At 40.9% G+C, this 144,179-nt stretch overlaps 1 protein-coding gene and 1 pseudogene across 1 annotated transcript; one reads left to right on the top strand and one right to left on the bottom strand.

The window, feature by feature from the left end:
- Positions 1–16,407: 16,407 nt before the first annotated feature.
- LOC125415449 (ATP-dependent RNA helicase DDX18 pseudogene) lies at positions 16,408–18,446 on the bottom strand (annotated as a pseudogene).
- A 26,880-nt stretch (positions 18,447–45,326) lies between these two features.
- Adgrg4 (adhesion G protein-coupled receptor G4) lies at positions 45,327–137,847 on the top strand. Its single transcript, XM_048457563.3, has 22 exons — positions 45,327–45,867; positions 64,885–70,647; positions 74,798–74,892; positions 77,161–77,225; positions 79,135–79,174; positions 80,193–80,245; positions 81,757–81,920; positions 83,684–83,816; positions 85,835–85,953; positions 98,139–98,355; positions 99,572–99,734; positions 111,249–111,383; positions 116,582–116,701; positions 117,849–117,894; positions 119,493–119,596; positions 121,009–121,130; positions 122,197–122,465; positions 125,835–125,913; positions 128,985–129,265; positions 133,925–134,033; positions 134,990–135,144; positions 137,582–137,847. The coding sequence occupies exons 1-22, from the start codon at positions 45,327–45,329 to the stop codon at positions 137,770–137,772; spliced, it is 8,964 nt and encodes a 2,987-aa protein (XP_048313520.3). The 3' UTR covers positions 137,773–137,847.
- Positions 137,848–144,179: the final 6,332 nt, after the last annotated feature.

Below are 144,179 nucleotides of genomic sequence, written 5' to 3'. Positions count from 1 at the left end.
GTTGGGAGAAATTCTGAAGAACCAGAAACTGGGGAAGCTTCAAGCAGCAGGAGACATTCTCTGCTAGGCTGAGGGAAAGGAACTCTCCCTGGGACTTTCAGAGAAGGAAGCTTGAGGGGTGGGGCAGAAACAGCCCCCACTGTAGTGGATGGCAAACTTCACTAGATAAAGTCCTGTCCTGGGCTCAGAGCACAGCAGGCTGAACCTTGCCTTTGTCCCTGACACTAGGGAAGAATATTGGAAGTGAAACTAAAAAGCAGAAGTCCCTGCACAATTACTTGATCCGAAGAGCCGGGGACGGGTCCTGGGGTGTCCTGCTTATTAGACCAGAGCAGTGCAACTGAGCTTCCCCCTACCTGCGCTCTCCCTGCCTTTCATGCTGAGACATCGTCTCACTAAGTTACTCACTTTAGGCTTGAACTCATTCTGTAGACCAGGCAGCTTTGAATTCAAGATTCTCCTGCCTCCAAGAGTCACTGGGATTATGGGTCTGTGTCACCAGGCCCAGTTTAGGATGTATTTTCTTTTAATATCCAGAACCTCTTATTCTCATCAGAAATACAACAAATTCACACCCCTTAGATGAGATAATCCACTTGCTCCTGTGCTTTCAGTACAGCCAAGCACCTTAATAATAATAATACCAGTGGTAGTAATTGCTGAGATCAGCTTGGGTATTCACTGTGCCTGGTGTTTTACGGGTCCATTTTACAGCCAAGTAAGTTGAGGCTCAGAGAGTAGTTTACATTATTGTCACCCAGCTTTCCTTGATGATCTCAGTTCTCATTCAGCCTCCTCCAATTCACAGGAGGTGAGCGTACACCTAGTTCCTAGGGGCATTTGTCCTTCTGTGGAGTGTCCCTTTTGTAAATTAGCACACAGGTGGACCATCATTCTAGCCTTTTCCCAGGAAATAATCAATTGGCCTCTAGGGGGAGAGATTACCCCAGAAAAAAATTTTTACCTACAGCACAAACAATTGCTTGCTAGCTGTGGGTGGAAAGAGAAAACTGACCAGAGGAAAGCACGTGACTGGTGGGAAGAGTGCTAGAGTCTCTATTATTGTTTGCGATTTTCAAAGCCAGTGCAGAATTCTGCCCATTAAACATGGATAATTGAAGAATTAATTGTAGCGAAGAAATCCAAATCTGTCTCTTTCACAGACAAAAATCTCATCAGCAATAAACAAGTGTTTGCAGAATTAGTCAGGAAAGCCATGAACCCCTACTTGTATTTGTGGTTAATTATCCCTTCTTTCTTCTTGAATTAGTGATTAACTGGAGAGGATTGTTACGGATCTGTTTATTCACCTATCTAGCATATATCTATGTGTTACAAACAGAATATTCGCTGAAATAATTTCTCTCTTCTTCTACCTCTTCTTTGACATTTTTTGGTTCCTTGGGCAAGAGTATAGGTTAACACAAGTTCAACATTTCATAGTGTTTCTCTGAATCTTTTTAAAAGGCAGAGACTACTAAACAGAGAAATTTATAATATGTGAATAGAAAATAGGAAGAAAGGAAGTGAGTTTACGACTCAAGGCAGCTTTGTGGTCAGTGGGGGTCATCAAGAGAAAAGAATGGAGAGGCAGGAGAGACGGCTCAGCAGGACCTGGGTTTGATTTCCAAGCCCCACATGGTAGCTAACAGCTGTGTGTAGTTCCAATTTCAGGGACCCTCATGTCCTTCTGACCTCTGTAACCCAACACACATGGGCACATGTGCATACATGAAGACAAAACAGTTATTCATATGAAAAAATAAAAATATTAAAAGTGAACTAGTCTCATATCTAGACCTTGAGCACTGAGATGAGTACTAAGAAAAACAAGAATTTTCAGTTGTTTTCTAAGTTCAGTCTGAGATACGAGAAGACCTTGAGTTCCTTTCCCAGAGTTAAGAGTAGGCCTCGTGTAGCGTGAGATTGTCCCGTGTTGTCGAGTCTGTCACTTGGCATGTTTTAGGCACTCGTGGAATATTTAGTAAGCAAAATGAATCTTAAAATCACATCCTAGGCTTCAAGAATCAAGTTGTGTGTGTGTGTGTGTGTATGTGTGTGTGTGTGTGTGTGTGTTGAAAGTGCAAAAGAAATAAACTTCAGAGACTTCCTTTCTGAATGTCAAGGGAAGATTGTGAAGATAGCAAAAGTTCTCGTTGCCCTTTGTATGAATTCTAACTGCAATAATGAAGCACATGTGGATGGTTCCTCAGTGACTTCTTAGAGCCCCCTTTCAATCTATCTACCGAGGGCTGGAGGGAGGGCTCAGTAATTGAGAGCACTTGTTCTTGGAGAGGACCTCGGTTCACTACCCAGTAACTACATGGTGGCTCAAAGCTCCAGTTCCAGGGAACCCAATGCCCTCTTCTGACCTCTTTAGGCAGAAGGCGTGTATACTTTGCCCATACATATGTAAAAAAATCTCATGCACATTAAATAGAGAAATCTAAAAATGCCAGTCTGTCTGTCTGTCTATCTATCTTGTACATATCACTCTAAAACCTTTTAGTTAAGAAACTTTGTAAAACAAAACAAACACAGAAAGAAAATTTTTGTGTGTGTAAAACAGAAAGGAGCTAATACTGAAGTTATTTTTTTCAGAATTAGGTCAGTTCTTACTCCCAGAGGTCAATGGTCACTTCTATGGTATGGTAGGTGAGCAGTTTTCCCCCCAATACTTCCTTTCTTGCCTTGCTCCTGAGTGCCATTTTCTCCAAGCTTGTGGCTGCTACTTTAAATTGAAAACAGGTAGCCTCTGCTGAAATTATGCATTTGGGAAAGAAGCAGATGGAAAGGACATGAAATCCTGGGCAGGAGGCCCTTCTTCGCTACCAGGTAGAGTGCTAACAAACAGGCAGATGAAAAGGTTCTCAACACCGTTAGTCATCAGAGAAACGCTGATTAAAGCCACAGCAAGATGCTATTGGGGATCTATTAGGATGGCTAAAACAAAGACAAAATGGATAGTATCCAAAGCTGACCAGGATCCAGAGCACACGAACCTCTTGTATACTGCTGGCGGCGTGAGACATCTTCAAGGGAAATGGCATGGGATGTGTAATAATGCGGTCTGTGGAGAGAAGACTTAAGTTCCTGATCTTAACTTGAAATTGGGCCAGAAAGAAGAGTTTATCTCCCATGATTGGTATTTAAATGAAATGCTCCTGGAAAAGGGGGATTCGGCATCAATATCACACTGTCATTTTCGCTAGGAGGTTTCTATAAAGCATCCCAGGATCAGTGGCTCTTGCAGAACAGAAAACGATAAAGAGAGGCTTGGGATCACAGGATTTACTGTACCCTTCACGGTCGACATTGATTACTTCGCCTCATTAATGGCCTCTGCATTCATCAAGAATAGGGTTCCTCCCTAGCTCTGTGCTTTCCCCAACAACTATAAATTACCATCAAGGCTCCTCTTATCTTCACCTGACTCCAATCACGCTTCTGGCTTAAGAGCTCCCGGCAACTTCCTACATAGATGTTGCTATGACTATGTTTACATGAGTATCTACCAGGCTGCTCGATACAGGAAAATAAATCTAAGCTTTCTACTTTTTGCTTCTGGAGGGGATCTGTCTGGAGTTAATTGAAATAATGATCATCGAACTGTCTGAACAAACATACATGCATGGCACAAAGGCGACTAAACTAAGCTGAAAAGCAATCTAAAGTGATAGATACTCTATGTAACCAGGAGCCTGTGTTGTTATTGCTTGTCTGAATTGTTTTGTGGGAAGCCATTTTATTTTTCAGAATGGAAAATGACCAGTGTTTGTATAATCAATGCCATTGCCATCTGGTTGACTTCATTCTGGGAAGTCTGACTAAATACCATCAACCAGAAATCTTTGTGACTATGTTCATTTCTAGTTGTTCTAACAGAATTGGTTGAACCCTTTTTCATCTGTGGAAATCAAGCAGCTTTTGTATGGTTTGATAGGGAATAATTTGGGAGACTCGTCCTACTGTAAATAATTCAAAACTTTCACCCTCATTTAGACATAAAACACAAATCTTTTTGAAGGCAGAAAGAGTATGCTATGTCAGTTACTGTGTGTGTGTGTGTGTGTGCGTGTGTGTGTAACAGAACTGTCAAACACTGAAGATAATCTTCCTCTTTTCCTCAGTTCTGCCTCTTCTTGGATGGGATTTTAGTTCATATCTCTCCACTGTGACTTCATTTCTCTACTCTGTGACTCTCAGCAGCTCCCAGCATCACTCCTCTCTCTGTCTCTGTTTCTGTCTGTCTGTCTGTCTCTCTCTCTCTCTCCACCTGTCCATCAGTCCCCCCCCTCCCAGAAACTCAAGGTTGGGTAGTTAAGGACTGCAGAAAGAAGTTCTGTTTCTTGAACTTTCTGTATGGTGTTTGGGGCTGGATGAGTCATGCTTTAGTGGCCTCTTGAAGAGTTACCTCTTTGAGCCTCATGGAGGATGAGCAGGAAGCAAGCACAATAGCAAACGGAGGAGAAAAGGAGCCGAGATCAGGAGGTGGTCAGGAAACAGAATGAGCTAGTAATGGTCATAATAACTGCCATTTACCAAGTGTTAGCCCCAGTGCTTGAGATTTCCTTATGCCTTAGCTCATTTCTTCCTCATACTATGTCTGGGTGAGAGACATTATCTCCGTTGATGCTGTGGAAACTACTGATGAGTTTGGTACAGACCTCGGCAATGTTCCCAAAGTATACTCCAAAGCACTCAAACACCGGTGCTTTTTGTGTTCAGAGGCAGAACTCCCTTTCAACCCCTAAACTATTAGCTGGCAAAAGAGTCTAGAAACATACAGAGCCATCTATGAGAGCAGGGCCAAACCAGCTTCCTGGATGCACTTTGGTCTCTTCCTAGGGAGCTAGACAAAAGACATTTGTTTACCTATTGGGCAGGGGATCTGTGAGAGCAGGAACCAGACAATCAATCCTAGGTTTGGACACAGGATGGGGCCAGGAAGGACCAGGCTGATAATAAGCAGAGGCACTCATCGCCAAGGACAGCTTCAGGCTTGCTTCTCTCGAGGCTGGCTCTTCCATTTGCCCAGCAGCTTTCTTGCCACTTCCTTTCAGCATCCCACCTGGGGACATGTGCTGCTCCTTCTGCTGCCGAAGTGGCAGCTGACAGCTCCCAAGTGTGAACCGTGCCAAGGTGGGGGCTTAGACTTCTAAGGAGCACCCTGCATAAATCCTTCAGCCCTGATCTTGCCCAGCTCTGAATTCTGGAGGAGCACACGTAACAGTGGCATCTGAGAAAACAAGCAGCCTGCCATGTTCATCTCGGTACCAGGTTACAGAATACATCATTATTGTCAGAATCAGTAACATCTGTCTTTCCTGGCCCTTATTTAACTTATCAGCATTATGAAGCCTCTCCATGTTTCCACTTTGTAACCGTTGTAAATGATGCAAAAGGAGAATTGGAGACAGAGACAGATAGGAAGAACGAGGGAGAATTAATTTACCACAGGGTAAAATGAAAATGTACCAAAGTGTAATGGAATTTCATTAACTTCGGAAATGATGATGAATGCTGTCCAAATAATTCTTACTAATGCATAATTCACAGCTGAAAATAGAGCCAAATTCTCCTAAAAAGCACATCCATTTATGCCCCCAAATTAATTTGGTATGTTATTCAGGATGGTTGACAGGATAAAAGATCTACTATGAAATATAATCATCTATTAAGCTTGGGAATCTATGAGTCTTTCTAGTTTGGTAGGATAACAAGTGGAACCTTGAGAGGCAGACACCCACAGTCCTCGCTCTCATAATTTGAATTTCCCCAAAGACATAATTTCAGACATAACCACACAGAAGTTTGGATGAGCTTTAAGATCTCCATAGCAACCGTGGCCCAATTCATATATACATACTGAAAGCAAATTAAAATCAGTTTCAAAAGATCCTAGTGGGGTCAGGAAAGGGCCCATAATATTCTGATTGGCAAGGCCACTACTAATTGATAATACATGTTTAGAAAATATGCAAATTATATAGGTAGTATATTGCATATATTTATGTATAATTATACCAAGAAATTTTAATATCTTTCCGATTTTTCACAATAAGTATCCTATTCCACAAATTCTCTGTGACATTTTGCACTTAATATCTCAAGATTCTGAGCTTTTAAATGATTTCTTCCAAAAAAAACCCTTATATGCTTTTTCTATACTCAGGAGAGTGGTAATGGGAGAGAGACCTTTTTACCTTTACATCTGACACAAAGCCTACCTGTGGTTGGTGGAGAGAGAAAACTATTCTTAGAAAGAGGATACACATTGGCTCAGAATCCATCAATGGGAATCTGTAGATTCACAGGCCCCTCAACACCATGTACATATTTTGACTTTTCTGATCTATGGGTCCCTTAGCCAGAGTGTTAGTCAGATACCTTGGTAGTTTACTCAGAGGTAGTTTCTGCAACCCAGTGAACTCCTTCCTCCTGTAGAAAGCACTACGCTTAAGGGAAAACTGGTAAGGGATGGGTTAAAGCATACAGGGTTACCTGAGTCTATGATAATAAAGAGGTACTAGGATAGGAATCAAATACAATGGCTTGATGATACTGAGATCTTAGTAAAATATGAGGGTAACCAGCCATGCCTCCCAATGGAGGTATCACAGCCTCTTCCTGCTAAGAATCCATTGACTCAGAGAATTCCTTTTGTAGAAGCAGAAACAAGAAAGTCATATTTGACTTCTAAAACTCTACAACGACATTCTCCTAGCAGAGGGTGGGGGAAAGGTAGGGAGGTATAATAATGTAAAGAAAATTAATTTCTTTTCCTTTTTTCTTTCGAGAAAGAATGCATGATTCTGAATTATGTGGTTTTAAGTGAGCACAATGGTTGGCCTCACAATCAATGACTTTGATTAAGGAGGAGACAAGCCATTGACTACCTGCCCCTGATGGAAATCCTTAGTGGAGAGTCCTTTCATACCTCCCAAGGGCGGATGCACAAGAATGTCTTCAACTACAGAACACATTGCGTAGACGAATAAAGCATAGAGACGACTCCTCCAAACCTATACCCTCCTTTCCCTAGGTGGAGTGCAGGGTACTGGTATGGACTTGTAGTCTGGGAGTCACTAATTTCTAGAACTACCCCTTCTCTATCTTAATGCAGAAAACATGAGGTGGCCTTTAGTACTATTAAACCAATACGTGATGCTATCAGAAAAGAGGGCACTCATTGGCTCACTTTATACCACTAGGGAACACTGGGGAAAGAGCTCATGGTGTTCCCTTCCCTGACTTTTAAAATTTAAATTAATTTTATTTTTGAGACAGTCTCTTTGTGTAGTTCTGACTGTCCTGGAATTCGCTATGTAGACCAGGCTGGCCTCAAACTCCCAGAGATCCACTGGCCTCTTCTCCCAAGTGGCAGATTAAAGGCTTGTACCACCATACCCAGCTCACTGGGATCCTGTAACCTCTACATTTAATGTGTGCTATATTCTCCATTGAATCATATAGGTAGTTTGAATATTTATATTATTCGTGGAAGTAATAACATTTTATACATTCTAAATCACTACTCATGGCTGAGTGACCTCTGTGTAGGTATAGATGTAATAAATAGCCAATGCTTTCTTAACATTAAAAGTAATAGAGTATTCCTAGAAAATATGACAACCCCTATCAGGCTGTCCCAGAACTCATTATACAGACCAGGCTGGCCTAGAACTCACAGAGGTCCATCTGCTTCTACCTCCCAAACGTTGGGATTAAAGACCATGTCAGGTTCAAACCCTATCAATCTTAGTGGCAGATCCTATGATAGACTGATATGCTATTACAAGTGTATAATCACTGTGGTGACAGGTGATGTCATTATGAAGGAGGTCAGCCATTGGACCATGTTCCACCAATGAAAAAAACTTCCATAAATGAGCCATAAAAGTAGGAGCATAGCAAATGGCCACTTGCTTCTAAAGGGAAAGGGAACTAGAAAGGCGACAGACTTCCCAAAATAGAGGCACATTGGCCTGCTTGGGGTCCCTTTGGCCAATTAAAGTACTTTGCACAGATATATGTAGAGTAACATCAGAATGACTTCTGTATCTCTCTAGTTTCTTATCTTGAGTAGAGTGTGGGGTATTGACATAAAGGTGTTATTTGGGAAATACATTCTTTTCATTTACCTGTGTCTCTTAATGCCAAACCTCATTATTTGGAGTTCTATGGTGTTAAAGTAGTCTATTGAAAGTGGTGACAGATGATATAGTTATAGAGGAGGCTGGTCATTAGCCCAATTTCCACCAATGGGGAAATTTGGGTAAAGAGGTGAAGAGGTCAAAGGAGACATCATGGCCCCTCCCTTCCATTGCTTCCCTTAGTGTCTCAGATATTATTGTGCTGAAAAATGTAATATGTAGATAATCTCTTAACTTTGTGTTTGCTCTAGGAGACTTCCTGGTGCTCTGACTCTTACCCTTTTTTCATCTACCACCTGCTTTGTTGCTTTTTCCTTTCTTTTTTTCTCTTTTCTGGAGACAAGATTTTTCTGGTAGCCTTGGCTATCCTGGAACTCACTCTGTAAACCAGGCTGACCTGGAACTCACAGAGATATACAGAGATCCACCTGCCTCTGCCTCCCATGTGCTGGGATTAAAGGTGTGAGCCACCATCACCTGGCTAGTATTGGCAATTCCTTTTTTTAGACAAGGGTTTCTCTGTGTAATAGCTCTGGCTGTTCTGGAATTCGCTCTGTAGACCAGGCTGGCCTTGAACTCGTAGAGATCCTCCTGCTTCTGTCTTCTGAGTACTGGGATTAAAAGCCTGTAGCCTTAAGTGCTGTACTATTAACCCGGACACCTAATTGTAACAACAAATGTCATCACAAAGGAGTGTAGCCATTGGTCAATTTTCCGCTAATGGGATCATTTTAAAAGTTCTTGCTCCCAAAAGTGGCTTCAACAGCTCCTGTCTTCCATATATGCATCTCAGAATCCTTGTGTTGAAAAGTAGATTATAATATGTGAGCAATTTTTAAACATTGGCCATAAAAGTGATGACATTTGCAACTCTCTGAGTGTGCTAGTGAGGTACCAAAGTCATGGGACTGTTACCCATTGGGACTAATCACTGTTCATGGTTTTAATCTTATGATTTTGTGTTCTGTCCCAAGAAGTAAACACAATAGCTAGTCAAAGAGTAGTCCTGATGGGGGAGAACAGAGGACAAGTCCCGTGGGAAACCTTGGTGAAGAAGCCATCAGTGCCTCACAATAGAGGAAGGCATCAGGGCTTCTTGTTAGGGGTCCTTTCAGGCAGTCTGAGAGCACATTGTGCTAACACCTGAAAAGTAATGCCACACATGATAGATGATGCCTATAATTCTCTACTCTTATTCCTGTGAAAGAGTACATGGTATGGGGATTGTGTGTTTTGTGGAAATACTAATAGGACCATACCTATTAGTCTTTTGTTGTTGTTTTTGTTTTTTGGTTTTTGTTTTTTGAGACAGGGTTTCTGTGTGTCTCTTTAGAGGTTGTCCTGGAACTTGCTCTGTAGACCAGGAGAGCCTCAAACTCACAGAGATTTGCCTGCCTCTGCCTCCTGAGTGCTGGGATTCAAGGTGTATAGACCCTTTAGTATTTATCATGGTGACAGATGACATCAATATGAAGGAGGGCACCTATTGGTTTACCTTTCACCAATGAGAAATCTTCAATCAGGGTACCTCCCTCTACCCCTCCACACCCCCTCCCTCACTCAGAAATGAGGTAACATGATCCCTCCCTCCCATGGATTCCCTCAGTCTCCTCAAATAACTCATGCTGAAATTCGAGTAACAACATGGAGAGAATTTTAAAAACTTGAATTAATTATGGAAATGATAAAAAGCTAAAATAAAATCTTCAGCTTCTGTCGTACGGTGTTGTGGCATGTTTTTAAGTGTAGATGTTCTAAAGGGAACATTAACTCCTGATGTGTCCCCACCAATATTCATTGTACTAAACCTATGAGTGGATATCTTATATTGAGAAGGCTACAGTGTACTAGCTAAGATCAGAGTGGCCTTGATTAGGTAGGAGCATGCATGGCCTTTGGCCAGTTTCTCCCAGTGGGAAATGTTAGCAGAGGCCATGGCATCACATTACATCCCATCATTACATGTCACAATGGGGGCATCATATCTGCCTCTTTGGAGTCCCTCCAGCAAATCAGAGAGCCCCTTGCACTGATGTGTGAAGAATTATGTCAGATGTTACCAGAAATTCTCAAGTTTTGTTGCTTGGGTGAAGTGTAAGGTGTAGGCATGGAGCTGTAATTTTGGAAGGTCTAAACCTTTGGGTCAGTTGTGAGTCTTAATCCTAGTCCTTGGGAATTGAAGTTCTCTTTGTGATAAACTTCCCTATTGACTGCGGCAGTGGGTGTTGATATCATGGAGGAAAGCAACCCTGTGCCCAACTTTCACCCATGAGAAGGCCTGGATAAAGAAGTTATGACACCAAAGGAGGCATTGTGGTCCCTCTATTCCATGGGTTCTCTTAGCATCTAAGACATTTTTCTAAGATATTCATATTCTGAAAGTGAACTATAATATGTAGGACAATATCTTTACATTGGATTTGGTGTAGGATTGATGGCATCTGAAGCACTCAGAATTCTGTATCATAGATTAGGGTATGCCTTGTCTAGAATATAAATGTCATTGGGGGTTCATTACACTCTCCTACTCATCTTGATGATAGAACATCTAAGTCTGGGTTTGGGTTTTGGTTTTTGTTTTTGATGAGAAATGAACACAGTGATTGACCTTTGAATCAATGGTTTTGATTAAGCAAGGGGACAACTGATGGCCACATTCCTCTAGTGGGAAGCCTTAGTATAGAAGACTGTAAATCTCTCTTTTAGTGTCTATGCAAGTTCAAATTTCAGTGAGGAAGTTTTATGTCCAGGGACTACTCTTATCTCTATGTTGTTACCCTTTGATTTAGCATTCTGGGGTAAACAGCGAAACTATTGGCTACTTAGTGTTTTGAGGAGGAGACTGCCACTGGGTCTCCTCCAATGAGATACCTTAGAAGAGAGGCTTTCAACAATTCACTTGGGAGGCTCGGGACTTCTTCATAGGCTTTTCAGGCAGTTGGTTATCGCTCCCTAAAATGTGAATAAACAATTTATTAGCAACATGTATAACAGCATCAGATACAATTCGTTTCTCTTTCTTAAGTATGGGGTACAGGTGGTACTTGTAGTATTTTAGAGGAAAAATTACTTCTTTGGGAAACTCACTCTTCTTTATTTTCATCACCCAATCAATCCCCAAATATTACATATTGCCATGGCAATCAAGCACATTGGCTTGAGGTGCCCATTGGCTTGCCTTCTCTTCCACTAATAAGAATTTTTTTTGCCACAAAGGCCACCAGAGTCCCAGAGGCATCGTAGCTCTTCTGACACATGGATCTCTTCATTCGGTTAAAATAACCTCTGGTGACAAGTTATAATGTGCCCCACCTCTTGAGCTGCTTACCTTAGGAAAGAAATGTTCCTGTAGATGACTGCTCAGCTAGGAAGTCCCTGAAATCTCTCTTGGTCCCATTGCTCTCTCATCCTCACTGACTCCACTCAGACTCCCAGCTAATATTATGGTGTCATAGACTCATGTTCTAGTAACCTAGCAACTCCTGTCAGTGCATGGTCACATTAAAGCACAACATTTTCCCTATTAGCATTTTCTCTAACTATACTGTCAAATTAAATTTTGAGTTCTTTAGAACTGTTGGGGAAGTATTGGGTGATTGGAAAGGAGCTCCTTTAGAGCACCTCAGCATCCATTCAGCAAGCTGTATCACTTGTTCCTTTTCTGCCCCACCCTCAGTCTCATCCATCTCCTTTGGCTCCTCTCTACCATCTCTGATGCAGACACTCAGTGTAGGAACTACTAGCCTTCCTCTAACATCCTCACCCAAGGAAATGACATGTACCTTTCAAAGTCCATGATCACCTTGGAAGCCTTCCTTCAGCCCCTAGTTTAAATTCTTCCTTTTGCTTCTAGAGTGAATTAAGACCCTAGAATTGAATCTTTGTCTTATTTGTGGATCATAATACCTGCTTAGTACCTTTATCCCTTTACCTTCTATTTCTTCCTTTATTTCAAATGCGCTTATATTGGATGTGCTTTCCAGTTGTGTCTAATTCTCGTCGAAGAAAAAACAGTCAACCAACACATGAGTAATACGTAAAGAACAATTTTGGGAGTGTTCACCCCTAAATCCTGGCTTGGTGACTCCACTCTAATACTTGTTGTATGTATCCCGTCCACTGATCTTCCCATTCTCTTCTACCTCCTGTGAGCTCCATCTACTTCTTTCTGTATTCCTTAGTTGATGCCAACTAAGTAAGTGCTTACCTGGTTGATAGAAGAATGTTGTTAATTCTCTTAAATGAGCCTCTCTACAAAGATGTTTTGGTAGGATAGCTCTGGCTCTTCTCTAGAAACTGAGCTGCCCCAGGGAGTGTACCTGTACTTATTCCATGGCCACACCCACTCTGCTTATTGTGTTCTAAGCAAGCTATTATGACATAGCCTGAGGTATGATGTAAGTGGACTGGGGCTGGGTTATATATCAGCATATTTCAATGTCTGAATACTTTTCAAGGTAAAAGAATCATATTTATGTATAAGCACAAAGACTTGTATAATAATTGTTTATCACAAAAAATTCCTAACATTCTGTATCCACAATCCCACTGACCGTTTTGTTCATAAAGTATGTGAACAGGTACTAGCAATATTGGTACAACAACATCAGTATCATCAGTGGCTTGTTTATTAAGTCTTATTAGTCCAGTAGCCAAGACATATCCCTTTATTTAAGGGCTATAATAGTAATAACAACACTGAAGAGATAACTCAGTGGTTTAGAGCACATGGAGCTCTTCCAGAGGATCGACATTAGACAGCTCACAATCACCTGTAGCTGCAGCGCCAGTGGATCTGATGCCTCTTCTCTCTGTGGGCACCTGCGCTCATGTGCACACACCCACACAGACACATGTACATATTCATAATAAAAAGAATAAAAATAAATCTGAAAAGTAGTAGTAGCAAGATATGTGAAGACTTTAACTTGATAGTTCTCCATACTGTAAAAAACAAAAAAACAAAAGGAAAAAAATTGTCTTAAAAGAGCACTCATTGGGAGTGTAGCTTAATGATAGAGCATGGGGTCAATATATACCAGGCCCTGGGCTCAAGTTCTATCGCTGAACACAGCCACAAACCATAGAAAAGCATGCTTGACTCTGATTTGCTATCTGGCCTTCTATATGCCTTTGGAGTTTTTTTTTTTAATTGTTTATAAATAGTGAAATCAGCCAGGAATGGCGGCACACACCTTTCATCCCAACACTTGGGATACAGAGGCAGGCAGGTTTCTGTGTGTTCAAGGTCTACCTGGTCTATGTAGCTTATTCTAGGCCAGTCAGGGATATGTGATGAGTTCTTGTCTCAAAAGACAAAACAAAAAAACAACAAAAAGTAAGCAAAAGAGATATACTAGTTTGGCACTAGTATACTTACATTTACAGAAGATACACATACCAAATCTACTCAGACAGCTTCATTGATTGCTGTAATGTAGAATTACCAAGTGAGACAAAATGAAGCAGGATTTATGGTTATCGCTATATGCTATTAGGTTAATTTGACCTCAAACTATTTTGAAATAGAGATTTCTGACCTCAACTGAAATACCTGTAGAAATGGACAAAATAAAGAATGCTTATGTGTATGTGGGCATCTTCCTAGCAAAAGGAACTAGAATCACATGCTTCAACTAACAACCAGACCAAAAAAACAGCTTCAACCAAGATAATTGCCTCTGTAATCATTCACAAAGGAGAAGCCTTAGAGGAATTAAATGATATTGTTGTTCGCCATCAAAGATAAGCCTCTAATTGGGAAAAAAATATACTGGGAAAATTTTCAATACTCTGCTGCACAAAAATAACATTTACCACTGCCAGAATGGCTGACTGAAAGTGTCAAATCTTTCAAATAAAATTAAAAACTTCTTCACGATATCATCCACAAGAAACGAGCTAGATTAGCCAGATAATAAGTGAATGTTGATGAAGGCACTTGAAAAGTATTGTTAGGCATGTTCCCAAAAACAAATTCTACCTACTAACAATACAATCCTGGTTGACTGGGAGGGCTGCTCATATCCTGGAGCCAAATCCTTGAGGGCCCTTTGAACACTGCCAAATGTGCTGCATGCTAGTGCATCCTCAATAGGCTGTAAATACGTCTTCTGATTGTTCGCTTTCAAGATGGCACAATACATTGCCTTTGATGACTTACAGTCCTGTATTTGTTTGCTTGGGAGGCTGTAATTTAGTTTCACAAACAGGAGTCAAGTGGTAAACAGACATTTATTGCCTCACATTTTCAAATAGAAGCCAGCAGAGCTGGCCATCCCTGAGGGGTATGAAATTAAGGATTTGCTTTAGTCACCGCCCCCCTTGGCTTGAAGATGGCTGTAATCTCCTGGCCTTTGTTGTTGTTTGCTTCTTTTTATGAGACAGTGAAGTTCTCATTTCTTTACTTTCCATTTCTCTTTTCTTTGCTGTAATTACAAAATAAAATACTATCAAGATATCCTTAAGTCAATGGTTCCCCATCCCTCCCTAGTAGGGGGATTGAATTTAGGGTCCCAGGCATGTTAGGCAGGCAGTCTACCAATGTGCTACAGCCCTTCCCTACTTCTCTTGTTGCTTCAACAGAATACATGAGAAAAGTAACTGAAAGGAGGAAGGAGTTGTTTTGGCTCACGGTTTGGGGCTGTGGTTTATCACGGCAAGGGCTGTGGCAGCCGGGGCTTGAGGCAGCTTAGATTTGCAGTCAGGAAGTTTCATGGCCTTTATGTTACTAGTAGCTTTACCATCTTCAAGATCACTTTCCTGTGGGAGTCTTCGATTAGTTTGTGAGTTATTAGTAAGGCAACCCAAGTGCCTGGGAATTGTCACCCTCACTCTTAGAGTTTACCTTTTTTACAAACATACAATCAACCAATGCAAGAGGCTCGAAAGCATGTTCAGCTCTCGTCATTAGCAGATACAAACTACATCTCAAAGATGTCTGTTCTAACAGCATCTGGAGGATCTTGAGCTTGCAGGTTTAGTCTTTTGGATAAGACACCAAAGAAAAACACTGCCATCAAGCCTAGTTGAAAAGGACCTTGTCAGACATCTCTATTGGCTGATTGACTCTCCCATTGCCCAAATACTGATGCTTGGATTCCTGTTTCCCCAGCTCAAAAGAAAGACATGCGTTCATCTTCATTTTCTGCAAGCTTCAGAGATGGACAGTTCCCAGCCAAGTTGACAGAAGCAGATTAATTTTTGGATTCTGCAACACCATTTTCTGTCTTTACCCTTCTACCAATATTGCCTATTATTCCACTTAGATGCTTTCTGGAATACTAATGTGACACCCTTTATCGCCATCCTATTATTTTTGCCTTGCTATGTTACCACTTAAGAAAAAAAAACCCCGAGACTCTTACATGTTTTTCCCGTAACCAAGGCTCTGCAGTTAACTGAGTGCTGCATATGTCACCCCCTGCCTAACACCGCTGACAAAAATGTAATAGCTGTTCCCTTAAACACTTCAGGAGGTAGATTCCCTTTTACAGGTTTCTTCTGGTACTTGTTTCCCTCACAGCATTCAGCCCAACCACCCTTTCATCCGGTAAAACTTCGATTTTGACCTCACATCAACAAAATACTTGTACTTGAAGTCTTTAGAACCATATCACAAAGATCCAGTCAATTAGGAGTTGCCACTCATTTGAAAGATAGCTTGATTACAGAGATCGGTTTTCTCTCTTTAACCTCTGCAGGAGCAGTTTAACTCCACTAAAGGGATTTGTCCGTCTTGAGAGACACTAATTGCCTCATTCTTAACGTAGTAGATTACAGCTACATTCCTAACACGATCTATACCACGGTACTGCTTTTCCGATATGCCTTTGCCTCCCGCCACATACTGTCATGTCTTGGATAGTTGTAATTAAGATTAGTGCATTTATGTTTGCGTGTGTGTATGTGTATGTCTGTGGGTGCCCGTGTGCCACAGTGTGTGTGCAGACGTCAGAGGACAGCTTGCTGGAGCCACTGTCTCTTTGCAGCACAAGTGGGTGCAGGGCTTGAACTCAGGCCAGCAGGCTTAGCAGGAAGCATCTGCATCTTATCAACCCGCTTGGAATTCATTCTTGGGATTTAAATCTAGTGGTTCACATCTTTTTTTTTTTTTAAACAATGACACCCTTTTTTATGGGAGTATTTAAAAATAAAAATTTTCATTCATAGTAAAGACAAAAAGATCCTAAAGGTGATTTTAAAAAGTTCCTTCTTAAAGAGAAAGGGGAAATTAGGGCACAGTGCAGGTGGAAAGCCATTCCCGTCAGTGAGAAAACTGCCTGCAGTCCGTTGTCTTCTTGCTGATGTGTTTAAAGATCTTGGACTTCTCCACTTTCTTTGTTTTCTGGTAGCCAAATCCACTGCCACCTCCTCTCTTTTTAAGCTTGCCATCATTGCTGCTCACGTTCAGATCAACGAAGGGAGGAACCTTAAAGCCAAAGGACAGAGCCACCTGAGGCAAGTTTAAGTTGTTCACATCAAAGATCTGCTTGAGAGAGTGGGAGTCGTAGGCTCGTATGTAGGACTTGTATGCTTCCTGTGCAGACTTATGGAGAAAATAGTTCTTTTCGATCAGCTTTTCCAGCTGAGACTGAATATCAGAAACTTTAGACCAGGAAAAGTCGAACTGATTCAGTGGAACCTTGGATTGCTTCAAGTAACGAAGGAAACCCAACTCTTCAGGGCGCAGGATGAGCAGGGCATGCCCTCTTCCGTTCAGGCCCTGAGCCGTTCTACCCACACGATGAATGTATTCCTTGGGCTCATCGGGAGTGTCATACTGAACAATCCAGTCGACTTCAGGGATGTCCAGCCCTCTGGCTGCCACATCTGTGCATAGCAGTATCCCTGAATCTGCGTTGCAGAATTGGAAGAACGTGGTTGTTCGCTTATTTTGCTTTTGCCTTCCATGGATGGCCAAGACAGGCAAGTCAATGTAGTTCAGTAGCTCGTAGTGGTACTTCACAGACATACACGACGAAAAGACCATCACTTTCTTCTTCCGGTTCTTCTTAAGGACTGTGAAGAGCAGAAGGAACCTCTTCTCAGGGGGACACACAACATAGCCCTGCTCAAGTCCATCCACTGTGGCAACCTCTTTATCAACACCCACATACAATGGCTCTTTTTTCAGAGAAATTCTTGCCAAGTCTTCAACTTTTCGAGTTTGTGTGGCAGAAAAGAGCATTGTTTGCCTGCGTACTGGCAAAAGTTTAATAATTTGCTTTAATTCTTCTTCAAATCCAACATCCAAGATACGATCAGCCTCATCAATAACGAGACACTGGAGGTTCTTGTACATGAACCCCGGAGTATTCTGCATGTGGTCTAGAAGCCGGCCGGGGGTGGCCACAACAATGTTGATGCCATTGGTGAGCTTCTGCGCTTCGGCAGACCTGTTACTGCCACCCATGATCAGCCCGTATGTGTGAACGTGGTGTGTCATCAGCTCCTTAAGAACACCAAAGGTCTGCATGGCCAGTTCTCTGGTTGGAGAGAGGATCAGGACGCCCATTCCATTCCTGGGCATGAACTTCAACTTCACAATGAGCTCGATCACAGGGATGAGGAAAGCCAGAGTTTTGCCACTGCCGGTTTTAGCAGCTGCTAGAAGATCCCTGCCTTCCAGAAGTGGCCTGATACTTTTATGTTGGATCTCAGTCATGCGCTTGAAGCCCATTTCTTCTATAGCCTTCAGAGTGTTTTCATTGACGAGGTTAGACAAGGAAGCAAACGAAGTGTCCTCAAAAGCCCCTGTCAGCCCTAGGGGCAGGCTGGACACTTCCTTGTCATCTGCCTTCTCCACAGCATCTTCTGCTTCCTCAAGAGCCACAGTGCTTTCTTCAGTTTTTGCTTTTTTGGTGTCAGGCTCCATGTCATTCGCCATTTTCCTCTTTTTCTTCTTCTTTTTCTTTTTTGATTCTGAATCAGGAGATGGCGTTGCTGCTTTTTCTCCATTGGTTAAAGCGGTAGGTTTCTGGGGTAACCTTTCAACTTTCGAGTTTTCTGCTGTCTCTTCAGGCATGCCTCCACTTTGTGCTTCTGCTGAGCCCACCTTCACAGCATGTTTTACGGCTTTCTTAACTTTTCTGACCTTTACCTCTTCTTTGGGCACATCTTCATTGGAAGGTTGTGATAGGCTCGTGTTTGATGCTTCTTGCAGCTTCAGATTTCGCTGCCGCAGCTTGATGTTCCGCTTCTCGACCTTCTTGCGCAGGAGTTTCATCTGTAAGTGCAACATATTTGCAGAGCCGTGCTAGCAGGCTGTACTGAGCAGTGGCTGCACGTGCGCAGTTCTAGTGGTTCACATCTTAAGAGGGACATTTAGAAGCCTCCAGAATGAGGCAAATACAAGTTATTCGGGAGAACTTCAAGGAGGTCTACCTCTTTCTGCTTATGCTTTGCTGTAATTTCCATAGTGGCTACAAGACAAGAGAAGTAAGGCCGTCTAGAACGGGTTTCTAATGCCAGTTCGAGTCATAAATGATAATGTTTCTACTCATTAGGTAGTGCGGTTGGGACAGTCTCATGGTCCTTGATTTCCCCCTATCCAGTTAAAGGGCAACTGCACAAGAATAAATATTACTTGTTACACCCGTGAAAAGGCTATAGTAGAAGCATAATGGTTTGCGAATCGGCTAAAAGAAAAAGCCTCCTACTTGCCTTAAAGTCTCCATTGAATTTGGAGATGCATTTTCTATTTTCATTTTTTAGATTTCATAATCCAGTCTTTTGACCTTGAGACACATTGTTGGTACCCATTTCTGATTGTTGTCTTATAGCTGGCTTACATAATCTTTGCAGAGTCTTTTTATATTGAACTCTTACCATTTAAAACAGGTTTAAATCAGAGACACGATTATTCCTGCAACAAACAGGAGAGATTCATTAGAGTCTAAACACAGACCATACACCTATAGCCATCTTCCCACCAGCCACGCGGAGGATGGAGATAGCATGGAGCAACATCCTGCCATCTGACTTCCTCTGTCCTGGCTAGAGACACAAAGGAGCCATGTTTCAGATCTTGGAATTGGTCTGATGCCCACAGCAGGGCCTCAGTGCTTCGCAGTCCTAACTGCCACATGTAATTTACCTGTGGGATATAAACAATCTCACAGAATTGGGTCTCATAAGGCACTTCACTATTGTGAACAGAGTTTGATAATTTTGCCTAAACACAGACAGCAGCAGAGCCACTGTGCAGATAATAAAATGCCAGCCCTCTTCCCTTCCTGCTTATTATGAGTGACAGCTACTTGTGTGCCTTATGTGTCAGCTACAGCTTTGTCCCCACCCAAGATGCCTAGTGATAGAATTCACAGTGAATTCTCACTTACATGTATGCCTTCCAACTCACTTAATGAAGCCCCAAAATCCAGTAATAACTCTTCAAAATATTTAATGATATTTTAAAATAAATGCCAAGACATTTACTCTTTGAAAATTTCTTACATGGCTATAACGCATCTTGATCACGCCCATCCCTCCATTTTTCCCCCACCTCCCCGAGAATCCCCATCATATCTCCCTCCCAACTTCACATTCTTCTTTTATAATTTTGAAATTTTATTTTTGATTAATTTTAATCCACTGAGTCTAATTAATGCTGCCTATATGAATGTGGGCATAGATTCATCCATAGGTGCACAGACAACATTCCAGTGGCCATCGTCCTAAAGAATAGTGACTCCTTTCCCCAACAACCATCAACCACCAACAGGTCTTCAGCTAGAAGTGGAACACTGAGAGCCCCTCGCCCATTATGCTGAACTCTTAACTGGCTTGATCTTGTGCAGGTAAAAACAGCTATTGTGAGTTCATGTGTACAACTACCGCATCATGTCCATTGGATAGCATGTCACAGTTGTCATCTTCCAGCTCTCCATTCTTTCTTCCCCCTCATCCTAAACGTTCCCTGAGTCTTGATAGAGGGTGTTGATATAGGTGTCTCCTCTACGATTGACTATTCAGGATTGCTTATTCTCAGCACTTTGAGCAGTACTGTGTCTCTACATTAGCCACTACCCACTGTGATAAAAAGATTCTCTGACCAAGACAAGAACGGCACAGATCTATAGATATACACATAAATAGAAGGCGGTTAGGAAAACGACATCGATGAGTTCTTGTCTGGGCTTATACCTTCCCCATGTTTATAGAACCAGCCATAAATTCTCTCCTGTGGAAAGGGCCTTAAATCTAATAGAGAGAACAGTTACCTATGCCTGTAAACAGTCTAGGCACTATCACATCAATGGGAACATCTTGTCTGCCAGGTCAGCATTGTAGCATGCAGGGTCCCATGTTGGTGAAGATCATTGATGTTTTTCCTTGCCCAGCAGCCCACATAGCACCTCCCAGCACTATGATAGCTAGTTAGCTTAGAATTGAATTGTCTTTAAAGCTTTGGTTGCTACTAAGACCTGCTAATGAGACCTGTCTCCAAGACCCAAAAGGAAATGTGTTGGAAAGAAGGATCTTTTCTAGTTTACTAGCTTAAGGCACCATAGTGTTTCCCGACTGACTTAAAGGATTTAATTTTCGAGGATAACCTTAGCTCCTAGTCACAGACTAGAAGGGGGAAGGCTTCTTATTAGGCTCTGATAAGATTTTGAGGCTACTAGGGAAGGCATGTGTTCCTCTATCTATTATTATTATTGTAATTTTTGAGATTATAACATAATCGCAACATATCTCCCTTCTCTTTCCTCCCTCCAAACACTCCCATATATCCTTCCCATTCTCCTTCAAGTTAATGGCCTCTTTTGTCACTAATTGCTATTGCATACATAGATATATATGTATATATGTATGTATTTATACACAACATGCTGAATACATTTAATATTACTTATGTGTATATGACTCAGGCCTGATTAGTTAATGTTGGATAATCAAATATGAGGCTCGTCCCTAAGGTTTTACCTCTTTCAGCCATCACTATTTGTCTATCATTCTTTGTCTTTGTGTTCCCCTGTTCACATCTGCAGGTCTATTGGTATTGTACCTGCTCAGGCTTTTTTTTAGGTAGCCATATTGTTGACGTTATCATCAGTGTAACTTCCCTGAAAGGAGACACAATCTCACCATCAACTTTCTGGTCCTCTGGTTCTTATAGTCTTTTTGTGCTCTTTTCTGAGCCTTAGGTGTATGAACTGTGTTGTAGATGTACCCACTGGGGCTAGGCACCCCACAATCAATTCATCTCTGCATTTTGACCAGTTATAGTTTTCTGTAATGGCCTCTTTTACTGCAAAGAGAACTGTCTTTGACGAGGGCTGAGACCTACACTTCTCTGTGGGTGTAAGGGCACGTTTTAGAATGCTGATAGCAATTACACTGGTCTGGTATAGTAGAGTAGCAGGCTCTCCTCTAGGATCCATCGACTGACTAGCCCCAGGCTGTTTTAAGCTCCTGCTGAGTAGACCTTAAGTCCAATTAGAGATTTGTTGGTTATCATCAAGATATGAGTGCCACTATTGCACCTTTAGGGACAAATTATTGGAGTTCATAGATATTATAGCTGGGTGGAAGTATAGACTGTGGGCGGGAGAGATGGCTCAGTAGCTAAGAGCACTGGGTGTTCTTCCAGAGGTCCTGAGTTCAATTCCCTGACCACATAGTGGCTCACAACTATCTGTAGTGAGATCTGGTGCCCTCTTTTGGCCTGCAGGCATACATGCAGATGGAATACTGTATGCATAATAAATAAATAAATAAATGAAAAATGAATAAATAAATCTTTAAGAAAAGAAGTTTAGAGTACTTCACTTGCTTGGCAGCTTGTATCGTATCTTTCAGTAACTATGAAAACAGACCACAGGGCTTTTGACTCAAATCCAGCTCAAATTTTCTAAATTCTGTGTCCAAATGTGTGGTGTCTTCAGCAATAGCGGCTGATTTTCAACCTGGAGGAGGCAACCAGGAGCAACAACAGTTTATATTGTTTTTGGAGTCTCTTGGGCTACCCTGACCAACAACTCCAAAGGCAGTTTCTCATGCTTGGTACTGGGGTTTTTATTAGCTAGCTATGACTCTTGTGGGGAGCATTGTCGGCCTGAGTAGAAGAACTTTAATAATTCTCTCTCTCTCTCTCTCTCTCTCTCTCTCTCTCTCTCTCTCTCTCTCTCTCTGTGTATATCTATGTGTGCATTCCTCTCTTCCCCACCCAATGAAAGCCTTCTCACCAAGAATGTCTTATTTGTATTTTTGTTTATGTGTATGTGTCTCTATATGTGTATGCCATGGTCTGTGGGTGCCCTCAGAGGCCAAAAGAGGTCATCACATCTTCTGAGTGTGTAGTTTTAGACAGTTGTGTACCGTGGATTCTGGAAGCCAAACTTCAGTCTTCTGCAGAGCAGTGACTGCTCCTAACTACTTTTGTGAGCCTTCATGTGGGTGCCGAGAAGCTCTTGGTTTCTAGACACCCGTCTCCTCTAAAAGAAAACGGGGATCCTTAGAGGAACAGTGAGTTTTAGGTCCAAGGCCAGGAAGAATGCAAGATAAATTTGGACTATCTTGTGCAGAAAAGCAAAGAAGTGCTCCAAGTACACAGAGACCATGTCAAAAGGGTCAGTTTAAAAGCGTTCCTGGCTAAATAAACAGGTCACTGATTGTTCTTCCCAAGGACAGGGTTCAATTCTCAGGATCCACATGGCTCAAAAACTCTAGTTCCAGGAGGTACAATGTCCTCGCTTAGCTTCTTCAGGCACCAGGTATACAAGCGGCACACAGATACACTGGCAAGAAAAAATACCCATTCACATAAAATGAAATAAATTAAAATGGGGATTCGTTGAATAAATCTCTGGCAATCTGAGTACCAGCATGATCATTTCTGTTTTTATTTGATTGAATGCATATGGGTGTTTTATCTGCATGTCCATCTGTGCACCACATGGGAGTGATGACTGTGGGGGTCAGAAGCATCAGATCCTCTGGAGCTGAAGTTACCGATGCTTATGAAGTGTCACATGGGTGCAAAGACTCCCCAGATTCTCTGCAAAAGCAGCTAAGTTCCAAACATCGAACCATCTCTCCAGGCCATAGCCTGATACTTTAAGATAGACTGTAACTCTCTGATTCCAACAGGAATCCATGAAGCCATACTAATAAAAAAGAATGAATGGATGTGAGAGAAAGGTGGAAAGCTGACTAATAAGAAAACGATGGGAATAGAACAATCAACACGTGGGCTGAAGGTATGTGTGTGAACAAGATACTTGTATGGACTGAAGGTGTTTTCCCACAGTTCACTTGCAAATTACAAATGAGAAAAAGGAGAAGTAAAATAGAGGAATTTGACAGACAAACAAATAATCAAAGTTGACATCCTCAGTCATGGGACACATTGACATCACATGTGTGATAATGTGATCCGCTGAGAAAGGCACCACGTCACTTCCGTGCTGTTTCTGTTGAAAATTTCCAACCTGAATCATGAAGATTAGACAAGCCCAAATTGAGGAACAGTCTATAAAATAGCTGGTCTGTATGCTTACAAAATACCAATGTCATCAAAGCCAAAGAAAAGTGTGGAGCATTTCCAGATTAAAGGAAACTGAAAAATCGTGACAACTAAAAGCAATGTATGATCTTAGACTGGATCAGGATCAGAAGGGGGATATGAGATGAACATTAGTAAGACAGTTGGCTAAACACAAGTACAGACTGCATATGAGATAGTATGACATCAATGTCACTCTCCTCACTTAGATAATTGTTGTTATGTAAGGAATTATTCCTATTCTTAGGAAGATGCCTGCTGAAGTATTTTGAGTAAAGGGACACGATGTGTCCAATTTATTCTCAAGTGCTAAAAAAATACACGTAAGGAGAGATAAGGGAATAGTGGCAAAATGTCCAACCTTAGGGATTCTTGATGAAGGCTATAGCAGAGTTCTTTGTGCTCTTCCATAAGTTTGATGCTATTTCAGAGTCAAATATGTTTCTCAAACCCAGCATAGCTTTTCCATTTCTCCAGAGCAAAACCGAAGTTCCTAAAATGGCCCAAAAACCCTTTGTGATCCAGCCCTACACGGCTTCTGTAACCTCTTCTCACTGTTTCCTTTTATTCTTCGAAGTTAGGCACATTGACCTCTGTGTAGCCCCTGGAAAGGTTATATTATTCTTTTCTTCTTACTGGCACCCTCTTTCCTTGGGTACCCGTGAGGCACTCTGTTACTTCCTTCAGGGCATCTGTTCAGAGGTCGCTGTGTTCTTAAGGATGCTTTTGACTTCTCTATTTGAAATAACACTTCTCACCTTCATTTTAGAAAGCTGTATTAGTCTATGGTATTTATCATAATCTGATATGCCATATGTTTTATTCATTTGTTTTCTTTAGTGTTCATCTAATCCCTTGACATCTCAAAATTTATAAGGCAAGACAAAAATGTCCCTGCTTTGTTTGCTGTCAGATTCCTAGATATTTTTTATTATGCCTTATAATAGTGAGCAATCAAATATTAATTAAATAAACATAGTTGGTCTTGAGAAATAGTATGCAGAAGAACATACAGTCATAGTCAATGCTCATAAAGGATTTGTGATACACTAGACAGTATAAGCGCTTATGTATAGTATTTTGTTTACAACATGAAAACGCCAGAAGTGGATCTCATTATCACAATTATGTCATCATCGTCATCATTATTTCCATTCTGCAATGAGACAATAAGGCGTCAGGGAACCCAAAAAGTCAGGTGTGACAGTCTGTTAGTTCATATGCGGTACTGCCTCTCTTGGGGTATGGTGCATTTTAAGTCATGCTTATTCCAAGTACACAAATTTATATCATAGTTTAAAACATGCAGCAGTATTACATCAAGAAATCGGATGCATTGTTAAGGTATGACAACATAGAGAGTAAAAATAGGGCAGAACACATGAGGATGACAAGGACAATTAGTTTTATGGTAGTGTTTAAGGTCTAATATAATCAAAACTGTTTTAAAAACTCTTTTATGAATTTACCAACACACATGATCACATGATTTTTCCTCTACATGGATTCTTTTGCTGCTTCTATAACTGGGCCCATACTCAACCGCTGTCTTGTAACTGAATCCATATTGTGTAAAAGTCACCATTCCCCCAAATGCCTTGCCAGAGTGCTCACACCTAGAAAGGGAAAAGGGAATGACGGCAACTTAGACCTCCACCAGATTAAGACTATTTTCTAGTGTCAGCAATGGGGACAGAGTCTCAACTCATTCAGCTCAGCCTGGTATGTGAGAAGGCAAATAAACCGGGAGAGCCATATGGATATCTAGACCTTTGAGTTTTCAGGGTTGGGTAGCTCACAACATCCTGTGATATCCTTTTCTGGTATTTATCAACTCCCATCGTCAATAATGACTTGTTTGTGTGCAACCTCGACTCCCGCTGCAGTTTCAGTCCATTTCCTATTCCTCTGTAGATATGGAGCACAGATGGCCAACATTCTCCTTCCAACCTTCCACAGAATGGAAGATACCCACAGAAGCCCTCCCAGGGGGCACTTATTTTCCTGGCAAAAAGAGTTCCAGCTTCAATTTTTTGCACAAGTTTCATTTTCTAGTTAGTTATTTCATTGAACTCTGTTGGATTTTCTTTGAAAAAAAATGCAGTGTTTTTCTTTGAAGATCACACAAGCAGATGATCAAAATTCAAACCTTGGAAAAAGCATGTGCACTGAAAGCTGAGCTTCTTGTCCACCTAAGATCCCCCGGGCTGTCTCTCTGGAAGTAACTACTCTCACCGATGTTTTCCCCAGATAATTCTGACTGATAGATCTAAGTATAGATGAATGTATTCTCCCTAAATTATCTTCATCCTTATATTATTAAGCTTTCTAATACTCTAATAAAATACCTGATACAGGCTACTTATGAATAAAGACGTTTATTTTGGCTTACAGTTTTGGAGATTTAAATCCAAGACTGGGCTTATTTCTCCGAGAGTCTGATAGGGCAGTGCTTCGTGGCAGAAGCATATATCATACTTACATTTTGAGGAAGGCAAAAGTAAAAAAAAATGAGAAACTAAGGTTCCACAATCTCTTTCCTGGGTCCATTCCCAGTGACCTAAAGATTTCATGTTATGCCCTCCCTCTAAAAGATCCAGAGCCACTCTGTGGCCCAAACCTTTACATTTGGACCTTGGAAAGAGTATTCACACACAAACCATAGTAATCTTCAGTTCAGAAAATATTCATTCAGCAGTTTTTATGTCAGGCATTGTGTTAGCTCCTGTGTCAGGATGCAAGGAAAGTAGAGACGTGTCCTTCCACTTTAAGGATATTTACACTGGAGCAGACGAGAAAGATGTTGTCACCTATGGATCATGTATTGTGCACCCTCTATGTGCCAGGCTATGTGTGAACCCCCGAACAACACAGAATTCATGCCCTTTCACAGCTCAGTATGTAGAGAGACCAATGAGCAACCATGATGCGAAGTAAAAATTGGCAGAGAAGTACCATGGTACTCCTTGACAATTTCCATACCACTTTTTGTAAGCCATGGCGTGGGAGTAGGCACAAACTTCAGTATTATGCCTCATGTGAAGGGAGATGCCTTGGGGTCCCAGACAGGATCTGTGGCACCGGAAGTATGATTTAAGCCCCTTTTCACAATGTACCTCTCAAAATCTTTAAAACGTGTGGTGAGCTCTACTATGTTTTACAAATGAGGGAAGTTGGGGCTTCAGAGATGTCAAGGAACTGGCCTTAAATCATATGGCTGAAGTCCCAATCACAAGTCGGTCTTTCTACTAAGTCTGTCTTATCAGTCTCAGCTTCTGTGCCCAGGAGTCAGCAATGGGTAATTTTCATACATTCCTTATTTATTTTCCTCATGGAGACTCCTGGCCTTCAGACTGGTTGCGGGAATCTTCCATTAGACTGAAATGTTCCACTTAAAGAATGAAATGGGAAAGAAATGCCACGGTCTGAAGAGGCAGATCTTAGCACTAATTCCTGCTCTGATGTTACAAGCTCTGTGACCTTGGGCAAGTCAATCTACTCTAAGGACCCGGGAGTCCTCATCTTTGATGTACAGAAACTGGCAGGGGTTATTTCTGAATCTCTGGTGGGATTTGATGATATGTTCATGGCCAGTGATTATTTTCATGATCGCCCAAGGGCTTTATTACTGCCTTTTGAAACGAGAACTACTCCCCTGCATGCCAAGAATGGCTCAAAAATTGGTTCAGTAAACATATTCATCGTCGAGGAAGATGTGAATGTGTTGTTGCCTTCTTGGTCTTTGCTGTTCACTCACAGTTCTGAATGCCTTTCAAGCTCTGTTTTCTCAATAAAGTGAAATGAACCTTAAGTAAATGAGCAAGAACTCATTTAATATATCTAACTTAATTGAGGCAATAATTAACTAGGAACAGATGATAATCCTTAATGAAAATTGGGCAAGAGTTCTGAAATTAATGGGTTATTGCAAGTATGTAATAATCCGAGAACTTTGCTCAGGCTGATTTTATGCTCGGGAGAGCAGCCTTATGACGTGCTGCAGGCCACAAAAAGGAGGATCTGCTCTGCTCAATACGTCTCCATAAGGCTAGGGGCAGAAAGGCTGTTTGGGTCCAGAATAAAAGGGGACTGAGGCATGGCCAGCAGAGAATAAATCCCCTTATTCTGTTCCTTCCACTTCATGCCTAAAGGATAAATTCGGAGTCCAGATCTCACCATTTGTGAGACAAATTCTTCTTTTGGACCCTACAGGAACACGGGTGACAAGTTAAAGGGACCTATTCCCAGGTAAGTGCTTTTCTCTCTCCCTTCTTCCCTCTTTTTCTTCTCCTTTCCTCATTTCCACTCTCTTCTTTGTTTTCTTCCTTTCTTTACATTAGAACTGTGATCATAATAATTATTGATCATAAAAGTACCAAACTGCATGTCATTATATGATGTATAAAATATAAATCCTCAACCTTCACCACTCCTTCTCTCTGCTTTCTTTCTTTTTCTTCATCTTTTCATTCTTCATGTTAGTTTTTAAAATTATGAAAATGATGCAGGTTCTTTGCAAAAACAAACAACAACAAAAATCCAAATAGCACAGAATCATAAGCAGTATAAAGGAAATATACTTATTTTCATTCTTCTAGCATTATCCTCCCATTTCCCTTCCTCCTTCCCTCTTTGCTTTCTCATCCATTAAAATCACATATTTACATTATGAAAGAATCAAGCCATATAAAATTGTATTGGATGCACGGGGACTCTTCTGAAGCTAGCAACCCTTTTTCAGCCTACCATTTTATGCCAGACACAAAGACTTCTCCTATGCCTTTTAGCAGCTGCATAGTATTCTGGAGTGAATGGCAATTGATTTATTTACTCAATGTCATTTTATAAAAGTTTAAAGGAAATGAAAGATGGATATAAATTGGCTTGTTTGCTTCTGAAAATTCCATTTTATAGATAGCAATCCATCATACCCATTTCTATAGCACTTTATATTTTGAAAATTGCCTTTGAAATATCATCTTAATTGATTCTTTCTTGCAACAGCCCTGAGAAATAGGCAGATTATTATCAACATTTTACAGATAAGGAAACTGAGGCCCAGGAAAATTAAGGAACAGAAGTAGGTATGGTCTCACAGATAGTTACTAGATTCTCAGTGAGCCATCTTATGACAGTATAAATTTAAGCTGCATTTTATCTCAGAATTCATAAAAGATTTGGATACCTCCTTAGAAAACCCACCCAAGTCATACAAATTCTCTCATTATCCTAATGAGAATGGCAGGAGAACGCAGTAACTATGAAGAGCTTGATTAATGGCTAGTGCTCATAGCAAACTCAAGATTCATCAGATTTCCTAATTGGCTTTTATTGTGATATTAAATGTAAAAGTGAATCTATTAACTCCAAACCCCACATAGAAGTGGTAAGAAATTCAATATATTACATTACCCTATAGGAGGAAAAAATGCTTAAATCAGTAGCAAATCATTCAGGAGTGTATCTCATTCAGAATCAGAAAATGCCTGTTAACATCCTAGTTCTAGCTTTCTGTAATAAATTCCCACAGGATAGGTGGTTTTAGCCACAGTTTATATTTCAGCCACACGTGTGCTTAGGGAAAAAGGATGCAGACGTTCAATACATTTCCCAAATAAGAAGCTTCAGTTGCAGTTAATTAAAGAGAGAAGCTGGGTGAAAATAATGAGATGGTGGCCAGGTTTCTAGAAACAGATCTATTTCAAGAACAAGACTTATTTGATGAGTTACTTCTGTCAATAAGGCCATCTTGCATGGTGCCCCTTCCACTCTGACATGACAAAGAATACATGTATCACAGCAACACAGTGTAGTCCACAAAAATAGATAATTGTGTGTCAACTAAAAATCACATAAAAACCCTGAAACCAAAACCCACCCAGAAACTAAGGATCTTTAAAACTTCAAGTAGTTTCTTTCCAATTATGTTTTGTATATGGCTCTTCCCACTGAGCTAACTGCTTTTCTCACTATATGCCCAGCTAGTAAAACAGGGACACACAGTAGGGATATAATAAAATCAGTCAGTGTGGCTGTAGCCACTGAGAATGACTCATGGAAGGAAAACCCTTATGTGGAATGCGAGGGAGCCGTGTGATCACACGCACCTAGAAATTGCTGGCTTGGAATCTGATCTGAGCATATTTTGACTCTTTGAACACAGGATAGACAATGAAGAAGCACACACTGCATCAGAGGCTTTATGGATTGATTCTTGTTTCGAGTTTTATCTTTCTTTCAGGTAAGAACATACTTTTTTGTGTTTTTTAATTTTCTCCCAACATATAGAAGGTACTAGAAATCAACTATTAGAAAAAAAATACTACCACTTAAGACTTACAGGCTGCCTCCTACTGGTCAGTATAGCTGTAGGACATGCTAGAGTTTCAGGGTAAAAATGCATTCATTAAGTATTTTATGTGCACGAGGGCACACCATCCTTACACAAAAGCTAGCTTGGATGTCTTTGATGCTTTTCTGAAACGCCATTTGATAATCAGCACACACCTAATAAAACATTTGGATTTTCTTTTGGACTGTTTTCTCTCATGTATAATACTTTATTTAAAACTTCCTGGAGGATTATGATGCCATCTTTCTGTATCCTGTATATTTTATGGAGATAATGGAATATAGATGAGGAAACTGGGGTGTGCCAAAATCTGTTACTTGATTGACAGCAACATGTGTTGTGTGTCTAGAAGGGTTTGGACCTCATGCTCTGGGACAGGAGGAGTGGGGATGGAAACTGTTTCTATGTTAGTAGGTGACAGGCAGTTGACTCAAGTAGCCAGTAATTTGAAGAATTAAGGACAGACTGTCTTGAAATATAACAATCTCATCCATATGAATTAAGTTCAGTTGATCACATTGCTCATTTTCGCAAATAAACCCTTAGTTGAAAGGTTATCCATGCCAGTGACCGGCAATTCCTGATGAAACTAAGCTGAACTTTAATCTGAACAATGCTCAGATTTCAGAGCTAATTTCTGGAAAAATACATCATCATCACCATCAATAGCAAACACCGACTAGCTCCTCACTGCATACAGGGCCTGATGGGAAACCACATTTCTTATAATAAAGGTTGAAATGGGACCTGCAGGGCACAGTGGCAACTTTGTCACTTGGCATTACCTACCTGCTAAGATGTTGATTTATCTTTCCCCAGCCTGCTTCCCCAAGGCAAGAAAGTTTTTTTTCTTTTCTATTTTCTTACCCAAAATCTACACCGCAGGTCTTGTTACATAAGTTAGGCATTTGGTACACCTGTGCTTATTTTATACATCAACTCAGTTTGAAGCCCGACGACTTCAGACCTCTGTTTGGTGATGATGAGTATCATCCAAACCTTTCTGAGTTTGGTATGACAGGACATGGAACATGAAATAGCATGAACTAGGAACAGAGTGGTAGAGCAGTCTAATGTAGTCACGGCATGAGAAATGGAAGGAATGTGGCACAGGAGAGCATGTATCAAGTTTTTGAGTAGTGTCCTTAGTCAAAATTATGATATGTGTACAAGGTTTTATATAAACTTATAGAGCTCACTTTAAAGCATTACGAGTTTGTTTAGAATGTTTACATCTCAAATTCATGAATCCAGGCAATAATTCTTTTCGATCATCAAACCGTTAAGTACAACTGTTCTTCAATTGGTGAGCAATGTATTACTTTCTTCCTGGAAAACATTTTTGTCCTTGAAATCATGATATAGCTAAGGTTCAGTTCCCTTCAGTTACCAGCTTCCTAACTGTGAGGGTCATTGTGGGGGAGAGATTATGGACAGATCAAGTAGAGAGTGACTCAGAAACGCTTCAACTGGATGGATTGGCAGTGGATGGGTTGACTGTGTTCATAGAACAATGTCGAGGGTTGGCAAGAAGAAATCACCTGTCACGCAGTCCAAAAGGTAAGAGCAGGAACAGTAAGAAGGGACAAACAGGTAGGGTCAAATAGTCATGGAATGTAGCAAGAGCTAAAGTATAAGGCAAGAATAGGTAGAAAGACCTAGGAGTTAAGTTTCCCTGTGCTGTTTTAGTTGGCTTGGGCTGCTGTGACTGGATGTTTTAAACAACACATCTTTATTTCTCATCGTTGTAGAGAATGGGAGATTTAAGGTCAAGATGCCAACCAATTTTACTACTAGTGAAGGCTCTCCTCCTGGCTTTCAAGTGGACCTTCCCCCCAAATCCTCATAAGGCTGAGAAGAAGATAAAGAGAAAGGGAGAGTGAGCAAGAAGGCAGGTTAAATGTAACAGGACAGGCTTTGCTGTATGGAGTGTGTTATAGGCCAGGCTTGGTCACGCACACCTCTAATCCCAGCACTCAGGAGGCAGAGGCAGGAGGAACCCTGTGAATTTCAGTTCAGCTTGGTCTACATAGTGAGCTATAGGACTGTCAGGACTACATAGAGAGACCCTGTCTCAAAACAAACAAACAAACAAACAACAAACTGCAAAACAAAACAAAAAGCTACCCCAAATACCGAAAGCAAACTCAATAACAACAAAAAAGTGTTTTATGATTTGTCTGTTAGTTTAAAGACAGGGTCTTATTATTGTATCCCACACTGTCCTCAGACTCACAAGCTTCCTGCCTCAGCCTCCAAAATGCTGGAATTACAGGCATGTAGCACTATGCTTTCCTTGTAATGTGTTGTTAGAACATTCTCGACGAGTGGAAGAATGGCTGACTTTTTCGACATTATCACAGGGCGTTGAGGCTCCATGTTTGGTACCTTTGAATCTTTTACACTGAATAGTTAATTTGGGCTGAAATTAACTTTATTAATTAGTTCTTTCTCTCATATATATATATATGAGATCAGTGCTTGCCAAGGTCTAACTTGGGGGAAAAGGAGATAAATTTAGAGTTTGAGCTCTATCTATCTATCTATCTATCTATCTATCTATCTATCTATCTATCTATAGTGAAGGATGAAGTTTGAGAGGGCATTGTGAATTTTTTTATAAACTCAAGCTGAACTGTACAATGTGGTGAATACTTACAACACATGACTTTTTAACCCAATCCATTAAAATAAGTGAAGCAAAACTCACATGTTGAGTACTCAACTCCTCCAGGTGACTAGCTGCTACTGTGTAGACAGGTGCCAATTACTAACACTTCTGACACCACAAAAGGGACTTTGTTGTCCTGGAAAGTTGTGGGAATTGGCTCTTTGACAAATGACATAAAACACAGGCATACAGAAATGTCTTTTCCATCCCACAAAGTATACCAATTTAAAAGTACAATTCGTTGACTTTTAGTGTATTTACAAAGTTGAATTATTATTATCTAATTTCAGAGAGTTTTAATCATCCTCAAAAGAAAACTCAAACTATATTCATCTCCTTTCCCCCCCAGTTAGACCTTGGCAAGCACTGGTTCACCTTCTCCCTCTATGTGTTTGTTTTCAGGGTTCGTCCAGGTGTCATGTATCCTTCATCCATTCCTTTTTTATTGTTGAACAATATTTACTTTTATGGAGAAGCCTTGGAGTTTCCCATTCATCAGTTGATACACATTTAAGATTGTTTTTACTTTTTGCCTAGTGCAAATAATACCACTGTGAGAATCTGTATGCAAGTTTTTAATGGACGCGTGCTTTCATTTCTTTTGGGAGCATGTTCAGGAGTGAAGTTACTGACTCATATGGTACCTTTATGACTAATATTTGAGAAGCTTCCAGGCTATTTTTCAAAGAATCTACTTCATTTTGCATCCCTGTGAGCAGTATGCGAGGGATCTGATCTCTCTACACACTTGCCAATTCTTGTTGCTGTCTATCTTTTGATTATAGCCACCTTAGTAGCATGAAGTGATGTATTACTGTGGTTTTTTGTTTTCCTATGATGCAGATCATCTTTCCTATGTTATAAAGATGATATTTATTTATTTGTTTGGAAAGGGTCTTGCTTTATAGTACAGGTGAGCCCGCAAATCACTATGTAGCCCAGGCTGATATAGGAATCATGATCTTACTGCTCCAGCCTGCAGAGTGCTGGAACCGTCACAACATAGCACTATACCAAACCAGAAGTTATTGCTGGCTTGCTTAATTGTTTTGTGGTTCTGGAGATCGAACCCAGGGCCTTCTGCATATTAGATAAGGGCATTATTACTGAGCTACATGCCTGCCCCAGACATTTCATCTGTCAATGTGCGGAGCTCGTGGGCTGCAAAATTATACCTTTCAGGGGCTGGAGGGATGGCTCAGCGGTTAACAGTAGTGACAGCTCTTCTAGAGAACCAAGGTTCAATTCTCAGCACCCACATGGCAGCTTACAACTGTTTGTAACTCCAGTTCCTGAGGATCTGACATCTTCAAACCAATGCCCTTAAAATAGTTAAATAAATTATTAAAAATTGCACCTTTCAGATTTTTTGATTATATTTTTATTTTGAAATTTTCAAATACATGTTTTCTTTTTTCTTTATTATTATTCGTATTTTAAAAAGTTTATTAGATTTAAAAAAAATACCAATCCAAGTTCCCACTCCTTTCTCCCCTCCACCCCCATCTAATCCTCAGAGAGGATAAGGCACATTGCCTTGTGGAAGGTCCAAGGCCCTCCCTACTACATCTAGGCTGAGCAAGGTATACATTCAAAGAGAATAGGACCTCCCCCCCCGCAAGAAGCCAGTACATGCAGTAGGGATAAATCCTGGTGCCACTGTCAGTAGGGCCCCTCAGTCTGCCCCAGCCATGCAACTGTCAGCCACATTCAGAAGATCTAGTTTGGTCCTATGCTTGTTCTTTCCCAGTTCAGCTGGAGTTGGTGAGCTCTTATTAGCTCAGACAAACTGTTTCAGTGGGTGAACCCTTCATGGTCTTGACCTCCTTGCTCATATTCTCATTCCTTCCACTCTTCAGCTGGACTTTGGGAGCTCAGTCCAGTGCTCCAATGTGGGTCTCTGCCTCTGCCTCCATCAGTTGCTGGATGAAGGTTTTATGGTGATATTTAAGGTAATCATCAGTCTGACTACAGGGCAAGTCAAGATCAGGCCCCCTCTCTATTGCTTAGGGTCTTAGCTGGAGTCATCCTTGTGGATTCCTGGGAATTTCTCTAGAGCCAGGTTTCTGCTAACCGTATAATGACTCCCTCAATCAAGATATCTCTCTCCTTTCTCTCATATCTGTCCTTCCTCTATCTCGACCATCCCATTCCCTCAGCTTCTCCTCTCCCCTCCCCCTCTCCCTTCCTTGTCTCCTTCTACCCTCCCGTCTTCCCCCACCCCCATGCTCCCAACCCTACCAGTCAATTCTGTTCATTTCCAGTTTCTACGTGGTTCTATATATATATTTTTCTTTGGGTTCACCTTCTTATTTAGTTTCTCTAGGATCATGAACTATAGGCTCAATGTCTTTTGTTTATAGCTAGTATACACTTATGAGTGAGTACATACCATATTCATCTTTTTGGGTCTGGGTAACCTCACTCAAGATTGTGTTTTCTAATTCCATCTGTATGCATGCAAAATTCAAGATGTCATCATTTTTTTTTCCGCTGAGTAGTGTTCTAATGTGTAAATATGCCACATTTTCTTTATCCATTTTTCAGTTGAGGGGCATCTAAGTTGTTTCCAGGTTCTGGCTATTACAAATAGTGCTACTTTGAACATAGTTGAACAAATGCTTTTGTAGTACGATTGAGCATCTTTTGGGTATATGCCCAAGAGTGGTATTGTTTCTTGAGTGAACATAGTCATAGTGCTTTTGGAGCCAGCACATTACACAGAGGAAAGGCAGAATGGTAAACAGTAGAACATTTTTGAGGGACTTTTTAAGTTGACTAAAAATCCATTATATTGACACAGGCTAATAGATAATAGAATTTTCATTGATCGGCAGTGAAAATATTAATGGGGAAATTGCGTTGCTTGAAGAGTAGGCCTCAAATGCTGGACTCCCCTGTTTGCCTTGCAGATGGAGATAGATACCTAGCCTAGAGTTTTATTACATATGCCCCTTTGAGTTAGTCTGTCAGGCCTGGCCTTGTGGGACCTCTTATCCTCGCAGCATAGAAACCCCTGTGGAGAGGAAGAGGCAGAGGTTCTAGTAATTTTACTGTCAGGTAATAATCATCATTCTTTTCCCATAGGTTCTCTGTACACCATTGGCCCATGCTGCCTCCTTCTCCTTCTCTATCCATATCCAATCCAATGAGTCTATTTTATGTCACTTCTGTATCCCAATCTCGTGTGTGTGTGTGTGTGTGTGTGTGTGTGTGTGTGTGTGTGTGTGTTTACCCCTTCCCTGGCCACCATTACATCCTTTCAAATTGCTTCATAGCTTCCCAAGTGGAATCCTTGCTCCACTGTAGTCAGGTTTCATTGCAGCTGCCAGAATGATCTTCTAATATATCAGTTTAAACAATGCTATTCTTTTGCTCAAAACTTTCCATGAAGTTCCTATCACAAACTACAATCCAAACCTTAAAAGGCATAACATAATCTGGTACCTTGATGCCTCCTGAGTCTCATTTTTCTACCATGCTTCCCCACTGTCTTTCTCTAGATAACGGCGTTCCTTGAAAATGGCAATACAGTTCGCTAAAAGACTTTTCTGCATGTGTTTATCCATGTCTAAGTTACCTCTTACCCCATATCTTTGTAACCCTAGTTCACCAAGGACTAAACCAGCTCTTCATCAGAAAAGCTTTCAACTAGCTTGTCAACAGTTAGCGTTCTTATTCCCCTCATTTCTGAATTTCCCATTATCTAACTCATCAGCTTGTTAATTTCCTTCAGAACACTTCTCACAATTTGTAATTATTTTATTTACTTTCTTATTGTCTGCTTCCATCCTTGCAATGTAATCTAACAAGGCCAGAGACCTTTTGTGTCATATTCGTTATATAACTGTGCTCTAATACTGTCACACAGCAAATTAATTTTCTGAAGGGCTTCTGTATTTATAAGTAAGGTAAATTATTTTGTTGGATTACCAGTGGGAAGTGTCGATAGTGGGTGGCAGATAGCAACTCTGTTCTCTGTGGCTCCTCACACTGTGACCACGACGATGCAGGTAACAGAGACTCCTTGCATTATCAGGCACCAGTGTATATAGCTGCTTAAAAAATTATGGGTTTGCTTGCCAAGAATCTTGTCTACAGATGCTTTCAATGCGTCAGAATATCGATGAGCAAGAATTGATGATAGTAAGAGCTCTTCCCTTCCCTTTGATGAGTGGGTAGTGGTATTTACCATTGGAGACACAGGAAGTGCCCTTTGCAGAATGCTCACCCAAGAGTAGTCAGATTCTCTAAACTATTAACAATTGAAACATTTTTCTTGTTGTTGTTTTGCATTGCTAGGGATGGAAACCAAGGCCTTGTGTAGACTAGGAAAACACTCTCCCAATAAACTATATTCTTAGCACTTAGCATTCAAAGTCCAAACATGACCATAGCCTTGGATGGGCTCTTTCTCCCAGGACTACTCTGCCTCCCAGATGAGTTACATATCCTGTTTTTGCTGAATTACGGCACTCCAACGCTGACTTATAGTTATTGCTCAATTATCATCACTGTTTACTACAGTCATTTTTCAGAGAGGTTTTGCATTTATGAGTAAAGAATGTACTTGTTGAGTGAGACATGAACTTTGAATACAAGATTTTGATGGGCTTTGGGCACTTCACAGTATGGTCAGTTGAGTCACGCCTTCCCCAAATTGTTGAAATCTTAATGCACAATACCTCAGAATGCGATATTGTTTAGAAATAAGGTTATCGTGAAAGTGATTTATTAAGATGTCATCATACTGGAGCAGTGAACTCCCAAGGCAATATAAAAATCTGTATTAAAAAGAGAGATTTGGGTCTGGACACACACACAGGGAAAAGACCACATAAATCTAAAGGCACATACTGGGGTGATTGCTCTGTAGGGCCACAAACACTAAGTATTAGCTACAAACCACCAGAAACTAAGAGAGGACTATGGGGCAGATTTCTCCTGGACACTCCTTAGATAGAACCACATTTGTTGACACCTTGACCTTGACGGTTAGCCTACAAAACTGTGAGACAGTAGACTTACATTGTTTAAGCTCTCTAGTGTGTGGTATGTTGTTATAGCAGCCTAGACAAATTAATAACACAGGCACTGGTGTTCTGTTGGGCTGACTAGCTTAGACATTGTCAGTCCAAAAGAGGAAAGTGGATTCTCTAACGACTGCATCACAGGGAGCAGACCACTCCCACAATGCTTGATCATAGGAGAACCCCATTTGTTCTCACCTCTAAAATGATGTCAGCTAGTCCATCTAGAACCCTCGTCCCCAGTCTTGACACATTAAGGGAAAAGTTCACGAAGAGAGAGGAAAAAGCAAGCGCGGAATACGCCCAGTAATTATTTAGTATTATCTTCAGATTAAATACATTATTTGGATCATCTGTCTTTCTGTGTTCCAAACAGTTTATTCATGTATTTAAAAATTAATTTATTTTTCCTTTGGGAGTCTGCTAGGGAGAAGTGACTCTCTGCTGATCTTTTGCCGAAAGTTCTCTAAAACCCAGGATAGGGCACAAGTTCAGTATGGTCATGCCTTCCGGATTCTACATGCACATCCCGACACTGATGCTTAGTGGACAGCTCTCCACTTTCCTGCTCGCCCACCTGGAACGCTGTCTCCTAAAACAGGGCATAACCATGTATAAAGTAAACAGATATAAAAGACCTTCTATGTGCCAATGAAATGGGACCCCGACACCTCGTGTTATATATAAATTTTGACACAAAAATAAGTGCAAGACTTAAATGCAGGAACAATTCATATAACACTATTAGAGGCAAGCACAGGATCCAATCTTCAGTGCCTGAGATTTGGTAATGAATGCTTAGAAATGACACCAAAATCACAAACAACATTAACAAAACCAAAATAGACAAGTTGGATTTAATTAACACTTAAAACTTTTATGTATCCAAAGACATTATTGTGGTAACAACCAGAATGAGAAACTATATTTGCAGATCATGTCTGATAAGGGTCTAGTATCCATAAGACTTTATAAAGACTGCTTAGTTTACTTCAACTACCCAGTAAAATATGGGCAAAGGACTTAATAGATATTTCGCCAAAGAAGATATGGTAGTAGCTGAGAAGAATATGGAGAAATACTCCATGTCATTAATTATTAGAGACAAGCAAATTAAAGTCACAACGAGATAGTATTTTGTACCTCTGAAATTAATAATAGTAATAATAAATAATAACTCAAATGTTAGTGAAGATGTGGAGAAACTTGAACCCTTATACATTGATAAGAGGAATATAAAATGTTGCATTTTAGAATATAGTTTTGCTTGTGTATGCCTGTGATCCCAGCACATGAGAAGCTGAGGCAAGAGGATCATGATTTCAAGGTCAGTCTAGGCTGTGTGTGGAGACCCTGTCTCACAACAAACATAAACGAAAACCATCTGTTTCAAAACAAAACCAAAAGCCTATAATGAATAGAATGGAATGAACTGAAGCAAATGAATGGCACAGAAAGAATTGAAAACATTTTATTGAGACAAAATGAGTGATAGCCATCATATAAACGCTGTTCCTAACAGGTAAAGATGAAACAAGCTGACAGATGAAGCAATGAAGGCAATTTAATATCCACGTAATGGGATGCTATTTAGCCATGGGAAAAAGGGGGTACCAGTTCATGCTACAACATGTGAAATAAAAAAGCTACACATTTTATGATTGCATAGCCTAATTCCATTTCTGTTCCTGGGATAAAATACCACAACGAAACAACTTAATGGAGGAGCAGGTTTGTTTGTCTCACAATTCCAAGCCACAGTTCATCATTCTGGAGAAGTCAAGACAGGAACTCAGGCATCCAGTCATATCACATCCAGTTGGAAGGCAGAAACAAACGCATCTATCCTGACTTCCGGCTTCTTACTGCTAGCTGCTCCCTGCCTAGGAAGCGGTGCTGCCCAGAACCAACAACTAAATAATTCCTCAACTGAGAATTTTCCTAGTTGATTCTAGGTTGTAGCAAGTCAAGGTTTAAAACTAACTAGCCAAATGAAATGCCCAGAGCTGGCAAATTCACAGAGATAGAAACCACCTTGCCAGTTATCAGGGATATGGGATGGGGCAAACATAGACAGACCCACTGCTTGTTAGGAGCAAGCTCTCTTTGGGGGTGCAGAAAGTGTTCTGAAACTAGATAATGATCATGTTATATACTAATTCAAACATGCTAAATGCAGCTGAAATTATATATTTGAAAATGGTGAATTTCCCAGTAGAAATAAAATGGTGCTTGGTGCTCCTTGGGATGAAAACATAGGTATCCTAATTAGGCTTCTGATAAGTTTTCTTTAAAGGAGAACATGATTATGTTATAATGTTAAGTGAAAAAAGCAAGGATCCTGGAACAAACAAAATCCACACATAGAGGAAAAGAGTTAGAGGAAATATATCAGCACATTGATATCACCTGCTTCTTGGTGACAGGGCTCTCTAGTTGACTTTGGTATCCTCTTTTAAGTTTTTGACGATTTTCACTATTCCCTTAAAACAACCCATACAGGCTTAGAGAGATGACCCAGTGATTAAGAGCACTTGCTGCTCTCCCAGAGGACTTGAGTTCAATTCTCAGGACTTACATGGTTGTGTAACTCCAGTACCAGGGGTTTGGATGCCCTCTTCTGATCTCTGCAGGCACTAGGCATGTACCTGGTGTATAGATATACGTGCAGGCAAAATACTCCCCCTCCCACAACATTTTTAAAAATTAAAAACCATACAAAATCATCACTATTATGATAGAAAGAATACCCCCTCCCTTTATGCAGGAAAAACAGCAAATAGAATTTAGAGTAAAAGGAATGAGTGTATAGAGGTAAAGAGACACAGGGAAGCCCAAACCAAGAGAGAACATACTTTGGGGGAGCAATCATGCAATGTGGTCTTGAGGATTGGCAGGGAGCAGATGGCAGCATCCAAGCAGACATCTGCAATGGACAGCAAAATCACATGCAAAGGCACAGGTGACCTTTTAAGCATGCCCTAGAGAGGCCCACTGGAGAAGACTTGCGTAGCCAAACAGAAGGGCCAAAGCCCTGTTCACTTTGCCATAGCCCTACCTCCTCAGAGGCCTGCCTGCCAGATTCCTGGAGGTTGCAAAAGGGCACAGAGGGGGCACAGATGAAGTTGCAGAAGAAAGAGATTTCTACTGATGACACTGACAAACATTGCAGTTGGCATTTACATAGCACTTCATAGTTTATAGACACTGATACCCTAAATAGTAGTATTGTGTCATCTTTTATGATGCCCTCCCACCCCAGATCTGATAATTACTATTCCCATATTACCATGGGAAAAGAAAGCATAAAGAAGTGACAGAAATTTGTTTGTTTGTTTGTTTTCGAGACAGGGTTTCTCTGTTTAACAGCCTGGCCTCGAATTCATAGAGATCCACCTGCCTCTGCCTCCTAAGTGCCAGGATTAAAGGTGTGCAGCACTGCCACTGTCCAGCAGGAATTTGTTGAGCATTTGTATAGCACTCACTATCTGCCAGACACTGTCCTGAGAGCTTTAAATGCACTAATTGCTCCCTTCCGAGGGTCTAGTAGAAGAAAGAACTGGGACACAAGTCTAATATTTTTGACTCTACACCACATTATTCTCACATTTAAGTGAAGTTTATCTTGGCAGAATCCAAAGTAAAGCTAATAAAGCCACAGGCAATTCTATCTATCTATGTATCTATCTATGTATCTATCTATCTATCATCTCTCTCTCTCTCTATCTATCTATCTATCTATCTATCTATCTATCTATCTACCTATCTATCTACCTACCTATCATCTATCTATCTATCTATCTATCTATCTATCTATCTATCTATCTATCTATCAAACCAGCTATATACCTCATTTTTCTGACTAAAAATGATCATGACTGTTTAAATATTATTTAAAATATGAAGATATTAATGAAATAAGTAGAATATAAAATAAAAAAATTCCAGAATCTCAATCTAGATGATCATTTTTAAATTAATGCATGTTCTTTCAGACTTTAAATACTTTTTTTGAGACAGGGTCTCACTATATGGCTCTTAACACCTTGGAATTTGCTACATAGATCAAGCATATTCTTGACCTTACAGAGAACCACTTGGTTCTGCCCCTTGACTTCTGGGATTAAAGGAATGTGTCACCATGCACTATATATACACGCCTGAGTCCCATTTCACAAAGCATTCGACCTTGAAAAGCATCTCTGCGACTATATGAATCTGCCTTATGTGTTTTCATACCCTGTTGTAGAGAGGTAACAATATTTCCAACTATTACCAGTCATCTATTGACACATTCAGTAATGCTTCAATAGATAGCCTTGCAAATCTGGATAACTACTGAGAATAAGCGACCGTTGAGTGCTCAGCCCTAAGCAGGGTATCTGTGTCACCTACTTCAAGTCCCAGGAACGCTGTGGATGAGAGGCTAGAACTGCTACAGGGACTAAGCTCCGTCTTCTGGATCTGACATGACCCATGCAATCATGAGCACACCGCAGCTGGGATTACTGGCATAAATCCTCTTCCAACAAGGAAGGAAGAAAGGAGGAGCATGAGAGTAGTAAGGGGACTAGTTTGGAAAAAAGGGGATTCATGGGAGTGGGGAGGGGTTAAGACAGGATGCTGAGGTAGAACGTGGTCTCAGCGCACTCTATACAAGTATGAAGTTGTTCAAACTAAGAACTCCCAACACCACCACAATATATCCTTGTACTTGCATCTCTGTAAATCTATCTCTGTGTATATGTGTATTCGTCTAGAATAAGCTGATGGAACTGCAATTGCAAGGTCAAAAGTATATGTACAATTATACACAATAAAAATTGTCACAGATATTCACAAATTGCTTTTCAAAAATGCTTCTTAATTGGCCCTCCTACTAGCAGCAAGGAGAAATGACTCATTTCCCCGCAGGCCTGCCAATACTAGGTATTCTCAACTTGTGAAAACTCCAGCAGTCTAGAGCAGGGCATTGTAGCACACACTTATATTCCCATCGCAGTGAGGGGTAAGGTGGAGCCAGGAGGATCATGAGTTTGAGGCCTTCCAGGGCATATTGGGCTATATACCAAGACCCTATCTCAGAAGAAAATAGCTTTCAAAAACCAGTGTACTAGAAAGACATAGTACACCATCCTTTCAGTATGTTTGAATATATGAAATGATATACTTCTTTATATTGTCAGTCTTCATATTTCTGATTTTGTAAATTGATTGTTCCTTTCATTTGATAACTGACTTTGTATAAGTGAACTGAAGAGAGAAGATGTCATCAGAGACTACCTAAGATTATGATGCATTATTTTTAAAGGGCTAGCTAAGGAAACCCTACAGATTTATGCTCACCATAAACTGCATTCTTATATGTTGCATTTGATGTTATTTTACTGAACTGAACAGAAAAACACTGCTAAGCAACAATAACTGATACTTGAACTTCATGGTGGTTATCATCTTGTTTCATGATTTATTAACCACATGATGGTAAGATAATATAATCACATAAACTGGGAACAACAGGAGTTCTTGCATGTTGGTGTAGTGTGTATGTGTGCAGATCCAAATTAAGAATGTGTGTGTGTGTGTACATGCAAGCTGAGGATGTGTGGAAGTGTGTATGGACAGGAATGTACTTATGAGTCTCTGCTTTAAAGGGTGTTAAGTACTGGAATGGAGAGAGAGGGAGAGCATGATCAGAGATTGTCTGGAGCCTCTCATTTGGCATTGTATCTCAGAACCAGGAAAGTGGTCACTTCTGTTAGCCTCTGTAAGGTATTGTCATAGCTATCACTGTTTCAGACCAGTGTTCCTAGTATTCCCACCATAAAGTAGTAGATATAGGTTGTAACTGCGTTTTGTCATGGGGCTTTTGAGTTATCTTGGGCTGTGTGGGGACTGGAAGTTGATATTGGGAGATCTTCAGATATTTGTATGTTAGCTATGGTCTCCAAGGTGTCTAGTGGTGACTGTACTCTCACTCAATAGTGTCTTATGACATAGGGGCACGCCTACTTTCATTTTTGTAGATATTATAAAATGGCTTGTCAAAGTACTGTAGCACAGCTTGAAACAGGTTTAGGGAACATCGTGGAAGAGGAGGCGGAAAGAACGCAAGAGACGGATGATAGGGAGGAGTGTTGTGGAGTGCTCTTTTCTGGACATGGCATGAACTCACAGGTGCAGTGGTGACAAGACTACAAAAGACTTGGCCCATCCCCACTCCATCACTGATGGAGGAGGAAACGTCTCCCTTCCAGAGAGAGCAGGTGTAATCTGTTAAAAGATATAGAGTGGGAGTCATGTTCCTCAGTGACATAGCCACTGGTGCATTGTCTCCACTCAACCAAATACATCCCACATACTCAGGCGTGCAACCCTAATTCAATTTAGTGTGTTCACAAAAAATAGGCATGAAAATAGGAAAGGAAATACAGAAGAAGGGATTTGGTGGGAGGGCAAAATTGATGAGAAAGGATAATGTAAGCTTTGATCGAAGAATATTTTATATAATATATATATGTATATATACATATATATATAATATACAATTGTGTATAATTGTAGAAGAATAAATAAAAAGTCTCACTGAGATGTCTTTCAGTGATATTTGAAAGGACTTTGTGAATATCATTTTATTTTATCTTCAAATAATCTTAAAAAACCTTGAAGATAGGGTTTATTGGTCACAGGTTCTAATGTAATTGATGGTTCCTTGTGGTGACAGATGTTTAACACTTTGGCTCTAAATTCCCATTTTTCTGAAGCAAACACTGAGGCCGGGGTAGGTTCAGTTACTTGTTCGAGGTTTAAGAGCTGATGAGCACCAGAGCCAGGGCTCCCAAGCTGTATGACTTTCAGTAGCAGTGACTGGTTCCGTGGATGTCTTGAGGTCTTTAAGTCAATGTGGGCCTTAGGAAGGAAATGGGAGGATGCCCTGTGTAGGGCCATGTCTGCCATTCATTCCCGAGGCCAAGCAGACATCCTGGAGCTTCGGGGATGCCCAGTTATGCAGCCCTCAAGCCTTTGTCAGGGCCTTCCAGTGAGAAGCAGTCTCAAGAGGCACAAGAAATCAGTGATTTGGCTCAGAAAAAGGCATTGGGGAAGCAAATTGCTGTTGCATCATGAATGTAATAAGGCAGTTAAGTGGGTGGAAATAATTCTCTTTTGATTATATGCATGAGGACTGTGTAGCAAATTTGAAGTCCAGGCTGCCTTTTTTTTTGGCCTTTTCCTCCCACTAGCCACACTTCTATGTGTCCAAACTGTCCAGCAGGTGTGTGCTTGGGGAACACTTAATCTAACTTTTCATATTAGCCCAGGTAAAATAGAATCAGGGAGAAACTCTTCTGCCAAAAGAATCACACATCACTGTCAAATAGAGATGATTTTTGTATATCTACTATTTCCTTATTTGCATCAAGATTGACTCATAATTATATTGTACAATTTGACTATACTGCCAAAGATGATAGGAAAAAAACGAACTGAAATTTCATTTGTTTTCTCTTTTCTTTTTCTCCAAATTTGCACAGATTCATTTTCCCTGAAAGGAAAAAGGCTGGATTTTTATGGAGAAGGCGAGACATATGTCAGTCTGGCCAATACCATGCCTGAACTCAGCCATCTCACAGCGTGCATTGATCTGATATCCATGACTGAGAGCTCCCATCACTGGATGGCTTTCTCTTATATTACTAACAATACTCTCCCGGGAAGAGAAGGTATAGACCTTGGACTTGCGGGAGACCAGGAGCAGCTGATACTGTACATCTTTGGCAAGACCTTTTACCTCAGCTATCACCTGACTCCGTTTCACTGGCATACCATGTGCTTGACGTGGGATGGAGTGAAGGGCAGATTAGAGCTCTTCCGGAACGAAGAAAGGATACTTGCAATAATGGATCAGCCACACAGCCTGCCTTCTGATGGGACTTTGGTCTTAGGGCACTTTACCAGGAATGGAGAGATCCCGATTAAAACTGTGGTACCTCGCTTTACCGGTAGCTTGTATTACTTTCAGCTCTGGGACCGCATCCTGGAAAATGAGGAGTTTATGACATGCTTATATGGAAATGTAGTTAGTTGGGAAGATGACGTTTGGCTCATGCACAAGATAAGTCCAACTCTTGACAGGAGACTGCGCTGCTGTGAGTAACTTACACCTTTTTTTTCCTCAGCAAGGGTAGAATTGGTGCATCCCTGCTCTGTTCACAAATAAGGCTGAAATTATCCATTCCTAGATCAAGGCTCTGTCTTCCTTCAAGGCACCCAAGGCTCCCACAATTTTGTCACCTGCTTTTTGATGTAGAGAAAACACTGTTTTCTTTTCCCTATTTGTTTTTAATATAACTTCAAACTCATAAAGAATATATGTGAACAACAAAATCTATATATTTATTTACCTATGCTTGTCAATGGTTAATCCTTTTTTGTCCACCTGCTTTATCATTCTTATTTTCATCTCTTTCTTGCTCTGCATTCGCCCATCAGTCTGTCTGTCTGTCAGTCAGTCTCTGTCTCTGTCTGTCTGTCTGTCAGTCAGTCTCTGTCTCTGTCTGTCTGTCTGTCTGTCTGTCTCTCTCTGTCTCTATCTCTGTCTCTGTCTCTGTCTCTGTCTCTGTCTCTCTCTCTCACACACACACACACACACACCATATCACATTCCTCATTTGTTTTGGGGTCAAGAGAGTAAGAAGAAGGCATGATTCTTACTTACTCACATTTGTCTCAGCGTATGTACCCTAAGGATTAGAAATTGTATTTAATTGTATCGCAGCAAAGAAAACAAATTTTAACATGAATACAACATTAACATCTAATTCCTAGCTGATCTTAAAATTTAGTCAACTATTCTAATAATTTCTTTTGTAGTTTTTGTTTGGCCTAAGGTCTGTTTTATAACCATGCATTGCATTTAGTTACCAAGTCTCTTTACATCTTCAGTCCTTCCTTTTGTTTTGTAACCTAGACATTAGCCCACTTGTTTCATGGACCATCCCTTAGTTTGGATTTGTCTGTTTTTTTTTTTTTTTGGTAGCTAAATTCTGGCTGTGTATTTTTGGTAAGAATACTGCAAAAGTGATGCTTTTCTCTCAGTAGAAACATGGGGCCAAATTGTCCCCATATTCATAATGATAAATTTGATTACTTGGTTTTGATGTCTGTCAGAGTTTGTCACTGGAAACGTGGTATCCTTCACAATTAATTTCTTGGGAGATGTTTGAAGACAATGTAAACATCCTTCTATCAAACTGTTTGTTGTTTGTTGTTTCAAGACAGAGTTTCTCTGTGTAACAGTCCTGGATGTCCTGGAACTCTCTCTGTAGACCAGGCTGGCTACAACCTGGCAGAGATCTGCCTGCCTCTGCCTTCCAAGTGCTGGGTTAAAGGTGTGTGCCATCACTGTCCAGCTTCTCCTAGTCTATTATTCTATTTTAAGGAAGACATCTTCCTTCTTTCAAATTAATTAATTAATTCATGTTTATTTGTATAGACATACACTTATGGATTCTAATTTACTCATTAGGTTTCCAATTGTTACTATCGCTTATTTTGATATGACAGTTGTTGCATATTTGGCCAGTGAGAACCCTTCAACCTGGCCCCCCTGTCCCTTTGACACATCCCATTATTATTTCCATATTTTCTGGCTTTCTGGTAAAAGAGGAATTTTGCAGGCTCATTTGATACCTTTTTCTGTTCAACCTAAGAGTCAGCCATTTTGCCAAGGAGACCTGGTTCCTTTTGGTATATATATATACATACACTGTAATTCATAAATATGATAACACACATATATTTATTATATATATATATATATTACTTTTCTTGGTATAATGATGTTTACTAAAGCCTTCTTGGAATTATATATGTATATTTATCCTTCTCTCTTGTCTTGAGATGGCAATATAGGGTTACTTTTCTCGATACAATGGCATTTTCCTTTCAACTTCTATCATGATCAACAGCAGCATCCCTGAAGTACATGTGTTCAGTGACAATAGGATTTTTCAGAAATGTGTGCGTTCTGTTCTTTGACTTTGTCAACAAGTTAGGCAAAGAATAGGGCCTAGGTCTAGACCGAGGAATGTTCACATAAGGTTTGGGGGATACGCTTTCTGGGTGCAGAATGGGTTGAAGACAGCAGCACATTGCACTGGGTTTCTGTTGATTTGGGACCAGTATGGAAGAATATGAAAACTATTCTTTATGATTTTAGGTGAAGACACTGGTTTTGTTGTTGGTTTCCCTCCTTTTTGAGGTCTTCCATATAAAGGAGACTAGCTCTAATTACAAAACTGAGTTAGAGATTAAGAAATCAAGCCTGAATGGCTTATTCAACATATAATGGAATTTTACTTTTGTTCTAAGGAACCAGAAGACCAGCTTTTATAAATGCACAAGCTTTAGAGCAGCCTTTGAGAATACAAGAAAGAGTTCTCCCTGCTCCCCCAACCAAATGGCTGATAAATAACCAAGTCTAACTAAAATTAAGGTGCTGCACAACCCTCATTTATTTTTTCTCTCTTGTACACTTTTTTCCTTTATTTTTTAAAAGAAAACAAACTATCTTTTTTCATTTTACATACATATCCCAGTTCCCACTCCCTCTCCTCCTCCCATTCCCTTCACCTTTCCCCATCCCACCTCCCATCCACTATCCAGGAACTGATGGAGACAGGGACAGAGAACTTCAGCAGAGCACTGGGATGAGCTCCCAAAGTCCAGTCAAAGAGTCGGAGGAGTGAGAATATGAGCAAAGAGGTCAAGACCATGAAGGGGACACCCACTGAAACATTCTACCTGAGCTAATGGGAGCTCACCAGCTCTGACCAGACAGGGAAGGAACCAGTATAGGACCAAACCAGACCCTCTGAATGTGGCTGACAGTTGTATGGCTGGGCAGACTGAGGGACCACTGACAGTGGCACCAGGATTTGTCCCTACTGTTTGTACTGGCTTTTTGGGAACCCATTCTCTTTGGATGTATATCTTGATCAGCTTAGATATAGTAGGGAGGGTCTTAGACCTTCCCCAAAGCAATGCGTCTTGTACACTTTTTAAGATACAAATATACATCCATTGTCTTGGGCTGAGTCCTTCTAAATATGATACATAATAACCCAAAATACCAAACAGGAAAAACATCACCTAAAATGACAATTAAGCAAAAGAACAGAAAATGTTCTCTCTCCTATTCAGGTTTCTCCAAGTGTTCTTTCAAAACCTTTCAATAGGAGTTCCTCAACTGAGGGACAGAGTAGCCTAGACTGAGTTGAAAAAGCCTTGAAATTGTCTAAAGCAGCCACATAGATTTTTTTTCCCCCTGAAGACAGAGGCTCAAGTTTCCGGTATATTCTGGAAATATTAGTTCCTGCCTTTTACCAAGTTCTTGCCAAGGTCTAGGCATTTTAAAGATTAAGAAAAGAGAGGTGATAAGCATTCTCTAAGATTACCAGTCAAGGGCGTTGTGCTGCTGGCGTTTAAGCAGAGATGTTACAAAACCCATGTTCCTTTCACTCCTACACCATATAGGACAGTCTAAGCCAGGGCATCTCTACCTTCCTAATGCTGAAACTCCTTAATACAGTTCCTAAGGTTGGGATGAGCCCCAACCAGAAAATTATTGTTGTTACTTCATAACTGTAATTTTGCTGCTGTTATGAATTGCAATGGTAATATTTTACATGGAGGATATCCAATATGAAACCCTTGTGAAGGGGTCATTGAACCCCCAAAGGAGTCATGACCCACAGTTGAGAACCACTTGACTAAGGAGAATCTGTGGCTTTACATGCTTCTAGGGTCATAGGTGCTTCCTTTGCAGGGGATTTCCGCTGCTGACAGCCCACCTGCAGGAATCAGGTAAGCAGCTTGAGTCACTGCCATCCTCACCACTGAAAGAAGGGTAATAGCATCAAATTTGTCTCATTTCTGTCTTCGTCATAGGATAGCTAGGAACATGATGGGTAAATAGAAGTGATTACAGCATGCCTAGCTTCAGCTTTTGTCTAATACATTTATATTTATGGTCTATAGAAGGATTATGACCCTTAAAGATAAATTTTAATGAGCACATTACTAGGTTACAAATCTCAATAAATCTGTTTACACATAAAAATATATACACATACATTTTTATTCATGAGAGCAAGGTTTTGGGGGAACATGTAACAGAAAACCATGACCCCTATCTAGGTTTAATGACCATGTACTCACGACAGTTGGAGCTAACTCAGGAATATTTAAACAGCATGGTGATAAATAGTAACCATATAGGTGCCGGTTATTATAAATTTATTTCTGGGAAGATTAAAGTTTCTTTAATTTTGAAACTTTCACCATGTGATATACATGGTTGTGAATGAAATAATTTTAACAATACAAAAATGTGCAAAGCAAAACTTACCCTTCAGTTTTTTCATAGAGGTATCTATTCTTAAAATATAGTTTTATGTTGTATATAAGTACATATGCACATATGCATGTATATGTATGGTATGTACAATTTAACACATAAAACACACATACTTAACTACATATTGTCCTACAAGTTGATTGAACAGTAGTATTATCATGGACATAAAAGTACATTTAAATCTATTTTTGGAGTTCTCTATATTTTATGGTATATATGTAACTTGATTTATTTAGCTGACCTACAATTAATGGATATTTAAATTGCTTCACTGTTTCAGCCATAAATAATGCCACAACAAATTTCCTCATGTGAGTATGCATCTTGTTTTTTGGCTTGAAATGTAGATTTTTTTTCCTAAGAATACTATTTTTCAGAAAAAGTAAACGAGCTTTTATAATTTTATTGATCTTAGCACTTGCCCAGTTATTTTATCAATGTTCACTAAAATTAATATACCTCTCCAGGTAAAATTAATAAATACATATAGTAAAAAGATAATACATAAAGGTATAAATAAAATCTCCTTTCACTGCAATTCCTTACCCCAAGTGACTCTCCTCAAAAGTAACAATTGTTAAGTACTTAGGCAGAAAGGAACTTTGGTTTAAACATGTATCTTTTTCTTAACTTAACCAGTATGGATTGATGATATTTCAATTTCAGAAAATGTAGAACTCCCCGATTATTTTGGGGTATAGGCTATAGAATGGATATAGTAGAGTAGGGTACCCTATACTTTAGTCCATAAGGTCAAGCCATTTAAAGAACTTTTTTTGTTTCCAGTTTTGCCCATGACAAAAGCCTCCATGATTTTAAAGTAGTAGGTGGTGACAAAAATTGTTGAAGCAACCATTTAGCACCAATACAAACTTTAGTTCTTCTCTTGCTTTCCGTTCAGAAACATGAAACAACAAAGGATTTGTTCTAATGTGTGAATGTATGAAGACAAGGAGTCTACCAAATACACAGAAATAAAATTCCTCTTGGTTATGTATCAGAGACCTCCTCCTATTGAAAAGAATGAAACGCTATGAACTGAGTCCATCTTGGGAAATCTACAGTCTATTAAAGCATAACAGTCCTCCATCTGTGGAGGCATTGATTTGTTGAGCTTTATTAATTGATAGAATGTTCCAGCTGCCTTGGATTACTTATGAAATATGTAGAGATGGATTGTATTGTCGGTGTCCTTTCTAAAGGCCTTTGTTTGCCTCGCTATTAATCCCTCTATCCAATTATCGGCTCTCATCCGGACAATTCTGTGGTGATGGGCTCTACAGCTAACAGACAACTTGGCCTTGCCCTTGTACACCAATTCTTTCTGCTAGCCTCGTTTTTCATCAGGAAAGATAAGCATGAACAGTTGTAGTTCACTTCGACCTCCCTTATTGGTATTCTCCCGCACAGGGTGACATTCTGTAGACTCAGAGATGGGGTTTGTAGCTGGCCTCTCTCTTACAAGATTCATTTTCTACTTCCTTACTTGAGAACTGAAATCAGGCACCATTTTGGCAAAGCAGTTTTTATTTTATTTTATTATTCAAAGATACTCATTTTGGATTTTCATACCCCATGGGCAATTCTGTTTGTGGCAGTTTCTGGTCACTATTATTTCTCACAAATTTAATCAACACATTGAATTATATTTACAGAGTTTGTGATTGAAAGAAAAGCCAGATGCAGTATGCGAGCTAGAACAACACACAGATTTAATATGAGTTGATATATCCAAATCACAACCAGAATTTGGTATCTTGCTAAATGTTCTACTTAATATTCTGTTGGCAGGTACATCTGCCACCAAATGCCTCATAAATATTCAGCTACTCTATACCTCTGATCTCCAGCTCCAAATGACTACACTAACACAATTTAATCTAGAATGAAAGAGCAAATGGCAATTAAGCCCATAGGCCCCTGTGCTTTCGCATGGATTATCTCCACTTTAACATACAGACAGGGAGACTCATGTATGTAATTTCTGAAGTGATCATTTGTTCATAAACAGAAATAGAATGAGTGTGGCAAAATAGGCTGGATCCCATGGATTTTGAGATCCCTACAGTACAAATGGATATTTGTATTTGATATTTAATATTGCTTTACTGTCTGGGCATTAGGTGATTTTATAGTTGTTGTATTCATTTAAATTTTAAAAATGTGTTTCTATTATGTGTATGTCGTTTTACCTGAATGTGTTTCCACGTACCCTGTGTGAGCCTAGAGCCCACAGAGGGCAGAAGAGGGCATTGGATCCCCTGGGACTGGAGTTACAGATAGTTGTGAGCCATCATGTGGTTGCTGGGAATCGAGCCTAGGTCCTCTGGAAGAGCAGCCAGTGCTCTCAACCACTGAGAAATCTTTCCAACCCCCACTACATGTTTTGTTTTTAACCAAAAGTTTTAATAAAATAACTGTAGATTCCAGCACAGTTAGAGATTCCTTCTATACCACACATAGTTTACCTTAATGGCAACATTATGTAAGACTTTAGTATGGGAGAAAGGATACTAACATTGCTATAATGCACCATTGTTTTCAGATTTCTCTAGTTATACTGGCACACATTTTTGCGTGTATATTAAATTCTGTGTGATTTTATTATGTGTGTTTATTGGCGTCTCCACCGCCAGAGTCAGTTCTGAGGACTTTTTACACCATAGACCTCCCTCATGCTGAACCTTCTCACCATACCCAGCTCACGTGGTTTTCTCCGGTCCCTGCCCCTTAACGATGATGATTAGATCTTCTGTCTCTAAAATTTTGTCATCTTAAAAATATAAAACTACGTGGCTTCAGAAGCCCTCTTCTGGCCTCAGAGGGTACTGGTATATGTGTGGTGCACAGACAGGCATGCAGACAAAACCGCCAGGCACAGAAATAAATTAATAAATAATAAAATTGAAAAAATATATGAATGCAATTCTGCAGCATGTGGCCTTTAGAGTGTGGCTTTCTGCTGCTCAGCCTAACTCTTTGGAGAGCAGGTAGTTATTGTGTATCCACAGTTTGTTCCCTTTCATTGCGAATGACGTGCTTGGTTCACAACTCTTCTTTTAGCCTGTAGCGAGTTCCGGGCCTGATTCCAATGTGGGTCTATTACAAAAATGTTATGAATGGTTTCATGTAAGCAGAAGTTGTTTTCCTCCGTGGTCAGTGCTTAGTTTACCTTGTGGATCATGTGAGACAGTTGCAGGTATAGTTTTATAAGGAACTGCTGTACAGGTGGACGTCCATTCTTATCCACACTGGCAGAGCAATCCAGTTTCTCTGCTTCCTTGGTGGCGTTTAGAGGTACATATTTAAAACATGCTTGTTGATGTGTAGTGATGCTTCACAGTGCTTTGAATTTGCATTTCCTTGGTGCCCAGTGATGTTCAACATCTCTCCCTGTGCTTTCTTGACATCTGTTTGTTACTCCCCTCCACTTTTGGTTTTTTGAGGCAGAGTTTCTGTGTGTAACAGTCTTGGCTGTCCTGGAACTCGCTCTGTAGACCAGGTTGGCCTTGAACTCATAGATCTGCCTGTCTCTGCCTCCTGATCACTGGGCCTAAAGGTGTGTGTCACACTTCTGCTGTGTCTCTTGCTTTTTTTAATTTTTTTTTAAAAAATCAGGGCATTTGTTTGTATTACTGTTTAGGTTTTAAAATTTATAGTTATTAAATTTTATTAGCTCTTTGAAAGTCTTGTACAATGTTTTTTGATCATATTCCCCTCCTCCAGTTCTCCCCAACAGATCCACTGTCCTTCCCCATTCACCCACTTAGTTTCAAAAGTCCTTTTGATAGTGCATACACTGAAAATACTTGATAGCTACTTTGAAAATGTCTTCTCCTGCTCCAAAGAATTAAAAAAAAAACCCTCTTTCATATGGACTTTCACAGGGCAGAAACTTAATAAAGTCTAATTTATTTTCGCAGTTTGTGGGTTTGAGGTTAAATCCAAGGACTCTTAGCCCCAGACTCTAGTACTTTTTATTCCTTTTTCTTGTGTTACAATGAGGAGCTGTAGCTAGAGTCTCTATCTTTTGCCTTGTTCCCAGTCTTTGTAGGAAAGCACTCAGCGTTTCACCATTATAACAGGCTTCTTCTCATTTTAACATTTACTTTTACGGAAAATCACACTGCGTTCTGCCTGTGTATGTGTCTGTGCACCACGTGCATGCTCAGTGTTCACAGCGGTCAGAAAAGAGTGTTAGGTCCCCTGGAAGGGAGCTACCCATGATCATGAGCAGCCATGTGTCTGCTGAGAATGGGACCCAGGTCCCCTGGAAGGGCAGCTAGTGTTCTTCACCTCTGAGCTATTTCTCCTCCCCCTGCTGCGAATTTCTTGACAAAGCTCTTTCCAAGTTGCTGCAAATTCCTTCTATTCCTTACCCACTGAGAAATGTTATCGTGAATGAATGTGGTAAGATTTTGTTAAATGCTTTTATGCATCAATTGATAAGAGCATGTCATTTTCCATCTTTAACTTTTTGATATAGTGGATGTTGATTGTTTTCCCAATGCTTAACAAGTCTTGCATATCCGGATCCAGCAGCACCACTTGATCATGGTATAGGACTTCTACAGACTGCTGCATTCAGGTTGCTAATATTTTGTTGAAGATTTTTGTACTGTCACGTTCTGTGGAATAAGCCAAATGCACAAAGTTGGATGTAGCTTGTTATTTTCACCGGTGTGGAATATAGAAAATGGAATACACGGAAACAGAAGGGACTACAGAGAAGAGGAGCAGACGCAGAAAGGGGAGTGAGATAAATATGATTAAAGTACATGATATGCCTGCACGGAAACGTTGCAATGAAACCCATTGCTAGGAACGACAAACTTTTGACAATACAATTCAACAAACATTCTTGTCAGACAATCCCAGCACCTGGCTCATCTTAGTGTTACTATGAGTCGATTGTCTCTTCTCATTCAGATTGTCTTTCTGTCCTGGATGTCTGGTCAACATGAGGAGAGAATGGGTCTTATTTACATCTTTAACTTCTGCAGGAAGCCATCATGTTTAGGTTTAGCACGCAAGACTTACTCTATCTCTGTGAGCTGTGATTTTAAATGCAGATTAATTTTTAGAGTCCCTTTGGTGTCGCTTTGTCTTACTTGGATTCTCTCATGGTGGGGTTGGGGGTGTGCTGTGATTTCCTTGGTGATGTCTCTTGATTTTGCTTTATCTGTGTCTTTGAACCAAAACAGGTAAAAATTTCAATCAGGCTTCCTGGGTCAGGCCACCTGCTGCCCCTGGGTCCCCATTGGTTGCCTTGTTGTCTCTGAATGGGGAGAAAAATCTCAGGGCTCCAGAGACAAAAAGGCTGCTAAACCAGACCACTTGTTACTGACTCCACCGTTCTTCCTTTTATGGATTTGTGTTTCTGTATGAGTACAGACACTCTTGGGGCAATGGAAAAAAAATAGTCTTCCTGGCCCAGGTACTATTAAACGGGTATCTACTGGTCAGGCAAGGGACCTCAGGCTGGTAGGGGTAGAGAGGCATTTCATTTGGCTGCTTATTGGTAGCAGGACTCCCAGTTAGTTTCTTTGCTGATGGTGTCAGGCGTATAGAATGTTGTTAGAGAACCTCCTATTGGATCCAGAAAGAGAGTAAGTCCACTTGGACTATATTCCATTGACAGGTTAGTCACTGGGATCCCAGGTCTTGAGTCACATTTGTTGTTTGGTTGAGGGGAGGCTTTCAGCTTATATCATTCCTTTACTCCTAGGAAGAATAATATTAATGATAATAATAATGATAGCAATAACAACAACATCAGGAACTAGGCAGCCAGTGGCAACATGCTCAAGCTTTATTACTACTATTGTGATATGTATTTTGCCCATGACTCCCCATCTGTGAGAAAGACCTACTGCGATATAGAAATTGCAAAGAGACTATGAAAAGCTGCTACCAGAAATGGATGAAAGAGAAAGCCCAAAACCTGTTTAACAATACAGCAGCAGCATTTCAACCAGAAAGAGATAACCTCTCGCTCCATTTTCTGCTCTTTCTCTTCCAGAGGTCAAGATACCACTTCCCCCAAGCTCCCTGAACCTCTGTGTCCTGGTACGATGATGCTTGGGAGGCCCTCCTATGATGTCAATTATGGTCCTATTCTTTCTGGGATGATGCCCATGGGACATATTTCTGGAATGAAGCCACAAATGGCAGGTCACAGGTCCATGATGCCTGAGACTCCAATAATGAGACCTCTTGCTTGCTCCCTGATGGTGCTTCCTTAGCCCAGCATGACATGACCAGGCAGATACAAGCAGAGGGGCTCTTTTATCTGTTGCGTGTCAGGGTTTTCTAGCTGCATGCAAGAGATTTTCCCTCCTTTCCTAAAAAAGAAATAGTTTTGGGGGGAGAAGTGAGGTTAAAAAGGCAGTTTTCAGTTATACTATGAAAATAGAAAATAAAAATAGAAAGGAGAAAACCATCTACTATAATAATAAACAAAATTTAAGGTTTTAAATAAATGAATTAAAATAGAGGCTCTTCTGGGAGTCAGCTGACTTGGGAGATGGAGAAGCAGATGGGATCAAATTTATTGCCAATTTAAAAATTTGTTTGAATCGCATGGCTGCATTATCTATTTAAAATATCATAAAAGTGAGTTTTTAACAACACCAAGGAAAAAAAGCCAAACTACTTGCCTGGGTGGTGAAGTGGTAAACTTAATCCAGCTTGCTTTCTTGAATCTTGGCCAAGATTCTTTATAATTCCTGTCATAGTTTTATGTTCCCTTACCAGCGGTTCTCAACCTTCCTGATGCTGAGACCCTTGAAGACAGTTCCTCATGATGTGGTGACCCCAACCATGAAATTATCTTCGTTGTTACATTATAACTGCAAGTTTGCCACTGTTATGAATTGTAATATAAATATCTGATATGTGACCCCTGGTGAAAGGGTTGTTCTAACCCAAAAGGAGTCGTGACCCACAGGTTGAGAACCACTGTCCTGTGCCATTTCCTGGCCTTGTAGTTGTACTTAGTGGTGAGGTGCTGCAGGGGAAAGTGCATCTGTGCCATCATGTTCTGTTGAGAAACGTGCTTTCTTTTTAACACCAGTTCTCAGGCAATAGAAGAACGCAGGCGTGCATGCGTGCGTGTGTGTGTGTGTGTGTGTGTGTGTGTGTGTGTGTGTGTGGACAGATAGCATATAACAAAACGACAGAGCTGACATGGTTAGCATTGTAGCTGCCTCAATCACTTGCAAAATTTTATTTCTGAGTAGGACAGTCATTATATTCAATGGAGATAAGTATAGCATTTAGAGACCATAAGAAAAAATCTTTACCACATGGAGAAAAGAGACTGATGAAGCAGAAGTGCAGCAAATTGAACTTGTCCAAAATGATGGCTCTAGAGAAAGTCTGCATTGCTCAATTTGATGAAACCCAAAGTGCATGTGGATGAGGAGCCCCAATGAAGAAATTATCGCAGCAGTTTATGTGCACAATCAGCTTACATTGCACACTAATGAGCTCGAACACGTTTGTTGCTTGGTTGTCATGGACTGCTAGACTTAGCGTTTGAAAGCCAGAGACTGTCTGGGAAATAGTGCAGCTTCTATTCCTCTATTTTAACCACGGAAGCTTGGGTTTGTATATTTCAGAAAAATCTCCCGTTGAATCTTTTGATGCAAAGTTTTCTCCCCAGAATGACTGCTATATCAATCCTCCATTCTTAACAGATTCCTGTTTTAAAGATTGGTTTCTCTCTGAGATATGAACAAATTGAAGGTGGATATTGTTCCAGGGAATGTCTGTAATTTGAGATCCCCATTGGTTTTCAATTCCTGGACTAGCAAGTTCACTGTAATGTTTAAGTTTAGCAGTATGATGCCTTCCATTGAGATGCGTATCTTGGACGCTATTTGGATGATTGCTGTTCAGGATTTGTAGAACTTAGCTTTTTAGTATCAAAGTTTGTTTTTCCTTGGCTATATTGAGTACAGTCTTTGCATCTCTTTCTCTTGCATTTGGAGTATTTGGGGTTCATGCATTTAAGGGTGCAAGTTCCTCCTTCCTCTTTACCTCTTCCTATAGTCTCCTTCCTTCTCCCAATCTCTCTTCATCTTTTATTATATATGTATATATTTGTGTAATTTTTGCATCTATAAATAATTCTAGAACCCACAATTGAGAGAAAATATGTGGTATTTGCCTTTCTCTGTCTTTCTTATTTTACTTAATGTGATGATCTCTGGTTGCATTCATTTATCAGCAAAGGACACAATTGTTCTTTATGACTGAATAGAACTACATTATGTTCTATAGTTCTAATAGAACTATATTATGTATATATATGTATATGATATTTTCTTTATCCATTCATCACTTGACAGGCACCCAAGCTGATGTTTGCTTTTGCAAATAATGCTATGATTAATGTGGATGTGCAGGAATGTCTGAGGTATGCTGACTCTGAGTCTTTCAGGTATATACCCAGCATAGCTGGGTTATACTGTAGTTACACGTTTAATTTTTTGAGGAACTTCCATTCCTCCATACTGATTTTCACAGTGCTTGGACCAGTGGGTATTTTTACCAATAGTCTGTGAGTGCTTCCTTTCATTCGCACCCTTGCCAACATTGGTTGATACTTGTCTTCTTAATGATGGAAATCAAGACTGGGATGAGATAAAATCTGTGGTTTTAATTTGCTTTTTCCTAAAGAGGTTGAGCAGGTTCTTGTGTGCTTATTGGTTGCAAAAGGAAAGCCTGGTGAAGATGTTTCAAGATACGAGGTGTAAGGTAGAACTCTCTGAGAAGGACTCCAATAGCTCAGAATATATGATTTAGAGTTGATAAATTAAAAGGTTTTGCAAAACAAAGGAAACAACCAAGATAAGATAACGTGTAGAATGGGAGAAAAATCTTCATTATACACTTGACAGAGTTAATATCTAGAATACTCAAAGAATATTAAAAAGACCTAAATACCAAAAAACCCAAACAACTCAATATTTCTGTGATTTTCAATGAATGAAGACTTGCATCTTTAGTAATAATAATTTTATAGAGAAAAATAACAGAAGTCTTTGCATCTGAAGTATTCAATAGAAAGTTTTCTGAGCTATACAAACCCAAGCTTCAGGATGACATAGATCAACACAAGATACATTGTTTCCTAAGCCATCACCAATATTTAAAACACTGCCTGTTTGCAATTTTGTTCAACTCATTTTCTTTTATTTTTTTAAAATCTTGGCTTAATTTTATTTTTTGAAACAGGGTCTCTCTATGTAGCCACGACTGTCTTGGAACTCACTCTATAGTCCAGACTGGCCTTGAACTCAGAATTCATCTGCCTCTCTGGAGTACTGTGGTTAAAGGCTCGCTGCCACACATGGCCTTCTTTTTCTAAAGTTTTTTCTAAATCTTATAAAAAAAGTTTGCTTTTTTATAGACTTACTGGAAAAAAAAGAGACTAGTTATATCTGTGGCTCAGCTCTTTCTGATAAAATTATTTCAGAGTCCTTTCCTCTTCTTGATAAAAATAAAAACGCTTCCCGTTACATATTACAGATTACTCTAATAGTGTTCTGAATGCTGCATCTAAGCAGGTGACAGGCTTTTGGTGTGTATGTGATATTTAAGATTACCCTCCAAAAACAGAAAACAAAACCCCCCAAACCTGACTGCAGCTCAGCTCCTTAAAGGAGCAGGACTTGTAAACTATCCACACCAGTAGTTAGCATGTCCAAGAGCAGTTCAAGCTCTGTATGAGCACTCTCTTCATGTGTGTTAGAAGTGATGTCTTAGACAGACGATTGCAAATCCAATTAGCTGAGAGGAAATCATTGTAAAACTAGAAACCCAAATCCTGCCACTCTTTTCACTTATGGCCAAATTTAAAAGCAGAAATCTTAAAAGGAATCGTGTACTAAAGAAGCAAAATGGCCTCCTGGCAAGGCCTAAGAGAATGGGACTCTGGTGGGGAAAACAATGCTTTCACTGCCTTAAAGCAAGATGGACTTCTTAAACAGCTTTGATTTTTCCTCCTTTATTCATGCATGCACTTTAATGAACTCAGCTATAGTTGATTGAAGACTTCTGATTGTCAGTTTTTTACTTTCACATGACCACAAAATCTTAAAAGCGTCCTATACAAACTTTAGATCTTTCTGTATATGCAAAGAGAATTAATTGTAATCAAGGCTGTGTCATAAGCCAGTAGTTGTCTCCTGCCATAATTATTTCTACATCATAGATAATATGCTTCTCAGGCAGGTAAATTCAAAATACCAATTTCTCTAAGATAAATATGCGCAATTTTATTTTGAGAGATTTGAATTGAAGAAAGATTGTGACTCACTTGTGACTTTTACTGAGTGCCATTTTCTCTTGGATGTTCTGTCCTCACCTTAAGTTACACGTATCCAGGTCTAACAGGATATTTTCCTATTTCAGTGAGTATCATCCATCCTCTGTGATTTTTCCCAAAAGCAAAATGTGTGACCTCCGAGGGTCCTCTGTCTTCTTTGTCTCTTCCTCTTCTTTGTTACCGTGCAATGCCAGCAGTTCCTCTCCGGTAGCTGTAGGCGTCGGGATCTTCATATTATTTTGACCCCATCTTTTCAATTTATTCACTAAGCCCAAACTTCTGTCCTGAACATCTATCATGGTCTAGGCACTCACTAAAAACTTAATTTACAATGGCGAGCAGTTAAAGGCTATGTTTATGTCCCTATGTCTTCCTGAGGAAGGCAGACATGTAGTACCACATGTAAAACTGCAGCTCTGATCAATGCTATTAAGAACAGGTATGTGGTAGTGCAATCATCCTTGATAAGCTCGTCATGGGCATTTGGGAAGGGAGGCTTTCAGAAGAAGTGATCCATGAGTTGATGCCTGAAGGCTGGGTAGGTGCTAATGACATGAGGAACTATGGGGGAAAGTGTAATTAGCGGCAGCAGCACGCGCAAAGCTCTTCTGGTGGAATTAAATGTTAATCACTGAGTTGGTAGAGGGAGGCTCATAAGAAAAGGTAGGACCTACCCCAAATTTACACTAACCAGTGAGAGAGAGGGAGAGAATTGTGTGAGACTCAATCTGATTTGCATTTTCAAATGTTCATATTTGTTGCATCTGAGATGGATTGGAAGGCACCCAAACATAGAAACTGTCCTCTCCAGGGAAAAGCCCACCAATTGGTTACCCAACAAGTGGTCATCCCTGAAAACATATATACTGCATACTGGAATGTTTGAAGGGGCTCCTGGCAGCGGGACAAGGATCCATCCCTGGTGCATGAGCTGGCTTTTTGAACCCCATTCCATATGGTAGGATACTTTGCTCAGCCTTGATGTAGGGAGAGGAGCATGGTCCTGCCTCAACTAAATGTGCCAGGTTTTGTTGGCTCACCATGAGAGGCCTAACTCTTTCGGAGGACTGGATAGGAAATAGGTTGGGAATCAGGTAGGGGGAGCGGAAGGAGGGGAGGGAGAGGGAACTGTGGTTGATATGTAAAATGAATAAAAAATTTAAAAGAAAAAGAAAACATGTGTACAAGTAATGTTGTACAGATGGAACAGATTATATTTAGGAATACACATACATACATAATACACACAGACATATATATATATATATATATATATATATATATATATATATATATATATATATATATATATAAACAATTAGTGAAAAAGAGGCCATGAATTTGAAAGAGAGCAAGGGGGGTTATATGGGAAGGTTGGGAAGGAATAGAGGGAAGGGAGAAACAATTATAGTATAATCTCAAAAGTAATAGAAAAACAAACCAAAAGAGGGTAGGACCTGTTGGGAGGTAAGAAATGAAGAGTGAAAGAAATTAATGGGGTCAAGGGATATTTAGTGGGTATGATCTCTAGGACAAGATGATGTGTTGGTTATAGCGAGGGAGGGAGAGAATGGAAGAGGCACCGGGAGAAGGATGGTCTGGCATAACTGAATGGACTACTCAGTGAAGGAATACTAGAGGACCCAACATGGAGAGAAGCTAATGTGTTCAAATTAGGGTGTGTTCAGTCTGAGGTATTAATGAACTAGCCAAAAGATAATGCAAAGTGACTGATTGGTTCTTAAAAGTGTGGAGCTCAGAATAGAGATCTGACCCAGAGAGAGAGATTCATTGTCTATTAATGTAAGTTGCTAGTCTAGGTGGGAAAGTACCATAGAGTAAAAGGAGAAGAGGGGTTGGGACAAAGCTTGGTCCGGGCAATCTGGCATACATGACTTCAAAGAATTTTAGATGTGATGGGGGGGGGGTGGGCAAGAGGGATGTGGTATTTTCATTTTCATTACAAGAGAGGAGAATAAGTTTTAAACCAGGAGGGAAAGGCTCATTAGGGAAAAGCGAGGCAAAGTCTGTGAAACAGCGGATGACAAGATCTAAATTACAGTTGAACTTCTGTCTGATGATCTCAATTACTTTTTCCTTTGAAGAAGGAGGCGTGATTATCTGATAAACATGTGGAGGCGGTGCTTGACAATGGGGCATGTTTGAAAGGATTATTGTAGAATAGGAGCATAAACTGAACAGAGAGAAGTAGTGGGAGGCAGCGTGGAAGGCTCATTTGAGGTTGGCGATCATGAGTTTTTAGGAGAAAGGCATCCTCTTGTCACTGGGTCTGTCCGTGCTTGACTGCTGAAGGGAAGGTATAGAGGACATGAGCAGACGAGGAACCCTGAACTTCCAAGATGAACTTGAGCCAGTTGTGTGAACTTTATGGAACTCCATTTCTTCAACTTTGAAATGGTGACAATTACAACATTTTCCACAAAAAGTGGTTTGGTGAATTAAACAGGAAGGCATATGGCACAGCACTTGGCTTGGGATAAGTGTTCCATACTCAAAGCATGTCGTCTTCCCTTCAGATCCCAGTCTTATCTGAACGTTTTCTCAATACATACTGCCTCTCACTCCTAGCTGAGCTGCCTTTTTCCTTCATCCACTCTTGCTGCCATATGTCTTTGTCTTCTCCCCTCAAGCCCCATCATTGCTCAGATGTGGCCATCTTCTCAGACAGTGGTTATCAGTCTCCCTAATGCTGGGACCCTCTAACAGAGCACTTCATGTTGTGCTGACCCCCACCCAAAGTTATTTTCGTTGCTACTTCATAACTGAAATTTTGCTACTGTTGTGAATCCTAACATACATCGGTGGTATGCAGGATAACTGATTTCCAACTCCTGTGGAAAGATTGTTTGACCCCTCAGAGGCGTTGAGAGTCACTGTTCTAAGTTAGCATCTCTTCATCTTCAAGCCAGCTTTGTTTTTTTGCTGTGCTAACTTTCTATTATACTTTAAAGATATATGGAGTCTGATTATATTCCATTGTTGGCTTTATTATAAATCATATCACTTTACTGTTTTGTTTAAAATACTACCTTATCTTTTTTTTTAAAGTAAACATTTCAAGTCAAGCACGTGCTTGTAAAGCTACGATGGGAGGATCCTGAGTTAGGCTAGCCTATGCTACATAGTGAGTTTTAAGTCTGAACTAAATAGTGAGACCTTGTCTCACTCCAAACAAACAAAAACAAAAAACAAAAACAAACAAAAACTCAACTGAGCGAAATATCTCAATAATATGAAATTTCCAATAAGAGGCTGAGTTCTCTGAGGGAAGGAAACATGGTCTAAAGCTTTCTCCTCCCGGGGCTTCTAACGGCATTCACCATACTTGTGAAGTTTAACTGACTTCAAAGGGAGCATAAACTATGCTTCTGTGGTCTTCACAGCAGGATTGCACAGTCATGTGGGGTGAATAGACACTACAATAGGGTGCTAGAAGGCATTATACTTTGTTTTATTTTGTCACAGCCTTTGAAATTCCTATTACATGTGTTTATAATGTCTATAATGTAATTTTTTACAACATATACAGTCATGCATAATCCACAAATATATATTCATATGCACACACATAGATGGTCAAGATTCAAGACTCTTTGATCCAATCTTCAGTGTTCTAATGACTGATTGAATTTTGATCAAGGCAGCTGGTCAGAGAACTGTGAGCCAGTAATTCCTTGAACCAAAGTGTGAGGAATTGAGAAGAATCTAGTCTCCATAGCAAGATCCTGTCTTGTGGGGGAAAAGGAAGAAGAAGAGATTTAATCAACTTAAAAATCAAAGAAACTTTTGTTACTGTCTATGCACCAGACACTAAGCTTGGTGGTTTGTACACATTAACTCACAAGTGTCAGGTAAGTTTTATAAGGCAGGATTATAATTCTCATATCACAGAGGAAGGTGCTGAAGCAGAGAGGTAGACTAAGGCCATAAAGCAAGTTTAGCAAGTTATAAAGCTTGCATCTAAAACTACATCCGACTGAATCCAAGGCTGGAGTTTTGGGGAAGATTTTTAACTTCACAATTGAGTTTCAGTAATGGATGTGAACTAATCAGGCTATTGATTTCTTCTTTCATGAGTTTCGATAGGTCTCTTGGCAAAGGTGAATCACCTCAATCAGTGTACAGTTTTGTACAAGTGCCCATATCTTTTATGCAGATACTATATAATGAATGTCTTCCTACTAGTTATTTACCCAGGGTATTATGAAAAGATAGAGATTTACAAAGTAGAAAATCATCTTAAGAAAAATTAAGTAATCAAACAACACGATTATATCTGATACTCACCTCTCTTTAAAAATGAAAAGAAATTATAGAGCTCTTTCTTAAAGAATTGTCTCTAATTTCTAAGGCTGAATCTAAAGTAACACATGCTTTCTGATTTTTCAGCTGTTTCTGAAAATATGACAATTCAAGAAAGAAGTACAACTGTTTCCCAGCAAATAGACTTAACAACTCCTTCTCAAATTACTGGGCTAAATGCACGGAAAACTGTACATCTATCCACAGTGCCACCAGAAAGCATGCCTATCTCTACAGTCAATCATGCAGCTATATCACATTCTAATACAATACCCGCGCCTCTAGCTACAGTGAGTGTATCAAAAGATTTAAAGACATCTATGGCTCAGACAGCTACATTTTCAGATGGCTTGTTTACTTCAACAGCCATCCCTCTGCCTGCCCAGAGCACACCCATTCCTACTGCTACTGACACCATGAAAGTAACTCAATACCCACATTTAGGAAAAACAAAGACAACAAAAATAGTGAAGGTCATGGCTACCAAAACCTTTCATCCAACTACAGCTACTGATTTCTTTGGCACATCTGGAATTACCAAGAATTCTATTGTACCTGAAACTTTAACATCTAAATTCCACTCGGCTCTTGGGAAGACAACTTTATTCTTGGTGACTGAGTCAACATCCATGTCTGCAACGTCTTGGTCCAAACACAAGCACACAGATGTTTCTACACTCCCTACCTCTAAGTCTGGGCAAGAATTTCTTGTATCTCCAGCTTCCAGAACTGCACCTTGGTCCACACTAGAAGAGACTTCCGATATTACTACTGACATTGGAATTGCATCAACCTTCCCTCCAGAGTCTCTGCTCACCTCCACAGCTGCTCCCATGAGTTCTCCTTTTCCCGGAAATCATGTGGTATCTACCTTGTCAACAACCAATGCAGAAATGGCATTCACAGTCCATTCAGTGTTGCCTGTGAAGACCACACCTGCCCTAAGAACAGCGAAAACAGAGTCAGTACCTACAAATTTCCAAGAAGTCTCTTCATCCAAAATGGAGGATGCTATATCTACCCCTATGCCTAAAGAGACCTCTCCTATGACCTTTTCTTCTACTACATCCTCTCCAGTAATTGGAACTCAGAGTGTACAGACAGTTGATACTGAGAGTACACATCTAGCCTTAACTCCCAGAACCAAACTTGTCCCTCCATTGGCTGAAACTTCACTATTCCCTACCATGGAAGGGCTATTCCACACCCAGAATAAGCCCACAACTGACGAGCCCATGCTCACTTTGATTTCTACTGAGTCATCTTCTACATATAATGCACCTGAATCAGGTCTCACATCTGTAACTGAGAAAACTGACTATCAGTTCTTCACCACCTGGACTCCTGAGCCAGCTCAGACACTGTTGACCTCTAGGAATACAACCACTATACCTACATTCATGCCTAATGAAAGCCTTACATCGTCATTCCAAGATAATATTACTAATATCGGCAATTCATCCACGACTACTAATATCCCTCTACTTGAAACATCCACAGGCAGCATGGGTACCACCAACTCTGATGCTACTACTGCCAGGTATACAACAGCTCTATCCAAATCAACATCCCAGTGGCCTAGTAATTTCTCCAGGGTTGCTGGAATCACATCTATAACTAGTCAGCCTGAGTCTAAACTCACCACCTTCTTATGGAAAAGCAATTCCAAGCCCACAGTAGCTGCAAATGAACTTCCCTCAATACCAAGGGAGACAGTTGCTCCATCAGTGCCTATATCTACCCTCACTGCCATTAAGCCAAATTTTTCTACTGAGAAGAGCACTTCTGAGACAGCACAGATACATACAAATGGTATGAGCACATTTGGTGATACTATGGTCCCTCTACCAGTGTCTGTGAGAACACAGAGATGCCAAACAACTGTGACAAAAGAAACCACTTCCCATCATCCTAAGGTAAAATCAACTATAGCAGCAGTAGCTGAGCTTTCTCCATTTGCAGCAATGCTGGAAGCAACAGATGAATCAGCGCAAATGGTGACAGCTTCCGTCACTGCTTCCCCCTTTTCAGATATAGACAAATTGACTACTGCTTTGGATAACCAAACTGCAACTACTGGGATGGGAGCGAGCTGGCTTTCAACGAAACTGATGAAAAGCACACCTAAGAGTTCATACAATAGAACTCCAGAACCCTTTAACTCAACCCATACCTATACAGTACCCAGGACTGCAGAGACATCTGAGGGGAATTCAGCTTCATCGCCCATTTCTCTGAGCACCCAGACACTCCCTGAACTTCTGGGTTCTTCAACAAGGATAATGGGAGCCACTTTCTCCACTACTTCTTCGCAGAAGACAGCTGTTTCTTTCTCTGCTTCTATCTCACCTCCACAGACTGCAGCTACTCATTCCTCAGAAATCCCTCAACCTACTACCCACAAGTTCTCACTGCCAGTTAATGCCTCTGCTGTCACCTCTCCTGCCACCACTAGGGTGTTTTTTTCTGAGACCAAGGTTACCCCACCTCAGCCTTCTACTTTGGCCAGGGATGTCACAACATCTGTGCTCTCAGTTGGCTCACCTCCGCCAACAGGGACAATGACTGCAGCAGAGGTGCCACGGGTGAGCCCAACAGCTTCCACAGCCAGGGATATCTTGCCTACCCACAGTGACTCACTTCTTACCGCTTCGGAAGTCACAACTGTCCCTTCCACAACAGCACCCACGGCAGTTTCCTCTCTGAAAAAGACTTTGGTGCCCTCACTGAGACCTCCCACTCTGGTGATAACTAAGACTATAACCACCCTTCCTTCTATCTCAGCTGACTCAGTAAGTCCATCCGTACACACTATTGTCTGCTCAAGACCTCCCCCTAAGAACATTACTCTTGTTTCCTCTACTTACACTAACTCTACCACATCTACATCTGTAGCAACACCATCTGTATCCCAAGTTGAGGATTCCACTCATGTTTTTAGCTCCCCCTATACTTTTAGTAGTGGCGGAGATGTTGGTATGGCTTCTAGACCTGTAGACACATCTACTGGTGGTGAGACCATGTCCCTCCGCACCTTTGTCAATAAGCTTACTACCTCAGCAGAAACCAAATCTACCACAGATATTGTAAACACACCCGTCTCCTCCCAGATGGTGGCTGCAACCTCTGTGTTATCTTCTGAGAAAGAACAGACTAAAACCTCCATGGGGCAAATCCCCAGAACTACAAGGGTGACAGAAATTTCCCCATCCAAGAATTCCTTTATTTCGGACTCCCAGGGCATCTTTCCTTGGGAAATGACAGACACAAAATTTTCTGAGACCACAGAAATCTCCAGTCACCAAACACATTTGCCTTCTGAGGTTCCACCTGGGAATCCAACTTCTCTGAATTTCACCACTTTTTCTTCTGGGAGCACACAGACCACAGAAACCTTGAGCTCAAGTCCCATAACAGGTGTTCATGTTTCAGAAGGGTCAACTAGTCTTGAGGAAACAATACTCCCTTCACAAGTTCAGACAATAACTAAGTCTTTGTCTCCTGATGAAAGGACAAGTGCCCTTTTGGAATACCCTCCCAGGACTGTGGAAAAGATAGAGAGTCCCTCTCCTGTGACTCATTCAGACACAAGTCACCAGGCTACCTCATTCGTAGACGCTACAACTTCCAGGACAGCTAGAACATCCTATCCTGTGCTCATCAACACAACTCTTTCACACCTCCTTTCACCAAAGACACAACCTGAGTCGGCATGGATTGCTTCTTCCACTTCTGAAAGCACACAGACTTTCCCTAAGTCCTCTCCTCTCACACCTGGACCACTCGACACCAATTTTACAATGATCACTCCCGATGGGAGCACCACAGTCTTTTCTGTTCCAAATGAACCTACAAACTCTCCTGGGGAGACCTCTATGGGAACATCCACTCCTATTTACCAGATGTCTTCATTGCCACTCAGCGTTACTACCTTCACCCCTAAAAAGGTTTCTGACACCCCTACGATACAAATGACTAAGTCTTCCAGAACAACAAACTCAGGCCATTTGAAAAGTGTCTCTATAGCTACTTCAGGACTGAAGTCTGAGAAGTCGTCAATGCCAGTTAATAACTCTGTTTTCTCGACTACAATGATTTCTTCTGACACTCCCACAAGACTTTGTGCATTCTCTTCTTCCTTGTCTTCACCTCCCCCTAAGCCTACAAAAACCACTCAAGCATCGACATTGAGTATCACACCAGTATCATTTGCTGGACCTACTTCACAAAGCACGGTGGTTTCCCCTTCTTTCACTAATTCAGAAGAGGTAGAGGTGCCATTCAAGAATACAGCTGCACCCGTTTCCTCTCCAACAGAGTTGGATTTTTCATCTATGAAAACTATTCCAACTGTTATGGTGATTGGGACAGTGGCTTCAGTTATAGGTGCCACTTCCTCCTCTCCCCTTAGTTCTAGGAATACTGAAGCCATTTCCTTCATCCCAAAGACCATGTTTCCTTCGTTACTTTCAACAACCCAGCAACCATCACAAGAAAATGAGGCTACTAGTCTGGACATATTGCCTGGGATTACCAACAGTTCCCGATCTCCTGAGAGTGGTGGAGAGACAGAGCTCATTAATACCTATTCTGCAACTACCATCCCTGCAAGTGGGCTTTCATCCACACCTTCAGATAGTTTTTATACTTCCTCAAATATTCAGGTTTCCCCATCTTTGAGTAACTTTAAAGGCACCCCTACACCTACAGAAGGTGTAAAATTCACACAGATATACCTTTCCCGCGATACAGGAAAGATGACTTCCTCGTCAGAGAATATTTTGCTAACCAGCGAACGAACAAGTAGCGACGGATGTACGGTCACTCCTGCTTTAAACCCTTCACGGACTCAGCCCCCTGGAACTCCTTCTTCTTTGGCATCGTTCCTTTACTCACCTCATAGCACCGAGGTCAAGTTTCCCCTTCCATCTCAAACGGCTGAGTTCCCAGCATGGGGAACAAGAATCACGCCTGGTATTACCCAGTCTCTACCTACAACCTCCAGAAGCATGGCCGGAGGTGAAGAAGACGCTCCACTTCCAGTTCTTACAACTGGTGTAATGACACCAAACAGAGTGGAAACAGAAAGCCCTCACTTTACTCTTGGGACTTCATCAACATCGCAGATTGGTCTGGTCTCTAGAGATATCGAGACAATGCCATCGATTTTCACATCAGAAAGCCTTCCTACTTTTGGGCTTTCTGAGAATACTTCCTTATCAATATCTTCCACAGTTCTCCCTACCACATTGACTGCCATTTCCAGGGCTACCTCACTGACTAGGAGTTTATCTAGTCTCCCTTCAGGCTCTCTGGCTTCTGTATCTAATCCTTCGCATCTTCTAACTACACCTGCAGGACAAATGGCAGAATTGATGTTTTCAGCTTCTGACACAATAGCAGCATCCCCTAACTTTCCAACAGTATCCTTCTCAGATGGAAGCACCATTCCCACGCAAAGCACTCCCCCAGCTACACTAGGCGTCATCACTGCTGACTCTCTGACTTCTCTGCTCATAGCTACAAAAGCCAAAGGTGAAAGTCCACACACTTCTACATCCCTTGAATCATCCCCCAGGACTACTGTGGCTCCTACCTTCAGGACTGCGTCTGAATTCAAGTCCATTAGCAGAAAGAGTCCATCACCTTCTGTAAGCAGTCACGACCTATCTATTACATCCACAGCTATAGGGGCCTCATTTCCACTGATGTCTGCTGAGATGACACATCCTTCTACAGCGACTGGGTCTTCATTAATCTCTTCATCTTTTAAGTCAACTTGGGTAGACTCCACGTTTTCCTTTCTGTTTACACAAGCATCTACTTCGCCAATTGCTACAGTGTCTACAGGTATTTTATTCATATATCTTTACAAGTATTTTGTTCATATACCCTTAACAGAGTACATGAACAACGAATGGGCCATTTGTTCTCCGAGTTTTCTGAAGGCAGAAAATAAGAGAGAAAGATGTATGTGTTTCTTTTCCCCTTAACATCTTTGGCACACAAGTACCTTTTTTTCTAGGCACAGACCTCTCTAACTGTCTTTCTTGTCTTTACTTAAATATATTACAAGTGGGTCTTTTCATAAAGTATGGCATTTTGAAGCATTCTGTACAGTGGTCGTGTTCTTGATGTCCTGACTGTGACTCTGCCCATATGACTACAGACTAGGAACATCATCTTTACCCTGTAAAAGCATCATACTGGGGGTGGGAGGGATGGAGAGATGGCTCAGTTATTGAACTGAGTTATTGAACAAGAGGACCCTGGTTCAATTCCCAGCACCCACATAGAGACTCAAAACCCTCTGCAACTGTCATTCCAGGAGATCTGATGCATTCTTCCGGCATCCTGAGGCACCAGACATGAGCATGGTGCACAGACATACATGTAGACAAAACACCAATGCATATAATTAATAAATAAATGTAGCATGAGGCCTGGCTGGCTTGTTGGGGTTTCTGTCCCATCTGGTACCCCACAGCCGGAACTCCCAAGGAAAATCACACACAGGACTCCATAAGGTTATAAACTGATTGGCCCATTAGGTCAGGCTACTTATTAGCTCTTATAACTTATGTTACCCCATTATCCTTATCTATGTTAGCCACATGGCTTGGTACCTTTTTCAGTGTGGCAGCTTACATCTTTCCTCTCCGGTGGTCTGGGCAGAACTGCGGAGAGAGCTTCCTGCTTGCCAGAATACTCCCAGTCTCTTTGCTCCACCTCTACTTCCTGTCTGGCTTTCCCGCCTATACTGCCTGCCTGACCAATCAGCGTTTTATTAAAATATGGTTGACATAATACAGACAATTCTCCCGTACCATTTCCCTCTTTTTTTTTTTAAAACAAAGGAAAATACCTATAGTCCATTTGTTGGGAATGCGGGCATAGTATTTCAGGCTACTTCCTGCTGGTTGGGGGCACTGATGATCTTATGGGGACCTAAAGAAAATTTAGAGTTATAATCATGTCCTGATTGGAGTATCCTGTGAGTCTTGATCATCTCAGGCAGCATTTTGAATCTGTTCTGGATGTAGAACTCAGACATCTGGGCCATCTATTCCTGTCGGAGATTTTTCAGGTGGCCTCCCTTGGTCAAAGGTGATTTTTCTTAACTCTGAATAAATCCAGAGCCTCTCGTTTTCTGTGGAAACAAAAGCAGAATCTCTTCTCCAAAGTAACATACCTTTTGACTTCAATTTTGAAGCCAAGGTATTTTCAAAATACCTTTCTTGAATTGATTCTGCAGCATTTATAAGCAAATATCTTTTAGCAGCTGTTGCTCCTTCCTCAGCAATCAAACAATTCAAAGAGAGCATAATGCAAACAGTATCAAGATTCTCTGTTTATTTTCCATCTTTATTCTAACCTCTATTTCTTTTATTTTTACTTTTACTTTTTGAGACAGGTTCTCTGTATATCTTTGTCCTGGAATAACTTTGTAGACCAGGCTGTCCTTGAACTCACAGAGATCCATTTGTCTCTGCCTCCCCAGTGCTGGGATTAAAGGTGTGTGCTACAGTACCTTGAACTATCAGAGATCTGTCTGTCTCTGCCTCCCAGGCATTGGGATTAAAGGCGTGTACTACCACACCTTAAAGTCACAGAGGTCAATCTGCCTCTGCCCCTTGAAGTCACAGAGGTCAATGTACCTCTTCCTCCCAAGTGTTGGGATTAAAGGTGTGTACCACCACACCCAACTACTTTCTTTCTTTTTACTTTAAGAACTTTAACTTTTATCCTACATATATTTTTAATACACTGTAAACCATTTAGAGGTTTTCTTCAACTTTGAATCTTTCTTTTACTATATACCTCTCTTTTTCTGACTACAGGAGTCTTTAATTTACTAAGCAATATCAGTAGGACTAAAGCCATAGCTTTGACAGCTAGATCCAGCCCATTACTTAGCTTTCCAGCCTTGTGGCTGAGGTACCAGTCAGAGCTGTGTTCACTGCCACAACTCTATGGCGTTTCAAGGTCCTTGCCAGCAAGCAAGCTGCATCATTCTGCTCACAGACCACACTCAGTTGGACTGCCTGCCTGAAAGAGTCAGAGTTTGCCCTGGTAGAACGGCCCATAATTCCAGCATTTTAAAACAGCGCAGTTTTTTTTTTCTGCTACAGCTGAAAACCGAAAAGCATGCGTTCAGCTTTTCCTAAACACAGTTTAAGTGTTTAGTGGCAGGACCTCTTAAAAGAGCTGCAAAGTTTTGCAGCTAAAACTGAGTCAGGAAGCCTCTCTTAGATGAGAGTGCTTGCTTGCCTCTAGCAAGCAGAGCAGACCCGAGAAATTGCTGCTACCAAGAAACCATGCATAAAGCTGTTATTTTGTTCTAGAATTACTTCCCAAGCTGTCTCAGGCTTTATGTGGATACAGTTGTCCACACGTTGGCGCCATATGTAGCATGAGGCCCGGCTGGCTTGTTGGGGTTTCTGTCCCACCCGGTACCCCACAGCCGGAACTCCCAAGGAAAATCACACACAGGACTCCATAAGGTTATAAACTGATTGGCCCATTAGGTCAGGCTACTTATTAGCTCTTACAGCTTATGTTACCCCATTATCCTTATCTATGTTAGCCACATGGCTTGGTACCTTTTTCAGTGTGGCAGCTTACATCTTTCCTCTCCGGTGGTCTGGGCAGAACTGCGGAGGGAGCTTCCTGCTTGCCAGAATACTCCCAGTCTCTTTGCTCCACCTCTACTTCCTGTCTGGCTTTCCTGCCTATACTGCCTGCCTGGCCAATCAGCGTTTTATTAAAATATGATTGACAGAATACAGACAATTCTCCTGCACCAAATAAATAAAAAATAATTATATACCTTTAGGTCTGATGATGTTTTCCACACAACAGAAATTACACACACACACACACACACACACACACACACACACACACACACTACCATCACCACCACCACCATCACCATAAACAAAAAACAACACATACACACAAAACCCACAATTGTATCATTGTGTCTTGGCTCTTGAAGCCTGTGTAGGTCTGAACCCTCTCTAATCTCTACATTTAGCTGACTAGAAATGCTTAGGGAGTATTTGACTTCTATTTTGTTCAAATTTTAACAGTTCTGCAACTTTTAAACCATTTGCTTAATTTCATTTATGTTATTTTTATATTATTTTATATGTATGAGTATTTTGCTTGCATGTATGTATCTTCACCGCATGTATGCCTGGTGCCCAAAGAGACCAGAAAAAGGAGTTGAGTCCCCTGGAAATAGAGTTACAGGTGGTTGCGAGTAACCATGTGGGTCTGGGAACAAAAGCAGCAAATGCCCTTAACTGCTGATTCATTTCTCTAGATCCTATTTGTTTATTTATTTTATGTATGCATGTGGGGGCATGTGTATCACTGTGTACTTGCAGAGGAAATTGAACAACTTGTGGAGGCCAGTTCTCTCTTTCCACCATCTGGGTCCCAAGAATCAAACTCAGGTCATCAGATCATCAGAGCTAGGCAGCAAGTGCTTTTATTTGCTGAGCCATTTCTTTGGTCTGGACCAATAATTTTTAAGATTCTAAAATAAAGATATAAAATGACAAGATCAGGAGGAACACAAAAAGATAAAACTCTGAAGTAGGAAAGAAAGCAGTAGGGAGAAATTATTTTCTTAGAACAAATAATCTTAAGACACAGCACGCAGTGTGGCTGTTGAATGAGCTAGAAATAAGTTGGCCAATAAAAGTATGGATTTAGGGAATTTGCAGCAAGTCTGTATAGAAACTGCATAGAAACCCATAGAAATGGCCACATCGTCAAAGCAAAGATGGGATGGTAGTACCTTGCATATTTTGTTCTTAGTTATGCAGCCTCAAATGCCAATTCTTGGTGTTAAACTAGGCAAAATTTAGGAATGAAAATAAATTGTTGTTTTGTTTGCTGAACAATGGAGAGCACTTCTGCTCAAATTTTGAGAAATCAGATTCCTTTATGTAAATAGCTAAAATCAATCTGTTTACTTTTATTACAGTTTCCTTCTACAATATCAAAATTACCTTCTCTGTGTTTGATGAAGAGCCAAGAGTCCTTCTTACCACTGCTATACATGACTTTACAAAAGATTGGGTAAAATGCTCTTTTAAATATTTATGATACTTATTGAATACATATGACCAAGACCAGGTAGATTGAAAGTAGCCTCCCTTTTCTACTGATAATCCATTTCACAGATAATCAGTTCCGATTGTTTTCACTGCATATGTATTTACTCTGCAGGCAACACTTTGAAGATGTATGCAATCCCTTTCATAGTAGCAGTGTTGAAAGCTTTTATGAGATGTTATTTTCATTTGTTGAGATCTGTACATTTTCCTCCACAGACACAAATTCTGAGTCACTGCCAAATTTTTCTAGTTAGGGGAAATAAGAGCACTGACGGCCAAGTCTATGGCATAGTGTTTATGTAGCTCTATTTTCTGTACTTTATTTTTTGTTCGTCTGCAACACAGTGAAAATTTTACTTATCCTTACATTTTTTGATAATGAAACTGATGCATACTGTGCAACTGAAGTTCATATGAAAACACTTAAAATAGACAACACCTGTCCTCTACTGCTCCTCTTAATAAGTTAAGATATATCTGGGAGATTTTCTATAGAGTTACAGAAAAAGAATTGGTGTACTAATTATGCCACTCTTTACCTTGATCGCTTGCTGGTTACCTGTGGACATCTTCTTAAGAGAGGGCAGGAAACCTTGCCTTGTGGGAAGTTCAAGGCCCTCCCCCCCTACATTCAGACCTAGGAAGCTTTGCATCCAAATAGACTAGGTTCCCAAAAAGCCAGTACATGCAGTAGAAACAAGTCCCAGTGCCTTTATCAATGGCTTCTCAGTCAGCCCCCCTTGTCAGCCACATTCAGAGAATCAAGTTTAATCGCACGCTCATTCAGTTCTGGTCCAGCAGGGTTTGGTAAGCTCCCATTAGGACAGGCACACGGTCTCAGTGGTGGACCAACCCCTCGCGGTCCAGACTTCCTTGGTCATCTTCTCCGTCCTGCTCTTCAACTGGACCTTGGGAGCTCAGTCCGTTGCTCTGATGAGGGTCTCTGTCTCTATCTCCCATCCTTTGCCAGACGAAGATTCTATGGTGATATTCGAGATAATCATCAGGTACCCTCTGCTCTGCTGCCCAAGGACCTAGTTGGGGACATCCCCGTGGACACCTGGGATCCCCTCTAGAGTCAAGCCTCTTGCCAGCCCTAAAATGGCTCCCTTAATGTAGATATCCTCTTCCCTGTTCCTATATCCACCCTTCCTCCATCTCCACCCTCCCACTCCCCCAAGGCCTCTCCAATCTTTCCTTTTTCCCTTCTCTCTCCCCCTCTCCCCTTCCCCCAGCTTCACCCCTACCCCCACTCCCACGCTCCCAACTTTTGCCCAGCAACCTTGTTTGCTTCTAATATGTTTTTCTTTGGGTTCACCTTCTTATTTGGCTTCTCTAGGCTTGTGAACTATAGGCTTAATGTCCTTTGTTTATGGCTAGAGTCCATTATTGCATGAGTACATACCATATTCATCCTGAGTGAGATAACCCAGATCCAAAAAGATGAATATGGTATGTACTCACTCATTAGTGGACTCTAGCCATAAACAAAGGACATTAAGCCTATAGTTAACAAACAAAAAGATGAGATAACCCAGATCCAACATTTTACATTTTAAAGGTTATCACAAAATGGTCTTTAGATAAGTAACAACACCAGTGTTCACCTTAGGCCCAGCAGTGAATGATCATATTGGTTTTCCTATTCTTCATTAGTACTTATGTTCAAGTGTGTATGACCCAATTCTAAAGTGCTTGAAAATAGTGAGTGTTTCAGAGTGTTCAGGCTGTCTCATAAAGATACACCAAATGAATGGCTTTAAAACAGCCATTTGTAACCTCCCAGTTCTGGGCAGTAAGTAGGCAGGATTGGGGAGAAAAACTTAAGACAACAGTGTTGGGAGGGTTGCATTTGGGTGAGATTTCTCAGTGTGGCCTTTTTACTGTGTCTTCCAATGGTGTTTCTTTTGTGCACTACACCTCTGCTTTCTCTTTGTTTTCTTATAAGGATAACAGTTTTCATTGGATTTGGGTTCCCGAATGGCTTTATAAACAAATATGATCAGATTGTTGATTAGGGGTTCCAATTTAAGGTTAGGTTGGAGGGCCCCTTAGCTCCCAGCAGTGTGTACAAATGTTAACTGAAATCTGGAGCAAGTTTGGGAACGTTGGCTTCACTGAAATGATTGCTGCAGCTCACATTGTCCCAAGTGACTTCCGTGACTTAAAATGGAAGAGTGGCCACACAAACTCTGACCATCTCCTTTTTTATGATTTTTTGATTTTACAGTTGAATTATATGCTGCAAAACAGCGAATTTTCTCTTGCTAACTTGACTATTCAAATCACAAGCAGGTATGTAAATGGCATTTTTTTGTGAGTTGAAGTGAAATTGAGGGACCACCTGGGTCTGTGAGTTTCCTTTGTTGTTATATAGGAATGAGGAACACAGTTGTCTCACTGTAGGTTGTAAAATCAATGGAAGAACAAAATAAAATAAAACAAAAACAATTCAGAGAGGAAAACAGGGAAAGCAGAGACTCATTTTGCAACATTCTCTTCTCAGTATAACAAATCTAGTTTCAGGGGAGTGAAAACACACTCACATGTGTTGATGGAAGTTTCTGTCCTGCCTGGTTCTGCAGCCATTCAGTCCCAAAGACACACACAGAGGCTTATATTAATTATAAACTGTTTGGCCTATTAGCTCAGGCTTATTATTAACTAGCCCTTACAACTTAAATTGACTCATAATTCTTGTCTATATCTAGCCATATGGCTTGGTACCTTTTCTCAGAAAAGCATCCTCATCTTGCTTCCTCTGTGACCGGCTGATAACTGACTGCCTTTCCTCTTCCCAGAATTCTTCTATTTTGGTCGCCCCACATATACTTCCTTCTAGACTACTGGCCAATCAGCATTTTATTAAACACACTCAAGTGACAAATCTTTACAGTATACAAGAACATTATCCCACAGCACACATGAGAAAGGCTTCTACCCATCCATGAAGCTTCTGATCTTAGACTCAGACACCTCTCACTAGGTGCCACCTCAGAACATTGCCACATGTAGCTGTCCCTCTGTGTGACTGCCTACTTTCAATATGTTGGCTCTTTGGTTTCTCCCACAAAATAGATTCATGAAGGTTTATTTATAACTGCAGGTTATCATAGGTGATTGCCTTCAATAACAATACTTATCATGTGTGGTTGGGTCCTGAGGAAGGGCCTTCTTGAGTCTTCACATGCTAGGGAGCACAGACAGGAAGCACTTCTGTCTTTACTTAAAATGTTTGCTAGTTCACAAATGCTGTTCATGGGGCCTCCACCCTCATTACCTAATTACCTCCCAAAGAACTCATCATCGAATACCACCTCATTAGGCTTCAACATAAAAATTTTGACTAGACACACAAATTCAACATTCCCCCCCAAAACTGAAAGCAAATAAGAGGTACTTGGAGTCTTCAATACTGTTTTAAAAGTCACATGTTGGTTCTATTCAATGTAAAAGTGATGTTACCATTGTAAAATCTATGTAGAAATAATGTATAGAAATCTATGACTTGGATATTGAAAATATATAAAACCCACATTTTCCCACCCCTTGAAGAATACTTGTGGACATCTAATATCATATATTCCTCTAGCTCTTTTTAATGTATTTAGTAAAAGAGTTTCAACTTTATATACTGCTTAAGAATTTTCTTTTCTTGCTTCACAATAAATCATGCACATTTTCTATGTCATAATATAAAAGCTAGGTTATTCTCTTTTATTTTCTTTCTTTCTTTCTTCCTTCCTTCCTTTCTTTCTTCCTTCCTTCCTTCCTTCCTTCCTTCCTTCCTTCCTTTCTTTTTTTTTGAGCCAGGGTCTCATTGTATATCTCTGGCTGTTCTGGAACTTGCTATATAGTCTCAGGCTGGCCTCAGACTCATAGAGATTCACTTAGTTTTATCAGGGGTCGTGTAATTAAATGCCTGTACCACCACTCCCAGCTTAGCTTATTCATTTTAATGATTGCATAGATATTTGAGTAATTCCCACCATTGCATATGCATTTTTAATGCACTGTTGCTGAGTAAAAGTCTCACCACCACTTTAGTGTGCAAATAATGATCAAGCTCATTTCAAGGATCCCCTTGGAGCCCCAGCACGGTTGGAATTCTGCTGTCTCATACCTGTTGTTAACCTTATCTTGCAATCCATGCATTTGGTGCTACATTTTATTTTCCTATAATTTTGTGATGCTTTCAATACAGAAAGACTTCTGAAGAAGAGGTGGCCATGTACAGACATATTGTAAGTAGTTTTTCTAAATGAACCTACTTGTGACCCATTCTGAAAATGATTAGCCATAAGTAAATAACTCTGAACTGACTATGCGGCAGCTATTAAAAGATTTTGTGGGCAGAGTGTGTGAAAAGACTTAGGAATCATAAATGGCAACATAATTTCTTGATTGTGGACATCTCACAGAAAAGTCTCACTCTTCCAAGATGCAATTGTGTGTAAGTCCACAATTCGATGAACAAATCTAAATCCCTCCTCCTGTATTTGTCGTTAGAGCGCAGCAAGCGAGCTCTCATCTCTTTTTGACCCAAATTCCAGTGCTTATTTCAGTTCCTCAGAACTGTGCAGTGGCACACTCCAAAGTGGTTAGAAACCACACAGCTTTTAAGGCATTTAAATATGACATAAATATTTTGACTATATAGAATACAGTAAATCCAATAGTTCATTCTAAGTCATCTGCCTTGCTACAAACAGCTGTCAAAATTTTAAAAATGCAACACACAGCTAACACAATATAACTAAAATTTCTGTAAATACTATGTGTAAATGCTCTCAGGTGGCAATCCGCCAAAGCTCCTAGTTCCTTCACATTCTGACGGTGGGACCTGGGGCCCACCCCCAGGAGAGAATCAACCTCTCTGTGCCTCCATTTCCTTATCTATTAGATGGACTGAACTAAGTAGTATCTGTTAAGTGGTAACTCGGCTTAGAATGACAAACCGTTCTATGTTTGTCATCGCCACCGTGTCAGTGCCCAGACTGGGATGCTGAGTAGATGATTACCATTCCTGAGAGTCAGCTGTTTCATCTAGTAAGTGGGGTGACCGTCCTTGTACAATCTACTCTTCAGGCTTGGTTGGAAGGATAAACACATTAGTGTGCTGCTTAAGGGATATTTGAAGAAGGCATTGGTTGTGTGAATGTAAAGAATAATTCTGATTTTCTTATTAATTATAAGCCCTCTATTTAAATTTGATGTTTGTTCAAAGACTTCAGTGACTATGTCCTCTTCCTTTCCTATCAGTTGGAACAGAAAAATGGGCAAGGAATGGCCACAGTTTTTCATGTACCATACAGGTAAGTGATATGTTTATTCATAGCCGGTACATTCAGGCATTCAGTTCTGAATCGCCTTCCCTTACTCTGTATGTGCAATGTACAGTTTTTTTTTTTGGTCAATATTGTCAGAGGGAGAGTAAAGTACCTGGTAGTTATTTCACAGATGGTCCATTTAGGTTTCCACATTCAAGGGTTAAGTTGTTTTCATTGGTCATAGCATAGCCTTATCAGCCTCTCTGCTGCCTCTTTGCATGGAAGAGGAAATGGGGTTCAAAGTAGTTATAATTTAGGGTTGGGGAAATAAAATGCTTATCATGGTCAATAAGGTCAATGACATACCGAGAAAGCAATGAGAACCCCATGGAAAACACTCCAGACAGTACACACTTATGGGCCAGAACCTCTTGGCGCAAGGGTATTGCTTGTCTTTTGATACACACCATGAAGGACATAGAGTGAAAGGAGGCTCATGAAGAGATTGTTGATATGTTCAAGGTGCTGGATTAAGAGTCAACTACAGTGAGGAGGAGAGGTTCAAACAGTGGAATCCTCTTTATAGAGAACTCAGAGAAGAGATGGGCTCCAATCAGAAGTAATAGGGTGAGTTTAATCCACCACTTCTAGGTCAGGGAAAGGATAGGAATTCTTTTGATTTGCCATATGGTGAAACTTGACACAAAGGCCAGGGCATCTAATTTCCAACAATTGTTAGGAAGCTCAGTGAATATGTTCATCAAAGCTATATGCAAAAATAAAAATAAAAAAATGTAGGCAAGTTTTGAGTCTGAAATATTCTCCCCAGTAGAATACTAGATTAACCTAAAATATTTAAAGACCTTATTGTAGAGACTGAGGTCAAGGACTGCTCTATTTTTTATTATCTTTTTTGTGGATAAAAAGGCTTGGTAGATTTTGCAGGAAATGATATCTCCCTAAACCTCAGTTTTTTCATCTGTAGAGTGGGAATCATAACATCACTATCTTGGAAGGATTTTGTGAAAATTAAAAGAATCAAAACATGTGAAGCAAGAACTCCTCAAATGTTAGCTATCATTACCATCCTTATTAGTCTTTTATAGGGTTAAGCCTTCAGCAGAACACTTCTGTATAGACTAATTGGACATGTGCCTATTTGCCTTATTGCAGTAATGATGGATAAATTGAAGGGCCAGAACGATAAAAGGTTTTCTCTGAAATAATAACTCCTGAGTACTCTGTCTTCCCTATTAATTATTACAAACTCCTAGAGAAATCTCCTGGCTAGGCAATTTCAACATAATACAAATGTTGCAGACCATTCTTTTGAAAATAGGTTTTGAGTTGTCCTTTTTGGATGGATGCAAGAAAATTTATTAGAATACTTCCTTGTACTGTCTTTCATCATTTCTCAATGTCTATCATTTAGTGGCTATACAATATTTAATATTTATGGCCTACCAATGAGGGCAGCTCTATAGAATTTCGGCAACATCAGTCAAATTGCACTCTGGTGACCTGACTGTCGTGTTTCATTTTTGCCTTGTTTGTAGTTGTGCGTGTTGGGTCATTATAAAAGCCAATTCCTCTTTGGAACCAGCAGAACTGATGAGCAGAATCCGAATGAAGATATATGGAAATCTCACACATGCAAACTTTATGCAAGATCAGTTGACTCTACTGGTAAAGTCTGACCATGTTGTAGTGGAAAAGCTAGGTAATTCTTTTGGTAGTGTATTTCAACTAATGCACTTTTCTTATTATAAAACTCATAGTGAATATACTGTAAGGGTGCTAAGTTCAAAGGGAAGAAAAGGCTTATCTGTCTATGCATGCATGCATGCATGCATCATCATCTATCTATCTATCTATCTATCTATCTATCTATCTATCTATCTATCTATCCATCTATAGACAAGGTCTCCCTCTGTAGCCCAGGGTGGTTGGGAACTCCCTATAAAGTCCAAGTAAGTCTTTAACTCATTGAAACCCTCCTATCTCAGTCTCTGCCTCCTAAGGCTTATAGGTATGAGTTACTATGCCCAGCCAGGAAGTCATCTTTCCACATAAATTTATGCCCACATATTCTGATGACTCTTTTACATCTAAGACTTATAAATGAATAACAGAGACTTTCCAAGGGACTATTGGTCAGCTGTGACTATCAGCAGTGGCCGGTCTATGAGCAGTATGAGAGAATTGCCTCTCTGCCACAAAAACCTGGAAACACAGGGCGGGGGGGGGGGCTCCATCATTACACACAATACATGCCCTATAGATAATTGCTAATTTATTGACTGATTCAGCCAACCTATTCATCTTAGGAAATGATCTGAGCACTGTCCCAGATTTCCCTCATAGACGTTTTCTTCTCTAATTAGGAAAGCTTCAGTGGTAAAAGAGAAAGGCTACCGGGCCACTGTACCTCCTCCTTTCCGCTGCTGCCAGCTTTGTCCCTTTCCCCAGTAGACGGCTGTAAAAACTTTGAGTTAACACAGATGCATTAGAACAGTCTGTCCTTGACAGCCCGCTAATTAAATAGCAGAGGCTTGTGGTTACACGAGGTTAGAGTGGGTTGAAGGCAGAGAAGGGTAGAGGTCACAGTCAGAGCCCACCGTGTAAATGGCACTAATCAGTGTGTCCTGGAAGTGAGAAGGAGGTGTTTCCTTGCTTGTTCATAGAAAAGGTTGGACAGATCTGGCTGGGTCACTCTGCCACCATCTAAGGGAAAATTTCTGGAGTCCGGAACATGAATGCAGCAGGCACTCTGTAAGGAGTGGAAACTTTTACATAGACATCCTAGACCACATCTGTCTTAACATGACAAAATCTGAAAGGAAATGTGTGGCTCAGCAGCCTTCCATGACAGAGTTAGTCTTATCTTTCAGCACTGTTAGTAGAGACATCATGGCCCTGGGTGTATTGGTCATGGCAGACATACTGATGTTAGTGAAACCAAACCGCCCTGGGACCATTAAGAAGGAGGTGACTACCGTAGGGAAGAGATGTCTGCGCACAGTCTCCCGTGTTTCCATGGCAGAACAGTAACAACAGTGCATACTTTAAAAGAGAATCAGCAGATGGGGTCTCCAGATGTGTTACCTTAGTACCGCTTCGCTGCTTTGCTTTTTTTTCCTCCAATGCATAGCTAGCACTTTAAACATCAATTCCCAAATTGCATTATTTACAAGTATGAAATTGTCAAAGAACTTTTAAAAATGGGAAAGAGCAACCCCCACCCCCATCAATGGGCCTAATGAGAGGGACTAAACTCGAGGTTGCACTGAAAGGCTTATTTAAACAAAGGCTGACCTTAAAACTGGTTTCCATGAAGCTTTGTTTGTATGTCCTGGTTGAAACGGTCCTCTTGTATATGCTGATGGTCACGTGCAGGGTAATAATGATGGATCATAATGTATGTTCATCATACTTTTAAGTGCCTTTTGCCCTTGAAAATGGTGCATACATTTTTCTTTGTAGAGCCAGGAAAATGCGAAACAGATGAAACGCCTTCGAAATACAAAGGGACATATAAGTGGCCATTAACTGACCCTACAGAGACAGCCCAAGTAAGGTGCATTAAAAATGAGAATGGGAATGCCACAAGAATCTGGTATGTATCTGTGAAGCTCCAAATCCGAGTTTGTGTGCACCAAGGTCTGCTGCATTTGGGGGGTGTTTCTGTGTCCTTTTTTAAAGTCCCTCTCCTTCATCCCGACTGCCAATTCTTTTCCCTTCTCTCATCTTTTAGAGTCAAACATGCACACATAATGCAAATTTCAAGAGGACAAAATAGAAAACTCCCCCACGATCCCACCACCTCAACATAGCCAGTTGTAGGCTGGCAAGTGTTTGTGTTGCCTCTCCCCGCCAGCCCTCAATCTGGCCCTTCTCTGTATGCCTTTACATTTTCTGTAGTGGTTACCGTGGTTTACATACCAATAATGTAATTTACCCTTTCATTCAATAGTTTATCAAACATTTCCATGCTTAGGATCTATCTTTTCAATGATCAATTCGAAGGCAGCCTCAGCTGCTCTCTCGTTGATGGGCCATCATAATTTACCCCATCACTCCTCTATTGTTCGGTTTATCATTTCCCTTTTAAAATCATCAACCTTCTTTTCTTACTCTCCAATGTTAATGGCGTATGCCAAATAACTTAAATGGGCAAGAACAGAGGGGCAGCAGGTTTCAACCGAGGCTTAAAAGCCCTGATAGAAAGCCACATCTCTGCCTGTATCACCCCCACCCCTGCTTCCATCTAAGGAGTCAACAAAGCAAGCAGCTTTGGCAGCCACAGCTGGAGCTCACATAGAGCCTCTCCTTTGCAGTCCACTCCTTGGTACAAGCCCTTTGCTAGCCCTTGCCTACTATTAGAGCTGTCTCCATGCTTTCGCACAGGCTGCTACTCCCCAATGCCAGTTCACTATGTGGCCAGCATGATTTTCTGAAGTCTGGCTGATACCACAGCAGGCTTTTTGTTAAAGAATGAAGTCCAAACCTCTAGCATAGTCATCAAGACAGCAGGTTGCCTTTCCTGTCATCGCTTGGCTCCATCCCTTCACCATGCACTATAGCCAAAGATATAATTTGATACTGTGGACATGACTACTACTTCTTTGTGTCTCTTTCTCTGGCTGGGGGCAGCAGAGAGGTCTATGTCCTTCCTGTGCTAGGCTAAGCTCACTTTAAATGTTGAAAGCTCTCCTGAAGTCTCGTAACTCCAAGAGCTGAGACAGAATTGCTGTGAGTTTGAGATCAGTTAGCACTCCTTAGAAAGTTCTAGAACATCCTGGCTTACAGAGTAAGACCCTGTTTAAAACAAAAACAAACAATCCCCCAACAAAAAGCCCCACCCAATTCAAAACTCACCACTACCACAACAAACATACAAAGGAAGGAAGAAAGAACAAATGAAAGAAAGAAGGTAAGTTCTTCTTGTGCCGTGTTTTGATAGACTCAGTTTTGGTTACGCAACCCTTTCTCATATTTTGCACCAGTCAGAGTGAAAGATTGCGCAGTTTCAAGCTCCTAGTGAGGTTCAAGATCCTGTCCTGTTTGTGAATGCCTCCCTAGAGTCTGGGGATGCTGAGTGAGTGTATTGGCTTATTTGAACTGGCCAGAAGTAGATGAGGCACTGGTGAGGGTTGATAGCTCCTTAATCACTTGGAGACATGTACTATGTAGAGACAAGACTGTATTCCAACAGGAATTTCTCCTTAAAAGAGGCAAGAGAGGAAAGAGATGGGAAAGAGTCATATCTAGAGGGGCAGGCAAAGCCTCTTCACTGATTTTTGGTGATCTGACCCATTCCTAACTATTTGATTTCCATCTGTGTTATTTAAACACAAAAGCTGGGAATGGACACAAGAAGGCATACCATGGAGAAGTCCTCCTCCATTTGCTTTTATTTAATTGATTAATTAATTAGTAGTAATTATTATTCATTTTGTCCCAGTCTGGTCTGGATCTCATGGTGATCCTATTGTCTCAGCATCTCAAGTGTTGACATTATAGACATGAGCCACTGTACCCAGCTAGTACCATTTCTTTTAAGACTGCTCTTATTTATCCTTTCAATGAGAAAGCTGCTTCATGCCTCTTGTTCCTCTGTTCTATTTTTTGCAGTTCCATCAGCATCCAAACTGGCAAGTGTCAATGGGAAAAAGCAAAATTTAAGCAATGCAAGCTGCTTCAAGAACTCCCTGATAAGATTGTGGACCTTGCTAATATTACCATAAATGATGGTAAGACAGTTTTGCTCATGCCAGAGAAATCATGGGACCTCCCTTAGTTCAACTACTTGACCTGAAATAAGAGAGAGTGTAGTAAGAACTTACTCTATGAGAATTTACCTTACAGAAATTCCATTTTAGATGCCATGTGCTTATTGGTAAAGGGGGTTGTAGGGCAGGAACTAGGACTATCAGACTTTTCTGTTTTGTAGATTTTAATTTATATTTTTAATATTATTTTCCCTTTATTTTCCATATTTAAAAACTTTTAAGAGGATGTCCTTGTGGCACATTTCTTTTCTTTTGTTCTTTTCAAAAAAGAAAACAAACTATCTTTTTTTTTCATCTTACATTCCAATCCCAGTTCCCACTCCTTCCCCTCCTTCCATTTCTTTCACCTCCCCCCCCACCTCATCCTCACCTCAGAGAGGATTGCTTTGACGAAGGACCAAGACCCTCCCTACTATATATAGGATTCCAAAAAGCCAGTACAAGCAGCAGGGATAAATCCTGGTGCCACTGCCAGTGGCCCCATAGTCTGCCACAGCCATACAACTGTCACATTTAGAGTGCCCGATTTGGTCCTTTGCTGGTTCCTTCCCTGTCTGGCTGGAGTTGGTGAGCTCTCATTAGCTCAGGTAAGCTGTTTCAGTGGGTGTCCCCATCATGGTCTTGACCTCTTTGCTCGTATTCTCACGTCTCCCATTCTTCAACTGGACTTTAAGAGCTCAGTCCAGTGCTCTGCTGTGGGTCTCTGCCTCTGTTTCCATCAGTTGCTGGATGGTTCTATGATGACATCTAAGATAGTCATCAATCTGACTACAGGGCAAAGCCAAATTGGGCATCCTCTCCACTTAGGGTCTTAGCTGGGGTCATACTTGTGGATTACTGAGATTTCTCTAGTGCCAGGTTCTTGCTTGCCCCATAATGGCTCCCTCAATCAAGTTATCGTCTTTCTTGCTCTCATCTCTGTCCTTCCCCCATCTCGACTATCCTGTTCCCTCAAGTTCTCCTCCCTGCTCCCCTTCTCCCCTCCTCCTTGTCTTCTACCCTCTGTTCTTCCCCCAGCCCCAAGCCCAATTTTGTCAGGAGGTCTTGTCTATTTCCCCTTCCCAGGAAGATCTATTTATGTTCCTCTTAGGGTTCACCTTGTTACTTAGCTTCTTTAGGGTTGAGGACTATAGGCTTGTTATCCTTTGCTTTACAGCTAGTATCCACTTATGAGTGAGTACACACCATGTTCATCTTTCTGGGTGTGGATTACCTCACTTAGGATTTTATTTTAGTTCCATTTATTTGCATGCAAATTTTAAGATATCATTATTTTTTTTTACTGCTGAGTAGTACTCCATTGTGTAAATGTACCACATTTTCTTTATCCATTCTTTGGCTGAGGGGCATCTAGATTGTTTCCAGGTTCTAGATATTACAAATAATGCTACTATGAACATAGTTAAACAAATGTCCTTGTAGTACGATTGAACATCCTTTGGATAAGTTGTAAGGAGATTGCTTGTTCGTCCTGGCTTCCCAGAGCCAAAATAATCACACAGAAACTATATTAATTAAATCACTGCTTGTCCTATTAACTCTAACTTCTTATTGGCTAGCTTTTATATCTTGATTTAACCCATCTCCATTAATCTGTGCCTCACAAAGGGATCATGGCCTACCAGCAAGTTTCTGGCGTCTCTCCGGCAGGGTTACATGGCTTCTCTCTACTTGGCCTTTGTTCTTCCAGCATTCAGTTTAGTTTTCATCACCTACCTCTATACTCTGCACAGGACCAAAACTGTCCTTTATTAATCAATGGTATTCACAGCATACATCACCTGTTTGATTGTTTTTTTTCTATTTTCTTGGGTTTCTTTAGGAGATTTGTTGATTTCTTCCAATTTTTTGTTTTTTTTTCATCCATTTCTTTAAGGGATTTTTTCTTTTTTTTTAAAATTTATTTATTTATTTGTTTATAAAAATTTCCACTTCCTCCCCTCATCCCCATGCCCTCCCATTCCCCCCACTCCCTCTCCTACTCTCCCCCACTCCCTCTCCTCTTCCCTCTCCAGTCCTAAGAGCAGTCAGGGTTTCCTGCTCTGTGGGAAGTTCAAGTTCCTCCCCTCTCCCTCCAGGTCTAGGAAGGTGAGCATCCAACCAGACTAGGATCCCAAAAAGCCAGTACATGCTGACAAAACAAGACCCAGTGCCATTGTCAATGGCTTCTCATTTTCTCTTTAAAGGTCTCCATCCTCATAAAGTTACATTTAAAATTGTTTTCTTCTGCTTCTTCTTAGTTAGACTGATCAAGTCTTCCTGTTGTGTGACCACTGGCCTCTGGTGTTACCATGTTGCTTTTTATGTTGTTGAATGAATTCTTGCATTTGCGTCTGCCCATCTCTTCCTCCAATTGGTGTCTTTGCCTCTTCGTCCAATCCTTGAAGTTGTTGTTCATGCCTTTGGAAACTGTTGTTGGTCTGCTGTGCAGTGTCACTGTCTGTGTCTCAGGGAACTGCGGAGGTCTCTCTTGACCTGCTCTCTTGGTCCCCTCTGTGTAGTCACAGCCTGTGCTTCAGAGTTCATCTGAGCTTACGGGGGATAGGAGGGTTTGGAGGTGGAATGGGACTTGTAGCATACAGTCTCCAATTGGTGGGATGGGGGTGTCGTAGCAGTCTACCTGCAGGAAGCTTGCCTGCTGGCTGGCTAGAGAAGCTGAGGCAGGTGGGGGAGGGGCCTCGGGTTTTGCCTAGAGTGTGGCATGACCCACTGGGTGGGTGATCACTCACTTCTTCATCCTTTCTGTGTAGTTGCAGCACAGCTTTAGAAGTTCAGTCCATTATCATCACGGCAGGGAGCATGTCAGCATTCAGGCAGACATGGTGCTGCAAAGGCAGCAGGATGTTGGCTCAGCACATTTCTAGAATCCTAGCACTTGGGAGGCTGAGGCAGGAAGATCCTGGGCTCAAGGCCAGCCTTAGCCACATAGTGAGAGAATCTGTTTCAAAAACAAAATAAAACAGCAAGTACACACACACACAAAACTCCTAATTCAGGGATTTATCAATTACAAAGAAACAGAATGCTCCAATGGATATTACAAATATCACAATATTTTACAATTACAATCTTCAATTTTATAAACAATTTGGGCAGTGTAAATTAGTGTTAAGCATAAATTCTGGAAAATGGGATTGCTTGGGTCAATCATATAATATCAAAATGCTCTTTTTACTAGTTGTATCTATTTATAATCCAGTCCACAGGTTGTGGAAGTGCCTGGTTCAGGACACCTTCATGAACACAGCGATAATGTGTTAAAAGTTATCAAGCTTTAGAGTCTTGGGTGATTTGATAAGCAAAATCTGATATTTCAAAGTAATGTTAAAACTTTTTCGTGGTGGTATGTACAGGTTCCCCCGTTTAGCAAATACAGTCTAGTGGGTCACCTTATTCAGTGAAGTTTTCCTCAGTAACTCAGTTGTGCAACCAGCATTGTGAATTCTATACAGGGGATTTGTAACAAAGGACCATTTCATTATCCAAATTGCTGTAATGTTAGCATAACCTCTATTTCCTTCTTCCCACAGTTCCTGGCAGCCACCAAACCACTTTCTACCTGTGTGAATTTTGCTTATTGTAGGCATCTCAAAATGTTGGTGAAGTTTCTTTATATTGCAACCTGGGCCATTACCCCATTCTAAATAGTTAAATAATACTGAATTAAATTGACCTATATCACATTTTATTAGTCAGTTATCAGTTGATGGGCATTTGATTGGCTGCATGTTGGGGTATTTTTTATAGACAGATTGTGAATATTTGTAGTGCAAATGGCTAGTAGACATGTTTTCTTCTCTTAGGACATACTGAAGAGTACAATTCTGAAGTCGTCTGGTAACTCTATACTTAGCTTTTGAAGGAACTGCAAAGCTGTTTCCCACAGCTGCTGAGCCATTTTGCATCCCTGCTGACACCATTCGAAGGTTCCAATTTCCTCCTGTTGTTGTGAACACAAGCCCATCTTTTAGTTACAGCTGGTACCAGTGCCTTCTCTCCCCATCATGCAATACATTTACTCTGGATTTTCGTAATTTAGGTCTTTTCTCTTGATGTCCTGCTCAGTCTAGGAAAGAGAGTTTGAATTGTTCATAAGATCTGTTTGTCTAGAAGAGAAACAGGTTAAGAGCAATAGCTAGTCTTTTGAGATAGAGTTATATTAGGTATAATTTGTACCCCCAAATATGATCTTGCCTCAGCCTCCTAAGTGTGGAGATACCAGTCATATACCACTATACCCAGCAACAGCAACAGCAACAAAGAAAATCTAGAGTTCCTCTGTTGCTTGCCACACATGCACACACACTGGTGAGACAGGTAGCTTTGTTAAAATGGATGATGCTACCTTGACCCAGCTGACACTTTGGGGTTCACGCTTGACACTGCACAATGCATATCCTAGTGAGGGTCTCTACAGCTGTGGTAAAAATACCACGACCCAAAGCAGCTTGGGGAGGAAAGGGTTTATTTCAGCCTATAACAACTCTCAGGCCACGCTCCATCACTGAGAGAAGTCAGGGCAGGAATTCAACACAGGAACCTGGAGGCTGGAACTGAAGCAAAGGCCACGGGGAAATGATGCGTACAGGCTTGCTCGGTCTTCTTTCTCATACATGTGGTGCCACTTGCCCAGGGATGGCAGTACTCACAGTAAACTGGGCCATCCCACACCAATCACTGACTAAGAAGGTGCCTGAAAGACTTACTTGTGGGAAAGTGTGATGGAGCCATTTTCTCAACTGATCCCAAACGACACTAACTTATATAAAGTTGCCATAAAATTAACCAGAACTAACCAGGACAGTGTATACCAGTAACTATAAGTATAAAAGGGCTTGACATATCCATAGAATCACACTCCTTCAAGGCTTCATTATAGTACATTTATGCATTCTGCATTCCTTTCCCCCTCTGGTCTCTGGCACTCAGTGGTCTTTTTTTAAAAAAATCTATTTCTTTTATTTATTTATTTATCAAAAGTTTTCACCTCCTCCTCTCCTTTCATTTCTTTCCCCCCTCCCCCTCCCTCTCCAGTCCTAAGAGCAGTCAGGGTTCCCTGCCCTGTGGGAAGTCCAAGGTCCTTCCCCCTCCATCTAGGAAGGTGAGCATCCAAACAGACTGGGCTCCCACAAAGCCCGTCCATGCAGTAGAATCAGAACCCAGTGCCATTGTCCTTGGCTTCTCAGTCAGCCCTCATTCTCAGCCACATTCAGAGAGTCTGGTTTGGTCACATGCTCCATCACTCCCAGTCCAGCTGGTCTTCATGAGCTCCCATTAGATCAGTCCCACCGTCTCAGTGGGTGGACGCACCCCTTGCGGTCCCGACTTTCTTGCTCATGTTCTTCCTTCTTCTGCTCATCATTTGAACCTTGGGAACTCAGTCCAGTGCTCCAATGTGGGTCTCTGTCTCTATCTCCATCCATAGCCAGATGAAGGTTCTATGGTGATATGCAAGATATTCATCAGTGTGGCTATGGCACAAGGCCAGTTCAGGCACCCTGTCCTCTGCTGCCCAATGAACAAGCTGGGGACATCTCCTTGGATATCTGGGAACCCCTCTAGAGTCAAGTGTCTTGCAAACCCTAAAATGACTCCCTTAATTAAGATATCTACTTCCTGGCTCCTATATTCACCCTTCTTCCATCTCAACCATCCCATTCCCCCAAGCTCTCCCCAATCCTCCCATTCTCCCTTCTCTCTCCCCATCCCCCCTTACCCACACCCCACCCCACCCCCATGCTCCCAACCCCTGCCTGGCAATCTTGTCTACTTCCAATATCCAGAAGGATAACTATATGATTTTTTTGGGTTCACCTTCTTATTTAGCTTCTCTAGGATCACGAATTATAGGGTCAATGTCCTTTAATTATGGCTATAATCCACTTATGTGTGAGTACATACCATATCCCTCTTTTTGGGTCTGGGTTACCTCACTCAGTAAAGTGTTTTCTATTTCCATCCATTTGCATGCAAAATTCAAGATGTCATTGTTTTTTACCGCTGAGTAAAACTCTAATGTATATATGTGCCACATCTTCTTTAACCATTCTATTGAGGGGCACCTAGGTTGTTTCTAGGTTCTGGCTATCACAAATAGTGCTGCTATGAACGTAGTTAAACAAATGCTTTTGTAGTATGATAGGGCATCTCTTGGGTATATTCCCAAGAGTGGATCAATGGTCTTTTTTGTTATCTCCATGGTTTTGTCTTTCCCAGAATGTAGCATAGTTGAAGTCATGCAATGTGAACCCATTTTAAGTTGACTTCTTGCTCTTAGCAGTGTACAGTTCCACTCCCCTTTGTCTCGTTATGGTCTGCAAACTCATTTCTTTTTAGTAATGACTAGTATTCCATTGCCTGGATGTAGGACAGTTTATCTATTCTCCTACTTGAGGGCATATGGTTTGCTTCTAAGTTTTTTTCTTTCCCTACATCCTCTGCAGTATTTGCTGCTGTCAGTGTTTTGGATTTAGGCCATTCTAATAGCTGTATGTTATTACTTCATTGCTTCTTTAATTTGGAGCTCCCCAGTGACATATGGATTGAGTATCTTTTCATATGCTAGTCTGTCATCTACATTGTTTTTTGGTGAAATATATGCTATACTCTGAATGTTTCTGCTACTACTCCAACCCCCGCCAAATGTTTATGTTGACATCCTAATCGCAGAGTGATTGGGGCATTTGAAATGTCATGAGTGCTGGTCTTTTATGAATAGAATTTATGTTTCTCCTAAAGAGACCTGAGAAGCTTTGTTTTTCCTCTTCCACCATGTAAGGTTACAGTGAGAAAGGAGCTTCTTTGAACTAGGAAGTAGGGCCTGAAAATATAGGAAATCTATTTTCCTCATAGAATTTCAATTTCTGCATAGCTTTGTAGATATGGCTAGCTGTACTGCCAGATTGGGTCTCTGCCTCAATGAATGGCCATCAGTTTAGGCATAAGCAACATAGCACCTTACAGAAGGACCAAAGAATTGACTGGAAGGCAGAGGACTGTCTTCCTCATGGAATATTTACTCTTGAGCTCCTTGAAAAAGAATATGTGGCCGAGTTAAAAAAGTGAGCCCACCTCTGATGTCCTACAGGTGAAATCGTGGATCAGGGCGGGAGGTGGTGCTGCAGGTTGTAGTGAGTGGGTGGAAGGACAAAGGACCTGTTGCAGGCTGATTTTCCTCTTTCTGAGTGACACGTTGTCTTTAGACATGCTAAATAAGAATTTTCTCTTGTGGGAGAAAAAGTCAACACATTATAGTTGTATTTCAGTTGTATTTTAATGAATAAAGTCAACCTGAAGATCTGAAAAGCAAAGCAGCCAGGCACTGGCTCTTACCTTGACCTCAGTCTGAAATGGCGATCCTGCCTCCAGGGATCTCAAAATGAGACTGTGTCTGAGAGCTGTCTCCTCCCATTTTATGATAGTCTTTAGTACTGGGATTAAAGGTGTGCACCACTGGAATTAAAGGCATGTACCACCCGGTTTCTGTGGCAACTAGTGTGGCTATTGGAATTAAAGGTGTGTGTCATTGTGGCTACTGGGATTAAAGGTGTATGCCATTGCTGTCTGCTTTGTGAGGCTGGCCAGTGTGGCTGTTTTACTTTCCCGTTCCCCAGGCAAACTTTATTTATTAAAATACAAATGAAATGCCACTACAACACATAGCCATAACAAGAACAAAAGCACTGTACTGGCTTGAGAGTTTTAGAAAATTAATTGAGAAGTTGCAAGGAGAACGAGAACAGTCGGATGGATGGTGGCTTTAATGCTTACAAGTGAAAAGTGAACCAGAAGCCTACTAGCTTTGGAGGGATCCTCTTCTTCTTAAGTAGGAAACTTAACAGCGATTGAGTACAGGGTAAAGGAAAGAAATGAACTCATATTGAAACAATTTATTTTCTTTCTTATTTAATTTTGGTGACAAACATTAGGTCTCTAAGATGGAGAAAAACTCTATAGTTCTCCCATATAAATACTTGCTCGACTTAACTCCCTTATATTACACTGTTAGGAAAAGGACTTCATCCTTTCAAAGTTCTTTGAGTTCTGTTTACTCCCCTGGTTTTGTTAGTCACATGATGCTGAAGCTATACCAGACCCGGATGAAGCTGACTGCCATTTTCCAGCGTCATGGCAGGCAGGACAGTGAGCAATTGACAGAGAATAGGGGCGGGGGCGGTCTCAGGGATGAATAAATGCCCGACCTGTGCGAGATTCTGAGTTCTACCTCCTGATCAAGGCAGAAGGCCAGCAAAGCCTTTTCAACCCCCAACCATGTAGAGAAAAGAAATGAAAGGCTAAAGTAGGTGTAGTGAAAAGTCATGCTACAGCACTCGAGTTCCAGAGCCAGAAAGGGTTAGATGGTTGTCTGTCTTCATATCTTAATCTGCGTGAAGGCGCTAATATAAATTACTGGATGAGGTTATTAATATTCCACTGTTATATAGCTCATCTTCAAAATGCCAAACATCATTTCATCCACTCTTTTACCACTGAAGCTGGATGCTTAATGTGATAGAATTTTGACAGTAGCAACATTGTCAGTTATGGGTTTAATTTTTTTTTGTATTTTTTTCTTCTCTGATTCAACAATACTGACTACAGTTTCCGCTCCCTCCACTCCTCCCAGTTCTCTTCCCAAACACACACACACACACACACACACACACACACACACACACACACACACCTCCCCTCTTGCTCAGATATACTACTCTGTTTCCCTTTGGAAAAGAACAGACCTCCAAGGGATATCAACCAAACATGGCATAACAAGTTACAAATCCTTATATCAAGGCTGAACGAGGCAATCCAATTGGAGGAAAAGGGTCTCAAGAGTAGGCAAAAGAGTCCAATGTTTAAAGGGACTGAAGTATAGGTATTCTTTTTCTTGGTGCATTGTCATTTAGAGTGCTTTCTCACAGAACATGGTTATTGTGTTTTGAGAAGTTCGGTAGTATTCTGAGAAATATTTTATCAACCAATTCTATCCTAAAGGGGATAGAATTAATGATTTGTAACATTTGCTATTATTTTTCAATTTTGGAATTTTTTTTGAGACAGGGTTTCTCTGTGTAACTCTGAATGTCCTGGGACTAACTCTGTAGACCAGGTTGGCCTCAAACACAGAGGTCTGCCTGCCTTTGTCCCCTGAGTGCTGGCATTAAAGGAGTGTACCACCACCACCTGGCACATCTGATATTTTTATAATGTAATATTCTCAGGGAAAATATAAGCTCTATCATGTAGTCTGTGAACTGTGAAGTCAACGAGGGGTGTACACAGAGACAATGGGGGTAAATAGTCCCAAATGTATCAATGAAATGTAGCCAAATAATTAACAAATGGTGGGTTTTAAAAAATCTTCATTGTCTTTTATAGAATTTTATTGTAAGTGTGTATAATTTACATTTAATGGTGCCTGCATTTAATAAGCAGACCACAAAATTTCCCAGAAACTCACAAATTGCGTTCTTCCAAGCTTACACAAACTGACTCTAGTACACACTGGATTCCACCCACCTTTGAAGCCAAGTCAGTGGAAGAGGCCATGTGCAGGGAGTGCCAGCCCCAGCTCCAGATGGTCACATGCTTAGCATCAGCTGCTTGGTGTGAGAGAACGTTCTAGGCCAGTGTAGCCTTCAGATGGGCCCAGCGCTGGCTTTAATTCTACTGGACCTACTTGGGAAGTCCCAATAGAGAGCTGCTCAGTTGAGCCCACTCAATACCCAGAACCACAAGAGATAATGATTCACTTCTGGGTTGTTAAAAAGTGTGTGTGTGTGGGGGGGGGTGGTTTGTTAAGCAGCGCTGGCTCAGAGCAATAGCTCAGTTAAAAAAAAACCACACTCCTATTGTTTTGATTGTTACATTTATTAGCGGATTAACTGAAACAATATTTCAAGCTATGAGAATCCATTCTATAACTTTTAAAGGAAGATTCCTTTTTACTCTTGCTTAGGAACCTAGAGTTGTTTTTTTTTTTTATACAATGACTATCATCCGTCCTGAAGTTCCCTTAACAACATATAACTCCGGATGAGAAGTCTGTAATTGCTTTCCTCGGTGCAGTCTGTCCCCTATTGGCCTGTTGTTTCCTGTCACCGTGGCACAGCAGGGACAGCGGGAAGTGAAGTCACACCACTGAAGTCCACAGAATCATGACTAGGCAGCTCTGGCGACTTCATTTCCAACCAAGCCTGAACAACTTAATAGCAACAGCAGAAAGACAGGGGAAAGGAGCTCACAATGTTTTTCCTCCACCACTAATTGTGTTGTTTTCTTAACTTCTTTTCAAAGTTTTATGCTACATTTGTGTGTGTGTGTGTGTGTGTGTGTGTGTATGTACACAACTTGAAAGAGTTGGTTCTCTGCTTCCACCATGTGAATCCTAGGAATCCAACTCAGGTGGTCAGGCTGGGCAGCAAGTGCATTTACCCACTGAGTCATCTCCCAAGCCGGTGACTTCTCTGTGTCTGAATGAATCATAAGATAGATATTAACAGGGACAAAATATCAATTTAGAATCAATTTCCTTCCTTTGTATCTCCTCAGACAAAACACTGACAATGCTTGTGAACTTCTTTCTACCTAAGCCCTGGGTGAGTTGGGGTAATGGACAGCTTGAGAAGGCCTTGCTTAGAATTGCCGAACTTCCGTTGATGAGCTCAGAGTTGCTTATGAAATGAAAAGACTAATGGAAGAAAACTTAAAAAAAGAAAATATTCTGGGAATAACAATGTGTGGAGCTTGAGGTAGGGAGGAGGAGAAAGAGGAGGAGGAGGAGGAGAAGGAGGAGGAGGAGAGGAAGTGAATTTTGTACTCAAATTGTTTTCTTTTCCCAAACACAGCTGCTTATTCTTAATATGAGTTGTATTAAATTTGCCATGAGTGCTCTTGCAAGTGCTCTCTCTCCCTCTCTCCAGAATCTTTCTCAATAGATCAATTCTTCTTCAATTTCCCCCTGCATATTTTGGTTGCTGGGTTTTAAGTTAGGAAGATGTGACCAGGATGATCAGCTTTATGTGGATTATAGTGAAGTAATATCTAGTTTGCATTGTATTTGTTTAATGGTTTTCTTCACTTTAAAAGGGGGGTTGATGACTCGAGGAAAAAAATGATTTAAACAAGCATTTATGAGACAACTAAGGATTATCTGAACGCTGATTGGACATTTGTTTTGGTGTTGTAAATATTATTGGCATTTTTCTTCTTAATTTTAATTTAATTAGGATAATGGTTAAAACAAAAGTTGTTTAAATTTAAAGATATGTATTAAAATGTTTGTGGGGGAAGCCATAGGATATGTGGATGGGGCAAAAGTGGGTGAGAGAGGATATAAGAGGATATAATTTTTTTTTTTATTTTTCGAGGCAAGGTTTCTCCGTGAAGGTTTGAAGCCTGTCCTGGAACTAACTCTGTAGACCAGGCTGGCCTCGAACTCACAGAGATTCAACTTCCTCTGCCTCCTGAGTGCTGGGATTAAAGGTGTGCACCATCACCACCCTCCATAGAGAGGATATAAATTAAGATTAGCCTTCCACTGACATGTGTTGAAGCTGGGTGTTTCATAAAGTACGTGGCGATTCATTAGACTATTCTTTTGCTTTCTGAATATGCTTGAAAATTTCCATAATAAAAAGTGAAGAAAAAAGTGGGCGAGCTAATAGCTATTGTTCTTCCTCCTTAGAAAATCTAAATTAATTGCTTCTTATCATGTGGCCCATATTTTCTTTCTACCTGTGGATTGCCTGTTCTTGACAGGGAATAGTAATCACTACCCCTGATTGTGAAAACTTAGACTCAATGTTTGCTGATATTTGAATATAGGTGGGATCTTAACTTGAGCCAACACTCAAAAGTCTTAATTAGCATCAACCTTCAAGATAATTCTTCAGTGACAAAAGGATTCCCCCTAGTGCATTTGAAATCAGAGTTAATGAAGACAAAATTGGCTTTCATTCTTTCTGGAACTGTGTCTATTGGAGAACTTGAGATTCAATAGCTTCCTTTGGTGTACTTTGCTCACTTGATGTGTGTTCCATTCACTGCCTTTTCTCTTTAAAGGGGAGGAGGCCGTCCAGTGTAGCCTAACACTAAGGGCAGAAGTGAAGGTTTCCATTTCCATTTTTCTCCCCCCCCCCCCGCAGAGAATGCAGACGAAGTCGCAGAGCACATTTTAAATCTGGTGAACAAGTCTACAGCTCTGGATGAAGAAGAGACAAAGATCATTGTTTCTAAAGTAACTGACATTTCCAACTGTGATGATATAAGTGCCAACCTAACCCAGATGATACTCCAAATCATCAGCACAGTGATGGAGAAGCAAAGCGATTCAGCTTCCAACCTGCCTCCAGCAAGCAATAAGTAAGTCAGAATGCTTGGCTCAGAGACACGGCTTCATGAAACTTAGGCGTTATTGTATTACTTTTTCAGCAACCAGGCAGTTATGAATTGACAGGGTCCAGTGTAGTGGATAGAACCATTTGAATATGAACAAACTCTCAGTGATAATGACTCTTCAGATAAATCCTTATTCAAAACCCAGTCTGAAATCCTTCCAACTGCTGTACTTTTCTATAAAATGCATCCAAACCACAGAACCCTGAAAAACGTAGAAATTGTTCTGATTGATACTTTCTCCCTTAGTCAATAACCAACTCTTTGTTTTCCCCTTGAGAAGTTGACTTCTGAGTGTCTTATTTTTATTTACTCATTTCATTATATTTTTATTTATTCTTTGAAAACTTTCTATACATACCCAATATAGTTTCATCCCTCTCTCTGTCTTTCTGTCTCTCTGTCTCGCTTTCTCTCTCTCTCTCTCTCTCTCTCTCTCTCTCTCTCTCTCTCTCTCTCTCTCACACACACACACACACACACGTATGTGTGTATTTATCTCACTACTCCTTCCAACTCCTCCTAGTGATCTTTCTCCACCTTATAGGTAGTGTTAATTGGACACAAGAGGCTATTCATAACAACACTAAAGAAGACATCAACTTTTATATGAAGCACTATCTATACACCCTTAAACCTCTTAAAATATTCTAGTAGAATCAATGGATCCATCCATTTCTCCCTCCCCCAGGTCTACTGTCAGTTCCCTCCCCTGTGCATCTGCTCAAGCTCCTATTCCAGACCCCCGCTTCCACTGTTGCCCCTCTGTGCCCCATTTTCTATATTACAGTCACCGCTGTGCTTCACTGTGCACATCAGATCATACATTGCTCTTCAAACCTCTTGGCGGCATTCCTTTATAGGTTAAATAAAATCTGAACTTGTAAGGCAAATGAGGCCCTGAGAGATGTGACTTTATAAGAGATAAGATACATGCTATTTTACTACCTCTGACTTTGCTTGCAAGGGGACCGAAGCTCTAGGAGGTCATTTTGTTCACCCCGACAGAAGTTAGAGGCACTGAGATACAGACCTCTGTCTGCTGGGCTCCAAAGTCAGGGCTCTTACTAAACACCATCAAGATGACAATGAAGTAACCAAGCAAAGCTTTGCAGTGAGACATCGTGGGAGGATGAGTTTTATCACGGCAGAAAGAGTGCTGTTTGCCTGTGATTCCTTTCAGTATCCTGAGGATAATTGAGCGTGCTGGTCACAAGATGGAGTTTGTGGGGAGAACGGCAAATCTCACTGTGGCCAGACTGGCTTTGGCTGTGTTAAGGGTGGACCACATGTTTGAAGGTATGGCCTTCAGCATCCGTGCCTCTGAAGAAGTCACAACCCCCCAGGTGAGTGCAACTCAGGAAACTGAGAGCCAGGCAACCACATGTATGCTGTTCTAGATCTTTACCCATGAAAGTCTTAGGAAAACCAAAGTGCACCCTTGGAAACTATTAACCTGAATGGGAATATTAGAAAACATCGAGATGCCAGGGAAGACTTGTGTATAATCAGTGGTAGGTTAACATCTTAGTTGTACTGGTGTCTGTGTGGTGTGCAATGATGCCACAGTTGACTCTGTCACCTAAAATCATTCCAAATATTAGTTGACTGTTGACTATCATGTAGGGAGAACTTATTGGATGTTGGATGTTACACTATTTAGTATTGTTGGAACATATAAGGTAAAAGGAAAGTCAAAGAATGTGCCCAAGGACACATAGCCTAACAATTAAGCTGGAACTTGGACCTATGTTTGGCTGCATTTAAAGTCGGGGCTGAACTTAGATAACAGAAGCACATGACAAATGTCTCCTGTGATGGGGATGTTAGTTACCCTGATTCATCACTCTGTATCCCAAAGATAAATGCAACCATTATATACCAATTATAAAAACTCTCAGCTCCATCCAGCAGCACTTCAGCCTCTGGTGGGTCGCAAACTATTCCAGAGCAACTTGAGGGACCGGATTTTATTTTTACACCTTAAAAATGATAAATTTATGTATGGGAAAACATACAAATCCTAAGTCCATGGTCTCTGAGTTTAGCTAAGGCATATGTACACATAGCCCTACACTCTCTCAAGATTAGACTATTGCTATTGCTCCTGAAAGACCCTCACTTTCCTCCAGGGCCATCACCATCAGCACATTTTCCTGGATCATTTGTTTCTGCTCTAGATCTTTATAACTCCAAAATGAATCATGTGGTATATACGTGATTCTCTTCTTCCATATACATTACATTGTTTTGAAATTAATCATTTTGTTTTCCATATTAACCACTCAAAATTAGTCATTTTGTTTTTACTGATGAATTTATTGCTGATGAATAATATTTCATTGAATAAATATATCGTGCACATTTTAATTTATTCTACTATTTCTGTATATTAGGTTGCCTCCAGTTTGCAGGTACTACAAATAGTGCTCCTGTGAACGTTTGCATAGAAGTTTTTGTGTGGACATGTTTTCATGTGTCTTGGACAAATACTTAGAAATTGAGGAGCTGGCTCATAGGGTATATACTTATACAAATTCCCACGTTCTTTTCTCCTGTGGCTAATGATGGACAGGAAGCTTTCATTTTCATCTTGATTGCTCACATAACTTCTTTGTTGACTTAGCTGTCAAAGTCTTTTGTTTGTATTTTAATTGGCTTGTTGTTCTTTACAACTTTCCTATCATTTTCTCAGTGGTGTCTTTTCATAGGCACACATTTAGAAGTTTTTCTAAAATCTAATTTTCAGTTCTTTTACCTTACTAGTAACTATATATGATTTGTCCGGAAAAAAAATTTGGCAGGGGTCTATCATTAAAACATTCTCTTATGTTTTTTTTGTTTTTGTTTTTTTTTAAACATACTCTTTAGTTTTTAACTTTTATGCTTAAGAGGAAGCATCTCCAAGAACTAATTTTCTTCCAATGTATGAGATCACTTTGTTACAAATGAATATTTAGTTTTGCAAATAACGCTGCTTATTAGGGACTTTCCCCTTCTCATTGATGTTCTTTGTTACATGTAACAAAAGAAAATCAAGTGATAATACATTTCATAAAAACACTTGGGGGAAGAATCTCATAAAACCTCACCCCTAAATGATGAGCTGCAAGCAATTAATGGCTGCTAAGAGAAGGAGAGTCAGTTTTCTCCAGGGACAAACTTCTAATAGGTGGTTCAGTCTCAAGCCCTGAACACACAAATATACTAAATGAAGTCAGCAGATTGTATTTATAAATGTATATGCATCCACATCTTTTTCTCCATGTGTGTGTGCAACAATAATATTTTTTAACTTTTTTATTTCATTTTTAAAAGGAAAACAACTATCTTTTTCCATTTTACACACCAATCCCAGTTCCCACTCCCTCCCCTCCTCCCATTCCCTCCACCTTTCTCCCACCCCACCCCCATCCACTCCTCAGAGAGGGTAAGGCACATTGCTTTGAGGAAGGTTCAAGGCCTTCTCCACTATATTCAGCCTGAGAAAGGTATCTATCCAGAGAGAATGGGTTCTGAAAACCCAGTATAAGCAGCAGTGACAAATCCTGGTGCCACCGCCAGGGGCCCTACAGTCTTCTCCAGCCATACAACAGTCACTCATATTCAGAGGGATTAGTTTGGTCCTATGGTGGTTCCTCTACTGTCTGACTGGAGTTGGTGAGTTCCCATTAGCTCAGGTAAACTGTTTCAGTGGGTGTTCCCTTCATGGTCTTGACCTCTTTGTCATATTCTCACCCCTCCCACTCTTCAACTGGACTTTGGGGGCTCAGCCCAGTTCTCTGCTTCAGGTCTTTGTCCCTGTCTCCATCAGTTATTGGATGAAGGTTCTATGGTAACATTTAAGATAGTCATCAATCTGACTACAGGGCCAGGCACAGTTTGAACACCCTCTCCACTATTGCTTAGGGTTGTAGCTGGGGTCATCCTTGTGGATTCCTGGGAATTTCTCTAGTGCCAGGTTTCTTACTAGCCCTGTAATGCAAAGGATAATGAGCCTACAGACCTTAGAGAAGCTAAGTAGCAAGGTGAGCCCTAAGAAAAATATATATAGATCCCCTTGGGAAGGGGAAAATAGACAAGATCTCCTGACAAAATTGGGAGCATGGGGGTGGGTGGAGAAGGGCGGACAGAAGGGGGGAGAAGGGGAGGTGGGAGGAGAACTTGAGGGAACTGGGTAGTCGAGATGGGGAAGGACAGAGACAGAGAGCAAACAATAATTACTTAAGCATAAGAGGTTATGAATTTGAAAAGGAGTGGAGGGGACATAGGAAGAACTGGAGGAAGAAGAGGGAGGGGGATATGTGTAGTAAATAGGAGAGGCGGCCTGCCTGGCTAGCTTTACCCGAAATAATTACACGGAAACTGTATTCATTTAAACACTGTCTGGCCCATTGTCTTCAGCCCCTTATTAGCTAACTCTCACATATTAATTATCCCATTTCTAATAATCTGTATATCACCACGAGGTCATGGCTTACCGGGAAGATTCTAACCCACCTCCATCTTGGAGAAGAGAGCCATGGCGTCTGTCTGACTCTGCTTTCTTTCTCCCACCATTCTGTTCTGTCTACTCTGCCTATCTAAGCTGCTGTCCTATCAAAAAGGCCAAGGCAGTCTCTTTATCAACCAATGAAAGTAACACATGGACAGATGACCCTCCTCCATCAGATATGATATAAATACAGTACTCATACATGAAATTCTCAAAAAAAAAGATAAAAGAGTTGGGGAAAAAACCTATTTCTAGGCTTTCTGTGTTGTTACATTTGTTTACTTTTTATAAATCCCTGTGTTATTACTACACTGTATTGGTACCTATACTCGTGTGTGTGTGTGTGTGTGTGAGACAGAGACAGACAGAGAGATAGAGAGAGAGAGAAAGAGAGAGAGAGAGAGAGAGAGAGAAAGAGAGAGAGAGAGAGGTATGTTTGTATGTGCTCGTGTGTGTATATTTTCACCTATGTATACATGTACACAGGCTAGAGGATGCTGTCAGGCATCTTGATCTGTCATTGAGACAGGGTCTCTCACTGAACCTGAAGCTAGATCCTCTTGGCTATTTTCTTATTCCTCCGGTACCTGCAGTGTGAAAGTCAGATAGTATGAGCCCTTCATTGTTTTTTTTTTAAGTTTGTTACTTTAAGCCTTTATAAAGAGACATGAATTTTTACATCTACCTGAAAATCTATGCAAAAAATTATATTGTGACTGGGATTGAAACTACTGATCAATTTTGGAGAAATTTAGTCCTTAACCATATTGAGTCTTTTAACCCATGGACGTTTGCTTAGTTTTCTAGTTTGTCTCCGCAGTGTTTCATAGTTTTCATGGGTAGAGCTGATATGGTTGTTAATCAACATTTTTTTCACAATGCCGGGGATCTAACCTCTAGCCTTGCACATAGTAGAGAGATGCTCTACCATTGTGCTACAGTCCCTGACCTCAAGATTTCAAATTAAACCTTGGTTTATAGGTCAGGCTGACCTTGAACTCACTATGTGTCCCAGGTTGGCTTCAAGCTCACAGTCCTCTTATCTCTGACTCCAAGTTGCTGGTATTTTAATAGGCTTGTGCCACCACACCTGGCTGTGTTTTGAGTTTATTCCTGAATATCTTATTTTTATGCTGTTGTTGCAAATGGAATATTTTAAAATTACAATTATTTTATGCTAATATGTCAAATGCAATTGATTAAATATAAAATATACAGTATGAGTTGACTGATTTGCCTTAATCTTAAACTCCAAATTGCAAAATATTTTATATTTTGAGAGTTTGAGCATTTCTAATTTCAGATTTTTGGAGTAGGAATCGTGCAAGCAGAAAGTAGAATCTATGTAAATATTTCATAATCCAAACCCTGCAAAATCTGAGACACTTCTCGTCCTATTATTTTGGACAAATGATGTTTAACCTTTGTACATCATTTGTGTATCATGTCCAGTTGTAAGATTAGTTTGCTAGTTTTAGATATTTTATAGATTTTTCACGCAACAGTTTTGTGTTTTCCTTAGTGATATTTCTCTTTTTGAGTGTGAATGTGTGTGTGTGAACAGATTCCAGAGGAGAAAATGGGGTGTCTGACTCTGTCACTTCCTACCCTGCTACCTGAGACAGCTCTCACTGAGCCTGAACCTAATATGGTGTCCGCAGCAATCCCCACTCCTCTTAGTGCGAGGCTGCTGGTGTACAGATTATACTTGACTTGTGACTCTGTTGTCACGCTAGTGTAACAAGCACTCACAGTTCCCCAGCTATTTTCCTACCTCCCACTTTATTCCTTTTATTAATCTTTTCAGGTTTTTAGTTTTTAGTGTGTGTGTATTTGTGTTTGTAGGTGCACTTGCCTGTGCATGTATGTGTGGGAGCCAGCATTGGGGAAACTCCGCCCCCTCTCTCTTTCTGAGACAGAATCTCTTACTGAGCCTGGATTTCACTGTTTTGACTAATGACTGGTCGGTGAAAGCCCAGAGTCTTCTTGTCTTTGCTCCTCAGTACTGGGATTGCAGACATGTAATGTACTGTCCAGCCTTTTACCTGGATCCTGGGGATACAAATCAGGTCCTCATGCCTGCGCATCATGCACCTTATCAGCAAAGAGATTTTCCCCAGCCTTTATTAGCCTTATTTTGATGTCTACTATTTATAATAAGATGTTCAAGGGATATGGTTGTAGTGGGTGTCTTGTCTTATCCTTGATATGAAATGGAAAGTCTTCATTATTCTACTGTTGCTGTCAGGCTGGTCATGGCCCTGCTTTTCAGATCCCTCCCTTTTTATTTTGTTTGAGGATGTTATGACTCTCTCTTTTCTTTTCCTGAGCTGGGATTTTATTCTGTTGCCCAGGCTGATCTTGAGTTCCTGAGCTCAAGCCATTTTTCCCAAGTATCTGGGACTAGGCACACACATCCACAATCATCTAGAGTTACCAATTTGCTGAAAATTTGTTATGGGTTTTGTGAATGATTTTTGTATCTCTTGAAATAATAATTTTCTTTTTTTATTAAAAATTCTAGCCATAAATAAAGGACATTGAGCCTATAATTCGTGATCCTAGAGAAGCTAAATAAGAAGGTGAACCCAAAGAAAAATATATAGTTATCCTCTTGGATATTGGAAGTAGACAAGATTGCCAGGCAAAAATAATTTTCTTTCATTTTTAAAATTTTGTTTATTTTTTTAAAAATACTATCTTTTCTCATTTTATATACCAATTCTAGTTCCCACTCCCTCCTATCCTCCCATTGCCCCCACCTTCTCCCAGCCCACCCATATCCACTTCTCAGAGAGGGTAAGGCTTTTCATGGGGAGTCAACAAAGTCTAGTGCATTGCATTGGGGCAGGACAAACTTGTCCTTTGATCCTGGGTAATTGGGTGCAGGTTTTAGGTCCATGAAAAAAGTGCCCATTTTATAGTTCTTAAGTATATTACAGCACAAGTGTTAATAAGGTAAATGTGGTTGATAGTATTTGGATCATCTATGTGTTTACTAATCTTTTCTTAGTTAATTTCTAGTTGAGAGGACTATTAAAATCTCCAATTTTGTAAAGCTATTTTTCCCTTTAATTCTTATAAATGTGGTCATATTTATTTCATATACATTTATGTTGTGGGGTTTTCCTAATATAATCCTTAATCATAACTTATTTATCATTATAAGATACCTCTATCTCTAAGATGTTTCTTTGAGACAAGGTTTCTCTATGTAGCCAGGACTGGTTTTTGATTAGCTCTATGGCCCTGGCTGGACTGCAACCAGTGAGCCAGCATTCTCTACTTCCTGCTTGCTGGGATTATATGTGTGTGCCACCGTGCCTGCCAGTCTCATGTTCTTCACAGCTTTCTTAGGATGCATATGTGTGAGCAGAAACATGTGTGTGCCCTCTATTTTCTTTATATTTAAAGTACAGTGCTTGTAGATAGCATATAGTTTGGTTTGACCTTTTTTGAAAAATCAATCCTGGAGATTTCTGTCTTTTATGGGTATAGTCCTTAAATGTTTAATTAAATTATTGACATGATTAAACTTTAAACTTGAAGCTATAATTTTAACCTAGTGGGGGTGGCACAAACCTTTAATCCTAGCATTCAGGAGGCAGAGGTAGAGGCAGATGGATCTCTGAGTTCAAAGCCAGCATGATCTACAAAGTAGCAAGTGCTAGGACATGCTTCAAAGCTATGCAGAGAAACCTGTCTCGGAAAAACAAAACAAGAAAAAAAAACTCAACCCCCCAACCCTATAATTTCATGTTCTTTTCTATATGCTTGACTCTTAGTCTGCTACTCTTCCTTTTCTTATCTTATATTTTACTTTAAAATATTTATTATACTTCATTTTATTTTTTTTTTGGTTTTTCTGAGACAGGGTACTTCATTTTAATTTTTATTAGTATTTGCTTTTCATATTATCCTACATCAGCAAATAATAGTTTTACAAAATAGTTGATTTCGTTATGACATTTCATGCAGTGGATTTTGATCAAATCCACAGCAATCTTCCTCTTTTGTTGTGCGGCTTCCCCTCTTTTATTGATCCTTCATTCCTTCAGATGCTCTCCTTTACACTTCCATGTCTTTTTAAAGTTAATAGATTCTGCAAAATGGAAACATGCAGTATTTCTATCTGAATCTGACTTATTTCACTTACCGTGACAATCTCCAGTTAAACTCATTTCCCTGTGGTATATTTCATTCTTCTTCATGGATGACTTCATATTTTATTGGGCACATACAACTACAATTTTAATCCATTTATATGTCAATGGTCAACTCAGCTGATTCAGTATCTTTGTTATTATGAACAGTATCACAATAATAATGGGTGTACAGATATCTGTCATGCATGTGACTTTGGTTCTTTTGGGCATATACTCAGGTGTGATATAGGTAGATACTATGACTGTGCTATTTTGGTTTCTGATGGAACTTCCATAATGATTTCCATAGTAGCTGAACAATGTTACATTTCTACCAGCAGCATTTGTCTTTTCTAGCACATTGTCTTAGTTAGGGTTTCTGTTGCTGTGGTTGAACACCATGACCTAAAGCAAGTTGAAGAGGAGTGGATTTATTTGGCTTACATGTCCACATTGCTGTTAATCACTGAAGGAAGTCAAGACAGGAACTCAAACAGGGCAGGAACCTAGAGGCAGGAGCTGATGCAGAGGCCATGGAGGGGACCTGCTTACTGGTTTGCTTCCGTGAGTTGCTCAGCCTGCTTTCTTATAGAACCCAGGACCACCAGCCCAGAAATAGCAACAACCACAGTGGGTTGGGCTCTCCCGCACTGATCATTAATTGAGAAAATGCCCTACAGGCTTACCTACAGCCTAATGTTATGCAGACACTTTCTTCATTGAGGTCCCCTCCTCTTAGATGACATTAGTTTGTGCCAAGTTGACACAAAACTGTCCAAACATACAATTTTCTTAATGCTTGCTCTAGATAGTGAAATATACAACTTAATATTTCCATAGTCTCCTTAGTGTTAATATTGATTGCTTCACAAAAATGTAGGAATTTAAAGCCATAAATACTTACTTAAACTCCCTGTTCTCTATTCTCTAATTTTCATATGTTGGTTATTTTTTTTAACCAAGGAAGACTATAGACTTTACAAGAGAATTTTATGATTATCTGTCTGTCTATCTATCTATCTATCTATCTATCTATCTATCTATCTATCTATCTATCTATCTATCTATCTGAGATTTTTGAGACCTGGTCTCATTATCTAGCCCTGAATACCTGGAACTGGCCTGAGCTGGCCTCGAACTAATAGAATCTACCTGCCTCTGCCTCCCAAGTTCTGGGATTAAGGACATCTGCCATGATACTAAAGAAGTTGAGAGAAAGGGTTTCCCCCATTTCTCGGGTACTTACTGAGTTTGTTGCTTGCTATCCTTTTCTGAAGAGCAGACTTCCATCCAGCATCTCGTATGCCTTTAGCATCACAAGTGTCATTTATCCTATCTCGTAGTCCAGGCAGGTATTGTGATGATTTGTCTTAGTTTTAATTTTCTGAAAACAACTTCCCTTGATTCGTTGAAGGATGTTTGATCCCCCCCATCATGTTTTGAAAGTCTCTTTCTCTCTGTTCTAGTCTTAACCTTCTTCTGGTGAGAAATTGGTATCATTTAAATTTTATTTCTCTGTATGAGATATGAAATACATCATTTCCACCTATTGGCTTTTAAATATTTTCTGTGATTTTTCTGCAGTTTGACTATTATGTGCCTTAGTGCGTTTTTTTTTTGTTGTATTTATCCTGTTGGGAATTGCTGAGTTTCATGAATTAGTAATTTATTATTTATTCAGATCTTGTTTCTTACCATGTTTTCTGTCCATTTGAGACTCCAATTTCATGTATATGAGACCTTTTAATTCTGCTTCAAAAGTCCTTGAGATTCTGTTCAGTTTTTTGTTGTTTTGTTTTCTGAGATGGGGTTTCTCCGTGTATCCCTGTTTTCCTGGAACTCACTTTGTAGACCAGATTGGTCTTGACTTTACAGAGATACCTCTGCCTCCCATCTGCTGAGATTAAAGGCATGCACCACCACCGCCTGACTTCTGTTCATATTTTCAAACATTTTATTATCTGCTTTCTGATGAGATGATCTCTATCCATGTATCTCAAAATTTAGTGGCATTTGTTATTGTCATATAACGGATGCTCTCATCTAGTACAACCAAAATATTCCCATGGCCATCCTAGAATTTTCTCTTCCTCTTCATATCCTTCTTATTCTTATCGTTTTGTTGTTTCTGCTTTTCTTGTAGTATTCACTCTCTTTGCATTAAATGAAAGTACATTTTATTTCAAATACCAGGGCACAGTTGTACTTGAATTTTTAAAATCATTGTCTGTTGACTTCAGTTTTGGTTGTGAGCCTAGCCTTTAACAAATCTCTCCAGTTCTGTTTGTTAATTTTAGTGTCTGGGTCCTTTCAAGATTGTTCTTCGGCATTTGTCTTTGTAGTTAAAAAGTGGAGCATATGTATTCTTTCTCCATACATTTAGAAAATTTGTATTACATTCTGGACACTGTGAATTTTATTATGTGGAAATTAATTTCTAATATATTTCTCTGAAAGCTGTTGATTTGGTTATAATAGGCTATTTAGTTGCCTGGAATCAAAGTAAACTCCATGTCCTGGGTGGCAGTTCAAATCTTAACTGAGTCCCTTGATATTTATTTGGACTCAGCGACCAGGAACATAGTCTGTGCAGAGTTTAGTTCTCTCCATTCTAGATGTTACCCATCCTGTCCTTCCAATGGCTGTGGTTCTCTTGATCCTTTGCTTCCTAGTCTTCACAATAGGAATGAGTAGATTTTTTCCTAGCAACATTTTCAGATGCCCTTCAAAGCAGGAGTAGTTTCAGTCCAACATCAGCTGAACAGCGGAAGAACAAGTAGTTCACCTTGTGCTTTTACCTTTTTCTGAGTGCTTCCTCTGCTCCAGAATCTATCTGCCAGCATTCATTTTCCCGGGCTTTCAAAAGACTGTAAGTTTATATAGCTGTTAGATGCAGCAAAATCCTCATCCATTAAGAGCTATTTAGCTATAGTGGAAGCAGGTGTTGACCTCCTTGTTTACATATGGAGTCCCCATTATAAGCATCAGTGGATAAGCAGACCATCAACCCTAGTCGCATCTTCAGCATATATTACCTATATGCTGAAGCTAAATCGTGACCCATAAGGTCATCAACTGACTAAGTATGAGTCTTCTGTGTTAGAAAGTCCATATGGGTTTTACATTCAATAAGTTACTCTACAAACATTATACACTACCACCCATACCTCCCTTACTGTATACCTGACTATTTTTAGCTCACTGAGCAGCACCGTGGATAGTAGGAAAATAAGGCTTCAAATCACGTGTTTTTGTTCAGTTACCTCCTTGCCTTATGATCTCTGGATAAGTCTCTTAGCTTCCCCGAGAGACTGTTTACTAACATCCTACTAAAACATACTTCTCAACTTTGACTAAGATATTAAAAAAAGAATACAAGTAAGGTGCCCATACACCCATTTTTGCCTGGAAGATCCAGGTTTATGATTGTAGTCCAAGTGTAATTTTTAATAAATCCCATTTTCATTCTCAAAAATGGTCTAGTGTGTACCAAATGCTATTTATTCCCAATGAAACAAGCATATCCTTCTCACCATGAGTCTCTAGCAGAATTGCTAAAGGCTAAAGGCTGACTTCCTTGGCTCACTTTCAGTGAAAGCATTGCTCAATGGACTGTGCCTAATACTGCATGGTTTCTTGTTGCTTCTGCTTTCAGAACTACATGGGAGAAGGTAACCTGATGTCTCAACTCACCTTTATTTCTGAACATTTGGAAAATCACCTAATTTGCTATTCTTCTTGTTCTTTTGTTGTTGTTTTTTAAATTTATTTATTTATTAAAAATTTCCACCTCCTCCCCACCTCCCTTCCCCCCCTCCCCCTCCCTCTCCAGTCCTAAGAGCAGTCAGGGTTCCCTGCCCTATGGGAAGTCCAAGGTCCTCCCCGCTCTATCCAGGTCTAGGAAGGTGAGCATCCAAACAAACCAGGCTCCCACAAAGACAGCTATTCTTTTCACCACAAGTGTGAGACTTAGGTGAAAGGGAGAGAACTTTAGAAGGACAGTGTGTGTGCACGTGTGTGTGTGTGCGCGCGTGTGTATGTGTGTGTGTATGTGTGTTGGTGTATGGATGTGTAGGAAGTGTCGTAGCCCATGGATCCAGGCCCTATCCCTCAGCTTCAGCCCTCTACGGGAATTCTGAATTGGCTGGGATGGGAGGAGGAGAGGCTGTCACTATGATGGGTGAGGACTCTGGCTTTCATTTCCTGATTTTTCTTGGCAGATTTTCCTGGGCAGTATCCCTGTAAGGAAGGTTTTGGCTTCCATATATTTGCCTAAATCGCTGGGAGAAAAAGTTCCTCTTAATGGCTTAGAAACCATCTTGTTTAATTTTTTTGGCCAAACCTCACTCTTTAAGGTAAGTTCTTGCCTCCGGTAACTGTCATGAACTGCCATGGTGACTCACTTTAATTATGAACTCCTGCTATTTTCATGATGTTCTGTTTATTTTAGACTATGTTCGGATTGATTCCAAAGGCTTTCAGCACAACCCCTGGCCCCCCACATGAATCAACATCAACTTTAATGATGTTTTACACTTTTGAATTTTCACAGCTCCTAAGCTTTGGATGGGACCTTAAGGGTTATCTGGTGACCAAACAGAGGCCTTAAGATGTTTCAAAGCTAGAAAAGAACAGCATGTTCTCCCGAAGAGATTGCCTTTCAGCTTATTAATATTCCCCCCTCCATCTCTCATGGCTTCTAGGTCTGCATGATCTAAACCTCTCCTTAAGCTAGAGGCAGTGAATTGTGGCGAGGCATGGTCCGGAGGACCTGCTGTTAGGATTTGAAGCCGACATTGCTGTCTTCTACCTGTATGATTTCTGCCATAGTTTCTTGCAACGTGAAATAGTCTAAGAACAGGACCTCATGAACCTGTTAAAGGACTGAAGTACTTACCGTTTGCCTGGCACATCCTAACTACTACTTTATTTTTCTTTTCTTTTTTATTCATTTTACATACCAACCACAGTTCCCCCTCCTATGTCTCCTCCCACTCCCCGTCACCTCCCTCACCACATCCCCCATCCACAAAACAGGCAAGGCCTCCCAAGGGGAGTCAACAAGTCTGGCACATCTAGTTGAGGCAGGACCAGGCCCCCCTCCCCTGCATCAAGTCTGGTCAAGGTATCCCACCCCGAGTAAATGTTTTCATTGTTGTTGTTATTATGGGATTGGGTCTCTGCCTGTGACCATTCTGTCTCATTGTGCTGTTGAGATGACAGCAACCAGAGCTGGTGTGAGGTTCATGAATGTGAGTACTACTCATTTGAGACAAGCTCTCATCATAGACCTCTGGCTGGCCTGGAACTTTCTACGTAGACCAAGGTGTCAGAGATCCTATGGCTTCTGCCTCCCAAGTTCTAGGATTAAAGGTATGTGCCACCACACCCAGCTTTAGTTGTGATTAATGCTTGCTGTCTCATTAACTTCTCAAGGGAAACTGAGGCTCACCAAATAACTTTACCCAAGGCCACACAGTGATGAAGTGGTAGAGTTAGGGATCAAATTCAAGCTGTCTAATGACAAAGTTCCGAGATCAGTGTGTGTGTGTGTGTGTGTGTGTGTGTGTGTGTGTGTGTTCATGTACATGTGTGTACATGCATGTTTATGCAAGTTTGTGTGTATAGGCACATAAGCCCACACATGCATTCACACATATGTATGTATATATGGAGGCTGCACATTCACATGTGTACGTGGGCATGTGGAGGCCTGAGGATGATGTCAGGAACCATCCTTAATTGTTCTTCCACCTTATTCTTTAAGGCAACGTCTCTTAGTCAAACCCAGAGCTTGCCAATGTGACTAGTCTGGAGATCTTATGTATTTGCCTTCCAAGGCTGGAATTACAGACCGTCCACCATTTCCCCTTGCATTTTATATGGGTTGCTGGGGAGCCAAACAATGGTCTTTTGTTGGCGCAGGAAGAACTTAGCCACTGAGCCATCTCCCCCATCTCAAAGTTCCTGTATTTGAAGTTAATACATTAATTTGTTCAGGTGTGCTTGCATTTCTAAGGAATTATCCAAAGGAGTAAATTCTTAGTGGTCAAAAATTCACAAATTTATTGGGGGGGGATATTGTACCTGGCTAAAAAGAATCTAGTAGATACTTTTAGTGTGCCAATTTAAGTGGACCACATCAGCACGGAATGTGTTTGCCAGGCGCTCCGTTTCCCTGGCATACTGTGGTCATTCTTCTATCCAGCTAAATTTTATTTGTTCCTGTAGGTTTAGTTTAACTCCTGCCCAGGATGCCTCCCCAGAATTAATAACTCTGTTCTCTCTTCTCTGTATCCTGGAAAAAATTAGTGGACAAAATTTTGTAATAATGATTTAAAATGTGTTCCTTAGCTGTCCGAACGATTTGATATTCCTGTCACTGCTCTGCATCATCAGAGATGCCATTATTTTTGGTCTTAATTTCCCTCCTTCCTTCACAGGGCTGTGCTTGTCTCTTAGAATAAGAGATAAACTTGCTTTGCATAGATTTCACGCTTAATAAGTAATTTTGATTCGCTAGCACCTTCCGTTGAAATAGACTAAAGACCTTCGCCAAAATTAGCCTGCAGACGTCATAGTGCCAGATGAAAAAGGGTTAGAACCAGCTTGGCATCAAATTCAGAGCTGGACGGGCGCTCATAACTCAAAGTGTCCCATATCTTCATTGTGCCAGTGAGGTCACCAAGACCCAGAAGGGGGAAGGTGCTTGCTGAAGGTGATACGATTCATTCTTTTAGTCATTCAATAAATTATTCATCCAGCCAATAGTCATTTCATTCCTACTGTGTGTCTTCCATGGCACTGGGTGCTGGGTGCTAAGTGCTATTCTGTGGTTTTCATGGCACTGGGTGCTAGGTGTTGAGTGCTATGGCTGCAGTGTTAAGCAAGGGAGAGATGGGGCCTGCTCTCATGGAAAATGCAGTGAATTTAAAGAGAACAAAAGCCATGTGGGGTGGCGCATGCCTTTAATCCCCTGCACTCGGGAGGCAGAGAGAGGCAGATCTCCGTGATTTTGAGGCCAACCTGGTCTACAAAGTGAGTACGAGGACAGGCTCCAAAGCAACAGAGAAATCCTGTCTCAACCCTTCCGCCCCCCAAAAAAACCCAAAACAACAACAGCAACAACAAAACCCAATAAAAGAGAAGAGAAAGTAGAAGTTTCTAACACTAAAAGCAGGACATGAGGCTGGGACATGTGTCACTGGTGGCTGAACAGTACATGAATGAAGACACACTACCCTGTAACTACCTTCCTCTTCAGTGCCCAGGCCCACAGCCTTAGTTTTACACAGCTTCCACTAACATCTTTTGATCGAAATCTTGACAGGTATCGCAACCTCCTACCTTAGAAATTGTTACGACTATCCCACTCTTGAACACCTCGTACCTCCTCCTTTCTTCTGGCAGCTGCAGCTCTCAGGGAAGAGCAAAGGCACTGAGCTATCACACCATGGCACAGGGGCTCTGGGACTGTGGGAGAGGGAAGAGCAGGAGCCCCTTGATTTGGGGAGATCCCAGCTGCGACGGGGCCACATAATTAAATGAAGAGCGAAGAGAGCGACACAGAGGAAGCACCTGTGCAAATGGTCAGAGGTCTAACAGGCAAAACTCGAGGCTAGAGGAGTGAGAAGTGATTTCCCCTCTCCCCATGCTTATCGTGTTGTAGGTGAGAAACATGAACCCAGAGAAGAGGTTCGTTAAGTGGGTCACTATGGATATTTCCTCCTTTGGTCTTTTGCCTGCAGAAAACTGTATCCCTTAAGCTAAATTGGAGGATTATTTAGAGGTCATCTGGTCTACCCTCCTTCCTCATGCTACCGATGGCCCAGAGAAGAGAAGGTCTTTGGAAGACCCAGAGGGCTTAGGCTAGCCCATAGGCTTTCGAGTGTCAGTAACACCTTACCACCATCATGGTCTGATGGTGTTCCACTTTAGCAGGCTGTCTCAGGGAACTCTGAAGAGAAAGGAACACCGAGTCATCAGAGTGTGTATTTGTTATTTTTCTAACTGTTGGAACTTAAGCAAGGAAGGGCTGATTTTGGTTCACTGTTTGAGGATACTGTCCACCATAGGAGGGACATCCTTGCGGCAGTAGCTTGAAAAAGCTGGTTGCATAGTGTCTGCAGTCGAGATGCAAATGACTGCCGGTGCTTACCTAGATTTCTCCTTTTTTATTCACTCCAGGACTTCTGGTTGAGGTAACGATGCCACCTATATTTAGAGTGGGTCTGTTGATTAGCCTAATGTAGACAATCCCTCAAAGGTATACAGAGGCCAACCCGATATAGACGATGCTTCTCAGACATGCCCAGAGTTTTATATCCTGTGTGAGTCTAGATCCTGTCATGTTACAATAGTAACCATCACATGACTGTTTAGGATGAACAAAAGTGGTCGTAAACATAAAGTAGGACACTTCCAAGTTGACCAAGACCACGTTCATGGTTAGTTACTCAAGCGCTTAAGTTGACTAGGGAGTAGCTACTGCACACTGTTTTCCCAGTGACAACTTCTAACCATGTCCAGTAGGTGTTCAATGGATGTCATCTGAACATCAGGCTTTCTTAGAAAAATTTTAAAAAATTTTATTCATCTTCTTTTCATCTTCCTTTAGCCTGTTTGAGCTTTTATATATGAGACAGGGAGGCGATCACTCAGCTAACTGGCCTTCTGGAGTCTTGGCCTTTGGAACTTTGCCCTTGCTAATTAAAGGATGTCATATCTCTACAAATATGGTTTAGTTTGTTGCCTTTAAGTGAATGTATCTGTAGGGATATGAGACTCTCTAATTGACAAGGTCCAAGTTCCTGTTTGCCACTCACTGGCTATGTGATCTTTGTCTATACAGGTAATAAGCCTGCCCAAGCCTCAGTTCAGTTGAATACCAATGGTCATGTGATGTCAGTGAGAGATGAAGCATATACATGGGGAACCTGACTCATAGGAACCAAAAGAGGCAATACCTGCTGCGTAGTAGGCTGAGCAAGGCATGCTAGACTATAATGTCTGGATCTCGATCTCAGAGCTTGTGGGTTTCTAGAGTACAGATGACTATCCTTGAAGATGTGTTTCAAGCTGGGTGTTGATAAACCTACTTCCTTCTCCTATGGCGGTGGCGGGGGGGGGGTAGACCCTGAAATGGCTTGTAATTAACTTGTGATGGATTCAGATTCCTTGTTAGAAAATCTTGTATGGATGATCAAAGAGTTGGAACCAAATTACACTGTGAAATGTTTAGGCCTGGAGGAATATCAAAGCAGAGGATGTTTTACTTTGTCGCAAGGGCAATATTGAGTATCTGGTTCAATGCCAATGTTGATTGGATAGATTTGTTCTAAATGGATGGATGGATAAATTAATGATTTATTCGAGTTTTTTAAAATCACTGTGCCTTATGTGAAGAGGTGAACTTAATGACTCTGAAAGTTCACTATTAGATTGTGATTTCCCCACACTTCTGTGCCCAAACTATGTAACACATCACCAATTCTACACTGATAATGATTACATAAGAAATTAAACGTTTAGGACTTTTATGTTTCTTCTGCAGACTGAAACCATCACTACTGCATTAATGACATATGTTGTGAGTGCAAGCATCTCAAATATGTCTATTCAAAACTTGGCTGATCCAGTGATTATCATTCTGAAGCATATTCAAGGAAACTGGGTAATATATCTGTTTTCATCTGGGAACCAAACAGGACCCCTCTGTACTTTTCCTGTTGAAAAAAGAAGGTCAATTAACATTCAATTCAAAGACTTCATGAGGATTTTCTAACTCCAGTTAGCAGAAGAATGTTATAACTGGGTATTTCTAGAAACAATGTTGTATTCTCAAAGGATCATGAAGAGTGGACATTCTAGCAAGACACTAACTAAGACTAAACAGATCTCTGGTTGTAACAGTAAAAGTCATTGAATTTCCTTCATTTTTGAGTGAGACAAACAACACCTTTATTGAAAATAACATTTTTATTCTTTGGTTTTCCATGAAGAACATTAAAACCTGTATTAATTATCAAAGGATTAAAATGATAATCATATGGAATAACATAAGGCTTATCCTACTAAAATGATCAAATTCAGTCTTAGTAAAAGAATGAATTACTGTTTTATTCTTTGATGTTAATATGTGTCCAGTGTGGAGCTTTAATAGTTTCCTTCATTCCTTGTCTAAGAGGCCATATGGTCTAACATATTTTCCACTAGTCTTAAAGCGAAGGGAGAGTGGAATAGGGAATTTAAAAACCAGATTGAAAATAAAGCATGTTAGGTGGGTAAGATCTCTCAATTTTGACGATGACTCTGAGATTATTCCTGGGAATTAATTATCCCTTACCGCCAGTCTTTCAGAGATTGAGGGAGCTCGGGAAGTTTTAGGAATCTTCAACAAGCTTAATGAGGAGGCAGCTCAATCATGTGTCCATAAAGGATGGTCACAGCTGTGAGTCCCCAATTCTGAAGCCTCATAAAGAACACCTACCATACGCCAGTCTCTCACTGATCCTCTACAGCTTCTCCCTGGGCCTTGTACCAACTGACAGATCCCAATGCTACTAAATAGCACATGCCCCATACAGTAAAATGCTATTTTCTTACTTCTAACTCGAGAGCTAGGTGGAGTAAGACTTAAAACCAAGACATAAATGATCTCTCTCTTTCTCTCCTCTGTGTGTGTGGGTGTGTGTGTGTGCTCCTATGTGCGCGTGCTTGTGTGTCCACTGGCTAGCAACCTTGAAAAAACTTCTGTGTATTATCGCTGTGCAGGAACCCTTACAAAGAAAGTTATTTAGCTGTAATTCTCATTTTTGCAGAATTATGATCAAGTTTACTGTGCCTTTTGGGATTTTGACACCAACAGTAAGTATTTATAGAAGCAGACTGTGACCTGCTTGGTGGCGGAGGCAGAGGGTTTGCTGTGCAGCTGTTGTCGAATCGGGCCTCACAGAGCACTCTGCATGACCAAGATACCCTTTGTGAGTTTTAGGGCATGAAATTTAAGAAAATTCATTTTGGTAAGACATTTATTATATAAATTATAAAAATAATAAATATAAAAATGGGTAAGCAAGATTGGAAAAAATACAGTTAGAAGGCCCAGTGCCAAATAACTGTGAAGTATTGGGAGAGGGCTGAGGAGCGATCACCTGCCTCTTTAGGTGTACTTTCTTATCTTTTTGGTTGTGAGCCTAGCCTTTAACAACTGAGGTTTCGCTCCAGCCCTAGGTGTACTTTCTTACAGCCCTAGGTGTACTTTCTTTCACTATTCACTTTCTCCCTCTCTTTTCTAATGATGGTGAGTCCTTGGGTAGGCCCTATGCCCTCTAAGGGACCCAATCTTTTAATTATCTCATTGAGGAGATGAGACTTCTTCATTAATCCTGAAAAGTCCTTCTGCTTGGATAACCGCATCGATGAAGGGGCTGAGTGTGATTACTGCTGACTGGCTTTCTCTTAGATTTGCCACCTCCACTGGAATTTCTAGTGTTAATACCAAATCTCAGAGAATTTCCCCACACAACCAGTCTCTCCTAGGAATGTTATGGCTGGTGGTGAGAAACGTTCTTCTACCTAGGGAGCTCTGCTTGGGTACTTTTCCCATCTAGAAATCAGAGAGAAAAGAGACGTTCTTTTTCTACTTAGCTCCTTAGGGAACAGAACACTACCTTTTTCTGACAAGCAGAAACAATGTGTCCTCCCCTGGCTCCCCCCAAGTCTGTTAAAAAAATGATCCCATAAAGTGACAAGCTCTGTCCTCCACAGCGTTGATAATTTGGTTCCTGTGTTGATTCTTGGCAGTTGTGACCATTCCCAGGAGACCCTTTGCCCCTGGCTCTCTATGCCGGGAATCTAGAACATCTGGAATCTATAGCATTTCCCCATGGGGACAGTTCTGCTCACACCTGGATACCTGTCCTGAGATAAATCTTTTGGTGCACTACCACCCTAAAAAAGCTGTAGAACCCAAGATCTACATGGCTCTAATGGAGCGAAAGCAAATGAGCCCATTTAGTTTCTGGGTGCAACTGTTTCTAACATAAATGCCTGGGTTGGCTAAGTGGCAACCTATATTACAAACGTCTAGGTCCTTCTAAACTTCCAGATCTGTCTGTTTATTCTATTGCCTGCTTACATAACACGTGTCTCCAGCATGGTGGCTGGAATAGTTGCTCATGGTTAGAATCTGCTCTAATCTGTAGAGGTGTGGTACAGAACCAGGACTAGTGAGTGACAAGACGTTAGACTATCTAAAAAGCCCCCTCCCACCCTGCACCCCTGACACACGTCAATTTGGCCTATTAAATGTAATTTAATTTTGCTGTTCAATCGTATCTCTATCTTGCTGTCTTAACAAACAGTGCTAATTATAACACACGTTTGGATGGTTCATATAATGAAAAATTAAGCATTTCTGAGAAAAGTAAAATTGCTTTGAAATTCCCTTCTGTCCCCTGCAGATGGGCTAGGTGGATGGAATTCATCAGGCTGTGAAGTAAAGGAAAGCAACGTAAATTACACAATCTGTCAGTGTAACCACCTCACCCACTTTGGAGTTTTAATGGTGAGTTGTCTCTTTATCACTCCTCAATGGAATCTTGACAACCTTTAGCAGGTTCTAACTATTAATCTACATGTAAACTAAATAATGAAAAAATAGTATGCAAGCAGCAAAAATGGCTCTCCTCCCATTGTGTTTACTAAAATGGAGACGACCAAAACAGGTGTTTATTTTTTTTCTTCAGAAAATGAAGGCCCACTCTTCAAACAAGAAGCTCTGTATAGCACACAGTGTCAGTGGGTAGCCCAGGGTGGTCTGGAACTCATGATCTTTCTGGCATAGCCTCTCAAGTACTGGTTGCATGAGGATGCCCATCCACACCTGACTTGAGTGTGTTTTATATTCCCTATGGACATTTTATTCACCATACTAGAATCCAAATGGTGAGAATTTTGGTTGGCTCACTCCCAACTGTCTCGAGCTTTATAGCCTCAAAAAAAAAAAAAAGCCTCACGCTCAGGTTCTAGTTCTGTCAGCAATTAGTTTTGCAGTTTGCTTTGAGGGGTCTTACTTGCTTGGAACTTAGCTCTTTCTTCTCAGTTGTGAATGTTAGAAGCGAGAATTACTCTTAACACTGTTGAAACTTAGAACACATAATTCTATGGTATGGTAAGCAGTGCATTGTAAGATGGTCAGCAACATCCCAGGCCTCGACCCAGTCACTGTCACTAGCACCTTCCTGAGTTGTCACAACTAGAAAACATCTCTAGGTGCTGGAAAATGTCCCAGCAGGGGGTAGATTCCTTCTAATTTAAAACTCCCAGAACAGATTAGTACTTCCTAGCTTTTATATATATATATAAAAAAAACGCCCTAACTTCTTATGAGGCATAGAACAATAAGCATTTAATGAAAGCTGTGGATTTTCTTCCCAAACCAGTGCACTTATGTATTCAAATAATTTTGCATGTTATTGCATATCTTTGGCGGTCTTCAGATTAAGACATGACTGAACTATTACTGTACACAAAGGACCACTTTATCTCTTAATTTTATAAAAGTTGTTTAAGGTCTAAGGAAAAGGAACAACTGTCTTTCTGCTTTGTTTTGTGTATTTCAAACACAAAGTATTTCGGGGACACTCAGTTCAGATAATGATTCACTTTGCGTCCCAAATTCAAACCCATTAGCTTGGTTATATTTTCAAGTGCTGAACATGTTAATGACAATGAAACCAAGGACTAAATGTTCTTTCAGTGTTGCTGGTGGCTTTCCAGGCTCTGTATACAGTAAGCTGTACTAGGCCTGGTCAAGCTGTGTATGGTCGTCACATACCCAAGCCCATCATCTGACTGCAGAGAAGCTGTAACAGAGCTGCTGTATGTCCTGGGAGCCACCTGTTTGTGAGCACCAGAAGCATTGAACGCAAAGCTTGTTCTGATAAATACGTAAAGTACTACGTATTGCAATTCTAGGATTTGTCCAGGTCTACAGTGGATGCAGTGAACGAACGGATACTAGTGATTATAACATACACAGGATGTGGGATCTCCTCCATTTTCCTGGGGATTGCAATGGTGACATACATAACTTTCCAGTAAGTTCATGCAACATAGCTCTGAGTAAGTTTAACTTGGTCTAATGGACGGGTTGTCGTTGAAAACCTTGTTAAATTCATGACTATAACACAACAGAGAGAGGTTTACATCATCAGATTATGAAGTGGGCAAGATAAAAAAATAAAGCAAAATAACTTCCTGGAGTATTTTAAAAGTGAAAGGTTTGTAATTGGGAGTGAAATCTCTCTACCCTGATACACGGACAGGGACCATTAAAGAAATAGTCTAAAGTTTCATTAGAAATAAGAACTCTTTCATCAGAGGAAAAAGTATAAAGACAGTGAAAAGACAACCACAAATTGGGAGATGATATTTGGATAGTAGCAGTGGTGTGTGTGTGTGTGTGTGTGTGTGTGTGTGTGTGTGTGTGTGTGGTGTGTGCACGTGTGCATGCATGCACACAATGCAATTTAAAAGCAAGGCAGAAAATTGAAAAGTGAACAAAAGAACTGAATGAACACATCACAGCAAAGGTTGCCCATGGACAGCCCTGATTTGCATCCAAATGGTTGGTGAGTATATGATCATATGGTAAGTTTCTCAACATCTTTACATGTCACAGACATGACAATTAAAACCATAATTATTTTTAAAAACTGACCTTACATTGAGGGGGAGATGAGTTGGGGGAATATGGGAGGAGTAAGAGAGGGAAATGGAGGTAGATATATTTCATGGCAATTCTCAAGAACAAAAAGAATTAAACAAGCAAAATATTTAATTTTATTAACAATAAAAACCAACCAACCAAACAAACAAACAACAAAAAATCCAAACCTCACAGTTACATGCCCAAGCAGGCACCTGCCAGAATGATGACATTTTAAAGTATCCACAGTAGAAAGTGTTCACAAGAAAATGAAGCCACTAGAACTCCAATGGATTGCACAACCATTTATTACCCAGAGCTTCGCAGAGAGGGATGGGGACTTGGGAATTCTTGGTGCACAACCCTTGTCCTTTTGCTATCTAGATAAGATGAAGCAGTGCCTAATTTGGAAGGGAGACCCTGCCTGGCCTAACATTTATTTATTTGTTTTAAAGCAAACTTCGAAAAGATTATCCTTCCAAAATCCTGATCAACCTGTGCACAGCATTGCTGATGCTCAACCTAGCGTTCCTGGTTAATTCCTGGCTGGCATCGTTTCAGAAAGTGGGACTATGCATCACAGCTGCCGTGGCACTTCATTACTTTCTGCTTGTGTCTTTGACGTGGATGGGGCTGGAGGCAGTCCACATGTACTTTGCTCTAGTCAAAGTCTTCAATACATACATTCCAAATTATATCCTGAAACTTTGTCTAGCTGGTTGGGGTGAGTATTCTGCCGTTGGGCTTGATGTCTCTCTTTAAACGAGGTCTTTTTTTTTAAAAAATTAGCTCCATCTTAGTCTATTTTTCTTTTTCTATTCCTTCCTTCCCTCCTTTCTTTTTCCTTCCTTCCTTTCTTCCTTCCTTCCTTCCTTCCTTCCTTCCTTGCTTCCTTCCTTCCTTTAGAAAATCTGAGACTGGGTAATTTACAAAGAGATATTATTTCTAAGTTCCAGAGGATGGGAAGTATCTGGTGCAGAAAATTCTACTGTGCTAACAACATGGTGGAAGGCATCACATGGCTGCGAGTGAGGGGAAGGGAGCAGAACTTATCTTTTTTATAAGGAACCCACTACTGGAAAAGTGTGAACTGACTTGTTGCAATAAAGCAATAATCTATTTCTGAAGGCAGGTCCTTTATTACCTAAGCAACTATTGAAGATTTTATTTCTCAGTAATGTGCCAATGGGGATCCAGTTTCCACCGAATGAACTTTGGAGGACCTGTTCAAAGTGCAGCAGGCACCATTTGCCATGTTGTTTCAGACCCATCTCTTACTAGTGTCACTCAGGAATCAAGGATTGCATCACTGGAGTTTGGATGTGCATCTCTCTTCCTGTTTATGTGGTTCTCTTTACATTCAACTGCAAAGCTTTAGAGTAGAGAGTTTGTGCACAAATAGTTATTGAACACCCACTCGAGTGTCGTACTAAAGGCTGCATCCATAGTAACAACCCTGTGAGGCTTTAGCCTTCCCTTTATAGAACTATCAGCAATACTTATTGATGTAATAACGAATGGTCAGCTCTCCGCTATAGGTGGCTGCTGATATTCTAAGAGCTTTCTGTGTCTATGGAGTTTTCACTGCATCTATATAGAATGAATTCCACTGTTATTCTCACTGAAGACATGAGGGGAGGGGATTGGACTTGCTAAAACACATGCCCAAGATCTGAACCAGGGAGCCTCTCTCCAAAGTTTGAACTTTTAATACTGACAATCTTGCCATATTGATTGAGGTACAGGAAAAAAGATTTCAAATTGGTAGCATGGTGTCCAGACAGCCATGATTGGACCCTTACCACCTCTTTTGACTGTCAAGACCACTGTTGTCCTCAGAAGAAGCCAGGAATGAAAGTCAGCATGGATGCACCCTTCTCTCTCGCCAAGTCTTCTCTTCATCCAGTCTTTCTCGCTCCATTCACGGATCTTCCCTCCATCCAGGCCATGCACGGTGATGGTGCCTACAACTTGTTTCCTTTCTCTTGAGGCATCTCATTTTATACTACTTCCTCCGATACAGGGACAGGCAGGAAAGGCAAGGGATTGTATTCAGAGGCAGGAGAATCCTGAAAAGTGTCAAGTATAATCACAAGCTAAGGTCAGGCCAAGGCTGAGGTTTGACTGACTAACTGGTTGAGAAAGGTACAAAGAGCCACAATGAGATACACTTGTTATTTACAAAGTAAACAGGGGAGTAGTTAAAATTGCCGCTCACCCCAGGCTTGGAGAAGAGTAACACCAAAGAGAAAGGCGACAGATGACATTGTACCAGTGGTGGAATTCTCCATGGCTGAGGGGCCAGTTCTAAATGGATGCTATGTGATTTTCTACTCTACTGCTCCATTTTGGGGGGGGGCAGGGTATAACGCTCCACACCTCTGAAGACACAGGAGGTGATAAGAAAGTGTCTTGTGCTGCAGGGGGTTTGGAAGCGTTATACAATTAACTGGAAAACAAACGCTAGGATCTCTGTAGATGTAACAGCTCGTCTTCCTAAGCCAAAGCAATTGCTTCTGAAGGTGTGTGCCTTTAAATTTCTGTCCAAGAAAGTAGATTTGTCCACATTTTATAAAAACTAACAGAGAAACCCTGTCTCAAAGAGACAAAAACAAACAAACAAACAACTAACAACCGATTTCGGTGGCCTATGCCTGCCCTCCCAGATTCAAAGCTATTCTACATACTGAGCTCTAGCCTGGTCTCCAGCATGGTACTGCCTTATCAATCCAAACCCCAAACAAACAAAAACTAACAGAATGAATAATAGGGATATTTAAAAATCTTTTTATTATGTGTGGGTGCGTTGTGCTGTGGCATATAAATGGAGGTCAGGCGACAGACAGCCTGAGGGAGTTTGTTCTTTCCTTCCACCAATTGGATCCTTGGGACCAAGCTCAGGCTTGGAAGCAAGTGCTCTAACCTGCTGGGCCATCTTGTCAGCCCCAGTAGGAATATTTTTTTTTTTAAAATATGAACATACAGACTTGAATACTTCCGTACAATTTGATCCTAAATATGAGGCCCCCTTTCAGACCTGTCTTACAGTGTCTGGGGGACATTTTTAAGGCAGCATAGCAAGTAACGAACCTCAGTATGGTATTTTCATACTATATGCATTATACTTTAGTATTTTTCACGCTTTTCTTCCTCTAGTACTCCCCGCCTGTCCTTCCTGCCCTCCTCTTGCTGGTCCTCTTCTTCCTACCAATGGACCCCTTTCTTATTTCACCTCCATGAAAAAAAATATGTGCATGAGGGTCGGCCCTGGGCCAGGTGTGGGCTAGCTGAGTTGGAAGGGATTGATATCTGTTTATCATAGTTGGGGCAATGGAGGATATTTCAAGATGCTTACCACTGTGGGGAACGGAATAGCTTTGCAGAGTATTTTGTAACCCCCCTACAGGGTGTGTGGGTGTATGTGCTCCCATTAGGAGAAATGCAAGCTTAGAAATAAAAAAATCAGTTCAGTTTTGCAACTGTACATGAAATTGAATTTGTATAGCCCGTGCCCATACTCCCATCACGTTTGACCGTTTTAACTGAGCTGATTGCTTTATTATAGTGTGGCTGAATTGAGCGGCCGTTAACTGGTCAATCTAGTCAAAATGTCAAACTAGTAACGAGTGTGGAAACGGCTTGCCTGTCAAAAAAGCAATGAAGGCTGCAGCTCATGGTCTGTGCCCCTTCCTCCAAGGTGACCTAGACAAAGGCATAGTGGGAACAAAGGGGTAGAATTGAAAAGCAGAAAAAAAAATGGTGGCCCATCATCTGAGGAGAAATGCTTGGTGTGGACTTGTGTTCTGAAGAACCAGATGCTTCTACTGCCAAACTAATTTTTCTTTCGGCGCCTGAGCCATTTTAATAAGTAGCAAGTGTTGCATTGGAGCCACTGCCGAATAGCTTAGTTTAGCAGATTGGAAACTAGAAAAGTTTACCTTGAAAGAATTCACAAACACTTTGCAAACAATGGTAAATGAGCACAGATGTGGCTCCATTAAACGGCGTCTTAATGTGTCGGCCCCACAGCTGTTTGCTTAGGATCCTAGTCCCTAGATTGACCAGGTTCTCTTGCCTTGCTCACCCTCTCTAGGAATCCCCGCAATCACGGTGGCTATTATACTCAGCATAAGAAAAGACCTGTATGGAACTCTGAACCCAACAACTCTATTGTAAGTACCAATAGCTCTCTCTTTCAGGCAGTGGGTGTTCTAGGTACGGTGGGATGTTCCTGGCCAGGAATGTAGTCTTAGCACTGTCCTCATGGAAAATTCAGGGTCAACCTTTCTGCTAGAACACAGTCACGCTCACTCGGAGAATGGGTAGGTGTTTGGTTTCCGTATGATCGTGGCCAAGTCACCTTGCCCTTTAGATGCCTTTCTTCTGTGAAATGGGGCTAATATAATTTGCTCTCAGTGGCAGGTGCAAGTTTCAATGACATTGCTTATATGAAGTGCTTGACCTGTTGCTTGATCCGTGGCAAATTCTACGGACCTGCCAGTCTTTTTGGTTGGAAAAACTCACAGGCCAGGGGAAAGATGTCGTGGCTAGTCTTTGAGATACTGAGATGAATTAGAAAACATAGTCTGTCTTTTAGCAACAAAGGTTTTCCCAGAGGGAGTCTGAAAAAACTTCCCATTGTAAACTGGCCAGATTTATTGTTCTCTATTTGCTTTTTGTTTTTCTCTGTGTGCTTTAAAAATTTGATATATAAGCCCATCTCTTAACTACAGTCAGGAGAACAGCTTTTATTCCAGCCCATCTCTTTGGAGCCTTATTTGGAGATGCACAGTTCCTCAGACTGCACATCTTTTTATTTGATTTCCTTATATCCATTCCCTTTACCATGGCATCTCAAAATCATGGCCACTATAGATTTCTTGTCCCGCTGTGCTGGGATCAAGTGCAGGAGGCCCTGTACCTTACCCTCCTCTGTCTTTCATACCGAGACGGCAGTTGCAGAGGGTCAAAATGACATTGCCCTCCACAGCAGATGCTTTCTAATTAAATTCCTACTTCTCCCTCAGTTCCCTCTCTTCTCTCTCCTTTCTTGTCTCCAGCCCTGTCCTCCCTCTTTGCCGGTTGCGTGACTTAAAAGGCCCCCAGTATCTGTCTCATAGTGATTCTTCTTCAAAGATCAAAAGCAAAACCAAAACGAGAACAAAATCAACTCTGCACTCCCCACCCCCAAAGAGCCTTTTCTTATGTGATTTGTTAGGAAGAGGCAGATGGCTCTGAGAGTTTTGTTTTGTAAATGATTATACTTGGAAAGGTAATTCATCACAGGGTACAAAATCCAAATGTACAAAAGGCTAGAGGCTGAAAGCTAAGGTAGAAAGTGTTTCTCCTTCCAGGTAACTCGTACTAGCAACACTCAAACATGGGACCATTTCCTTGCACACAGTTTTTGCCTGGCTGGCTTTATTTTTTTAAAGATATTTTATTATCACTGATTCTGTTTTGTATTATCACTGATTATGTTTTGGATCATGTTTTGCTATATAGCCCAGGATGTCCCGGATGTGTAGCCCAGGCTGACTGCAAACTCGGTAACGCTCCTGCAGCCTCAGCCTCCTAAATTGCTGATATTACGAGCCTGAGTCACAACATCCACATAGTTATTTTATTTTTGACATATTGTTGTATTTATTTGTGGAGTACAGCAAAACATTTGAATACAGACTTAATATTATATCGTGGTCAAATCAAGATAATGAACATATCCATTATCTCAAATATTTATTATTTACTTGGGTGCCAACATTCAAGCTCCTTTCTTCTCAGTAATCTGAAATAAACATCACAATATTGTTTACTGTAGTCACCACACTGTGCAGTAGAACACGGGCACAGATCCCTTCTTTCTGCCGGAGCCTGGTGCCTTTCCTTCTCCTTTCCCTAGGCTCTGATGACTGTCTATTCTCTGTAATAAACTGTAACAATTCTCTTAGATCTATTTATTTTATGTGTGTGAGTGTTCTGCCTGCATGTATGTATGTGTACCATTGGCATCGCCAGTGCCCAGGGAGTCAGAAAAGACATCCAGTTCCCTAGAATTTGAGTTTTAGGTGGTTGTCAGCCACCATGTGTGTGCTGGGATTCAAACCCAGGTTCTCTCCAAGAGCAGCAAGTGCTTGTAACTTGAGCCATCTCTCCAGCCCCATGATCCTCTTTTTGTGTGAGTGAGCTCTCATACACTTTATCTGTATGGTCTTTTGCACACTGATATTTTCACTTGGAGATGATTCTGTATCCTGAAACATAGCATTGCCTCATTTGGAAGGTTTTTATAGTTTGTTGGGGCTGTAGATGATAGAATGAGAATCCCAAGTATGAGACTGTATTAGGGAAATTAAATGATGTTTTCCCTCACCCTCCTAATTCATACCCATACAAACACACACACACACACACACACACACATACACACACACACACACACAATTTGACATGTGCCAGTATGGATAGCATGTCCCACAGGAATTTTTCTGGATTCGGAAAGAGATTCCAGCTAATTAGACACACAGTTGATCTAGTCAAGCTTGTCTGCCTTCAAGACTCAGAAGCACTGCGTCTCCTACTTAGAGTTGTTGTTCAATGAAGCATCTGCTCACAACAACCACTGTGCATCTCGTCTTTAATAGAGACCGTGGAACCGATAGGCCATCCAGTAGCCACGGCCGCCTTTTTGTGGCCCAAATCCATCATCCTTTAAAGCAGTGCATCGAGGGCCGTCTTCTTTTGTTGCATTTTCATTAACTCTGATCATCTCATCATTATTTGATATAGCACTCAGGAATGTTCTTGCTTGCTCATGTCCTTTTATTATGATATTTATGATGCAAAGCAGAATTCATCTTGCAAATAAAAGCTCTGGTTTAAGGTGTGTGCAGGGTGGGGAGGAGAGTTCCTTTGGGGAGAAAATACATAATTTGTTTTTCTCTTGTTAAAGAAGAGAATAATTTCTCAGAGAAATTTACTGAGGTTTCTGTCCATGTGACCTGTAGGATTCTAGCTTGCTTTGGAAGGTACCCGGAAGCAGGGGGCGGGGCGGGGGGTAGATACAGTTTAAGCCCAGCTCCGCCTCCAGGAGATGTGAGTGGACGCCATTGTCTTGCTTCATCTCTTTCAGTCTAGATGTCCCACAATCCACTGAAATTGGCCAGATGATCTTAGTGTGCCCCGAAAGCAGGAGTTTCTGTTTATATGCCTCACAATGTCTTCTCTTCCTTGTCCCGTACAGCTGTTGGATTAAAGATGACCGCATCTTTTACATCTCTGTGGTCGCTTATTTTTGCCTCATATTTCTCACAAATCTCTCCATGTTCTGCACCGTTCTCGTTCAATTGACTTCAGTGAAATCCCAAAGCCAGAAGACCCGGAAGAAGATGATCTTGAATGACCTCAGAGGCACAATCAGCCTGACGTTCTTACTAGGCCTCACCTGGGGCTTTGCCTTTTTTGCCTGGGGACCTGTGAGGATCTTTTTCATGTATCTTTTTGCCATCTGTAATACTTTACAAGGTAACTCCTGCATGCGGGGCCTTTCTGTGGCTAGCTAGAAAACTTTGTTGCTTTGGAACATATTCCCACCTATCAGAATTAAAAGGAGGAAAAAAGTACACTTCAGGTGCTCCCTGCTCCCAATGGGTCAACAAGTGGTCTTTAGAAACATTACTTAGATATTAATTAGCCTTCACTGAGTGAATACAAGGCTTGCTCTCTCTTACTGAAGGGTGGAGGGAGTGTTACAAATGAGCTAGCACAATTCTTTCTAGTTGGTAATGTCTGTATCAAACACTGACTGGCAAGGTTCTTACAGTACTCATGGTATCAACACATCGTTGACGTATGGATTCACGCTTGTGTTTAAATTTTGAAGTGCTTGGCCTAGTTGAATATACCAATTGCTAGATGTAGGGGCATCAAACTTGTAACTTTATAGGCTCCAACTGCATCATATGTCTTAATAAACCACCAGGCTAGAAAGTTGCAGAGTCACCCAGAAATGAAACTTAAATGCAGAGTCTAGGGCCAAAGTTCTGAGTAGGGTATGTAAAAACATGAAACATGCTGCTTCTCTCTCTCTCTCTCTCTCTCTCTCTCTCTCTCTCTCTCTGTGTGTGTGTGTGTGTGTGTGAGAGAGAGAGAGAGAGAGAGAGAGAGAGAGAGAGAGAGAGCACGTGTGTGTGATATGTGAACGTGGGGGTTCACGGGTACACCTCCAGGCTGACCTCTTCTCGTGTTCATTCCTTACTCCTTTGAAGCTGGGAGCTAGGCTGCCAGCCAGCTCCAGCAATCCCTCTGCTTCCACCCTGAATAGCACTGAGGTTACAGGTGTCTGTGCCATTCTGGCTTTCAACATGAGTGCTAGGGATTTGAAAACAGACCATCACGCCTGTGCAGTCAGTGCTCTTACCTGCTCAGTCATCTCCCCCCGCCCCTTATGTGCCTTTTGATTGCATCTGGCAGCGGAAATGAACGTCTTTGGGACTCATGAGGTACTCTTTTCTCAGTGCCTTTTGTGGCTGCTCATACTTGATTATGACTGACGTAATGACTCTACACTGGTGGTGGAAAAAGCCACCCACCTCAGACTGAGGTGCTCTGATTTGATATTCTCGCATGTCACAAGAACTAGCTAACTTTGGTAGAGGGTGCCCGTAGATGTGGATTAGCATCCTGTGCAGGCTCCCTTCTCCGTGCTCACTCCAGGATGCTCCCTGGCTAACTAATTTGAGGAGAAATTTGTCCTGAGTTTTGAAGGTGAGGTTGAAGGAAAACTATAAATCTGGTTAAACCTTGAAAAGCAAGGAGGATTTTTGGAAGCAGCCAGTGCCCCATCCCTTGGCAAAGGGGAAAATGGTGTGTAGAACTGAATTACGTGTTCACTTGAAGATGAAAGCAAGACTCTTGTAGGACCAATTTAAACAAAGGCATGCTGTCTGTCTGTCAGACACACTCTCTATCACTCAAGTCCCGCCTACAAGATAGTTTGTGCCATTGTATCACAAGGGTGTTTGTAGAACCTTGAGTTTCAAAGTCAAGTCACACACACACACACACACACACACACACACACACGCACGCACCCGCATGCATGCACACTGTACTGGATTATTTGAACAAACTAGCAATTTGAATTCCAAATGGTTAATTTGCAACTGTGACTGAAAGGTGGATGCCCTGTGGTCAGGTGATAGAAAAATGGAGCTTATGATGAGCCCTTTGTGAAGAAGAACGTACACCCATAGGAATGATGGTGGCAAAACCCAGAACAAACAAGCAAACAACCTAGCATTTTCCCCTCATGCCTATCTTATAGTGAATAAGCAGATCAATGTGTTGTGGAAAAGCGAAAGGAAAGCTGCCAGAAGAGGAAGAGCTGGCAGGCAGCTCATTGGAATTCACAGAATAACCTTTAAGTAAAAGAACTCACAGGGCCACTTGCGGGAGAGCAGAGCGGCAATGGGTGCTCAATGTCACTGTCGTCTCTTGCCCGTGCTGCAGATGGAGCTCCCTGCTCCGAGGCTGAGGCTCGCTCCCCTCAGGTTGCTGCACTGCCTTCCAGGTGACTGGTGCACAGAAAGAGACAACGCTACTGAATTTCATGCTTGCAGTTCTTTGTTTCTCCATAGTGCTAAGGCCCCTGGGAGAATTAGTGAGACATGCCTCCAGATTGCTGCCTCCCACCTGGAATCCGGAAGTCTCAGGGCTGGGACGTGGGAACCAGGATCTTGCCAATCCAACTCTCCATCAAGTGACAGAAAATCACTTGACTCTTCCTGCAGCTTCCCAGGGACTGAAAGCTCATCATTCCATGAAGCCGAGCATTGAGCTTCTGATCCTCCCTGATTCTTATCCCAGTTTTCTTCACGGGATGAGCGCGATGGTTTTTAAGACCTCGGGTTCTATAGTCAGGGAGCCCATGCTCAGTGCTGCGGTGGCCAGCTCAAGGCCAGCTCTGTGACCCAGGCAAAGCTTACTAAACATGGTGTTCCAAGCCTCTCACTAGAAACATGAGGGTAACAACATGGTGCCTTCCACGGTGCCCATGCTTAGTAAACACTGGCTGTTGATCTGTTAGTACGTGGCTATTGTGGAGGCTCTCTCCATCCCTTCTGGTTGCGACCTGGCAATCATACAGAGCAAGCATGATTTGTCTTCTTTATGACAGCGCCCTCAGATCTGTGACTGATGCTTTCACTTCTCCACACCCTGTATTATTGACTCCAAGTATTTCCTTATCCAGACACAGCATCCCAACCTTTTCTCATGCCCATCACCATACCAGATGGCCCTGCTTTTGAGTACTTCTATTCGTTAGCATCCTTTGAGTACCAAGCCCTTCCTCTGGACATGGTGGGAGCTATAGACAAGCTAGGGGAATTTCAGTAGATTTATCACTCACCTCAATCCAAGATGCTTTTTGCCTGACCTCAGGGCACAGGTCTGTAATCACAACTACTTTGGAGGATGAGGTAGAAGAATTGCAAGTTCAAGGCCTTTCCTGGGCTTCAGAGCAAGGTACTTAAGGCCACCCTTGGGACTTACTGAGACCTTACTTCAAAATAAAAAGTTTAAAAAAAAAGAGGGCTAGGGACACATAGTTCAGTGGTACAGCACTTTTCAAGCATGTATAAGGACCTATGTTCAATCTCCAGTACTTAGCAAAAAAAAAAAATTACTTCCACTAAGGTAGTAGGTGATATAAGTTTTGAAGTTATTTTCCCTTTTGACTTGTGCTCAGTTTGCAATGAGTGCCAGGAGTAATTTACCTGCAGGACAATTTGCCAATGTGGAGAGGCAAGTTGAACCCTTTATAGCGAACGAATATTTCCAAATAATACTTGTGCCCAAAATATATATTTTGAGATCCAAGCAAGTATATCGTTATGTTGCTGAGGCTATAGATGACAGTGAGAATTTATGTGTCCAGTGTCTGGAAGTTCAAGTCAACAACAGTGTGTTGAGTTGCCGCACATAGTGCTGGAGGCAAAGGGAAAGGTGATGCGAAGATGAAAGGAGACAGAAGTCCGACCTTCAAAGACTAGACAGCTGGAAGATAAGATGGCTAATATGCAGAGAACTCTGCGACTAAGTAGGGTGCACATTATGAGCGGCAAAGTATTATGGCAGCTCAGAAGAGAGAAGGGCGCTTTTCAGGTTGCGGTATCTGCGAGGGCTTTGTGGATAATGATTTTAAACATGGACCATAAATAAAAGTCAGAGTATTGACAGGAATTACTCCTGCCAATTTAACCTCCATCTTGAGGAAATCCAATTAGGCCTCCAGGGAATTTTCAGTCAAGATCATCTTAAGTCCCTACTTTCATTTCCCCAGGAACTATTTTACAAGATGGAGATGAAAAATATCTCACATTACCAATTTATATCTCTGGCACTACCCTCTCATTTGTGGGGCAAAATCAGAGCTGGATATGCTTTGCACAAGCTTCAGTTATGCCAAAGGTCATGTGCATATTTATGGGTGTGTAACAACCTACACCCCAAATTCAGCAGCTTTAACACTACCTACATTTCTAATTTCCCACAATATATGAGGGTCAGGAATCCAGGCATAACTTAACTATACGCTTTCAGCTCAGAGACCATCACAAATGTGGAGTCAAGATGTATTCTGGTCCTGTAGTCCCAAGACCTTGTCCAGGGCTGGAATGTCTGCTTCCTAGAAGATTCAGTCCTATAACTGGGACCCACCATGTAGACATTTGCAGAGGAATACCAAGATTGTCAAGATACGATGTTTGATTTCTTGAAGAATGGGTGGATGCAGGGGGTATATCTTTTATAGCTTAACGAAGTGATACACCATGACTTGTGCCACTTGTCACTAATATGTGAAAGGATGCTGCATGCCAAGGATGTGAAATGTCAGTACATGAAGATGAGGATGGTTGAACGCTCTCTCTGAGTCTGGGTATTCTAGTAGCCCTTACCTCTTATGCTCTAGGGTAGATGGAAGCCTGGGGAGAATGGTACTGGATATGAAGTCTTAATACTGATTTTGTGCTGTTGCTGCCTTTGAGGAGGCCATAAAGATGTTAGAAAGGCATTAGTGCTCCTGGGGTTCATTGGAAGCAGCAGTGATGGTGCCCAGAACAGGCCTGAGTCAGGGGATTGGTGCAAGCCGAAAAGTCTGATCTTCTTCTCCTGGCTTAGGGTTCCTCATTTTTGTGTTTTACTGTGTGATGAAGGAGAGTGTGCGGGAGCAATGGCACACGCACCTCCGCTGCCGATGGTTTCGGCTGGGCAACTTTTCCGGTAAGACGTCCACTTGGGTAAGATTTTAAATTGTACATAGTTTATAGAACTGATCATATTCATTTGTCTCTGAACAAATTCTCACTACAAGACTACCAAAATAGAGACTGTTTCCTTGTTACGGAACTGATTTGTGCTTTCGTGCTAAGATGAAGGAAGTCAAGGTACAAGTGTGACTTGGATCATATTTTAACCTGGTAGAGAGCTCTTTTATGGACCCAGATTCTTTGGATTGCTTGTCATCTCTGTCATCTCACCCATGACTCAGTTAGAAGAAGAGTACTTGGTGTGTTTCCGGAGCTGGGTCATAGGGCCTTCAGGCCAGTAGCTAACAGTAGGTCGAATGGATCTGAGAAGCAAGGACTGGCGAGAGCTGGAGTGAATGTGTTGGCATTTCTAAGATGCCTCCCAAGCGAGCTGCCTGGGTGGCTCTTCTGCCAAGTGGGAGATGGAGTGGCCTCTAATGTTTCTTCTCAACACTGGCACTTTCCCTGAGGGCATCTCCAGGGCAGGCAAACTTGTGTTCTGTTATCAAATGATCGTCTCTTTAATCTTGGCAGCTTGTCTCAGTCTCTATTCAAAGCCCAGTCTGCTTCCTTTAGGGAGGCAACACCTGTGCTCTAGGAGTCTACAGGTCGTGCACAGGGCTCTTTCCCCCTGGGTGTACCAGTGACCTGCAGGTCCCTGTGCTGTAGGGAAAACAGACGTCCTTGGGAAGCGCAATGGGTTTTCATGTAGCACACACCGCAGAACAAACTCACTTCTCGCAACTTCTTAGAAAAGCCAACTCTCAGAATGAACAAATATTGAACACTGGACTTCATAATTTTTGACTTCATATTTTAATGGTATTGTTGAAGGCAGTATACTTTCTATACCACAGTCTCACCCATTTTAAATATAGGATTGGATAAATTTTGCATTTAACTTTTTTTCTGGTGTCATTGCAGATGGGAGCAAGAGGTTTGGGATAAATATTAGGTACAAACAGAAGAAACTGAAGAAAACCCATGAGTCCAAATTATTGACACCATCGCTCAAGTCAACAATCACCAGTTCTACTTTCAAATCTACAGGATCTGTGCCCAGCACTCCTTCAGACATAAACTTCCCGAATGGTAAAGCACAAGGCACTGTTGTTTGCATTTGTGTTCCAGAGGAGCTCAATAAGATGAGGCTAAATGTTAAATCTTGGATATTACCTCTTCCTCAAAACAAGCACATACTTTATATACAATATAACATGATGCTATGTTCTATAATAATGTGTAATATGATACATAATATAAGTAATGTAAATGAACAATATCCACTATATATAACCAGGTAAGTACTAAATATATATATATATATATGCTTTTATATAGATATACGGTGCTCATTCTGTATATATCTATCTATATTCAATATCTATATTCTATGTCTATAGAACATATCTACATTCTATAGATATATTTGTACTCATTCTTAGCTAAGAAAAAATATATAATGGGTTGTTAGACTAATGGGGAAGAGAGGAGACAAAGTTTGAGACCTTCAAAGGCTCCTTTTAAATTATTTATCTTTATTTTATGTGCATTGGTGTTTTGCTTGCACATGTCTGTGTGAGGGTGTCAGATTCCCTGGAACTGGAGTTGTAGACAATTGGGAGCTGTCATATGGGTGCTGGGAATTGAACCTGGGTCCTCTGGAAGAGCAGCCAGTGCTCTTAGCCTCTGAGCCACCTTTCCAGCCCCTCAAAGGCTCTTAAAAATAATTGTCATAGACTATTGAAACCAGAAAAATAAAACCTCTAGGCATAGTCTAGATCAAATTTCTCATTTTACCCAAAGGGAACCTAATGCCTATGGATGGTCACTAAGACCATTGGTGACAGACTGAGCCAGAACTCAGGTCTTGTAGCTCTAATCGCCACTGCCTCCCACCATTGACTCTCCTTGAGTTACCAACACAGACATCTGTACTTGTAGGTGGAGACAGATGTTGACCTGAGGATGGGATATTAGGAGGGAAACTGCAGGGAAGGGATGGGTCTACAAACTAAAAATGGAAAGTCTGCTTGAAATAAAGAAAAGTAGTAAAAGGAAAGTAAAAAGGATCAAGAATGTTTGAAAACTGTAAGTTAGAAACTAGATGTACTATCACATGCCTGTAATTCAGCCCTCGGGAGGCTCACAGGAAGGTTTCTCAGATTTGAGACTAGCCTGGGTCACATAATGGGGCTCTATCTCAGAAACCTGAAAAAAAAAAAAAAAAGAACCACCCAAGGTCCTTAAGCTGATGCTGGGATAACTGCATCCTGTTTTACTTGGACCGTGATGCAATAGCTTGTGTTTGCTTTCCTTGAAGACCAAACTAAGCTTCGGCTTCACACATAAGCAGATCATCTCGACAGCCTGACGATGGGCAAGCTGCCACTTTTGCAGCGCTAATGGACGGACTCCCTCTCTCACTTCTAGATTTTCTTACACTGGGTCCACAAACTCATTCTATTTTTTAGACCTATAACTTATTTGGAAACTGCATGGTGTGTTTTTAAAATGTTTTGGGTCAGGATCAGGTTTTGTTCTTCACTTTGTGGACTGCTTAGAGATGTATTCTTTCTGTCCTTAATATGTATAACTCTACAGTCTAGGTGACCACACAAGGCTGGGTGAATCATACTACATAACCTTAGTCTTCATTGTTGTATGAGAAAATTAGTGGTATCTATGAAAACAAACTTTCTCTGGCCAATTGTACCTATTATACTCTGGTCAGCTAACTACAGATATTTATCGCTCTTCTTGGAAGCCCTGGATTGTCATAGAATCAAGAATTCCTGAGTTGTCGAATCTCCTTAGTAACTAATAGTTGTGTCTGATTTGTAAATGTCAGTTTTGCAAGAGAGTATCCCTACTGTCCAAGGAATATCTTAATATATTAGCAATTAATACACTAAATGTACATGCATCCTAAATGTACATTTATATTTCTTCAAAGGACACAGTAGCAAATACATGTCAGAAAATCTTAACACTCTTGTACCAAGCAATAATCCTGGAAAACCAAGAGGTCTGAGGCCTGTTTCAAAGTGCTCAAAGCAGGAAAACGGCTCCAGATTCTAAAACTCCAATCTTGATCCTGCCATCAAACTTGTGGCAAGCACAATTTCATCCACTGATCACAGTGGGAAATCATGCTTTCTGCCCTACCAGGTACTTTCAAACGTGAGAAACTTTCAGAACAATTCTATCAAATCCATAGGGAATAAACCCGTGTTCTTTTCCATGAACTTCTCCAAGCACTGGTGAAGAGTGGCCTCCTCTAGTTTTAAGATGAAAGTCGGCAATGTTAACTTTAATTCACAGTGTAGGAAGTGCTTAGGTACCTCTTGTCTAGCCAGGGATGTCAGAATGAGGTTATCTCCCCCATGCTTACATTAGCAGAATATTTTTCACAACCTTTGCTTCTTTTCTACTTATTTGTCGCATCATTCTATGATATTTTCATACTTGTCTTCCTTGTATAAAATCCTTTCTGCATCTGCCTTAAATATTTTCTGTTTTCATGCAGGTAACTTTGATGATGATCCCTATACTTTCCCTTCCTTGGATTGTGAAGCTGCACCCACTTTTATAAGAAGAGCATTGACTGCAGAAATCAAAACAAATTCCGTCCAGAAACAAAGATCATTTTCAAAAAATGTTAGCAGAGATGCTCACTTGACTCCCGGCCCTGGACTGGGGGAAATGTTCAATTTGTGAAGCAAATCTGTCCCTACCTTGTATTCTAAGATTGCTTTGGGATAGGCAGAATGAAATTGTGTTCAGTAAATATTAAGCTTGGAATAATTCTCTTCTTTAGTGTTATTTTTTTATTTAACAAAACTTTTTTATTAAAGACTTTGTACTAGATAGAAGACAATGAAGAAAAGACAGTCCTTTTAAAATTTATTTATTTATTTGCTTGTATGAGTCTGTGCCTATATGAATGAATGTGTGTCACATGCACACAGGAGCCTTTAGGGACCAGAAGGACTTCCAATGGCTTCCAATTCATTGACACTGGAATTACAGGTGACTGTTAACCACCTTGTGGGTGTCTGGTATCGAACCTGGGTCCTTTGCAAGAGCAGTAAATGCTGCTCTTAAGTGCTGAGCCACCTCTCCAACACCAGTGAGGTGTTTCTTCATTTTTAAAGAGGAGATTGAAGTCCATATAGGATACATTAAGGGAGAAATGTCCATAACATTGAGGATTTTGTTTCAAAAACGTTGTATGTCCTAAAACAAACAAACAAGGCCAAGGTCTTTATTACTCTGTCCTGAGAGGCAAACAATTTCAGGTGACCTAAGTGTCAGGATTCCTAACTGGCTGGACACCCACAGAAGAAGATAGGAAAGCCACAAGGTCAGAGCTTCTGAAAAAAATATCTTTGCCTTGTTTGCCTGTCACAATAAAAACAAAAAACAAAATTAAAATCTCCAGAATTCAAGGCTTCTTTTTTGATTGAAACCCCTTATTTAAACTTGTTCTGTGGAAATGGTGAATCATCTATTCACACACGCAGGGATTCTATGGTGGAGACGATTTCTCAGCCAAGATAGTCCCCCAGGGGGTAGCAAGCGGGGTCCTGATGAACAGAGCAGAACAGGAACTAGCTGAAGCTGTTGGCTCTCTAAGAGAAACAGAGGAGGAGGAATGGATTAGGAGGGGGAGGTGGGAAGGGCTGGAAGGAGAGGAGGGAGGAAAACTGTATTAGAGATGTAAAAACAAAAAAAAAATAAAGAAACAAAACAACAACAACCAAAAGAATTGAAGGGAGGTCAGAACAAGCAGTGTGGAAGGGTCTGGGACAAAGAAGGACCATCTGATGACAAAATGAGCGAAGAAAGTGAAGTTCCTTGACTTTGTGTTCTATGGCTAAGTAGGAGGAGAGCTTTTGTATTTGTTTGGAATGGTTTGCATGCCTGCGTGTGCGTGTATGTACGTGTGTGAAAGGACTAACGTGGAAATGATTGCCAAAGTGTCCTATATGTTATATGTCTTTGAAATTATAGCGTTAAGTTACTGCTACCCCCCAAACAGAATTAAGGACAAGGTTTGGTTGCGATTCAGAAATCTAAAACACTACCACCAGTACCATCAACAAAACCACTAATGCATTCTGCCAAAGATTTGCTTTGAGGGGATCTTTTGGCTGTAAAATGTCCGCAGTTGTATTTATTGTCAACAAGTAATGGGATCCTGATTGTTTGCTGCCACTGGGATGGTGAGTTCACAGCTGCCTCTAACGCCTTGACGTTCTGTGACAAACAGGAACATTGTCTGATGTAAGAGCTCATGATTCTTGTCATGACTCTTCCTGCTAATTAGTAATAATAATAATAATAATAATAATAATAATCTATCTGCAAATTAGATAACAATTTAAAATCACAGGGACATCACAGAAAAATGCTTATATTTTACATGTTGATTTGTCCTTCCTGAGTCATAAAATGGTTGATACTTCTTTTATGGAAGATGGACCCAAGAGATTCTGGAAAGGAAGCCTCAGAATTCTTTTATGGCTTTAAATCAACAATCAACACTCAACTATTCCCTTCACTTGGAGGGAAAGTTAGACACCTAAAACAGTCTCCCCTCTCTAGCAGATGTTTGACTAGGGAGGTCAGGCACACGTACTATGACAAAGAATGATTAATACATGGTGGAAGACTTGTGGTTCATGGGAAGAAGATGATGCAGGGGCCACTTGGCCTGGGACTAGAGGGTGGGCAACTTGAGGAAGGCAAGTGTTCATTTCTAATACTTCAGACAAATACTCATTATTCAGTTCTGGCCAACAAACTTTAAAGCCTGTTAGAGCTGCAGGGCATGCAAGCTGGCTTCCCCTTCTCTTCTGTGCCTGTGGGTATGTTGCCAAAAACAGAGTGGCACTAAGTACCAAGGCCCAAGAGGTTCTTGACTAGGACTCAGTCTTTACAGTTCTTCAGAACCCCAAAAGGTGACTGTGACCATCCATGATGGCTCATTTACCTTACATCTAGGGATATGGGAAGGTAGCAAAGGGCGAAAGGACCAGGGAAGGTAAGGATTCTAATTAAATTGTCAACAGTTCAAGCCTTTGATTAATTGGTGTCTTCCTGGCCGTTACTTTTAAACATTTAGAGGATGCAAAGAGTCTAGAACAATAGAGAAAGGTTCAGGTATACCTCGATGGATTAGGTAAACTGAGTGAAGCAGCGTAAGCTCACACTTGGAACGCCCAGCGCTTCATTGATACTTTATATATTTCTTGGGTATAGCAGGACGTGCATGACAGAAGGGAGCGAATTTGTGAATGAAGGAGGAGGAGAAACAGTGCCCTCACTACTGCGGAAAGTAATGTTTCCCGAGAGGGAACTCAACTGGATTTTTCCCCAAAGACTCAGGGGTTGAGAATCTGTGACAGTCACTGCGATAGGAACAGATGGCATGTCATCCTTCCTTAGCTGTTATGTTTAAACGAGTGGGCGCAGGGTGAGAACGATAATTGTTTTCACCAATTTCTGCCAGATTTGGTCAATGGATAGGATCTTTCTGCCTCCTCTTAGCTGGAATTATGGGAAATCTTTATTATTTGACTGATTATTTGAGAATTTCAGCATCACACACCCTGATCACATGCATTTCTCAGTCCTTCCATATCTGCCCCTCCACCATGGTGACATCTCCCCCCCGCAACCCCCAAAAAGGTAAAAAAAAGGTCCAATTCGTGTTTTCTGTATACTCGCTGGAGCATGGTCAAACTCTCAGTGGCCTGCCCCCTTAAATGGAACCGAATCGTTCCCATCCCACACAGAATTATGGGAAATCTTGTCTTTTCAATGTGTCTATAGAAATTTTCTTTAGAAAACTGGAGGTCCTATCAGTAACCTTTAAGCTACTCTTAACCAAAATCATAAACTGTGATCTTTTCTACAGAGGCAATTTCTGCTTAAGTCAACAAATGAGTGAGCAATTTAAATTTCCAGATGAACTTTGAGAGTGGTAAACCAATCTATAATTAGGTAGGATAGTTAGGTCAGCTGTAAAATTAAACAATTACTCTAATCTCATAATCTTTAAAGTTTCTGTGTGAGTCAATTTGCAACAAATACAGTGTATAAATTAATACATGTGAAAACTGTTCATCATTTGCTAGATTTGATCAAAGATAATTGATCAAGATGACTTTAAAAGTCCCTTCAGCCTGAGTGTATGTGTGGAGAGCAACAGATAGGTTTTTTTCTGATAAGAAATCCTAAGCCACCCTTTTCCTTTTTATAGAATATTTGGAATCATGATTTCTTTCTCGGTATCATTAAAATGTAAATCCTCTCCCAGCCTCGAGAAGCTGTGTTACTTGTTTGCCTTTGCAGTGCTGGGACGGCACCTAGGGCTCTGCGCATGCTGGGCAAGTGCTCTCTCACAGGCTGAGATTTCTGGCCCTTGTTCTATCTCCCCTACATATGCCTGTGGTGCTTATGTATGTATTTATGTGTTCACATGTGTGTTAGGTCCCCAGTAACCTCTGTCTATCTCGTAAGTGTTGCCACACCTGCCTGTGGCTTTGAGGGCTCTGCACTGTGGTCCCAAACTAGTATGGCATGTCCTTTATCCACAGAGCCTTCTGCCCCAGTTCACTCTTGCTCTTTTCTGTTTTGAAAACTTGTCTCACTTTGAAACTATGCTGGCCTGGAATTCTTGGTCCTCTTGTCTCAGCCTCCCAGACACGGGGATTGCAGGTATGAGTCACCATACCCTGACAGGAATGCGGTTTTTAAAGATAGGGGCCATCCTTTTGAAATGAATCATCAAGAAATCTAGTGTTTCTATCTTTTAGTCTTTGTGGGACACAGTGAGCCCAACTTCAAGTACATTTCTTGATGCAAAAACAGAACTGGGAATAAAATTGATACCTTTTCCCTCAACTTCCTCCAGTGAGTTTTCCTTAGTTTGTCTCAGCACTTAAAACTCCTTCAGATGTTTTGACGGGGTTGAGTTCAAGATTTCTCCGCAACTACAATAATGCTGATAGCCACACGGTAATAATCCTAGATAAAGTATTCCTTGCATGTTTAAAAAATAAGGACGCACAAGGCTCTGAAAAACATATGGAACTCTTCACACCGAAGGTGCTTAAGGCTGAGTAAGCACACGCTTTCCATTAATATGTGCACTTCACAAAGGGGCTTCCTTGTCGGCATGTTCTTGCTATACTGTCAGTGCCACCAGGACAAGGATTCTGAGAGAGCTCTGCGGTTGCCAGCAACCAAAAAGCGGATGTCTTTGAACTCACCATGTTGTCCCCTCCAGTTAATCAAGCAAAGGGACCTTGCTGAAAACATTTTGCCAACTAAATTCATTTGTGGAAAGGTTACAGAATAAGGCAGAAAATAAGATACAGGTGTATAAAGCAATAAGCTTTATAATTTTCTGGGGACAGTTTCCTGGCAACGGAACTTCTCATGAGAGCATCAGTTTTAGGAAGTATAAACGGAGATTTCTTGTACTCCTGCATTCCTAGTTTAGACTCAGTTGTAGGAGACTGTGTCTGATCGGCTTGAATTGTGCTATATTGAACAATGAGTGGGAAGTGTGGTGCCAAAACCTTTAGGGAGTATTTTGTTTTTGATAATGGTGGAAAAGAACGTTCTCTTTACCATTCCTCCAAGAATAGCCACGGTGGAGAAAGCATTCTACAAGAAAGTGGTGTATTGTACGTCTCAGTGGTGTTTAGCTTAATAACACACTATTTTAGGGAGGGCTACAGTGCTTAGATGAAGAAGTTTCTTTCCCAACCACCTAAGGGCCCAGCCATGCAGTCACTTGCTTTGTGTAAGCCAGAGGTGAGCCAGGAAGTGCTCTGCAGGCTGATGAGTTCCAGATACTAGCATTCTAGCGCCAGGATGCTAGAGCAGCGCTCCTGTTAGAAGACGCACTCTTCTAGCAATCTTACCAAAAGCAACCTACAGAGTCAACGCAATGCCCATCAAAATCCCAGAAATATTCTTCACAGACCTCGAAAGAGCAGCACTCAGCTTCACATGGAAAAGAAAAAAACAGGATAGCCAAAACAATCCTGTACAATAAAAGAACTTCTGGAGGCACCACTGTCCCTGACTTCAAACTCCACTACAGAGACACAGTACTGAAAACAGCCTGGTATTGTCATAAGAACAGACAGGAGGACCAATGGAAACGAATAGAAGACCCAGATGCCAATCCACACATCTTCGAACACTTGATATTTGATAAAGAAGCAAAAAATATTAAATGGAAAAAAGAAAGCATATCTAGCAAGTGGTACTGGTATAACTGGATATTGACATGTAGAAGAATGAAAATAGACCCATATCTATCACCATGCACAAAATTCACGTCCAAATGGATCAAAAAAACACAAAGTCAGCCACATTAAACCGCATAAAAGAGAAAGTGGAAAATACACTTGAACGCATTGGCACAGGAAACCACTTCCTAAATATAACCCCTGAAGCACAGACACTGAGAGAAGCAATTAATAAATGAGACCTCTTGAAACTGAAAAGCTCCTGTAAAGCAAAGGACACGGTCAACAAGACAAAATGACAGCCTACAGAATGGGAAAAAATCTTCACTAACCCCACATCAGACAGAGGTCTGATCTCCAAAATAGACAAAGAACTCAATAAATTGGACACCAAAAGATCACATAATCTAATTAAAAAATGGAGTACAAAACTCTACCAAAGAACTCCTACAGCTGATAAACACCTTTAGTAATGTGGTAGGCTACAAGATCAACTCCAAAAAATCAGTTGTCCTCCTATACACAAAGGATAAAGAAGCAGGGAGGGAAATCAGAGAAACTTCACCTTTCACGATAGCCACAAACAGCATAAAATATCTTGGGATAACTCTGACCAAGGAAGTGAAAGACCTATTTGACAAAAACTTTAAGTCTTTGAAGAAAGAAATTGAGGAGAATACCAGAAAATGGAAAGATCTCCCCTGCTCTTGGATTGGGAGGATCAACATAGTAAAAATGGCAATTCTACCAAAAGCAATCTATAGATTCATTGCAATCCCCATCAAAATCCCATCAAACTTCTTCACAGACCTTGAGAGAATAATAATCAATTTTATATGTAAAAACAAAAAA

The sequence above is a fragment of the Myodes glareolus genome, chromosome X (assembly GCF_982192425.1).
Source record: "Myodes glareolus chromosome X, mMyoGla1.1, whole genome shotgun sequence".
Taxonomy (NCBI): Eukaryota; Metazoa; Chordata; class Mammalia; order Rodentia; family Cricetidae; genus Myodes; species Myodes glareolus.
Note: the sequence above shows the minus strand (reverse complement) of the source record. Positions and strands in the feature narration are given on the sequence as shown.

Excerpts from the sequence above, each read along its gene's own strand:
- Adgrg4 (XM_048457563.3), top strand. The coding sequence starts at position 45,327 with ATGCCTGAACTCAGCCATCTCACAGCGTGCATTGATCTGATATCCATG. Across the intron at positions 45,868-64,884 it reads TGACAGGAGACTGCGCTGCT|CTGTTTCTGAAAATATGACA; the intron begins GTGAGTAACTTA and ends CTGATTTTTCAG. Across the intron at positions 111,384-116,581 it reads GCCAAACCTCACTCTTTAAG|ACTGAAACCATCACTACTGC; the intron begins GTAAGTTCTTGC and ends TTTCTTCTGCAG.